The sequence below is a fragment of the Phytophthora infestans genome, genomic scaffold, assembly GCF_000142945.1.
Source record: "Phytophthora infestans T30-4 supercont1.43 genomic scaffold, whole genome shotgun sequence".
Taxonomy (NCBI): domain Eukaryota; phylum Oomycota; class Peronosporomycetes; order Peronosporales; family Peronosporaceae; genus Phytophthora; species Phytophthora infestans.
The window spans coordinates 568,026-709,342 of record NW_003303716.1 but is presented as its reverse complement, the minus strand read 5'-3'; the positions used below and the strand labels follow the sequence as shown (position 1 = coordinate 709,342).

Sequence of the window (141,317 nt, the reverse complement as noted above, 5' to 3'; positions counted from 1 at the left end):
TGCCATTCGATTTACTCGGAATCAGGAAGTCTGCATAGATCACTTGGTTCGGTTTCGTTTTACCGCGATCAAGCTTCTTCCGGTGCCTTTGCTTCTTCTGTTTCCCAATGTGGCAGGCGTCACATATTTCCAACTCTCGTTGTCTGAGCATCATGCCACGCACGAGATCCTTATCAACCATGTGCTGCAAATACTGCGGGCAAATATGTCCCATTCGCTCATGCGAGAGCTTCAAAAGGGCAACACCTTGTGCTACAGTGAAATTGCACATTGGCTGATCTCGTGGACCCTCGAATCCATCAACAGACGGATGGCTCACCTGAAACCCCCGGGTTCCATCCTCTGGAATATTCACAATCACAGTTTCATCATGTTCGTCACGCACCCTAAAGCTTTTCAATTGACTGTCATAATTAAAGTCAAATCCCTGCTCAGTAGCTAGTCCAACCGAAAGTAAATCATGGGTTGCCCCGGGAACTTAGAAGACATCTTTTAAACAAACCGCCTTCCGCTCACCATCAACCACTGTGATCAACTCCACAGTTCCAACTCCAGCTACTCGGGATGCTAGTGCAGGCGCGACACCATGTACATGCTGTGATGGGTTCAAATCTGGTGTAAATGCCACGTAGTACCCCGGATTTACGGTCACATGAACGTTAGCGACCGTATCCAAGTATCACCAGCCGCCACTAGTGTCCACTTCACTTGAACCATGCTCAACACCATCATACAACCAACCTACAGGAGCACTTCCACCGTTCGCAGCCTCCACCACCTCACCCGATCCTCCTTAGATATTCACGGGGCTTTCTATCGGTAGTCTGGAGTCGATTAGCATCGTATCCAAGTCTTCCTTCACTTTTGTCAGTGTTGTTTCGTCATAATCAGGATCCGATGACGCGCGGTTCTCCACACGGGTCGTCATGTTTGCACGTTTCTTCCGTTGCTGTTCATTTCCAGCGACCCCATTGCTTTTTTCTGGGCAATCTTCAATTAGGTGGTCTATAATTTTGCAAACAAAGCACTTTTTCACTTTCTTTGTTGTATATTTTGCTTTGTTTCCTTTATGCTGATTTGCGTTTCCTTCGGTCTTCGGTCTTCTGCTTCCCACTTCCTCCAGATTTCGGATTACTGCGTCCTCTCTTAGCTTGATAGACCCTCTGTCGAGAATCAGCAACCCAAATCAGCTCACGAGCTCGCTCAGGACACACTAGTGTGTCTGCATTTTTGTAGCGGACACCACTCTTCAAACTTTCAAACTCGTAGGTGTGGGTTAGCTGTTGAGCATCAACTCCACCACCACAGTGTCGTCGAGCGGATAGTTCAGAGACAACAGCTCCGCTCGTATATTATACATTTTACTCAGATGCTTGTTAAAGTCTCCACCTGAGACCAGCTTTAACATGTGAAGCTCATGACGAATGCTCTCCGCTCTAGGAGCCATGGTAGTTCGGTTCTCCCGGCTTTCATAGATTACGCATAACGCCTTCCACATGTAGGTCCCCGTGGATTTGTCACTAATCTGGTGGAAGATATCAGCTGGCAATGACATCCCTATAAGCTGCATGATGGTCAGTTGCTTGTCATCAAATTCCTCCTCTTTTTCTGAGGTCAGCAACGAGTCTCTGGCACTCACGATCTCATTGAGCTTCTTCTTGAAGACAATCTCCATCGCCCACTTATACTGGTGCCAATCCTTCCCATCCCAGTTCTTTGGAACACCTTCGTTCGTGTACTTCAAAGGTCCTGACATCTTGGATCTCCGTAGTGCAGAATAGTCCTCCAGTAATTTGGTCTCAGAACCCTTTTGTGTACTGCACTGGATCCGTATATCCTAGGATATTTACACTCCGAAGGAAAATGAAAGAATACATTTGTGTTTTGGCTCTTCAAGCTTCAACTACTACTTGAGCGGGCTTCCGCCGCTTCATACCTACGTCCCCGACAGCGCGTACATCCGTCAAGCTTCATAAGCGCTTTAGCGCTTATCACCAATTACCAGGTCCCAACGTGTGACTATCTGTCTCCGTACTTCACGTAGACTTCGTCACCAACATGGATCTGGATTCCAACACAATTGACACCCGATGTACTGCTGCCGCGGGGCTTGAACTCACAATGCAGCGATTGGCTAGGGCGATCATTAACCAATGGACCATAAGCAAGCCCAATAGTGAGTACAAGATATCAAACACATGAACTCTAATAAGTTTGTTCACGTGCAACAAACTTTTTGGGTGAGAATATTAGTGTATGAGATTATTTATCAACTTAGATTTATTACCGTGACCACCGTAATATTTCTAATATTACATGGTACCAGGTGATATTATCACAAAATTACCATTAACACCTGAGTATAATAAACGCGTGTCGCTTTAAAATGCGGACGCACAGAGAACACTAACTTGGAGCTATTTTAGCCCGCAGAGAACAGAGCCGGATTTTTATGTCGATAGCCAAAATCGGTGGACTGTGAACAAGGGCGACCTTCCGACGCTATCAATATTGAGAGGATCATCTGCACCTTTTTGAGATCAAGCAACATTCAGCACCGGCAACATTCGTACTTTAAAGTATATTGTAAACATGCTATTTTCGAGACGTGCACGTCCAGGTAGCTGGATAAACAGCCTAACCAATCATATTACAGCCCCCCCACCCACCCACCACCTCCCCATGCCTATATTTCGCGAATACCGCATTCGATTAGAAATAGAGCATTCACTATTCGGAGATGTACCCAATAAACGATACACACCGCACTGGTATCCGTCATCTGCACTTAATTTAATTAAGCACATTTTAACACCATTCACTCATGTTATTCGTGGTCGCAAGGATCTCTGGACCAAAATGACCGCAGCTAGTAGCTGCAAGGAGGGGTGGCAAAAATAATTTGATTTCGCAACAATTGCAATAATGTTTTACCAATTGTGTCACGAAAGTAGCGAGGAAGCGTAGGAGCGTGGACGGCGAGTACGACGCCGTAGACAGTTGTAGAGGAGGAGAGGAGTTGCTGCTCGAAAGCAAATTGAGAAGTTATTAATCAGTTAGAGTTTGCGGCGGCAAGCTAGTAGCTGCCGCACAACCAGTAGTTCTTGACAACCGGATATTCACGCACGTATCCAGGTCCATCCTAAAACCTATCTTTCTCAAATCCTGATTTTCTCTGTAACTACCAATGAAAACCTATGAATCCTAATTCTTATCTTGGTCGGAAATTTCGCACAGCGTCCCATAATCACAATTTCCGGCTGGAAGCTTGATTGTTGCAGATCCATGGGGTTTTGGACCAATAGGATTGTAGTATGACGTAAAGACACGCAATCTTAAGTTTACGCTGATCAGAATAATCTGACCAGCTGAACTCAAATAATTGACGTGGCTGGTCACTGCCATGCCATTGGCTAGTGACCACCACGTCACATGACCTCCCTTCGAAGAAGAGCCCTCCTAGATAAAAGGGTTCTCTTTATTCTTTGACTTCCAGTAGTGGTCGATGAGTCCGGGAATTTGCGTTAGATTCTCTACAGGCTCCCAAGAGGCTTCCTTCTTGGTTTCACCAAGCCACCAGATCTTGTACTGCGGTTTTCCCTTGTACTTGCGATGTCCAATGACGGCTTCAACGAGTTGTCCCTCGGTACCATCGGCAACACAACCTTATTCACCTTTTGCCTCCGCTTGTGGTCTTTGCGGTACGGCTTCAATAGTGACGTATGGAACACCGGATGCAGCTTCAATCCTTGCGAAAGTCCTAACTCATACGAGTCTCGAGACACCTTCTTTAGTATCGGGAAAGGTCCAATAAATCTCGGAGCTAATTTCTTCGACTGTGCATACCCCTTGTGGCGGAGGTCCATGTTCTTTCCGTCAAGTAGCACCATATCTAGTTTTGAAGTCTTGCACAAGTCTGTTCCTGTCGTAATAGTGTTTCATGCGTTCTTGGGCTTCACGCATACGGTCTTGTGCTACCTTGAGGAAGACCTCTTGCCGGAGTAAGAACTCTTTTGCTGCTTTCTCCAACTTGTTGAATTCCGGATCTAACGAAACCTCGTCGGGCATGTACGGAATATACCCAAGATCCGCTTCAAACGGTGCCATTCTGATCGACGAATGCACACGTCGATTGTAGGCAAACTCTGCCATATGAAGAAACTCATCCCAATCGTTCTGGGCTGGGTTCACGAATCCACGAATATTACCCCCGATAAAACGGCTCGTACGCTCCGTTTGTCCATCCGTCTGTGGTCTAAATGCCGGTGACAGGTTATGCTGCGTTCCCATAGCAGATAAAACCGCCTGCCAAAACTTGGGCGTAAATTTGGAGTCACGATCAGACACAATCGTCTTCGGAAGGCCATGATCTTTTACATAGTTCTTCATGAAGACATGCGCGGTATCTACTGCGCTATCTGTCGTCTGCGTTGCAATGAACTTTGCACGCTTGGTCAATCGATCCACAATGAACATGATGGCATTACAACAATCCTTGCTGGGAGGTAAGGACACAATGAATTCCATCGAAATGTCGATCCATCTACCTCTTGGTACTTCCAGGGGTTGAAGTAATCCCGGCGGTTTCACTTGTCTCGCCTTGTTGCGCTGACACATTTCACAAGTGTTGCAATAACGCTGGATATACTTCATCATCTTCGGCCAATAATACCTCTCTCGTACTGCGACATAAGTCTTGTACGATCCAGGATGGCCTGCCGTTACGGGATCGTGGTTCTCGCAAATGACACGGTTTCTCAGATCTTCGTCATCCGGAATATACAGTCGCGGACTTTCATCTTCACCGGTCTGGTAGTATCAAAACACCATTACTGAGCGAGTAATGCGGAACGTTTTCGCCAAGCTTAAGCTTCTTGACAATTCCCTGCAAGTCCTTGTTCCACGAATACATCTTCTTTGCGGACTTTGCCACAGTCACGTTGTTCGCTACCATGGTTGCCACAATCTCACGGTTTTGAGCCGTATCAAGAAGTTCCTGAAGGCTTACTTGCACAGCCTTATGCTCGAACTCAAGGTTTCTTGATAATGCGTCTGCGACTACATTTGTTTCTCCTGGGATCTACTTGACCATGGGTCGAAACTCCACGAGTTCATTGAACCACCGCGCAATGCGTCTATTCGCTGTCTTCTGCGTAAGAATCATCTCGATGCTCTTATGATCGGTTTCGACAAGAAAGGGCTTGTCTAGCAGATATACACGCCATGGCTTCAGAGCATGCATGATTGCGAGAAGCTCCTGTTCGCGTACTGGGTAGTTCAGCTCTACAGGTTTCATCTTCCGGTCAGTAAAGGCAATTGGATGTTCCAACTCTCCCTCCTTTTGAAATAAAACTCCCCCAATTGCGAAATTTGAGGCGTCCATTCGAATACCGAAAGGCTTGGTGACATCAGGAAGACGGAGAACCGATGGTGATGACAAGCGTTTCTTTAGCTCATCAAAACACCGCAGCTAATCCTCATTAAGTTCGATCGCATCTCTAGAGCGTTTTCCCTTGATACATTCGTGCAAAGGACCGGCAAACTGAGCGAAATCCTTGCAAAATCGAGAAACGTAGACAGTTGTTCCCAGAAAGCTGTCCATTTGCTTCTTTGTCTTGGGAACAGGCCAATCCGTGATAATCTTCACCTTATCGGGGTCCATTCGAACGCCCTTGCGTCCGACAAAGTCATCTAAACATGGGATTTCGTCGACACAAAATTGGCATATGGACAGCTTGATGTATAGCTTCTGCTCTTCACATCTCCTCAAAACCCTGTCCAACGCGGCAATATGCTCGTCGACATCTTTACTCTTGGTGGACACGTAAATGTCGTCGAAGTAGAGACGCATCACGTCACGTAAATCCCTAAAACCCTTCTGTAACAACCTGTTAAAGGTCCCCGAGCTACCGCTGAGTCCCATGGGCGTGACGAGATGTTCAAAAAGACCGTCTGGAGTCGAAAAAGCAGTAAAAGGTATATCTGATTCACGTAGCTTAACTTGGTAGTAACCCCAGAGTAAGTCCATGCACGAGTACCAATAGCTGCCGGCCATCGCATCAAAGTTGTCTTCTTTGCGAGGCATCGAATACCGGTAGAACCGTAGCTAAATTCAACTGACGATAGTCGTGCGCAATTCGCCATCCGACTGGTTTCTTCACACAGAAAGTCGGTGCACAAAACGCTGACGTACGCGGTCGAATGATGCCAGCTTGAACCATCTCTTTGGTCCATTCCTTTATCGTTTTCTTCTGATCAGGACTTTGGCGCCATTGTTTCACCAAAATAGACGAAGTGTCAGGCTTGAACAGAATCTCATGCTCAATCCCTTCACGTACGGGGGGTGTCTCATTCGGAAGTTCCGTGCGAAAAACCGTATCCGCATACTTACGTAGCGTATCGTACGCCGGATTGTCCTTGAGAGCATCCTATCCTTGACTCTTGAAGCGTTCCGCCTTCTTCGAGTCATGCGGACTGATAACAAACACCGCTTCGATGTCCTTGTCCCTACGCAACATTTGCTGGAACTGGTTGGACGAAATAACCTTCGTTCGTCCAAACTGGCCGTTGTGGCCATGCTGCCGATAGTAGTTGTAGATCTCACTGCTCTGCGTAATTATGGTGCGGCGTTGTCCTGTCACCCAACGGGCTGGACGTGCCTTCGGCAGTCTCAACTTCACAGTCTGCGTGTTCTCCACGTTGATGCGAGGTGCAATCTGTCCAGTACTCCAGTCGATGTCAGGGCTCTGCTCCCGCAGCCACACAGGAACATGCATGACTTGGAATGTCCCCGTTGTCAAGGGAAATCCTGGTAGCTGTAGAGACATCTCTACAGTCCGACGTGGACGATGCACAATCTGATCATAACTGAGATCAACTTGCATCATGTCACCTTCAATGACATCCAACTCAAGCTTCATCACTAACTCCTCAGTTACACCGTTCAGGCTACTGCCGTTGTCAATGAATATCGTGACGGGCCTCTCTTGGTCTTCCGTCTTGAATGCTCGGGCTTCAGCCTCTAGGATCGCATACACTGCGCCCTGCATGTACCGGTTTGCTTCCGTACGTTTTGGCTGAGTACAATCTGGAGAAATGTGACCAGCCTCGTCACAATTTCTGCACGTAGCTGTCTTCTTCCAAACATCGTTCTTGCCCTTTTTCTTTTCGTAACGCTTGTTGTTCTGCCGTTTCGATTTAGGCGGATGATGCCCCGAGTCCGACGACCCTTTTGAAGGCTTCGAAGGTGCTCAAGGCGGTTTCCCGGAGTAGTGCGCAAACTCGAAGTTCGAAGCAATTTCAATGGCTTCTTGTAGCGTTGATGGACTCTCTTCTTTAATCTTCTTTGCTGTTTCTTCACGTAGCCCGTTTTGAAAGAAGAATCGTTTCTCCAACTCACTGATCGTCAATTCTGTCTGCGATAGCAAGTCTTGAAACTTGGAGACATACTCGTGAATAGTCTCGGTCTGTTTGAGACGAAACATTCTCTCGCGAAGATCATACTCGACGTCCTTTGGTCGAAAGCGCGTGCGCAGCTGTTGCTTAAACAACGACCACGTGGGGTTCACACTCGCTCTCTCACATTCGGCTATAAAAGCGCGATACCAGTTCAACACTGACTTGCCTAAGCTGCTGGAGATTATCGTCACGAAACCTGACGATTCTGCCTCCATTAACTCACGTCTGCTTGCGTAGTACTGCTCGGTGGCAAAGATCCACAATTCAATGTCTTCACCATACGTTCCTTCATACATCGGAGGGTCCTTCTTCTTCTGCTCACCCCTAGCGGCAACGAGATATTCGAATCTCGCATTAGCTCGTTGCATTTGGGCTTGCATTTGCGCTTGCATCTGAGCTTGATACTGCTGTTGCTGCTGCGTAATGTATACGAGCAGCTGCTGCAAGGACATGGTCTCAGGTCCAGCCGCATCCTGAGCAGCATCAGTAGCAGGGGAGGCTGACTCAGCCTGTGCATTGGCCCCTTCACTTGACGCTTGCGATCTTGTATTTGTTCGCATCGTGGGCTGGGTAGCTTCAGCGTCGCTCGGAGCACTAACACGGCTCTGTTGACGAGGACAAGGGTTCGGTGACGGGCGCTCAGCTGCACGACTCCTTCTTTGAGCCATTACAAGCAGGACTTCTCAGCGCAAGTCTTTTAAGATACCAGAACCCTATACCGAAGTTAAACGAAGCGAAAAAAGGTTCCGATTAAAGTTCCTCCCTACAATCTACGTTTCTTGTCTACGTGGATGGAGTGATCAAAAGATCCTTCAAGAATTTCTTGAATTTGCTCAATACGTTTCTTGAGCAATTTACTGAAGTTGTGAATGACGTTCCGGGCGGCTGCGTCCTTAGAATCCGGAATTTCGTTTCGGATCAGGCGGACGAGCTTAAGTTGCTTGACCGTTGTTAGCCACAAGTGCAGACGAAGCTGATCGAGCTGCTTGTGTCGATCAGTCAAGAACTTTGTGCTGTTTACAAACGGATCTTCGGGTTGGCGAGTCTTTCGCTTACCCATAAACAAGCACACTGAAACAGATGCAGTAGCAACGGATGTAGATCAAGCACAACCAGTGAGTATCTAATCAAACGTTCACTCCTTTAAGATCTGATGCCGGATAAGGATCCACGTAACGTGAAAGCGTTAGCCCGCAGGCCACCAGAAAGAGTTTCCGATTGTGTGTACCACACTAGTGCGCAACCACACCAACTAGCCACTGGACGTAACAGTTCGTGCTGAGGCAATACCCTTTGCGATCTAGTGCTTCCCCAACTATGTGGCTGGCACCAAAACCCTCAGGACAACTCGCTTCTGGCTATGCCACCACGAGTGCCCTACTTGAGCCGAAGCTTGACACGACAAGTGCTACTATGTCACGAAAGTAGCGAGGCAGCGTAGGAGCGTGGACGGCGAGTACGGCGCCGTAGACAGTTGTAGGGGAGGAGAGGAGTTGCTGCTCGAAAGCAAATTGAGAAGTGATTAATCAGTTAGAGTTTGCGGCGGCAAGCTAGTAGCTGCCGCACAACCAGTAGTTCTTGACAACCGGATATTCACGCACGTATCCAGGTCCATCCTAAAACCTATCTTTCTCAAATCCTGATTTTCTCTGTAACTACCAATGAAAACCTATGAATCCTAATTCTTATCTTGGTCGGAAATTTCGCACAGCGTCCCATAATCACAATTTTCGGCTATGCTAAATCAGCAATAATTTACTGTCGAGTGATCCTTCAGCCCTACATTCGCTACATGTACTTATCTCGCACTTGTGGCACATCAATATCCTAACTCAATAATCTATTTCCAGTGATGAGAATGCTCAATAATTTATCGTAGCTCAGCCAAATGCCAGAGCCAATTATTTACTTTCAGCTTTGATTGGCAATAGACAATAATCGGGCGTGCTGTCATATCAGGTCTTAGGTACATGCGGATACCGGTAAGGATGGCAGAAAGAATTCACTGAATTCACTCCCTGGTCGTTTGTTGTGAAATGAATGTTTCAATGCTAGCCCTACCATATAGTTCAAGACCATTTATTATGTGTTTTTTTAAATCACCAAGTTTCCGCTCGCAATCAAAAGTAATCGAGAAAAAAACATAAAAGCACCCAAACGAACATGTTCTTCCACGCCCAGAATAGCAAATGCATGATATCAAACTGCGAACGACACCATTTATTTTAGGAAGCACTACTGCCATGAGGACGTCCTCCATTTGGACTCTATTTTTGCCCTCGTCGGCTTGGTGGACTATTGCCACAGCGCAAGACGCTTTCTTGGCGCTGGAAAGAGCTTCGAACCCCCGACTTATAATGCAATGGCGCCCGTCTATTACCTCCCACTTCAACTCGCAGCAAGTTCTTCTCATGTTGCAACGTTTGTTTCTCTTGTTGTAAGAGTTGCTTGTTTGCTGCTTCTCTTGCTGCAGTTTCTCAAAGTCCGATAAAGGAACAGAGGGCACAGTTGATTCAGGTGATGGATGTGAAGACGGGGTAGACGGTCGTGACGTCCGCGATCGTCTAGATAAGGAGCCAGACTCTCGTCCGTCTTCACTCACAGGACTCATAGACGAAGCGCTGTGCATCGAATTGTGTCGTTGAAGACGAGACTCTTTCTGTTGCTTCACAGCAGATTCCTCACGACGCGAAGGCGTCGCAACTTCAGCTTGAAGTGTCTGTAGCAAAGTGTCTAGTCGAGCATCGGAAGCTGCACGTTTGTACTTCTGTAAACGTGTAGGTGAAGGCTCATCGTGTTTGCTGCTACTCGGTGTGACGACGTTTTCTTCTGCGCGTTTCAAGTCTTGCCACATTTCCCTGCGCTTCCACTAGAATAGAATCTTGGAGGTTGGGAGGAGCAGATCTAGTGCTGGTAGTGAAAGAAGTTGTGCTGGTGTCGTGGTGGTCATTTACGATCTGGTGGTTCGTTTTTCTTGGCATTCATCTTGCCACATGCTCAACTTGGCATACGCGGTGCTCTATTGGCGGCTAAACGACACGCAAATCAGACAGTACCTCGTTTTCTATCATGTCGGGTTGCCCCCTGAATACTATGACATAATTGCAACGGTTCACCTGATCATGTCTTCAATTCATAGCTTGTGTATTGCATTAATGGTGGCAAGTTCACTATGGTTGCGCAACTTTGTATTCACGCCCTGGGGTACTCCTACTGCTTCGTCCCAGGCAACAAGCAAGGAGCCGATGAAAGTAATTGAAGTCCAAACAAGAACTAGTAGTCGGGACAACTCTCTGGCCCTCAAAGGAGTTCTGAGAAGTACGAGTCGGGTCAATTCAGCGATACACAGAGGAATGTCTCGATTGACCACACATATTACCAATAGATATGGAGTTTTGGGAGTCAACGGGCGATATTTTCACGTAATTTCGATGTCCCGCGAAGTTATCGAGTCTTCACTGCAGTCCATCCAAGCCCATCGGATGAGTCTGCTACTTCCGAGTATGTTACTAAACCGGTTCTACGTGGCTGGTCTCGTGCTTAACCGCTGGTCACCTGTGCTTGTTCACGTGTTTCTCTATCGACACGATGAAGCTCGGAAACGGTATGCTAGTCTAGCGAGCGATTGCGCTCTTGATCTCGTTTCTTGTATGGGTGTAAGGTGATCATAGTACTGAGCTACATTGGCCAATACACTCCTGAAAGCAGAGACTTTGGTGCGAATCCGTGGTATAACGACGACTGGGCTGCACAAGCGATTAATGAATTCCAAATGATCCTTGTGGTGTCTTGGGCGGATCTCGCTAGTCGAGTGATTTTCTCGCTTGGTTTGCTCATGACAACTACCAATATGAAGGAGTTACTGTATTCAATTCCGCGACGTGTAAATCAAGTCGTAAATTGCAAGGTCTTGTCGTTGGATATTCCTAAAACTATAAGACTGAAGGCTAGTGTCTTGCCTGTGTCTTGCCTGTGTCCCCATCGACGTCTTCGTTAGCCGAAAACGACGACGGCAACAAGAAAAAGAGCAAAGTGATATGGCGTTTTGGGAGTCTATGATGCATGGTATACATTTTCTATTCTTCACGTGGGGGTTAGTAGTGTTTAGCCTACACCTTCAGGCTTCAGTACAACCGTCGCTACAACAATGCACACTACAAGTGAGGCCGTGGGCAGTTAGACGACCGTACTGTTTTATGATATCTCTCGATTGTCATCGCCTACAAATGTCTGGCCAGTTGGACGAAGTGGACACTAAATGGCGCGAATTTGATGGCTCTACGGTGATTATGATGGTTATTAAACACTGTCCTTTGGTTGACATCCCTGATACCTTCACTGACTTCCACCAGCTCATCAGCGGTAAAGTTTATAATTCGACCATTGTCGAGTGGAGAGAATCCGCTGCAATTACAAATACGAATCACCCCGCGTTTCTATCTCTGATGCTCGTTCGGGTCAACATGACAGATGGGCAATTACCTGCAGGTTTCCAATCTTTTGACACGCCACTCAATTTGTACGACTATGAATTCTGCATCACTAATCTTCGTGAAGTTCCTGATGATCTTGACTTAAAGTGGCTCTCGGGATCGTATGTAATCCTCGAATATAGTGAATTGCAGACAGTACCATCAGCTTTGCTACGCATCATGCCACCATATTTTTCTCTAAGTGGCAACCCTATCAGTGAACTTCCTCCTGAGATCTTTGAGATCGAGGGCTTAACAGATCTAGGTATTGGCGATACGAATGTCCGACAACTTCCTCAAAATGTAACTCGTCTTTCTTCTACGCTCACATCTATCTACATCGAAAGGACGAGTATTTCCTACTTGTGGATGTGGACGCAGGAGATCCTCGGACGACGAAGTATTCGTAGAGTTCCCGAGCGATTTGTGCCAGCGGAACACCATATTGTGATGATCTGGAGAAAACATTAAACAAATCATCTGACGGTCTTAATGTGACTCTGCCCGAGGGCTATTCGTCGCAATTAATGAATCCTGTGGAGGCAAGAGTCATCTGGACGTTTGTGGACTGTGACCCCACCGTAAGTGGCTTCAGCGGACCACTCTATCCACTCGCAGCTGAGGACAAACAAAATGGACTGCATTGATGAGAAGGTGCCACAATACAGCTGACAAGACGTAGGTCAAACATTGGCTGAGAGGATAAAAATATTGCGATTTTAGAAATATGCGCTGTGTTTTTGTATTTCGGGAGACACGAATGTCGCCGGTGGGACAAATCAAGAAACTGAATAAGAAAATCGGGTTTCTGAAATATGAAGATTTTCCTCTCCAGAAAATAAAGCCCTATTAGAAAATTCTCGATTATTAGCGCAAGTGGGAGAACATAAAAGGAGAGATCGTTCTGAATCGAAAGAAAAAAAAAACAGTATCGGTACCATATTTATACGATATTTCGAAAGCAGATATTCAACATGGTGAAATTTGATTAACCAAACCACCATGGTTAGTTATTATGTATTTATAATTGTGGCATTTTGCTGCTGGGAAATACATACAAGTGCTGACTTGATATTTTGATATTTTTATCGCTTTAGTTTATCACTCCCAGAAAAAATGTAGACATTTGGTACTTTGTTTGAAGGCAGCTCCCTCCTTAAAAAATAGTATTGGTTTGCCGGCTGGTGGACCGCGGATTCGCAGCTCTTAGATATAATATACTTAATTTACTACGACATTACAGCATGTTTGGTGTGTGTAAGTGTGTGAGAGAGAGAACAAAAAAAAACCACTCGGGCCTCTCCAACGTAAATGACGAGCCCGACTACTTATCGCACGTAATAGGGACCCTGGACGGCCCAGTACGCCATCCAACGATGCGTGGATGGAGCAGCATCTATAAAATATAGAGAGAGCATAAAACAAATTTTCTTATGATGAAGGTCTTTACAACGTCTACATCACCGTCTGAGTCACCACCTCCGCCCACTTTTTTCGAAACGTGTGTCTCAAAAATGACGCCACCAAGATGGTTGACTGCATTTCACCCAAAAATGATGAGCCAGCCTCAAATCGGAAAATAAAATTAAGATTCTACGACGTTTATATGGCGTGATAGTCAATTATATGCTCGATCGCAATAACTAGGGCTACGCGAGGCTGGAATAGGTATATCTGAGCCACCACTACTTAACTGTGTACATATGACCGAGCCTCACAAAAAGTGCTCACTGACTACTGTCATCTTAAGTATCGATTGATTTAAAGTACCGTACCTCACAAAATAAAAGCTTCATGTCAACGATTTTCATGTCTGTTTGAAATGATTTTAATTAACACAGAGATAGCAGATTTTGTTTCGTCAAACCAATACCCGATTTACCAATGTACGCGCTACAATTCACTTATTTGAACTCTAAGAACTAATTCAGCAGAGCTAACCTACCATCGAGAGCTTTAATTTGACTGTAGTGTTGGAATCTTCAAAGTCAACTTAGACGTTTCACCAGAACGAGGCGTTGAAGTTGTCTAAGCCGCTGCCAGACTCAGGTCGTTACGCTCTCGCCATCGGAAGCGAGGCGTTCGACGAAAATAAGGTGGTCATTAAGATGTCGATCGTGATGACTGTGGTGATGGGACCAAGAGTTCTCTGGCGTTACCGGAGATCGACAGCAGTGCGAAGTGGACGAAGCAAGCGTGAAGAACTGGAGATCTACAAGAACGAAGGAGAACTCGATGCATTTGCAGATTACAGAACGATGACGTCAGATGGAAAGGAAGACGCATCGTTCCTATATGTACGGTGATGTCGCAATGGTGCTTGTCAGGTAAGTACGCAGGAGTAGCGAGATGTAGTGCCGGCGACGAAGCTAACGATTCAATTCACTTTCAATTTTAACATCAACTGCTCACTTGGTCTTTTATCTACGGCAGGAAATTCCCCGCGCGTTTCTGGAGCTGCAAAAGGGTCTGAGTCCAAGTACCGCACTTTACCGATTAGAAGACGTCGACGATGTCGGTCACGGGACGGCGCGACTTCACGGACCTCGATAGTCCTCAAGCGATGCCACCGATCGCACGAGCAGAGCGAGCACACCGTCGAAACCTGGGATTCGTCCACACTGAGCTACACAACGCAGTACGCGAACGAGTGCGCGAACAAGAAGCATTCAGCACGCCTCCGCGACGAACACGGCGCAACAACACGACAGGAAGCATCGCAGATGCGACCTCACCGGGCATAGCGGCAAAATCAAGCCCATCTACCCACAGCACACAGCTTTTGGACGCAGCGATGATGGTGGTGCTAACGGCGCGCCTGGAAGAGTCCAGGGCCCGTATAATCGATGCTATGGAAGTCATCCGGATGCAGCAAGGTATGCTGGACAAGAAAAACCGGGCGGAGCAGAGACTCGCTGCACTCCAAGCAGCAGTTCGCAAGCAGCACTATGAGAGTCACGAGCTAGAAGAAGAAGTCGAAGAACCCAAGCAGTCGGAGCGTGACGATGAAAGCTCCTCGGGCTGGGGACAGCAGGCATCTGCGATGTCCCAAATGACTAGTCTGGACGATCTCCATCGACCAATTATCGCCCAACAGTCAACTACCACTAAGTCATCAAATACCGGAATTACCAGACTAGACGATACGCCAAAGAGCAAAACGACTGGCTCTGCACCAGGTCGCACGAAGGAAGAGTGCGAGACACAAGCGCAAGAGTGGAAGAGATCAACCCACCTGTCGAGCAGAAGCCGACTCATTCACCAAAGACCGCTGAGAAGTCTTCTAAGCTTAAGGATATTCACTGCTGACGGTTCAATGGCAAGGAAGAGTATCCTGGCCTAGGAGCTGGACTCAAAGATTTTCTGAACGAATTCGAAGGTGCAATCAGAATGGAAAAACTCCTAAATAAGTCCACGTGGTCAATCCAGTTAAAGGCGCCAGTCCTGGGCACATTCTTGGAGGGCCAAGCAAGCCGGTCTTACCATGACTTCGTAGCCGACCGCGAGGTGAGCTACGAGGACCTAACGGTGCACCTGAAGAAAGAGTTCGGCTGCCACTTAAGCCAGTATGAGCTGGCTAGACGCATGGACGCACCTAAGCGACAAAACGACACGTGGAATCAGTACATCACTTACCTCAAGTTTATCGAGCGCTTAATGGTGGGAGATCGAACGCAACTACTGCTTGAAACGGTCTGCAATAATGCATGCCCGGAGGAGAAGTCAACTCTCCTCAGCAAAATCGACGAAACCAACACAAATTACATGGACGACCTAGACAAGGTCGTCGATTTACTGATCCGTCTCAAAGGTGACGGACGGCGCGTAGGTAGTGCGCGACCCGGAGACCAAGGGAGTGAACCTCGCCAACCTCAGCAACAAGGACAGCACCACAGCAGCGGCAACACTATTAGGAAACTTGTTGGTCAAGGTAACAGCCCTAAACAGCAGAAGCAATCTCAAACCACTGGTCAGCAACGTCAAGGTTTGAAGCAAAATCACAACGCTTAAACTAACGCAAGCGAGAAGACAATCACCTGCTGGAACTGCGGAGAACCAGACCACAAGAGTTTGCAGTGTAAGAAGCCAAAGAAACAGCAGCAGGCCTCGGTTCACCAAGCCCAGCGCCTAGAACGCGATGCCGACGAAAGTGACGATGAGAGTGCGGAGCTGTGGATGGCAAATGAGCACGGAGAAACGACATCATCAAACTGGCTGGTGGACTCAGGAGCGTCACACCACATGTGCTCCACGAGCACTCCACTGCTCGGCACTTTACCATCTGACTTGACCATCAGAGTGGCAAATGGTGGCCTGCTCCACGCTAACGTTAAAGGAAGCTGTATTATCCGCGCAAGCAATGGTTATACTACGCGATCCGTTCTTTTACATGAAGTGCACCAAGTTCCAGGTCTTAACCGCAACTTGATCTCAGTCACTGACCTCGGGGAACACGGGATCACTACTTCGTTTGGAGCATCAGCGTGTACGCTGACGAATCAACGTGGTGACATAGTCGCCATTGCTAAACGCCAAGGTAAAATGTGGATCCTGAACGGCGAGACAGCACGCACGGATGATAACGCAGCAGTGATGTTTGCGCAGATGACGAAGGCAACCTTACAGCACTGGCATGAACGTCTAGGGCACGTCAATTTCCAGGACCTCCTAAGGATGTACAACCACAGTTTGACGGAGGACAGGGATGTCGTCTCAAAGAAGCTAAAGTTCTGCCTGTCCTGTGCACAAGCAAAGCAAACCAAGTCGAAGCAACCTACAGTAGATACATCTACATCCGCACCCACCGACCAACTTGGAGCAGTTATCGGCGTAGACCTGAAGACAGATATCCAATCGGACAGGAACGGGAACAAGCATATGCTTACAATTGTGGACTACGCATCGAGCTACAACAGAGTCTTCTTGTTGCAGACAAAGGATGAAGCGGTAAAACACCTCATGAACTTTATACCCGAATTGGAGCGCCAGTTTGGAGTCACAGTAAAGACGATCAGGTCGGACAGTGGTGGAGGGTTTCGAAGTCACGAGGTCACTAAATACTGCTGTCGACACGGGATCGTTCATCAAGAAACTCTTCCGAATAAATCTGCTTCAAATGGAAAGGTCGAGCGCATCCACAGGACATTGATGAACTCAGGCCGTGCCATGGTCTGGGCATCCGGTCTTCCAGAACGATACTGGGGAGATGCCGTCAAGTATGCCTCATACATACCCAACCGACTTCCAACAAGAGCAAACGCAGATTACAAAGCACCTTTGGACGTACTCACTGGTAAGCCGCCAAAAGTAGGCCACATATTGAAGTTTGGTTCTACATGCACAACGCACGTCTCGCACAAGAAGGCCGCCTCAGTCAAGCGCCGAGCGGAGAAAGTAGTAGTCATCGGATTCTCAGAGAACCAGAAGGTTTATCGTCTTCTTCTGCCTCGTACTCGGAAGATTATCGCTAGCTCCGACGTCCAGAACATCGAGAAGCTGGACATCCGCGAAAAAGAGACCCAAGAAGCACTGAACCAACTCAGCGGTGAAGAAGAACAAGCACCGCCTGAAGAAGAGCCTGCAGAAGAATTCGTAACAGAACAAACAAGCAGTGCCACAGGGTTGGTTGAGACCCCCACTCCAAATAATACGTCAAAGTGGAAGCGTATGAAACGCGCTATCAACCTCAGTGAAACCTCAGACAGCGGCGAAGACGAGTACCACGGGCACCCTATTAGTGCCGGTGCAATTCGCCGTGTTTTCGGCTCACGTAAAAAGACGAAGCGCCAAAGCGACTTCTCGCTACCTCAATTACTCATCGAAGAATTCGCAGGATCAGCAACACTTTTGTTGACAACAGCTACGCCACCTATGGTAACCCCACCTAATCTCGACGAAGCAATGCAGACTCCAGAATGGCCTCAGTGGAAAGAGGCTATCGAGAAGGAGCTAAAAGAACTTCAATCAAATGGCACATGGGAAGCCATCAAGTGTCCTGCCGGAGCCAACGTCGTGTCGTCAAAATGGGTGTTTCGTATCAAGTTTAACTCACGTGGAGAGCTGGAACAGTTTAAGACACGATTGGTAGCTCGAGGATTTACACAGGGGTTTTGGTATCGATTTCGAAGAGACTTATTCACCGGTGCTGAAAATCACAAGCTTGCGATTCCTCGCGGCACTTGCAGCCCAGTGGAAACGAAGACATCGTCAAGGAGACGTTCCAAATGCTTACGTTAAGGCTAAGTTGGATCGACCAATCCTCATGAGACCCCCGAAAGGTACGCCGTGCACAAGAGACACAGCGTGGCTACTACTGAAAGGCCTGTACGGCCTCAAGCAAAGCGGATTATTGTGGAACAAGGAGATAAATGTATTTCTTCTATCGCTGCAATTCCGCAGAAGTAAGCTGGATCCATGCTTATACACTCGTCGCCGAAATGGGAAGCTCACTGTTCTCGGACTTTACGTTGACGACGTGATTATCGTTAGTGAAGACGATGCTGACAGCGATGAAGTCATGCTATTACTGGGCCAGAAATTCGACATCAAGGACATGGGAGATGCAGAAAAATGCCTCGGGATTTGTATCAAGCGCAACAATGAAGGCATTTTCCTACACCAAAGCGACAACATTGAGGAATTGCTGGCAAATATGGAAATGGCATCATGCAGACCGGTACACACACCCATGGATACGACGAGATCATTTGACGACAATGAGATGATGACGAATTCGGGGTTGATGAGGAAGGCAATTGGATCACTGTTGTGGATCTCGAACTGTACACAACCAGATATAACCGCTGCAGTCAATTACTTGGCAAGATTTGTATCTCGGCCTCGGCAAAGTCACTGGACGGGAGTCAAGAGAGTTTTGCGCTACCTTCGTGGCACTTCATCATTTGGACTATTCTTTAAGAGTGGGCAAGGCGCAGGCTGCAAATGGCGCGCGACAGTTTACACGGACGCCGACTGGGCAGGGGACGCATCGGATGCGAAGTCAGTATCAGGAGCAGTTCTTATGCTTAATGGTGCCGTTATCGCATGGGCTACTAAGAAGCAGACGTCTGTAGCTCTCTCCACGATGGAGGCCGCGTACGTCGCAGCAGCAGTAGCCATGAAGGAGGCTATATGGGTGAAACAACTTCTCGTCGAAATTGGATTATGGACCAAGGACGAGACAATCGTGCTACAGGTGAATAATCAGTCAGCGATTAAATCGATGAAGAATGAGATAACCAGCGCTCGGAGCAAGCACATAAATATCCAGTATATCTTTATCCGGGATGTGATTCAGCGAGGGGATGCAATGGTGCAGTATTGCCCAACTCAGAAGCAACTTGCTGATATTTTGACGAAGCCACTACAGCGTGTGGCATTTCAGCGACTTCGGGAGCAACTACGGGTGGGTCAACTGGGCAAGACTTCGAGGGAGGCTGTTGGAATCTTCAAAGTCAACCCAGACGTTTCACCAGAACGAGGCGTTGAAGTTGTCTAAGCCGCTGCCAGACTCAGGTCGTTACGCTCTCGCCATCGGAAGCGAGGCGTTCGACGAAAATAAGGTGGTCATTAAGATGTCGATCGTGATGACTGTGGTGATGGGACCAAGAGTTCTCTGGCGTTACCGGAGATCGACAGCAGTGCGAAGTGGACGAAGCAAGCGTGAAGAACTGGAGATCTACAAGAACGAAGGAGAACTCAATGCATTTGCAGATTACAGAACGATGACGTCAGATGGAAAGGAAGACGCATCGTTCCTATATGTACGGTGATGTCGCAATGGTGCTTGTCAGGTAAGTACGCAGGAGTAGCGAGATGTAGTGCCGGCGACGAAGCTAACGATTCAATTCACTTTCAATTTTAACATCAACTGCTCACTTGGTCTTCTATCTACGGCAGGAAATTCCTCGCGCGTTTCTGGAGCTTCAAAATGTAGCTCCTTTGATAAGTATTTTAGTTAAGTCAAAAAGTCCGTAGCAAGAAACAAATTACACTAAATTTTTGTAAGATATTATCAATCCTCTCCTCAATTTAATATATCATATAGTAATATGGATTATGTTAGATAACCCACCACCTCACCGCATCAAGGCTCAAGTAAGTGCTACTAATGGTTCGGTACTTGTATCGATCTACAAGTAACGCTTTTGGAGGCTCAAGTAAGTGCTACGGATGGTTCGGTAAGTGTACCTATATACCAGTGAGGGCGATGTCACCGCCGATGAACCACCGACAGCACTAAAGTGCTTCCTATTCCAGTATAAAGTATTACAATTAAAAAAAATAACACAGTAATGTGTTCTTCTTGACAGACTATAATGAGCATTGCAATCCGACCAGGTATTTTAGCCGATCAACTCTGAAATTCTACGATTATTTCCAGCTCTGACTCAGTCAGTACTACTAGAAACCATACCGCCTTCCAGCTCTTCATTTTTTGATATTTTACCGCCATTGTACTAGCGTGTTAACATGCTAGAATTCGCTTGCGATGGTACTTTGTTATCTAAGGCTCAGTGGCGACACCTTCCATCACCCAAAAACACAGCGTACTGTCTCAACTTCGATCCTGAAGTCTCTAAGAAATAAACCGAGGAAGCAGCTATACGTCATCACTTCCTCTCCTGAATCACGCCGCTAACTCTGTGCGTAAAGGCTCTCCATTCGAAGAGTGCGCTGTTTATTTGCCAAATGATGTTCGCACAATACAATGTCGTCTGAACAAGAAATGTATTCCCAAAGTCGCTGGATGACAAAATGGCCTTTGGGCTCTTGCGTTCTAGGAAACAGGTTTTTAAGTCAATAGAAAACCCGTTAGAAATGTTTTAAACAGTATCTTGGGGATCGACTCGAAGCTGACCAAGCCCCATTGGCTAATTCTGAACGGAGGGGGCTGACGCATGCTTGAAATGGAATACATGTACACAGAATGCGCCAAATTACTACCTGTATTATGGGCGAATCCTTGCCCCCACGGACCATCTAGATTAACCAGCTACCACAGAGCTAGTGCGAAATGACTTTGATTAGCTATAACTTACGCTCAAGGATGTCAACCTGATGGCGTCGTCGTCTTCGCATTAGCACCATGATTCAGGAGAATATCTACAATACCAGCACGACCCGACCTGGTTAGCTTTTTCTTGGATCGTATTTAGATTTAGGTTCGGATAGTTTATTTAATTTTAAACTCAGACCACGCCATCTCAGTCCGATACCTGGTTAAATTGCAAGTGTTAGGTAGTAGACAAGAGTGTATGCATATAATCTTCATGTAGACCACCTCGGGCACCCCCTGTGAGTATGATGTCAGCAATTCAAAGATCGCAAAACAGCTGCCATTTTTCGATTTTCCGCTAAACGAGCTATCCGTTTCGTCAATGAAGTACTTGTCTAGCTCAAAGAAGAAGCTTGAGGGGCCTTGTCGACCGCTGCATTGATGTTTAGGTCAACAAATGTTCGATAATGATGCCGGTACCGCTACAAGAACGCTCGGGAAATCAAGTAAAAATGCATGCCTACACGGTGAGAATTGTCTCTTTGGCTGGTTGCTCGAACTCGAAGACGATCCAAATTAACCGTAAGGGGTACTCGTTGTAATGGGACTGTATTTGTAAAAGTGTTTTATCTACCAAATTCAGTGGTAGAAATACAAAATGAGATTGAGTGGTCCTGTAAATTTTGACGAGTCACTTGGTAATTAGCGGGGCTGGTGGCTTTTTTTCAGATGCTAATTATTCCGTCGGTCTCCGCAGTTACGATTCCGTGTCATACCCCGATCTCCTCCGCATCTTTCGCTAATTTTGGGGGGAGAAGCGCTGGCTTGAACATAACATATTGCAGCCACGACGATGGCGATCTGGATAAGCTTCATTCTGGTCGATGTCTTCAGGATTATGTGCTTGTAACGAGGTCGAAGCTGTTGTGTCACCTGAATTCAAATTGGAGAATGACGTACGGGATTCCAGTATAAATGGTTACAAATTACAGTGTAGTATTGTCGTTGGGAGAAAACATCCAATTTTGCTTTCTTTTACGAATCAGTGCATAAAGTTATGGTTGTCTATTTGATACATGCACTGGTGATTCGTTAGTATAGCGAAATCAGATATTTCCCCACGCGACACTTTATACGAGATTGATGTGCTGAAAATAATCACGCCAACTTAGCTTGCCTGGGCAAATACACGATGTGTGGGCAGTGCTGCCCGATTTCAAAAACAGAACGAACAATGAAGCAATCTGCCGCATTATTGTTGTTTGAGCGGTTTGATCACGCTATCTGGTCGGAGGAGGGACAAATTCCTGTACCTAAGATGTGTATGCCTGAAATCCCGGCCTAAACCGATGTAAAGTCCACTATCTAATGTGAGAAGGTCGAGCAAGTAACGGCTGTTCACTATGAAGGTATGCAACATTTTGGCTCATTTTCGCTTTATCGTTTCTTGGATTCATGAGCACTCAACAATGGCACGTGTTTGAGCAATCCAACACCTTACCATTTATAGAGCAAACGGTGTGATCGACTTTACTGGTGTGGGTGACAAATTAGTTGAAGTAAACATGGGGTCCGTGAAACTTCAAATTTTAGTATTGGACTAATGAACCCACCATAATTTAATGTAAAATCGCTTGGTCGCACCACCCGACCACTGTTTGACTATCGCTGGTTCGAGGGTTACATTGTGCACCTGCGGCTTGCCCTTGACGCTTCTCCAGCACCTACGGGTAGCGAATGGATAGAAGCTTCTCAAAAGCTGTATGAGCAAGAAGATTTCCCATGTGAATGCTGTAAATCAGATCTAGTGCTCTTTCATCGACGGTGTCGAGTAAGGTGGCAAGAGGTGCCGATAAAACGTCCTAAGCGAGTCCTAAAATGTCCTGTTTTTCTTTGTAGCGCTCTTCCGGCAGAAACTTACACTGTAATTTAATTAGCTCACTAGCTGTATCGTAAAATCTCTTTTTTCAAATGTTTTTGCTAAAAAAAATTACGTATTATTTGCTTTTGCTGCACCGGACCGGTCATCTTGATAACTCTAAATGGCTTTTAAGTATCATTTTGTTTTGCGTGGTCTTCGGTTTGCAGAGGTAGAGTATTTTATTACCGCAATACTACTACTACTCAAGTAATACAACTATTATTACCGTGTTGTGTCGTATTCAGTATGGGTAATAGATTTATTGTATCAAGGGGGTACTATAGTACTTTAAAGCACTACTATTGTAGGAACCCTAAATGTTTGAACAATTATACAGTAGTTGGTTCTGTCTTGCCATTTGCAGACTATTGTCATTCTACTAAACGCACGAGACCTCATGTACGGGAAGATCGCCAGCATTCACGCACATTACTATGCATGTGCTGCGCTGGAAATGGCTACAATGAAGACGACAGCCCAAGACAGATTCCTGCCGTGTGAGCAGGTGGAAGGTCTCATCACATATGCGCCATCGACGTGTTCGAGGGCACGGAATGCGCATTAAATGAGATGTAATGATATCATGCTTCGTTTAAAGGTTGCTGCTATTATTTAACGTGCTACATTTTCAATTTCTCTTGAGCAGCATGCATTGAAGGCTAGCATTTTACTACCCGTATTTTGACATGGTCGGATACTATGCCCAGATTGTATTTCTGGTAATTTCCTTTTAGCCCTGAGCGCCGACCAGACACAATACATTTTCTAAGTAAAGCAACAAGTTAGAACTATTTTCGGGTCAGCTTGAGCGTGAACTATTCTTGTAGTGTATACGACGGGCTTCCTGATGGTTGCTTCTAGACCCAATCCAAAATATCCTGCACGCCAAGCAAGACCAGAACGCTAGTCTCACCTCTCTGATCGGGGATAATAGGATCAGGCAGCGCTAGTTCCTGGGGCTGTGGTAGAATACCGCTTGAGCCGTCAGATATCTTGCGGCGCTTGGCACGTTTCTTTTTCGGCGGTACTCGAGCGTTCTGGCGTGTCATCCTTTCTCATGTCCAGTGCTTCGAGCTGCACCTCGACCTAGGAGAAAGACGGCGCAAAACCAATCAAGATATATAGAGGCTATCGCTATTGCAAGTCATGGTACTCCAGCAGAAACATTGTCTACCGCTGCAGCACGTCAAAATCGCCTGGGTTCAAGGCAGTGGTTAAGATAACACCGAGGGCGGAGTGGCACATAGAGGGTGATCACAACTTTCGCTGAGGTATCGTTGTGAATGGCAGGCTTGCCAATGTAACGGACACCATGAAGAAGATGACAGATCGCCTAGCTACAGAGAATCCTGGGATGCCAGAAGGGTGACATTTGGGATCATTTCTGTAGTGATTTCTACGGGACTGGTAGAGAAGAACATCTAGAAGGACTGGCAGAAGAGCAGGTTCTCGGTCGCGTCCGACGCGTACGTCGTCGATACTATGGTGGTAATGTTCACGGGGTCATTGAAGTTCCCATTTGCTCAAAAGTCAAAATTCGGCTACTCCGTTTTTTCGCTTCCACCTCGTTACGGCCCATCCGGATCCGAAAGAGCCACCAAACCAAGTTTTTGTGTGGGACAACGCATGAAGAGCGAGCGTATTTCGAAAGAAGAAGTTGTAATCACAATAGCGCCCGGTGTTCTACCCAGCTCTGGTTGACCCAAAAGGCATTGTTTGGGTCAAATAGGAAATAAAACGACGACCTTGAATGCCAACTTCACTGTAAAACATAGTATGCTGCTAAACTATTTCGTTGCCCGAATGTTTAGCCAGACCTGGTGAGCTAACCGGATAAACTACCCTGGTAAAAAATTATGTCAGGGCAGAATACAGGCAGCAAAATTATCTTCGGCATTGAAAAGGTGTACTTAGTCTAAATTACCAGTGAAGGTCCCACAGATGCCTACAACACACCAAGGAATAGCTCGAAGGCTCCGAAGAGGCCATCTTGAAAGTTTAAATCGGATCGGACTCTCATTCAAACTTTATCCGCGAGAGGAGAGCTGTGTGTCTGTGTCGGTTTCTATCAAGCGCATTAAGACTGGTAGGCAAACTACGTTGAACTACGGCGCAGTAGGAAGACGAAGACAAACCTGTGATACCGATTGATACTATCACTGAGCCCAATGCATTTCCGACGCATCATGTGGCTAAAGTTGGTGTTCCTCTCTCCGCTCCCCATGACCGGAAAGGCCGGAACGACCGCCAGAGTTTGGATTAGATCCATCGTCCTGACGGGCTTTACCAAAACGCAATTCATGGCAAAAGACACGGAAAATTTACTGTGGCATGTGCATCATATACTGCGCAAATGTGAAGTCAAGAGTCAAGATGGTTTGTTATGTCCGGGAGGAAACGCTGCATAACACGAACAATGTATAATGTGAAAGAACAAGAGATGAGAGAAAAACTAGAGCTCAAAGAACGCTAGATCGATTTCGGATCCTGAGAAGGCTTGCCTCCGATGGCTGCTTTTTCATCTGCAAGGACGATTTCCCCAACGTTTCAAAGGACTCACTAGCGTGCATCTTACCAGACCCTCGAACAAAACAAGCCGCTAAACGGATTGTCGCTGTGGGCAACACGCCCCGAAATGTCGAAAAAGGCTCTTTATACCGGCGGAATTGACTACTTACGCGATGAACATTGGAAAGTATTTAGACCACAAAGATTCCTCTGATCCAAGACTTCGTCACTCAGAAAAGTATGGCGTTCAGCCAAAACCCTTTACCGAATTCTTCTCCTGCGTCGACCGGGTGGGGTGGCGAAGATGAACTGTTATTCTGTGGTAAGTGCTGCTGAATGCTTGCTGCTTGCGAGAAAAATGCAATTGTGAGATTGATACGAGCTAGCTCCAACTACCTTACACCCTGTTTGCTTCTAGTGCTGGTATTGGTTGGCTCCGAGCGTCCGGCGTCAGGGGTAGCAGTTCTCTCTGGAGATGCAACGTAAACTGTACGTTTGCCTACACTGCCTCCCAAGACGACATCCATGATGAATATGTAGAATTAAAAACTTGACGCCGATATAAAACCAATAGAAACGATCCACCTGTAGAAATCCCTCAGCCTTGATAGCAATTTGTCACCATCGGGGGTAGACAGGTCATCCATGAGACGGGCAGTTTTACCGGTCAAGTTGCACTTCAACATGCTGAAGTTGGTCCATAATACATACTAGCGGTCGAATTGTTTGGAGCTAGATTGCCCCAGAGCAAACTAGGCACGTACAATCATGGTGTCGCCGCTGGAGTGCACATATTGCTCCACACGCGAAGGTAGGTCCTTGAGCAGCGCTGCCAGCAGTTCCCACGAGTCCTCTTCATCCTGCAATCCTTCCCACGACACAGAAGCTGCCATGCGTTGCCTTCCTTACGGTGACTCTTGAATTTCTCGACTCCGGCGACCATGCCCTCTTGCCAACATGAGCCAGTAACTCCTCGCCGACTTCTAGGCTAGAGCCCGCGTAGAATTTAAGCCGCGAACAGTGCACTTCGTAGCGCTTGTTCGTCACTAGGTAACGGATCATGATGAGTGGGGTGCCGTGCCGACGACTTCAAATGGTCCCACCCATCGAGCCAAAGGTTTGTTTGCGGCAAGTCGGGATTCGATACGCGACCATAGTATGAAATCACCTACGCTGAAATTGCACTCGGTCCCTTTCGACCGAGCCATATTCTGCAGACGTCGTTTTTCGCGCTGGTCTACCACCTCCATGTGCAAGCCAGTCAGGCTTGCACGCAGTTGCTCTAGTTTCTCAGCCGGCGGCGGCGACGTGTCCAACACTTCAGTGCCCATGCCACGCTCTAGTAAGAAAGGCTCAAACGGAGTCGGTCGTGGTATTTCAGTAAAAAGCTCGCTCGGAGACTTGTCGCCCAACGAGCCCACTGAAGTATGGTTGAGGTTGCCTTGTACGAGCGGCAGTAAGTAGACCCATTCATGAGTGTCCAGTGTATATTCCATCAGTAGGACTCTTAGCACTTGTAGTACATCACGGTTTAGACGTTCCACCGTTCCGTTGATCCATGGCGAATAGGCCACCACTAAGCTCCTATCGATGTCTAGTTTTTTTTTTACAGACATGGCTGATCAACTCACTCTTGAAATGGCTATCTTGGTCTGATATCAAGACCGACGGGGCACCAAATCGTTTCCGCCAGTCCACTAGGGCTGTAGCTGCTACCACACTGCTAGGAGAATCGCATGCCACCAGCTCACATATATGCGTGAGTCCGTCCTTCAATACCAGTACATACTTGCATGCACCTATACTATCGCCAATGTAGAAAAAGTCGACATGGAAGAGCACGTTCCGCTCTTTGGCGTTGTAGGTAGGCCCCCACGGATGATGGATGCTGTTTACTCCCTTTACCTGCTTGCATAGTATACATCTGCTGAGGAACCGACGGCAGACTTGGGCCAGGTTTTCGATCTCGAACAGTTGTTTTACTGTTGTCATCATCGGCTCAATTTCGCGGTGTCCTTGGGCTCCACAGTGAGCGACGATCCGAATCCGTTGTATCAATGCCACTTCAACTTCAGGCACCCATAGGCGTCCATTAACTACCCGATTGTCGTTGTCGTCACGTCTCGCAGTCACTGGCGCGTCACCCTTCTGCTGTCATTGAGCAGCTTGGATCTCATCAACGTAGGAAATTCAAATTCGCTAGCACGCAGGTGCACGTGTTGTAGTTGGGCAGTCACTGCCATGACCTCACGGATTCTGCTACGTGTGATGGCCTTGCACTTCGTTACCTCTCCCTCCTCCGCCAAAGGGAGACCCCACCAGAACAGTAAGTCTACACACGGATTGGCTGCGCCATCAACGTGCTCGATTTGGTACTGCAGCCCCGTCAAGGAGAGCGCCCAGCGTTGGAGTTTCCCACGCACGTGGCTCTTCACCTCCTGATCTGGAGCGAGCACGTACACCAGATTCTTGTGATCTCAGTAGAGTCGGAGCCCATTGCCATGAACGAGCAGGTATGTAAGGTTATGAGACGCCCAAATTATGGGGAATGCCCCTTTTTCAATGGTGCTCCAACCTTCCGGAGTATCATCAAACTTTCCGCTCTTGCATACCAGCGGTTCTTGCTGTTGGTCGGTCACCTTCACCCCATCAAGCCACTTCCGGACCTGTGTGACGACCAGCCCCCAGCCACGTTCCGATGCGTCCGACATCAGCACGATCGACGCGTCCGGCGACGGAAAGTGTAGGGTTTGAGATGTAGTACGCAGCCGACGAGCATCGTCAAAGGCGTATCCACGACACTCCACGTGATGTCCGCTAGAGCAGCGAGTCGTTTAGTTCGCCCAACCACCTTCAACACTGCTTCTAATTTTTCGTGCAGAGGCTGCATCACACGGCTGAAGTTCATGAGCGAGTCATGCATTCAGCCGGTTGCGCAGAGAAATTGTTGTAAGTCGGCAGTAGTAGACGGAAATGGTAGTTGGCAGAGGCCACGAAATCGTTCAGGGTCATGATACACGCCGACACCATTGAACACACGGCCACACCACTTGGCTTCTTTTCGGAAAAGAAAGCTCTTCATCACGCTGATTTTCAACCCCAACCTGCGCATCCGAGCCAAGAAGCAGCGGAGTGCTACGATGAAATCCTTAGGTGAGCGCACATACAACAAAGTGTCGTCTATCCAGATCAATAGGTGCGTGCGAAGCATGTCCTAAAACTTAGAGCTCATCTGGTTCTGATATTTGTAAAGGTGAATCCATCGCCCCTTGTGGAACACGACACAGCGTCCACACACCGTCGTCGGTGATAAAACTCATGGGGTCTCTACTGTCTTCATCAAGAGGTAGCTGTGAGAAACCACTTGACATAATAAAACCAGCGAATCCGTAAGCATTCGCGACATTCTCCGAGTAGGACGTCAGGTCTGCACCTGTGCCCGCGATTGGCACCGTCATTGCGTTTACAAGTCGGTAATCCACCGTCAAACGGAATTCGTTCGGCCGTCCAACCTTCGGGACTGGTACCGTCGCCCAAGCCCACAGACTCATGTTGTTGCGGTAAATAAATCTCATTTTCTCTGACATTTGAACGTGTTGTCGAAGGAACGTACTCTGCGCAGGAGAGTATCTGCGTGGCTGCGCTCGAAAAAGCTGAGCGTCGGCTTTTAATGTGATGCGTAATGGCTCCACATCTGCCGGTGGGTCGTCAAGTAAGTCTACAAGAAACACATCTTCGTGTTCCAGTAGTGTCCCGAAGCAACTTTAAGTATTCCAAGAGAAAACCATTATCAGCGGCACCCACCACCATTTTCTCCAACTTTGTGTGTACCTCACGGGAGGGGGGGGGGGCACTTTTGGAATCTCTATATCGAACGGGTCTTCATCTGCAACGGGAGATCCAGCCGCAACCTGCGATAATTGGCCGTTGATATCAATGCCCAGGTTTTTTTGTTTTAAGTGTCGTTACCAAGAATGAAGTCTGTTTCAAGAACTTCCATCACCTTACAGTACACTTCCGACAAATGTATTCGCCCAGCAACAATTTGCAGAAGCAAGTCCAAGGTCACAGCTTTACGACATTCCACGATATTTCCCCCAGCAGCACTCTTCTTCTCCACACCGGCCAGTTCCACCACATCCAGGTCTGCCCCAAGGCCAACCAGCTCTTCCAGTTACAGGCGAGGCAAATACGTCTCATCCAAACCCGTATCAACCAAGTACGGGATAGTCAGTAGGTTATTCACCAGGACTTCACCTAGCGCAGGTGTCACTCCAATTTTCTTGACACGTCCACGTGACAGTTCCCGGACCTCTTTCATTTTCTCTGTGGCCCGAGTCTTGTCATCCTCGCTGGCCACGGGGCAGTCGCGCAGCCAATGCGGTCCCTGACAGTGCCAGCAACCGGTCTTTGGTGGAGGTGCCTCCCGCTTCGGCGGGTGATGTTTGGTACCGCTACCCAGGCTACCAGTCTTGCTATTCGAGCCGACGGCACTGCCTTGCATCCCTGTGTGCTTCAGCCCGGGCACTGCTTTGCTGTTGCGATCGGTCGTCTTATCTTTCTTAGAAAAGTTTGATTTGCCCTTTTGCTCTTGTGCTAACACGTGGTATTTATGTTGTGCACGTGCTTTCTCTTTAAAAGTCCCGAACATCATGAAGTCACTTCGCTTAGCTTCTCGCCATTAGTACTTTACGTGCCGATGAACGTCGTCCTGGAGCATCTTTGGCTCCAAGTTGTCGATGAGTACCGTGCACCGCAATTTCATGCGGTCATTGTAACCACTGTCGGCTGGGTCACCCACGCCAAGGATCTTACTAAGTCCGTTCTCCTTGATGAGCGTTGCGAAGTCCCGATAATAGTTGAGAATTCTAGAGTCAATGTCGTCCTCACGGAGGTCAACCTTCAACTGCTGCTAGAAGAAATCATCGAGATCGGCACCTGGGCGTTTTTCACGGACCCAAGCTTTGCGTTAATCTGTGCAACCAATTTCGTGTTGGTTACATCATCGACTACCTTACGGAGTTCAAAGAGACACCGTACTTCAAGCAGCTCCGGATCAACACGAGTCTTCACCGGACGATGTGCAATCTCCAGTAGCTCACCGCGCTCAGTACAGCGTTGGCGAACAATACCAACGTACTGCTCCCTTCTCTTCTTCCAGCGGACAGCAGCGTCCTGACTCCAGTCCGTCAACTTGGGAACTTGAACGGACTCGAACACTGGTCGCGGGACGTTATGCATCACTTCACCACCGTCCACGTCGTACCGAGTTTCACTTCCTTGCATATTTTCGAGGTCCATCAAGGACTAAAGTTACTTTGTGGTATGTGCCGCTGAATGCTTGCTGCTTGCGAGGTAAATGCAATTGTGAAATTGATACGAGCTAGCTACAACTACCTAACACCCTGCTTGCTTCTAGTTCTGGCATTGGTTGGCTCCGAGCGTCCGGCGTCAGGGGGTGCAGCTCTCGCCATGGTTGTGGCTGTCGTCTGAATTCCAGATAGCCTCGTTGCATCTGAAGATGCTATGTAGGCTGTGGGTTTGCCAACATATTCCGAGCTCCAACCAGGTCGACTCAAACTCGAGAGAAGTTAAGTACTTCAAGGTCAATTCCAAGACCGATAGAGTGTTTTCCGACCGGCTTGACCTGGCTAGGTAACGCAAGGAAGGACCGATCAAGGATATGTTCATGGACAATGGCAAATGCACATATTGCTATCTACTATGTCTTTACAAGAACGTAGATGTCCTGCATTGTTTCTGCGAGGACGAAGAAGGTCGAGTTTCATCCATAGCTATGTTAGCAATAGGCGAAGTGTCGTCTTCAGTTTTTCAATCGCGAGTTTTCTTTTCCGGTGGCACTGTCGTGGGGCCGTTACGCACCAGCGCGGATTACCGACGAGCCGAGATGGTGATCTTACTTCGATACAATCGAAGATAGATCGCTGAAATGCAGCAATACGACAAGAAGGAGATCGAGCAAGAAGAGACTTAAATATTTCTTTGGTTTTTAAATAAGTATCTTTGATAGTACTATAAGTATTACACATATTTTAGTACAAAGAACGGTATCTATATTCATTGTAGTATGGCGATACCCGAGATGCCAGAAGTACAGGTGCTATTACTTCCGTGTTTTATCAAGTACTACTATTAACCTCTGCAGGTTTGAGTAAATTGCGTAAATTTTTTCTCAGGTTTGTACTGCCACGCGTGCTATGCCATGGTACGATTAGGTGAGCCTTGGCATGGCGTGATTTCGAATAGATTTTTCCGCTATTGTGCTATCATAAATTATTTCTAGAGCATAGTTATATGAAGATAAACGTAGCAGGCCACTCAGCCATAGCACTCGCAGGTGTCATTCGTGGGACTTTAATCTATTTCAGCTACTTTGAGTTCTTGCCCTAGCAAACGCTCATTCAATCGGACCACAGCAATTTGTGTCATGGCATAGTGTGGTACGAAATGAATACTTCTTATTAATCTTAATTTTTTATAGTAAGAAGTTAAGTTCCATCGGTGACAACACCATGATGCCATCCAACGTGCTAGTGTCACACCGCCACCCAGGAAAGCTACAACATTCGCATAAGACAGGCTGATTTAAAACGGGATATACGGGTGTCGTTGAGCTTCTCCTCATGCTTCTACTCGCCGTGGTGTTGCCTGCGAACGTTCGGCGGAAGTGCCTCCGGGCGTTTCCGTGTCACCTGAGACACACGCGTATCTCGTAGTAGACGAAGATAATTTTCAGCAGTACTATAAGATGTCCTACGCATCGTGTATGGCTCTAGCTTTCAAATTAAAGTCATACCTACGGGTGGATGAGAAGCGGTCGCACCGCAGGGCTGAACCCATTTCGCGCATCAATAAGCTTCCAATGTGTTTGCGCTAGCTCAGTAGTGGCCCTATCACGACATTCAAATGAACAGTGCTGTGAGTACTAGCGCTTCCACAAACGAGGTGGCTGATTCGCTGATTACTCCTTCTGATCTACGAGTGTGATTTTCAGTGTTTTTACTTGCTCAGCGTCAAACAATAAATTCGTTTAAACTCGATTAGCTCACGTGTGACGTATGGCTGTGCTATAGATGGATGGCTTTGTCTCATTCGAGGTACGAAGTTAAGCGGGCTCGCACGTTCTTTTCAGGTCCCTATCACCGTTTAGGTGTAAGTGTTCAGGCATGCTGCGAGCATCTTAGGTAGTATAGCGTTATAACCTGCTCAAGTACTGGGGGACTGGAGACGCCGTTGCATTTTTGAATGGAGGCTATCAAAGTTAGCGGAAAATCTGCCTAGTCGTCTGTTCATTGTTGGCGGTAACGCGTTCACAATCTCAAATAAACTTCTGACTCCTTTTCATGACGGAGAACCTTAACGACTGTGCACGATGGTTCTAACTTTCATGTTCGTCAATTACGCATATGCATTTAAATGACCGTGGGGCTGCTCGTTTGCAAGTGTTTTTTTTTCACTAGCGATCGGGCTCGAGAGAGTGCGTTCTATCATACTAGCTACGTGTATACAGCTCAATTGATGCATTAATCAGCCCCTTCGCGAGAGCTGAAGCTATCATTTTAAGAGCGACGAAACTTTGAATGAAGAAATCGAGGACATCGCTTTGTCGTTGGACCATCCATAAAGATTTTACCGTGGCACCCCAAGACATCTCGTGCTATCGTCAATTGTAAGACTCATCCGATTTCTCTGTCGATACTGATTATTGTAACAGCTCCGAGTGGGCTCGAGTCGCACTTGTGGGTCTACTTGAGAGCAATCTGATTAAGCGCTTAGCGCAGAGCAGATCCAGACTCCATTAGTCTCAAACAATGTCATTTATTAGTCAATTTAAAACGTTTGTGATCCACAAAATAGTCTTCTCGAAGCATTTCCAGAGCCGTTCTCGCACGATAGCGCGTAGACAGTATCACTCCGTTTTCTCCAGCCGATTCTAGGAGCGCTGCAAGCGCCGTTTATACTTCGAAGTGCTTGCGATTAGCGATGGATCGGTAGCACCTGCTAATTCACACTGTCGCTGTCGCTCTTTCATGTGGTCTATTAGCTGGCGAGGCTTGGCGATACGGTCCAATCATCATCTTGGCTCGCGCACTGTGTAGCAGTGACTGCAACAGGGATAAACGCTTTCAATCCACCAGCGATAAAGCTAATCGTCCGATCGATTGTCCTGTAAGCTGTTCCTGCCACATTGTTGCCTTGTTTGATGGTGCAGCGGTATCAGCCCTAGGTTAATTCATTGAGGTCATTTCGTCTTTTTCGCTCATTCCGCCGTTGTCAAAGTTTGTCAGCTCTGGTTTGACCCGTGTGCAAACTTTAAGATACAAAGCATTCATATTTTCTTCGTAAAATTCATAGAATTCATCTTTACCTACAGACTAAGGATAACTGTAGGTTGACATGTTCAGATGACCAACCGACTGCTTGGATCTCAAAGATGAGCACACCGCTCAAGTTGATGGTGCGCGACAGCATCAACCGATTACGCGCAGAGCGAGTGAATGGGGTGATGGTGATGACCGCTCCTGTAGATTACATGGATAGCAAGAAAGTCATGGAGTAGCTTCATCAACGATTTGGTCACATAAGCATGGGGACGGTGAAAGAGCAGGCAAACAAACTCGATGTTGGGGTTAAGATGAATGCAAAGAGGGCGCTGCTTGTGCCGCCGGTAAGGCGAAATTAATGTCTTATACACGGATTTCATCACGGAAGTCCGAGCCGTTGGAGACTCTCATGAAGGACATTTGCTCTGTAAACGAGCAGTCTGTGGATGGCCTACTATGTTTCTCTTCATCATAGACGGTACAAGTGGCTGTTTCTACTCCGATAGAAGGGTGAAGCAAGTGTCCTGTTGAACAGGCTCGCTTTCCCATCAAGAAGGTAAAAAGACTACACTCTGATCAAGAAGACGAATTTGCAAGCAAGGAGCTAAGTAACTACTGTAACGCTCAAGGGATTGAGCAGCGGTTTAGGAACGCCTACCCTCCGTAGGCGAATAACACTGTGGGCCGCCCTAAAGGCGTAGTTCTACTAAGGATCAGATCGATGCTGATGGCTACACACATGCCCAACGCCTTGTGAGGAGAAACCTTACAGCATGAGGCGACGACGTTGAACTGGTTGCCCGTCAAGTCTTTGGGTTTGGTATCCCCGCATTAGAAAGTGTACGAAGCGGAGCCTATGCAAGGGCCTTGAGACCAGAAGGTGAACCCGAAACTTCACAAGGGCATACTTCATTGCCGAAGGCTGCTTGTCTTGGCCAGGTTAGTTCCGTTCGTTCTGGACTGGAACGAGATGACTCGTTCATGTCCAGGCGTGTCAGCCTGCAGCAGTGCACACCCGATGGCCTAGTCATAGGCATTGCAGACGAAGCTTAATGGCTTCGTCTCGTCCGGCAGAGTCAGGACAGGGGCCTCTTGGAGACTGGCCTTGATACTGTCAAAGGCATCCTGGTGCTCTTGCTTCCAGCGCCAGTCGGCGTCCTTCTGAAGGAGGTCCGACAAGGGCTAAGCAAAGCCCGCGTACCCTGCGCTCTACTTGTGAAGGTAGGTGGCCAAGCCCAACCACGTTCGAAAATTCTTCTGGGATCGGAGCGTTGGCCATGCTGCTATGACATTGAGCTTGTGTGGGTCAGCCCGAACGCCCATGTTGCTTACGAAGCAACCGAGAACCTTGCTCTTTGGTGATACGAAGACTTACTTGTCGATGTTGGCATAGCGCTTGTTCAATCACATCACGTCCAACACTCGACGGAGGTACCCCAAATGTACCTCCATGGCCGTACTGCCTCTCTTGTCACGCCTACGGACGAAGAAGGCGTCGAAGTACGATTGTACGAATATGCGCAATGTCCTGCCAAGTTGTGGCACTAAGCCGTTGATTGTCGCCGGGGCGTTAGACAAGCCCTACGGTATGACGAGCTGCTCTCAAAGCATGTCGCTTGGAGTGCTCACCGTGGTGAGCGTGATGTCGCTCTCGCGCACCAGGATCTAGTGGTAACCGTCTACCAAATCCAGCGCACTATACAGTACGCTTCCGGTCAGATCGCTCAGCAGCACATCCTTTCGTAAGATTGGTGTATAGGCCGGCACCGTCGCGCTGTTCGGCTTGTTATAAGCGTGAGCTATACGCCACTTCCCGTTCGGCTTCCGAGCGCAGAAAGTTGACGTCGAGTGCGGAGACTTTGAATTCGATACCATGCCTGCTTTAGCGCTAGCAGCAAAGAAGGCATCGATGACCCCCCACAGTTCGCGCAGAAGGGGCCATTGTCGGTCTCGTCATCGAAAATGTGACAGCACTCTTTCATCGGCCGTGTCGGAGGAGCCCGGGACCTGAACTCCGAGTCGCTTGAAGCGACGTCGATCCGAACGAGGTTCAAAACCGACTTTCGGCGGCGACGTCGTCGTCTACGGCGACCGTGACGTGGAACGTTGCTACCTACGTCTAGGGATGTCGCGGTATTGACATCCGAGGCACTCGTGGTCTTATGTGGTACGCTGTTATCCGCATAGGAAGCGCATCATGCGTCTTCCTCTTCGGTTATGGTCTGGGCGGCCTCGTGTGGCACTGTGTCACCCACCCAGGAAGCGTATCCGACGTCTTCCTCTTCGGTTAAGGTATGGGCGACCATGCGTACAACCCTGTAAACCACCTTGAACGCGCTATTACCAGCGTACGTGACAGCTGCAGCTGCTTGCGGAACTATGTTACCCGCTTGTGGACCTAAGTTACTCACTTGGTCAGCGCCTCCTAGCGCCGCCACCATCGAAGCGTCCGCGACGCCGTCATATAGGTCGACGACCCCGAAGCATCTGCTTGATACTTCGGTACCCTGGCAGCTGGCTGCTCGGGTCCTGACAGAGGTGAAAACATGAATCACCATTGCTCTGTCGGACTTCGCAGGGCGGCTGGCGCCGATTGCCTTGCCGCGCCGGACGATCCAGGGTTCGTGCTTCTAGTGCCAGAGCATGCCCAGCATCAAATCGTAGGGATCCATGTCGAGAACAGTAAACTGCTCTGGGTTGTCGAAGTCTTCCAGCTTGACGGCCAGATCCACTTGGACGTTGGGGGCAGTGACGACCTTTCCGTTCCCTTTGCTTTATGTCAAAGCATCGGACAGCTTGTTGCTATTACGAAAAACTGTTTGGCGGCGAGCTCTTTGACTCCCCAGAATCGATCAAGATTCTAAAGGGGTGATCGTATCCCCGTATACATCCGTGTACTACAATCAGCCCGCAGCTGCTCTTCGCCGATTCGAGAATGCGAAGACTCTCAAGGGCTAAGTCCCAGTGGTACACGCCACCCGCGCACCTCTCACGAAGACTTAGTTTTTCCCCAGTAGGGCGCCCCGCCCCTATTGGTCTCAAGCGATCCCCTGTCCCCGAGATCCTGGCTTTTGCAAGCGACCCTTGATGATGGGCTTGGGAAAGGTCCGCCTGCGGTCTCTCTCAGGGGGGCAGTAACGCTCGAAGTGACCCAGCTTCCCGCAGCCGAAGCAGCCTAGATTGCCTACAAGTGCTACCAAGTGTGACGGGGTCACACATCACCTTGCGCTACAGGAAGTTGGATTCCGGGAGTATACAAAATCTCTGTGAACAGAAGTCTACAGGTTCCTTTTGTAAAAGGGAGCGAAGTGACCAATTTAAGGTAAGCTGTAAATTGATAGGTAGGCTAAGCTTCAATTAAATTTTAAAATTATAAGTCACCTATAGTAAAGATATGTCATCAGCCAATGTTTGGCCTCTGACGTCTCTAGTACCATGTACCAGATATCCTGAAGTGTGACGTGGCACTCTTCACGTAACCAGGGTTACACTTGGGGTAACGTACCCCGTTACAATCTTGGCAGCGCACCGCCATTGATGTTCTTGTGCGCACAGTCCTTGGTACAGTCCTTCGCCATTGCACGCATGGGTACGCAGTGTAGCCGGTTTTAGTACAGCCGCAAACTGCACTGCCAGGCGCATGAGTGTCCTTGGGACGTGTGTTGCAGACGCGGTCGGTGGACGGTGGCTGGTTGACGCAGCACTAGACAGACTGCACTGCACTGGCACTCGACAAGCAGGTAAGTTCACGAGCTTCCACTCCCACTTGATCTCGGCGACGCACTTAGAAGTCGACACGATCACGCACGCGTATCCTCGTTGCCACCGTAGTCCCAGCAGTAGCGTAGTCAGAAGCGCACAGACAATAGCAGTAGTCAATGCAGTATCAGTAGACGTAGTTGTAGCTATGTCATTGAATACGTTGTCGTCATTTGACACAAATAGGTAAGAGCTTCATAGAATGGCTCCTTCGTTGTCTCTAAATAGTTGAGGGTACTGGATGCTTCCGGCTCAACCCCTTGCATAGGCCAGCAAACAACAACAAGTCCCTGGTCGCATCTGCCATCTCAGCGTACTCCGCTTCATATTTACTAAGCGCGTTGATCTCCAATTTATGAGATGCGTAGAAGAAAAAATTGTCGTATAGCATAGTGATGTAGCCATGGATACCTTTTCGATCCACGGGGCGATTCGCATCATTAGCATAAGTGTAGCCACTTACTAGTACGTCAGTCTGTAGCTTCAAATTAATCACTAGTTCAAAATCACACGTAGCATTCAGGTAGCACAACGCCCTCTTGGCTTGTGCATAGTGTGTATGTTCGTAGCTCGCGAAATACTTGCCCAGGTGTCGGGTAGCATGAGCTATGTCAGGTCTCGACGCACTAACGAGATACTGGAGAGCATCCACCAACTCTCTGCAGGGAAGATACTCCTTTGAAGCAGGAACGACTGTCTTCGAGGGCGTTGTAGCTTCTGGTGTAGCGCAGCCATTACAGTTTTCCATACGAAAACGCTTCAACACATCTAGTATGTACTGCTTGTGGCAATACAAAAAAAGCCGGCGCGGCCGATCAATCAGGATCTCGACGCCTAAGAGGTATTTGACTGTGTCAATCGTTGTATGCTCGAATGTCTCTTGCAGTGAGGCAGCGATCGTGGCGCACAGGTCACGTGGTCCCATCAGTAGTAGATCGCCCACGTAAACAGTCAGTACCAACTTGACGTCACCATCATGTCTCAATGCATATAGACCATAGTCAGAGTCTAGCCTTATAAAACCCATAGCAACAAGCTTCGCATGAAGCGTGCGATTTCAAACGTTCGGTGCATGTTTCAGTCCGGCCAAACTCTTCGATAACCTGTAAATGAAGCCAGGTCCATCGACCTCGAAGCCATGAGACTGATCCATGAAGGTGGTCTCGTCCAATACAGAAAAGCCGTCTTCACGTCAAATTGCAGTACCTCCAAACCTCTTGTACTGTGTATTAGGTAGCCACACGTATGGTTTCAAACCGGATCGCAGGTGCATAAGTCTCAATGTAGTTGACTCCAAGTTGTTACTTGAAGCCATGGATCACAAGTCGAGCATTAAATCGTTTGATTCGTCCACGCTCGTCTCGCTTTACAGCAAAGACCCACGAATACGCAATCACCTTCTCTTGGCATCTTTGCGGGGAACAAGGTTCCAGGTTTTGTGACCCTTTAACGATTGGAGCTCCACCAACATTGCAGCTCTCCACTGGTGCCAGTACTTTCTTGCACGTGTTTGTTTGTATGTCATCGGGGCTTGCACGTCTGTAGTAATAGTCTGCGCTAGTCCTTCCACATAATCCGACAATCGAGCGCTCGCCTTCTGTTTTCTGCTTGCCACTTTAGACAGGGCGTTCTTGATGGCGGTTGAATCCCTAAGCCACTTGTCTCCTTCTACCGTTGCAGGGTTCTTCTTTGCGCTACGTCTCTTACGCTCCCTTGCTTTCAAACCTTTTTTAGGCTCTTCAGCAGAATGCGGCAGCACAGCAGGTGCTGCAACACCAGCCGTTTCCACACTGGCCTTGCTCTCAGGTGTGTCGACAATCAACAAAGTCAGCCTCTACAGATTCGTCAGCAAGTGATACCGCGCTTCTCTGCCCTAGAGATGCCGTCACGCCAACCTGGAAGGTACGTCTCCATGTTGGGCTTGATGCGCGTCACAGGTACAGTCTCGAGTAGAGCATGATCACCATCAAAGAATGCAGGCTCTGACAGATGCTTCATGTAGGTGCCATCAGGCGTGAACGCCTCATGTAACTTCACATTGCTACTACGAGCTGTCCCCACGTGAGCTGTCACCAGGTCAATGACCTTGGTGTCTATATTTCACTCGTTGAAACTCAGTAATAAATGTAGTCTTGCTCTTGCTTCCAGCTTTTCTTTCGCCTGTTTTACTGAGGGACGTGTGCTAGACGGCCCGTACGCAAGTCATCCATGTGATCTACACAGACCACGCATCTTTGAGGACAGCGACATATTCGCCTCACCCCTCCCAACGAATGGCGAGGAAGCAGTCCTTCTTTGCGGAGTAAAACTTCCGCGTTTAGTACAAGCTAAGCAAGTTCAATGTGCTTGCGGACGCCCTCTCTCGGCGTCCAGACTACGAGTTGGTCCACATCACACGGGTAACAACGGATTTATATGATCGGATACGCGTGGCGCATAGAAACGATGAGGCTGTCGCGCCTATCGTCAAGCTCCTAGCAGCAGGAACGGACGCGTCCAACTGACTTTCGTCGCGGCAGCATTCCCCGGCTCCACCGGTATAAGTTGTATGATGGCTACTGGGTGGAGCCTAGTGAACCATCACGGGTGGTTGTTCCCAGCGACGAGGATCTAAAGCTCGACAACCTCGCGGAGGCGCACGATGCGCCCTCTAGCGGCCACTTGAGTCGCGAGAAGCCCTTCCTGTGGATCTATCAGGCTTTCTGATGGACCCACAACAACCATTGGGTCGTCCGGTACGTGAAGACATGCGAAACACGTCAGCGCGTTAAACCCGCAGGGCACGCTTCGACAGCCGGCCCTTTCCGGCTGACGGTTGAAAGTTGATGCGTCTTGACTTCATCTTTAGGCTTCCCGCCGACGGACACGGCAACACCGGAATTTTGGTGTTCGTGTGTCGGCTGAGCAAGATGGTACATCTTGCTCCAGTACCCGTTACCGGGATAGGCGAACAGACCGCGAGGTAGTTCGACGATGGCGTTTTCCGCTATCACGGTCTTCCGGAGACGATTGTCTCGCGCCGAGACCCGCAATTCACGGCCGCGTTTTAAAAACCTCTGTTTCCTTTACGTGGAACTCGTCTGCAGATGTCCACCGCGGACCATCCGCCGATAGACGGCCAGACAGAGCGCGTCAATCGAGTACTTGAGAACACTCGGTGTGGTGCGTGTGCGGGATCACCCCGTACGCGTTCAACGCAGCTTCCAGTTGTTGAGTTAGCGCTCACCAACGCGGTACACGCATATACGGGGTTTATGCCGCTTAACTTAAACGGCTTTCGTCACCCCAGTGTGTCTATCACTCTCCGAGGAGACGCTGCCTCCTCTATGCTAAATGGGGGGAGGGACTCAGAAAGAGCTTTTCATCCAGGTCTCAGATGTGAGACCGGTTTCGCTGCGGAAACAAGTGGAATTCTTTGTGGACACCAAGCTGAGAGTGATCAGCAGGGTACGTGATGCCATGTCAGCTGCCTAGGACAGACACAAGGAGGACTCTGACAAACACGGAAGAGGGAGCTTAACTGTGTTTAAAGTGAGTGAATTAGTGCTATTAGGCCAGGCATGGTGCTGCGTACACTATCGACCTACCTAGAGTAATGACGACGCACCTGATGTTCTACATTGGACGTCTTATGCAATACCGTGACCGGCAGGGGGTTGATGACCGGTAGACCCACCTTGGCTCAACGCTTCGATGCTAGGCCAGGTCACAGCCGTCGACGAAGGCGCCGGAGGAGGCCCAAGCCTCGGGCAGATCAGCAAGGCTGCGGTCGATACCGTACGGGGGCGTACGAACGGACATAAGCGTCATACGCCGAGTATGTCGGACAAACACCGTACGGATGAGAGGGCACCGAAGGCGGCTTGGGACGTGGCAGTAGTGCCTCAACACGTCGGATCATGCGGGAGGCCTCGTCAAGATCGGAAGAAGAGGCCCGGCGGTCCACCCGCAGACGCAAGCTCGAGACCTTCCGCTCTAACCGGTCGAGGCGGCCCGCTAGACGAGCGAGAATGCCCTGACTCCCGGTCGGGGCCGCAGCATCACCGCCAGTCCCAAGGCCAAGTGCAGTTTAAGCACGAGGACGCGTTGACGGAGGCGGTTGACCTCAAGGCGTTGAGTCGGATCCGCAGGAGAAGCACTCAGACGAGAGTAGACCTCCGGAGGCACCTGGTACTCGTACTTGAACGAGGCCACCTCGGCCCCTACTTGGCTGGAATGGAGAAGTCCACTACCACGTGGAGCGGACTATCCAGAAGCAACGGCGTCGCGGTAAGCAACGGCGTCGCGGTAAGCGACGGCTCCTCGTGAGGTGGAGGGGCTATGGCCACTCCGAGAACTCGTGGGAGACAATTGAACGGCTCCGGATTGTTTGCCCGAAGGCTGTCGCGGTCTGGGAACAGAAGCGGCGGTAGCTTCGTAAATATTCCGGTCTTCTTGCCCGAACGGGGTACAGACGTTGGCGGCATTCCGTACCGCGCTCATCTTGATCGCTAGAAGCCGTGCGCTTCAGAATGTCCCTTGGAAGCATGCGCCTACTGACTAAGTGAGCAAATTGGAGACAGAGATCACGCTGGTCCAGGATGCGGGACAGCAACTGATCATCATGAAGCTCCCGTAACTCCGAGGGTGGGTTCTTGAGAGACTCAACCCACACCCAGAACATGGCCTCACACGAGATTTAGTTGGGGCAGCTCTCGGAAAGATCTCAGGGTAGCCTAAGAGAGGGTAGAGACCACTTCGGTTCTCGGGATTCTTACGACAAGTCACGAAGTTCTTCAGAGGAATTCGGTGCGGCGCGAGAAGCAGGCACCGGGTCGCCTCCAAGTTGTCGGTGAACAACTGCTCTTTCTGGACCAGGGCACATTCACAAACGCCCTTAGAAGTGTGGCCACCGACATTCCCACGAGGGGCGACGAGGATCTCCGTGAAGAGGGCAGCCCCAGGGCTCTCCTCGGGAGGCCAACAACATATTGAGTTGATGACAGCTCCCTGGCTGACAAGTGTCACCACCGGGCCCCACGCAGGGGCTGGGCAGTTAGGAAGTCCTCCTGCTGCTGGTTGAGGTCATTCGTGATCCCCAGGGGTTCATATATAACAGCCTCTTCATCCTCTTCATCCGAGAATCCAACGAGGTTCTGATATGAGTACCCAGTCTCCTTCTTCCCGCGGAGAGGAGACTTAGAAGCTGTACGCTTCTTGGAGGGCTAGGCGTCTTCGGCTGTGGCTTTGGCCGCCTTAGCACGCGCAAGACCATCGGCGAGGGAGATGTGTCTGGGAGGTTTTTCCTCCTCGTCGTCGCCAGCTTTGGGGGAGCCCTTAGCCTTGACGGCAGGACTCTCAGAGCTTACAGACGTTTGAGGGCTATGATACCGCGATCGCTAGCGAGCGAGGGCACGCTGTCGCCGTCGTGCTCACTGGGCACTGAAGTGTACCCTTCCACAGAGACCACAGGAGCATTGTGAGTACTCCCGGCCTCGGACTCGTCCTTACTACCCGAACCGAACAGTCTGGAGAGGCTGAAGATAACGGACTGCAACGCTTGTTTGCACGCTTGCTCGCAGCCGCGTCGTCAGATGAGCTGATCGCCGTTGAGGCCACCTTAGTAGCCTCCTGGAGTACAGACCCTTTGCCGCGATGCTTAGTGCTCTTGGCTTGCGTCTTTCCGGCAGCAGCCTTGGAGTGGGCTCTCGCACCGCTCTTCGCAGCGCCACGAATCATTCTAAAAGTCAAAGTAAAGACCGAGGAGAAGAGCGCTCTAGAGCTGCTTGGGGCTCTAACTGTAAAGTGAGCCTCCGCCGCGTTCGCGCAGCCATGTCGATGTATTTCGGCTTTGAAAATAAGAGCTTGTGACGTACACTTCCTCATTCTGATTGGTCGGTAAACCGAACCTAAGTGGTGGGGGGGTGTAACGGGGTACGTAACCCCGATTGTACCCCCTGGTTACATGAAGAGTGACACGTCATACTTCGGGATATCTGGTACATGCTACCAGAGTCGTCGGAGGCCAACCATTGGCTGATGACATAGTTTTATTAAAGGTGACTTAAAGCTTGTATATTTAGCTAAATCTTAGCCTGCCAATAAAGATCCGTGCGGCCATTATTCCGAATACACAATTGCGGGACAGTCGGTTAATATAGGAATAAGTAAACTGCACCATAGATATGCCCAGTTTAAATATATGCAATATCGTACTGATAGAGCGCAGCTACCAAAATGATGAGCTAATCGCAGAGGGTGTTGCTGTGCTCGCAGCTGGCACGCGAAATGTGCATTCTTGCTGCAACATTATCAAAGTAGGTTTGATCACACTGAAAGTTATGGCTGGTTGGTCACTGATTACAGAACACATGCTCTTCCGCTACAAAACCCAAGTCATTTTTGGGTGTCCAACTGTAGCTTCGGTTTCGTGGTTTCTCAAGGGCACTCTGTTTGAAAGGTCTAAAACGTGTTAATAGATGGATAGAGCCGGAAACACACGAAATTGGCGTTCTTTGTCCCGACATGTGGAACTTCGAAGAAAAAATAACAATTCTCATCACACACAAATCGTCAGATAACATGGAAAATTAATTCAAAGACCAAGTGAGGAGGAATTTTCCAGTGTCCCGAAATAGTGTTTGGACGATAACAATTTTTTTAGCTCTATATCTAGCTGTCTGTGCGAGAAGGACGGCCAAAAATAGTTTTGGACAAACTGCATGTGCTATATATTTTTTTAAAAAAACTTCCAGTTGCGTCAATAGCAAACCTATAATCTTTTTTTTGTGCTAGAATTTTTTTGTGTGCTAGTTGTGCTGTTTTGAAAAGTGCCCCATACATGTGGCAGCACGGATACATTCAGCTTACAACTTACCTTAAATTGGTTTCTTCGCTCCCTTGGGCAAAAGGGACCTGTGAACTACCGAGTTTGTATACTCTCGGAAGTCAATTTCTCTAGCGCAAGGTTCTGTGTGACCCCGTCACAAAGGTGGTGTGTTCAACAAGAGTGCTTTTTACTAGGCTTCAGTATCGATCGATTTCTCAATTGTATACTACTGCACCTTTTGCAGAACAGCGGTGTACTGACTAAGGCAGCTCTCTCACTTTGCGTTTTGATGCCTGCAGCTACCACGAGAGCTGCCGCGAGAGCAGCCTCACCAGACACCGCAGTCCTGTCGCGGCCTTTTGCCCGGAGCATACGTGCTTACACATTTTTTGTGACTATTTTCTTAATGTTGATATTTAAGTGCTCTTGCATTCAAATGAAACCTACGCTTAGAAGTGATCGAGCATTTCTCCTGTGACGAACCCTACGTCACCCGTAGAGCGACCGCATTTATCACCCTTGCAGCATCGCAAGTAGAGAACTTGCGAAAGGCAACGACATTTTTTCTCTTCTACGATGCATACACTGCGACTCAAGATATTGTTGACTACGTGTTCGTCAATGGTAGCGAGCTAGTCTTACGCATGGTTATATTTACCTTGTTTATATGTAAACTGTTAAATTTTTATCCCGATGCAGATATTATGACGCCAGGGGAGGTTTGGATGCCACACGAGCTGTCATCCAAGGAGGGATCGAGCTAGATATCCAAATACGCACAAGAAAATTTATCCCAAGAAGCAAACGGGACTCTTCCGTGCTGTCAAACTGAGAGTCAGCAGAAGAGAAAGAGGAAGTTGAGAAGAAGGCTAATACAAAAATCTGCGCACACTGGTAAGCGACAAAAAAAGAAGTTAACCAAGCAGCCTCGTGGTCATGCGATGCTACAGCAACCGCTAGGAATCGATATGGATTGTGTCATTGCTGGGGCCAGTTCAGGTGATGCTCAGTGGGCTCGCGATGTTGGCGTCTACAGAGTGAGATTATTGCAGCAATCTAAGCTGAAAATGCTGGACTATGTTACTGTGATAAACCGCCGTGGGAGGGCCTTCTAGCATTTGCTGGTGCTGGAGCCTTTAGGTGGCAGCAATCGGACCTCGATACTGACGAAAACCAAAAATTCAGGCCTTGAAGCAAAAGTGCTGGCTGGTATCCGCTCGTCACAGATGGATCTGAGTCGTGAACTTGCAGATGTGGTGGAGTCTTTAAGTCGAATTCCTCACAGGCTATTGCCGTAAATATGCATACTCGTACTCATCGGAAGCTAAAGCCACACTCTCTGAAAAGTTTGGCTACGTTTTCTATGATAAATTCTTGGATGAAACCAAGCGCTACTTGCAGGATTTTGTGACTGCGGTACGCCGCTCGCGTCGGACTCTTAACGAGAAGTGTAAGTATACTCCTACGTAAGGTGGTCACGCCGAGGTGAGGAGCTCGTGCATAGCATGGCGGCTTTACTGAGCGATTTAAACAAGGAAAATAAGCAAAATTGTCACGCAGTTTGATTACGAGCTGCTCGTGCCAAAGGAGCGGGGAGTAATGTGCGAGAAACGCACTTTAGGGTCCTAATCTTTTCTTTTTGGGGGGAGAGGGATTCAATTTGTAGGCTTATGACGGCGGCAAGACCGGCATGATAAAGGGTCTTAGATTGCGTATCAATGAAAATTAAAATTGCGTAGTTGTTGTCACGTTTAAGTAATGTGTCCTTCATTTCCATTAAATGAAAAGTAAATGGAGAAATTTTCTGTGGGACATTGTTTTCAAAATTATAGAACAAGCTCTTTAAACCCAGTGAGGTAAGCCATACACCACAAGTTTCACATTCACATCTGAGCCACAGTCCAAGAGGATCTGAAGTCTGGTTCCACTTCGCCACTCCAATTAGGGCCGAGCACTCGAAAACAATTCGTGGTCTTCACCACAGTAAACCAGATGCTGTAAAATCTTCCCGAATCCTTTCTTGGCAGCGCTTAACAGCGCAGTGGTCAAGTGACTTGACTTAAGACATTACTGGGCTCATCCAACAACGCTCCAGCTTCGACCAAAGCCCTTACAACCTTGAAGTCTCCCTGCTCGACCGCAATTCGTAATACTGTCGCTCCTTAATATCCTGTAGCATTGACATCAGCGCTGTACTTGACTAGAAGACGAACGATAGACCAATGATCTCTAAAGCGGCACTACGTTTTTAGAGGAACACGGTTGTCACTTAGGTACCCTAATGACATCGTGTGACCTTTGGCGGTGTCCATCTCAACCCAGCCCATCCTGTAGTTCCAGCACTCCATCAGCGCTTTCATTCCTTGGAGTCTGTAGACCCTTCCACGGCGTAGTTGTCAGCCGTCACTTCCCCGAAAGCGCGATGACGATGTTGGCAACGTTTCCGTAGCGCAGTCTTCGTGGCCACAGAGCACGTTCTCGGAGGTGTCAGACCCTACATAATGACGTCGCTCAGATGTCCATTGGCGGGCATTTGTGTGCACCCAGAACGTCGGCGGAAGGGGCGGCCTCGTGCCGCGTAGGCACGGACTGAAGCTTGGTTTGCGTGCGCCACGAGCGAGCTGTCGGTTGGGTACGGGCGTCGCAGCGTGTACACCGCGAGTGCCCTTCCGGGCCGCCAGGTGGCTGGGCTCCCCGTCCTGAAGGAAGGCCAGCCATTCGAATGTGGACTGGCACTTTGCTGGGCCTTGGCAACTTGTGGGGCGAGAGCTATTTGGAAAGTGGAAAGGCTGCACTATAGATAGGGCTCCTACCTTTGTTGCCGAGATTATTTGCATTCACACCACCGTCTAGAGCATTCAAACTATCTCGCTCTCCTAGTCCTCGCATGTGATTCCCAGAGCGATATTACAATTGCAAGATGGTACATCAATGGCAGCATTACGCGAAATCAGAACCTCCTCCATGTGTGCGTGTCCATAGAAAGCAGCAACAAATAGCGGCGTGTAGCTATCGTAACGTGATAAATCGATTGATGCCTCAGCAGATGTTAAGATTATGGCTGGAGTAACATGCCCTTTAGATGCTGTAATTTTCAATGTCGTACTTCGAAGTAGGTGTTATTGCGTCAATATCCGCTTCATTTTGAAATAGCACCTCTACAATACGGTACGAAAGCAAATTGGCATCTCCAATATCGAATGTGAAACGGAAATACTGGAATTGAAAGAAATGAACGGTGCAATGTTCAGCAATGCTATCGAGGACCTTATCAGCTTGAGAGATCGTCTGATTACCGCTCAGGGGGTTCCTGGGCCCCGATATTTCAAGTACTCTTGAGCTGCATAGCCCATTGTCCACAACTTCTCCAGCGAGCTGTTGAAAACAAATTCCGATACTTTTCGGTCCCACCAATTTATAGGATTTTTTTGTGTTTTGAAAGTAGCACTCCCAAAATGAGCTTGGTAAAAGTTTACGTACCTCTTTAAAAGCTTGAGTCAGCGTACTATTTGCTATCCTTTTTGGCTTTATAACATAAATCGACCAGCAAGTAAATAACATCATGAATGTGGGCTCATATTTGGAGGGAGTTCTGTTATTTTTTTCGATATTCGTTGGTTTATAAGCGAAATTCTTTAATACTTGCAGTAAATGCTCATTCCGATATGGCGATCCTATAGAAATCAGCACAATCAAGATCGACGTGTCTAACACTCGCTATAGACGTTTTTGCCTGCTTACTAATGATAGTGGATACAGTCCCGTGGTACGGAAGCCGTTGACAGCGCTGTCGGGAGTCTGCATTAGTCTACTCCTGTACGCTTCACACGTAATGTCGATTGCGTCGGACTTTGGAACTGTACTATACGAGCTGACATGTAACTTGGCCTGCAAAGCCGTCTTCACCATGGTTTTAAACTGCTTAAACATAGCCACATCAAGTGGCTGGTACAGATGTGTCGCATTGGGCGGATGGCAGACGAGCAAAATCCTTTTGACCGAGGACGCTGATGCTTCACATGTAATACAATACCCGTTAAATCTGATGAATACAAAGCATGTTTTGGTATTTGAGGGACCCAAAAACAAAACTTGCCGCTTCCCACGTGTGTGGAACTGTTGTCCAGCACCAATGCGACTGGACGCTGCACATTCTATCTTGTCAAGTGGGCATCAAACAACTTTAGCCACAGCTTAACCCCCCCCCCGCACTTATAGGTTGTATTTGACGACATGTGATCAAAAGAGGCGCCAGGTCCTGTTTTTCCACATGTTGTATATACAACATGTTAAAGACAGTGAAATGCACAGGGTTAGGCTGAAAAATGCACAGAACACGCACACAAAACTCCTCCGATTTATCACAAAGGTTGCTGACTCTCGCCTCGTGTAATCCACCGATTTCACACATTCGAGAAAAAGCAACGGGGACCAGAGATGGTTGGCCGGCGCAAAACGCGTCGCGAGTCAGAAGCGTTCCTCGCCCGCTTGGAAGGCAAAAGCTCGGAGGATCGGGTGCGCTTGACTGCCCAACACACAGCATACCTGAACGGAGAGAGGGAGACGGATGCTGACTTCGGGAACGAGGCCGCGGGGGCAACGCAGACGACTACGGTGGCCGCGACGAAGGTAAGGCAGACGACGACGGCTATGACTCGTGGGCAATTCATTCCGGCGCTTCCGAGTCGACCACCTGTTGGAAAGACGGCGTCGTACATTGCAGCGGCAAAGAAGCTGCTGGCAGCTCGTCTCGCAGCCAAGGCCAAAGCGGAGAAAAAAACTGGAAAAGGGAAGAAGAAGATGACCAAGGCCCAGCGCGAAGCTTTGGCGAAGGAAAGGAACGCGTTTAAAGAAATGGAAGCTGTAGCCCGTCTGGAGTCTATATCTGCACGACGTGATGCCGAGAAAGCAAGGGAACGTGCGCACGTGGTCGACGAAGAACGCAGCGGGGCTGAAGCGCGCCAAGCAGTGCTGAAAGCACTAGCAGCAGCAAGGAGGAAGAAATCGTCAAAGTCTCCCGCAGCGAAGAAGCAGAAGAAAACCGCCAGTCCGCACCTTGCTGAACCAGTTGAGGATTCAGATGCAGACGACAAGAGTATGCTGTCTGCATCAAAGTACGTGATTCTCGACATGCTGAACATACTACATTAACTAATTGTTTTAATGTTGTATCTGATGTTATGTTGTTTCAAATTACCACCAATACCACTCGAAGCCACAGCCCTGCCTCCAACCAGACATCAAACGGCCAGGTAGCTTCTGCGATGATATATATACTGCATGTGTGAACGCATAGAAGATGTATATTGACGCGTGATGTGAACTACTTCGGGACAGGGTTTTGAGTATGGACACGACTGAGCCACTCACGTTTTCGCTCCAGCTATGAATGCATCCGTTGAAGATTATGATAATGGAGCTCTCAACTCGGACTTGGATGGCGAAGGCGAAGATTCGGATGACTGGTATATTGAGGAGAAGGACTTGTCTGCAAAGCACACGGACGACGACCTTCTCAGAGAAGATGCAGATGAAATTCTTTCAAGTGATAGTGATGGTAGTTTGGACGGTGCAGCGCTCCTCAATCGTGACAAGAGGAAAGCCCAAAGAGAGCTGGAGAAGCGACGTCTGCAGGCAGCTATCGGCAAGCTGCGACGTGACTGGAACACAACCACAAACAATTGGGACACGCTGACAAAAGACGAGATGCAAGCGCTCGCGCAGGATGATGCTGCTCTGAAGAAGATGCGAGTAGACGGCTGGGAGTTTGGTATGGTTTGTGAGATGATGTATATACAACATGAAACTAATGTGGTATATGTTGTATGATGTTTAGATACCGCATCGCATCCTGAACGAGCAGAACCATACCCGAGTCTATACAGTGGTGACAATGGACCAACGGAGGCAGCGATTGAAGTAGCCGAGTCCCCATTACAGCTCTTCTTCTTCTTCATGCCTCGTCGGCTTTGGCGCCGGATAGCTACTGAGAGTAATCGATACTATCATCAGCATCTCAATGGACGGGTTGACAGAATACATGCGAAGCGAGTGGCTGATGATGCAGAGTTGACTAGGGAAGCTGTGATGTTGCGGGAGACCAAGAAACACAAGGACATAAAGCCAGAGCACATTGGGCATTGTATCGGGCTCCTTATCGCGAGGATGTTGGTCCCTCACAAGCGCCGTTTTGCGGATCACTGGGGAACGACCCGGGTAGGTGCTGTTCCAAAAGGCACATTTGGCGACTTCGTGGGGAAGTCGCGCTTTGAGCGCATCATGCAAAACCTGCATTTTACCGACAACACAGACCCAAGAGCTGAAACGAACCGCGCCTAAAAAGTCCGCTCCGTAGTGGACACGCTACAGCAGACGTTTGCAAGGGGATACAACGTCCCTCCCGTTGTGTCGTTCGACGAGGCCATGATTCCATCAAGAAGTCGTCACAACGTGACCAGGCAATTTATGAAGGACAAGCCCCACCAATGGGGCACAAACCTGTTTATGACATGCTTTGCTGACACAGCGTATTGTCTACGGTACGTAGTTTGGCGGCCTCCATCCTGGAGTATTTGTTTTTTTTGGCTAAGTCTCACATGCTGTATTTGTCTACCTCTGTATTGTTTTGAAATGTTGTATTGTGTTGCATCGAAGTATGGAAGTATTTTTGTGGAACTAACCAGCACTCAGACGAGCTCGTAGGTCAATCGACGGCCCGATTTTCAGCAGACCCGAGCTCTGGCCCTGCAGCGGTTATCCGTAATCTGCATGAAGTTTTTCCTGCCCCAGAAGAAGGTGTGTACCACGCTGTGGTGACGGATCGATTGTATACGTCAATCCAGCTAGCTTTGCAGCTCCTGGCTCGGATTGTATACACGGTTGGCACTATACAGCCAAACAAGTAAGGGTTTCCGCCAGCCCTCGTGACCAAAGCAGCAGCTCGTCCAGCTCATATCCGTCGCGGGACCAGCACGATCGCCGTCGCAAAGGGCTGCGATCTTCTACAGGTAATGCTTTGGTGGGACCGCCTTCCTGTCTACCTTCTCTCGAATGGCAGCAGTACATCTATTGAAACCTGCAGTAAGTTACTTTTTGGTCGTGTCTTAGTGACGACGGCTTCCTAACTTATGCCGTTGTTGCTGTACCATCGAAGGGCGGCATCTACGTGGCGGCAGAAAGGAAATCATACCCTGCCCATCAGCGATGCGCGCCTATCATCGCTGGATGGGCGGGGTTGATATCCACGACCAGCTAAGGCTACAGCGCTATTCGCTGCAACTCTCGGTACGCTTTCGAAAGTACTACAAGACGGTCTTCTTAGGCCTAGTCGACATGGCACTCGTGAATGCCTATATCATTTTCCGTGAGGCTCGGAAAATGGTTGGTGAAGGTGCTGATCATGCCGAGTTTCTAGCAGAGTTACAGGCGCGGAGGAGGGAGGCGCTGGCAGCGGTACTGTGGAGGGGGGCGCTGGCTCCGAACGCATCGGTGCGGAGGAGGGAGGCGCTGGCAGCGGTACTGTGGAGGGGGGTGCTGGTTCCGAAGGCAGCGGTGCGGAGGAGGGAGGCGCTGGCAGCGGTACTGTGGAGGGGGCGCTGGTTCCGAAGGCAGCGGTGCGGAGGAAGGAGGCGCTGGCAGCGGTACTGTGAAGGGGGGCGCTGGTTCCGACCTGATGTCGGCGCTGAAGAGAGAAGTGGTGGGGAGGGATGTGCTGGAGAGGACGATAGCGAGTAAGAGTGGGCTTGTCGATGAATACCTAACCTGATTCAATATAAATGTGTTGCAATCATTGATGACTGTACACATAGCCATTGCGCTTCGTACATGGAATGTTCAAGCCCTGTAAAAGGGACACCTCTAATATGTTGGATATACGTCTTCTTCAGGTTTGTTGGCGCAGCGTGGGTGTCTTAGACAGCATGTGGCTACATAGCGCTGCGAAGAAGCTCGCAATCAATGTATCACCGAGCGTCTGACCTTCCCGCAGTCCAGATAAAGGTATTCGTACTTACGGAGGTCAATACAAAATTCAAGTTTAGCCTATTTTTAACATGTTGTATATACAACATGTGGGGTCGTAGACAGGGACCGAAAATAGCCGTAAGTGCGGGGGGGGGGTTAAAGATGCCTGCGTTGCTGAAACCCTTCGGCTATCCAGTCACAGAAATGTTGTCAATTGAGATCATGCCCATTTCATGACCGTAGATGCGCTAGCCCGGTAGAATAATAAGCGGAAGCACTGTTCTGCCAGCAGCATTTACTGCAGCCACCAAGGTCATGTGAAAGTTTGCTTTTGATTTTTGTGTCCACACGTTAGATGATCCTTTAAAAGCGACCACTTTCCGAGACGATGCCTTTGGTATAAAAGATGCCTCGTCCATATTGTAGACGTGACTCTTATCGAGCTTGTGTTTGATAACGAGTCGCGTCGCCGTGTAGAATAGACCCCGCACTGCTTTCACCCCAACACGGTTTTTGACGCGGGCGATCTGCTGAGCAATTCGTGGAGTCAGGATCGAATGCCGTTCAATACAATGGTGATACCAACCCGTCGTGAGCGGTTTTGGCGGTGCTGTGTGCCGCGTTGGCATGTGCTGCATCGCGAGGTATACTTCGCTGGCCTTAACAAGAATGCCAGAAAAACCTACGGCCGCTGTATAGCAGGAACCCATTATACTAAGTCCGCCTCAAGCCCCGCTGGCAGCGCTTGCTTAGTGCTGCGGCGGCTGCCTGGTAGAGACTTGCTCTCTCTCTCTCTGGTCCTTGGCTTTCTTAAACAGTGCCCTCAAAGGATATTTGTCATGCGCGATACGACGGCGTACTTCTTTCCTTGCTGCACTCTATTTAGAGCTGTCTTCAGGTCTGTAGCCGTGTAGGCCCCACCGCTCCGCAGTGTTATTCTCTCCGTAGTAGTATCTCTGTAACGGGGTACGTAGCCCTAAGCGTACTCTGGTTACATGAAGTGTGACACGTCATAGTTCGTGATATTTGGTGCTAGGTACCAAGGTCGTTCAAAGCCAACCATTGGTTGATGACATTGCATTTCTAGAGGTGACTTATAGTTTGTATTAAACCCAAGCTTTATCTACCTATAAATATACTCAGCTTACATTCTACCTTAAATAGGTCACTTAGCTCTCTTTAGATAAAGAGGGGACCTGTGAACTGCCGTTCACTGAGAATTTGTATACTCTCGGAAGCTAACTTCCTCTAGCGCAAGGTGCTGTGTGACCCCGTCACACCCTCCCTCTTCCGCTTCCATGCTCCTGTGCACGAAGTGAGTGGCCGTGGTTGGTACAATCAAATCCCTGTCTGAAAAGATATATACATGACCAGTTTAGTTCCAGAGGGAGAAGCACGCAATAAACTGGTCATGGCATAATTAACCAATAAGATTGGACCATTTCTAAATCAAGCAGCATTATTGGCAGACATAACGCACCGTGCATGCATTTAACATCACGCACTAAAGTGGCAAATTACTTTATCAGCCAATGAAATTATTGTAACATTTTTCGTGTATTACACATAAAATCGAATTCCTATAAATTGGTGGGAGAGAAGCATTTTCAGTCCCGATTCAAATAGTTGCTTCACCAATTTTAATTAAATTAGTAAAATAGGACACTTTTTAGACCACTATTTTTAAATAGTGGTCCAAAAAGTGTCCAAATTTACGGATTATCATCATGAAGGAGGTCGTTGGTACGCCGACTTTGACGCGTTTGCTGGCGAGCGTTTCCGCTTCAGTGTTAAGCGTTTGGAGGACGTGCGAAGTGACGGATATTGGTGCCTTTGCGCCGGAGGGGATCATGCTACCTGCGACAACAGTTCTGCAATATGTTGCGGTGCGTGTTGTAAATTATTCGGTGCAATACAGATTAACAGACTGATACGTGCGTATTGGTGTCGACAGACCAGTTTAAAGGATTCAACCCAGGAGAGACTTCACCTCACCCACGAAGAGGGGGACACAGTGCTGTTGTTGGAAGTACTGGTTAAGCTGGACGTCGTAGACGTGGCATGGGCACCCAAGTGCGTCTTTCCATTAAAGTTAGAAGCACCGCAAGCTGTATCGCAGACAGAGCTGATACAAATTCTCACTTCTCGAGTCCAGCAGCTTCAGCAGGAAGTTAAGACTCGGCAGGAGCAGATGGAGAGGGGGGGGTATCAGAATGCCACATGCAACCAGATTTGGCATACACTATGGGGCAATGGAGAAAATATGCCCACGACGGGAGTGTCTGCTGTACGATTGTGGGAAAAGCTCACGACAAGTGATCAAAATTTGTTGTTGTAAAAATGCTAACGTGTAAAACAAATACACATGATTTATCAACTTGAATTTGTGTACTAAATTTAAATTTATCCGTTTATGTCACTACATTACCTCTTTAAAATGACAGGTTTTTTTTAAAGTAATTTGGGCCAGTCTGAGAATCCTGAGAATGCTGGGCGTCACATCGAGCGCCGTGGGCAGCGCTGTCAACACCGGTGGGGTCGTAACTGCTGCCTCCATGAAAGAGCATCGTCTGGATGAGATTCCTGTAGCTGCAGAGGACGTAGGAGACGCTGTAACGTGCTTACTGCATACTATTCTGTTCACACGAGCTCCCGGACCAGTGCGTCCAAGCGAAGCGACATGCCACGCTTTCCCGAACATCACGTACGCTTTGTGCGCTGTAGGGGATGTTAGCCGTAAAGTGGACCACGCGGTGCGTAGCTTCGAAGAGGCGGCGGTACTTGGAGGAAGTAGTTATGTCATGGGGACGAGCAACGGAATGATGCCGGCGTATGGCCAACCGCCTAACAAGTCCCTAGGGACAAGCAATGTCAGAGGAGCCAATAGTGGCTACATTGTGGTGACGTTCTTCGAGCGGAAGGTGAAGAAGGCGTTGTTCGGACTTATGTCCAATGAGGAGAAGACAGTCTTTGAGAAATGGATCATTCCGTTCACAGTCACGTCGTCACCCGCAGCGTCACAAGGTGCGGGGTTGTTCGTTAAGGGGAGACAAGATGTAATACTGACTGGTTGTTGCTGTAGAGGAGCGGGAACTGTGTGCAGGGGAGACGGAAGCAGCGTTGCAGAATGCGCTGCTGCACATTTTAACGGCCGTGCAGAGTATCGAACACATTCCTGCGGCAATGTATGACTTCGAAATCACAACATTCAATGGCCTAGAAGAGGCTCAAGTTGGCAGTACTTATGGAGGAGGATTAGGAAGTGCGAGTGTGCGGTTGATGCCGTAGATTGAGTTGGGTAATAATGAGTATTTTTATATTATTTGCTCATGCAATCTAAGACTCATCATCAGTGTCGCTGTTATAAGTAAGCCTACAATTTTTATTTACCCCCCCCCCTTAGAAAAAATTTGCACGCCAAATGTATTTTTATTCGCACATTCCTTATCGCAGCTTCAGCGCGAGCAGCTCGTAAGTCGAACTACGTGAGTACTTCGCTTATTCTCCTCGTTTAATGCGTTCAGTACATCCGCCATGCTGCGCACCAGTTCTTCATCTGGCTTGTCCGATCAGTCGGCGTGACCACTTGAGTATGAACATATTTACTCTTCTCTGACGCGAGCGGCGTACTACAGTCACAAATTCCTGCAAGTAGCGCTTGGTTTCGTCCAAGAATTTATTAAAGTAAACGTAGCCAAACATCTTAGAGAGTGTGGCTCTAACGTTCGATGGGTACGAGTATGCATATTTACTGCAATAGCCTGGCCTTTAAAGACTCCACGACATCTGCAAGTTCACGACTCGGGTCCGTCTGTGACGAACGGATACCAGCCAGCACTTTTGCTACAAGGCCTGGAACTTGGGTTTCCGTCAGTATCGAGGTCAGATTGCTGCCACCTGCACCAGAAAATCCTGGAAGGCCTTCCAACGGCGATTCATCACAGTTCTCTGGATATTCATATCCAGAGTTTTAGGGGCGATCGAAAACCGTCGACGATCCTCTATAAAATATTAGGGTGCTACATTTGTAATTATTAAAAGTATAGTGGTTTCCAAGTGATAAGCTAAAAGGACGGAATACCTAATAGACTACGGTAAAGCATAAAAAACACTGGTGAATGTCGTTCCAAGCCGCCTGGGTCAACATTCACGCTATCTGGTTTTAGGTGGATGTTGCTCCAATATACGATACCACCGATGGTGGGTGGTACAGTACATGAAGGCTACATGTTTTAAAGAAGGGAATAGATGAATACTAATAGGATTCCTATCGAGGCCGTCTCGCGTCAAGATAGCAAGGTCGGACGACAACGCACGTTCGACCGCGGCTTCTTCATTTTGGCTAAACTGTATCCTCATACACATCAACCTTACGACGTAACGCGTAAGTAAGCTTCCCTCCCTCTCACACACACACTCACACACACGCACGCACGCACACACACACACACACACATCACACACATCAGAGGAAGAAAACAAATTACCACGTCGGGTATTTCAAAGGGAGGACTGACAGTAGAGAATATGATTCTTGCTCCGCTTCGTCATCCGACTCGCAGAATTCCTCAGCGTTCATCTTTCTATGCTCGAGTGAAAACGTTATCGCAGTTGTATCTCATGGCCCCCCTTACGAAAGCGTTTTTGGAGTATTTTGCTCTACGTCGTGATGCGCTGGCAGAGACCCAAAGACTTCATGCAATTGAGGATCGAGCAGATTAAGAAACCATAATGCTGTGGAAAAATTGTTACAGGTCTTCTTTTAAATACAGTACTTTCTTAAGTTAGGGTACCACCTTGTTTTTAAGTTTTTAAAGTTTAGGGATAGCCACTCAAATGAATGACAATCATTCTCGCTCGGTTTGTTGATGTCTTCTTCTAGACTGGAAGTCTTAGTTAAATCGCAATTCTTCTCCTTTTTTTCTTCTAAAAAGTCCTTCATTCCGCACTAGTTATTACTTTTTGAAAATACCGTAATATCCAGAGCTTCACCGGGCTTAGCACGGCATTAGTCCAGTATTTTCAGCTTGGATTCCTGCTCACTTCGTTTTCGCCAGTGTTGAGCAACCATGTCCTGTATAAACTAAAGGTGAAAGGACAAAGGGATCATGACTCTAAAATCTTATGTCTTAAAATGACGGGTACATTTTAGATATTGACTGGTAGCAGCAACTTCAGACAGTGTTTAAGAGTACCACATACTAATTAACTGTTGTAAACAGCAAGTCTAGCTTGTCCACTTAAATCTTAATCTCACAATTGATTTTACTCTTTCTTCCTTTCATTGTTCAAGACCCTACCTCGCCGTGCTCCCCTCAACAGGTAATGAGCCCCACCAAGCCTCGTGTGACGACTTCCCTCGACTTACCGGTTCTCGCAACTTCGACGTCTGGAAGGCCCGAGTGCGTGAATCGCTAGACGGCAAGCATCTCCTCGGTTTCATCACCAAAAATTACTACAATGGGGTTAGTGATGATAAAGATGAAGTGTCTGTGTAACGGGGTACGTAGCCCTAAGTGTACCCTTGTTACATGAAGTGTGACACTTCACACTTCAGGTGCATGACACGTCATACTCCGGGATATTTGGTACAAGGTACCAAGGTCGTTCAAAGCCAACCATTGGTCAAACGACATTGCATTTCTATAGGTAACTTATAGTTTGTATTAAACCCAAACTTAACCTACCTATAAATATACTCAGTTTACAATCTACCTTATTTAGGTCACTTCGCTCTCTTTAAATAAAGAGTGGACCTGTGAACTGCCGCTCACTGAGAGTTTGTATACTCTCGGAAGATAACTTTCCTCTAGCGCAAGGTGATGTGTGACCCCGTCACACTTGGTAGCACTCGTAGTAAATCCACGCCACCGCGGGTAGACTGCCTGAACCTCTCCGAAGTTCGTTGCCATGGATAGGAACGACTTCTCCCATATGAACGACTCTCAGCTCGAGTCGGTTCGGAAGATGGCAGGCATCTTCGGGATGGAGGCCTTGCAGAGCCTGGTGGTGTCAACACCGGCTGAGCAGCTCGTGCGCGTCAATGCGTTCGACGCGTACGAGCAGGGCCTCATCGCGCATGTGCGAGAGAACCTGCAGGCTCCGGCGGCGGAAGCAAATCCGCCTCACCCGAAGCCAATACGGCTGAAGGTTAAGCCGTATGAAGGGAAGGAAGGCGAGGACCTTCACTTCTGGGTCCGAGAAGTAGAGCTCGCGATGGACGCGGCTCTGATCTCGACCGAGCAACTGCGTGCTGCTTTTGCACTCTCCAACCTTAGCGGCCGTGCTAAGAGTTGGGTGTACACACGGGAAGCAACCTCCCCTGGATGTTTCACATCCTGGGCTCAGCTGTGCGAACAGCTCCGAGCCGCGTTCCTCCCGGCGAGCTACGAGTACCGCCAGCGTTCGCGCTTCCTCGCGTGTAAACAAGGGATGCGCGAACTGCACGAGTATGTGCAAGAGATACGGGAGCTCACGGCGTGCCTAGTGGGAAACCCACTCAACGAACACATCAAGATGACTGTGTTCATGGACGGCCTTCGAGTGGGCCCCGCACGCGCTCAGCTGTTCCGGGTGCAGTCAAGCACCCTTGAAGAGGCGATTCAAGTGGCTCTTCAAGAAGCGTACAGCCATCGCCAGGCGCGTACACCGGCCTCAGCATGGCCTGGGAGCTCCTTGTCGGCTCCCGGTCGAACAAGCCCCAACGGACCAGTTCCCATGGAACTCGGGCCCGCCGAACAGCGTGACATCCGCTGCTTCGACTGCGGGAAAATGGACCACTTCAAGCGCGACTGTCCCGCGGAAAGACTCCACAGACGGTCCTTCCCCAAGCCCGTCCTCAAGGGTCGCTGGCAGAAGCCAGGATCCCGGGGACAGGGGAAAGCCGGGAACCAGTAGGGGCGGGGCGCCCTACTGGGGAAGAACTAAGTCTTCGTGATGGGTGCGCGGGTGGCACATACCACGGGGACTTAGCCCCTGAGAGTCTTCGCTTCGCACTCTCGAATCGGCGAAGAGCAGCGGCGGGTTGCTCGTAGTACACGGATGTGTACGGGGATACGATCATTCCTTTAAAATATTGATCTATTCTGGGGCGTCGAAGAATTTCGCACGCCGCCAGACGGTCGCTTGCAACAGCAACAAGCTGTCCGATGCTTTGAGAGAAAGCAAGGGCAACTGGACGGTGTCAGTGCGACTGGCCGACGGGAAGGTCGTCACTGTCCTCAACGTCCAAGTGGATCTGGCCGTCAAGTTTGAAGACTTTGACAGCCTCGAACAGCTCACTGTTCTCGATATGGATCCATATGATATGATCCTGGGCATGCCCTGGCTTGAGAAGCACGAGCCCTGGATCGACTGGCGAGGCAAGGCAATCGGTGCCAGCCGCCCTGCGCAGTCCGACAGAGCATTGGTGAGTCATGTTCCCACCTCTGTCAGGACCCGGGGCGCCCGCAAGGGCTGCCAGGGTACCAAAGCATCCGGCAGATGCTTGGGAGTCGTCGACGTATATGACGACTCCGAGGATGTTTTGATGGTGGCCGCGCCCAGAAGAGGCGCCGGCCAAGTGGGTAACTTAGGTCCACAGGCGGGTAACTTAGTTCCGCAGACAGCTGCAGCTGTCATGAACACTGAGAACAGCGTGTTCAGAGTGGGTAACAGAGTTCCACTCACGGTCGCCCAGACCATAACTGAAGAGGAAGACGTCGGATACGCTTCCTGTGTGAGTAACACAGTGCCACACGCGGTCGCCCAGACCTTAACTGAAGAGGAAGGCGTTGAACACGCTTCCTGTGTGGGTAACACAGTGCCACACGCGGTCGCCCAGACCTTAACTGAAGAGGAAGGCGTTGAACACGCTTCCTGTGTGGGTACAACAGTACCACACGAGGCCACGAGTGCCTCGGATGTCGTAGCGACGACATCCCTAGACGTGGGCAGCAAAGCTCCCCGTCACAGAAGCCGTCGGCAAAGACGCCGCCGCCGCCTCAAGTCGGATCCGAACTTCGTTCCGATCGACGTCGCTTCAAGCGACTCGGAGTCCAGGGCCCGGGCTCCTCCGACAAGGCCGGTGGAAGAGTGTTATCACATCTTCGATAGCGAGACGGGTTTACCCGTCAAGGCATCTGGTGTCCACTTGGAACCGTTGCCAGAGGTTGCAGAGATACTGAACCTCGAGGAAATGACGGCTGAGTCTTTCCTGGCCAACCTCAAGGCTGGAGAGATCGCTGAGATGGTACTCATGAGACCTGAGACCACTCGGGAGGAGCCGAACTCCTCCTCTGTCCTGGACGAGAACGTCCTGGAAGACATGAACAAGCAGCGTCAGACGCGCTTGGGTTCTGAGATTCTTAAGAACCCCAAGGATCCGGTGTATCCTTTGGTGACGGAGTATGCGGACGTGGTGAACAAACACTCACCGACCCAACTCCCACCGGATCGAGGCGTACGGCACGAGATTGATCTCGTGCCCGGCACAAAGTATTGTGTCACGAGGCAATGGCCTCTCCCGCGCGAACAGTGCGAGGTCATTGATGCCTTCTTCGCCGCGAAAGCGAAGGCAGGCATGGTGCGGGAATCGAAATCCCCGCACTCGACGCCGACTTTCTGCGTTCGGAAGATGAACGGAAAGTGGCGCCTGGTTCACGCTTATAACAAGCTGAACAACGCAACGGTGCCGGCCCAAACACCGATCCCACGAAAGGATGTGTTGTTGAACAACATGGACGAGAGCGTACTGTACAGTGCGCTGGATTTGGTAGACGGATACTACCAAATCCTGATGCGAGAGAGTGACATCCCGCTCACCGCGGTAAGCACTCCAAGCGGCATGCTTTGGGAGTGGCTCGTCATGCCGCAGGGCTTGTCTAACGCCCCGGTGACGTTCAATCGCCTGGTGACGCAATTGTTCCGCCCTTTGCGTACCTTCGTACTGTACAGACGTACTTCGGCGACATTTTCGTCCATAGCCGTGCCGAGGGAGGCAAGACGGCCATAGAGGTGCATCTAGGACACCTCCGTCGAGTGTTGGACGTAATGCGAGCGAACAAGCTCTACGCCAACATCGACAAGTGCGTTTTCGCGTCACCAGAGATTAAAGTTCTCGGCTGCTTCGTAAGCAATGTGGGCGTTCGGGCTGACCCAGACAAGGTCAAGGCCATAGCAGCATGGTTGACGCCCCGATCCCAGAAGGATCTTCGAAAGTGGTTGGGCTTGGCCAACTACCTTCACAAGTACAGCGCAGGGTACGCGGGCTTCGCTAAGCCCTTGTCGAGTCTCCTTTAGAAGGACGTCGACTGGCGCTGGGAGCAAGAGCACCAGGATGCTTTCGACAGCATCAAGGCCGGTCTCCAAGAGGCCCCTGTCCTGGCCCTGCCGGACGAGACAAAGCCGTTTAGCGTCGTCTGCGATGCCTCCGATTACGCCATCGGATGTGCATTGCTGCAGGCCGACACGGCTGGACACGAACGAGTCATCTCGTTCCAGCCCAGGCAGCTCAAAGCCGCTGAGCGGAACTACTCTGTCCACGACAAGGAGCTCCTGGCAATGAAATATACCCTTCTGAAGTTTCGTGTTCACCTTCTGGGCTCTAGGCCCTTTGTGATCTACACAGACCACGCGTCCTTGAGGACGGCGACTAACTCGCCTCACCTCTCCCAAAGGATGGCGAGGTGGCTGTCCTTCTTCGCGGAATACAACTTCCGCGTCGAATACAAGCCGGGCAAGCTCAACGTGCTTGTGGACGCCCTCTCTCGGCGTCCTGACTATAAGTTGGCCCACATCACGCGGGTGACAATGGATCTATATGATCGGATACGCATGGCGTATCGGGACGATGAGGCTGTCGCGCCTATCGTCAAGTTCCTTATGGCAGGAACGAGCGCGAAGTCCGACTGGCTCTCGTCGCGACAGCGCTCACGGCTCCACCGATATGAGTTGAAGCATGGACTCCTCTATTACCGGGTGGAGCCCACTGATCCTCCACGGGTGGACGTACCCAACGACGAGGATCTGAAGTCCGATATCTTCGCGGAGGCGCACGACGCGCCCTCCAGCGGCCACTTAGGCCGCGAGAAGACCTTTCTGTCGGTCTCTCAGTCCTTCTGGTGGACCCACATGTACAAGTGGGTCGCCCGGTACGTTAAGGCATGCGAAACATGTCAGCGGGTCAAACCCGCAGGGCACTCTTTGGCTCCACTACAGAGCCTGCCCGTACCGACTGACTGTTGGAAGTCGATGAGTCTTGACTTCATCTTTGGGCTTCCCGTCGACGGACACGGCAACACCGGAATTTTGGTCTTCGTGTGTCGGCTGAGCAAGATGGTACATCTTGCTCCAGTTTCCGTCACTGTTACGGGCGAACAAACCGCAAGGTTGTTCGTCGATGGCGTGTTCCGCTATCACGGTCTCCCGGAGACGATTGTCTCGGACCGAGGCCCGCGGTTCACTGCTGCGTTTTGGAAAACGCTGTTCCCTTTACTGGGAACTCGTCTGCAGATGTCCACTGCGGACCATCCACAGACAGACGGCCAGACAGAGCGCGTCAATCGAGTGCTCGAGGACACTCTGCGCAGTGTGTGCACGGCAGCACCACGTACGTGGTCGACGCAGCTTCTAGTTGTTGAGTTTGCGCTCAACAACGCGGTGCACGCGTCCACGGGGTTCACGCCGTTCTACTTGAACGGCTTCCGCCACCCCAGAGTGCCTCTCACTCTTCGAGGAAACACTGACTCCTCTATTCTAAGTGGGGGAGAGGCTCGGAAAGCCCTTTCCTCCCAGGTCTCGGATGTGAGGCCAGTTTCGCTGCGGAAACAGGTGGAATCCTTTATGGATACCAAGCTGAACATTGTCAGCAGGGTCCGCGATGCCATGGCAGCGGTGCAAGATAAACAAAAGGAGTACTCGGACAAACAAGGAAGAGGAAACTTAAGTATATTTGAGGTTGGTGACTAAGTGTTGCTAGACACGAGGAACCTACCTCTAGACACTGCTAGCTCTGTCGGTAGCAACAAACTGAAGCACCGCTTCATCGGACCTTTTGCAGTCCTGGCCAGACATGGTGCGTCGTACACCATCGACCTTCCAAAGTCAATGACGACGCACCCGACGTTCTATGTCGGACGTCTTAAGCGGTACTTTGACCCGCAGGGGGCTGCTGACTCGCAGACCCCCCTTGACCCAGCTCCTCGAAGCGAGGGCCGGTCACAGTCGTCGACGAGGGCGTCGGAGCAGGCACCCAAGCCTCGGTCGGGACGGCAAGGCTGCGGTCAAGACCGTACGCCGGAGGGGCTCCATACGAACGGACCCCGGCGCCATACGCCGAGTACGCTGAGTACGCCGGGTACGCACCATACGCGTACGTCTGGGAGTGTGCCGCAGGCGGCTCCGGACGTGGCAACAAAGCCTCGATCCGTCGGATCATGCGAAAGGCCTCGTCCAGATCGGACGAAGAGGCCCGGCGGTCCACCCGCAGGTGCAGGCTCGCGACCTCTCGCTCCACCAGGTCCAGGCGACCCGCAAGACGAGCGAGCTCGCCCTGATTCCCGGCCTGGGCGGCAGCATTACCGCCAGTCCCAAGGCCAAGTGCAATCTCAAGCACGAGGAGACGTTGACGGAGGCGGTCAACCTCAGGGTCCCGTGTCGGACCCGCAGTCGGAGCACTCGAACGAGAGTGGCTCTCGGGAAGCGCCGAGTACTCGTACTCGTACGAGGGCACCTCCGCCCCTGCTTGACCGGAATGGAGAAGTCCACTTCCACGTGGAGCGGATCCTCCAGGAGCAACGGCGTCGCGGGAAGCGACAGCTCTTTGTGAGGTGGAGGGGTTATGCCCACTCCGAGAACTCGTGGGAGCCGATTGAACGGCTCCTGATTGACTGCCCGAAGGCTGTCGCAATCTGGGAACAGAAGCGGCGGCAGCTTCATAAGTAGTCCGGGGATTCTTGCCCGAACGGGGTACGGATGATGAATACATACCGTACCCGCGCTCATCGTGAGCGCTAGAAGCCGCCCGCTTCAGGATGTCCCTTGGCAGCATGCGCTTGCTGATCAAGTGGGCAAGCCTCACACGAAGATCACGCTGGTCCAGGATACGGGACAGCAGCTGATCTTCATGGAGTTCCCGTAACTCCGTGGGTGAGTACTTAAGAGTCTCCACCCATGCCCAGAGCATGTCCTCACGAGAACTCCACGTGGTACAGCTCTCGGGCATAATCCAGGGGTATCCCCAAAGAGGATAGAGACCACCCCGGGTCTCGGGCTTCTTACGACAAGTCGTGAAGTACTTGAGAGGGATGCGGTGTGGCGCGAGAAGCACACACCGAGCAGCCTCCATGTTGCTAGCGAACAACTGTTCTTTCTGAACAAGGGCACCTTCGTAGATGCCCCTAGAAGTGTGGCCGCCCACAAGGCCACGAGGAGCGACGAGAAGCTCTAAGAAGAGGTCAGCCCCAGAGCTCTCCTCGGGAGGCCAATACCCTCTTGAGTTGATGGCAGCTCCCTGGCTGACGGGTGCCACCACCGAACCCCCACGCACACGCTGGGCAGCTTGGAACTCCTCCTGCTGCTGATCGAGGTCATTCGAGACCTCCCGGGGCACAGCGATAGCACCCTCCTCCTCCTCTTCTTCCTCCTTCTCCTCCTCTTCTTCCGAGGAGTCGAAGATACTCTGATAGGAGTGTTGAGTCTCCTTCTCCTCGCGGAATGGAGACTTAAAGGCTGTACGCTTCTTTGAGGGCTTGGTGCCTTCGGCTTTAAAGGCCTTAGCACGCGCAAGACCCTCGGCAAGCGAGAGGCGTTTGCGAGGATTCTCTTCTACATCGTCACCGGCTTTGGGAGTGCCCTTAGCCTTGACGGCCGGACTCTCAGAGCGCACAGACGCTCTGGGACTGTGATCACCTTGATCACTAGCGAGCGACTGCACGCTGTCGTCCTTGTGCTCACTGGGCACTGGGCAGTGCCCTTCCACAGAGCCCGCAGGAGCATCGTGCGTGCTCTCGGGTCGGCTTCGTCCTCACTGCCAGAGTCGAACTCACGTTCTACGAACCGAGGGCTCGGACGATTGTCTGAGACCGAGGGAGACGGGCTGCGGCGCTTGCTTTCTCGCTTGCCCACAGCCGCGTCACCCGAGGAATCGATCGCCTCGGAGGCCACCTGAGTAGCCTCCTTGCGTGCCGAGCCTTTGCCGTGAGGCTTAGTGCTCTTGGCTTGCGCCTTACCGGGAGCAGCCTTGGAGCGTGTCTTAGCACCGCTCTTTGCAGTGCCACGAGGCAGGGTAACGGTCGAATTGGAGACCTAGACGAAGAGCGCACAGGCTGCTGCTCAAGGCTTTAACTGTGAAGTGAGCCTCCGCCGCGCTCGCGCGGCCAAGTCGATGGTTTTTGACTTTGAGAATGAGAGTTTGTGACGAAGACCTCTTCATTCTGATTAGTCGGTACGCCGAACCTAAGTGGGGGAGGATGTAACGGGGTACGTAGCCCTAAGTGTACCATGGTTACATGAAGTGTGACACTTCACACTTCAGGTGTATGACACGTCATACTCCGGGATATTTGGTACAAGGTAAGCCAACCATTGGTCAAACGACATTGCATTTCTATAGGTAACTTATAGTTTTGTATTAAACCCAAACTTACCTTATTTAGGTCACTTCGCTCTCTTTAAATAAAGAGGGGTTCTGTGAGCTGCCGTTCACTGAATGTTTGTATACTCTCGGAAGATAACTTCCTCTAGCGCAAGGTGCTGTGTGACCCCGTCACAGTCTGCAAGCGGTACCGACATGGCCGACGATGAAGATACGCCTAAACCTACAGTATCCGCCGCAATCGACTCCGATGAGGTCGACTTCGAGGACAGCTCGGAAGAGCTTCAACCAAGTGATGACGACGACAGCAACCCATCTGGCAAGCAGCTCCAGAAGAGTGATCTGTCTACTGTCCGCCCGTTCGCTCAACGCAAGACTGGACGTGATCGTAAGCGAGGTAAGGTGCAAAGACCTGTTCCTCCGTCTGCTCGTCAACTTCGTCGTATGGAAGCGCAGACCACGGCATTTTTGATGAAGACGATGGACGATACTTATATCCGTCTGGTCAAGAATCTTTCAACAGCTTTCGACATCTTTTAAGCTATCTGTACCAAGTACGAAGGCGCTGCTTTCCATGACGATCCCTACTTCATCCATCATTTCCTGCTAGAGATTAAGTACGAAGAAGGCAGCGATCTCGAGAACTTCTTCTTGGAGCTGGAAAACGCGATGAAAGCCGCGTCCGAAGCAACCGAGGCTAACTTGACTGATGGACAGAAGTCACTTTACCTGTTCCACTCCATGCCAAAGAGCTGGAGAGATGACCTCCGTGTCTGGAAAGGTGTGCGGAAGTTTATCCCGTACGAAGAACTCAAGATGAGCATTGAGGCGAAAGTCCGTGAGCTCCAAGCACAGGAACGCTACAGTCTCGCGAAGGGTACTCCTGAGAGCCAAGGTACTAAGACTGAGCTAGCCCTGATTGCGCCTGCGCATGACTCCGCATTGGCAGCACAGACGCTAATTTCACCAGATACCTACAGCTACTGCCAAAAGCCTCGGCACAATAGTCGTCAGTGGCGTGGTCTGCAGAAGGATCTACGTGACAGCACCGTTAAGGCCGGCACAGTTCTACCGGATAACTTTGAGCTTCGTAGTACCAACAGCTACCGGAGCCCTCCATACAACAACAACCAAGCGAATAACAATCGCAGTGGCGGGTCATGGTATTAAGGTGGCCGTGGTGGTCGTAACGGAGGTCGTGGTCGTTATGGCCGTGGTGGAAATCGCGGAAATTCGAGCAGCACCAGCAACGGCAACGGCAATGGCAACAACAGCAACGACGACAGCAACAATGGTAGCAGCAACGGCAACAACGCTCAATCATCTCGTCGCTACGATGATTACGAACAGTCTCGTCGCAAGGACGCACTCATAGCCGTCCTTTCAGATGTACAGACTGAAGCATCAGCCGTTAGCCTCCGAGCTCAAGCCAACACTGATCTTGATACCAGCTCGACGATCGATTCCGGCTGCTGCAGTCACGTGACGCAGCATGCCGAATGGTTCAAGGCCAAGACCGCTGCGAATGGAGGCATCACTGTGGGCGGGAAGACGCAAGTCCCGATTGAAGCAATTGGCACGGTTGAGATCCAGGCCCTCGATTCGAAGGGGATGGAGCGGACACTATTACTGAATGATGTCCTGCTAGCTCCCAAGTGGCAGTATAAGCTACTCTCGGTTGCAGCTGCAGCTGATAACGACTATCGCTTCAATTTTAAGCGCACCATGTGCAGTGTCCAGACCAACCAACGCTTCAACATCAAGGGCGATGAAATTCGCTTCTTCTCAAGCTGTACCAATTCACAGCTCTTTCCTGTTCAGAAAGCAAGAAGCGCACGTGGTTAGAGCAGGTAAAGCCCAAACCCAACTCATGATGTTACACAAACGTCTTGGACACCCTAACATCCGTGTATTACAGGCACTCTCTAAGGACAAAGTGCTAACAGGACTCGACACATTCACTCTAGCGCGTCCAGATTCACGTTTTTGCTCTGCATACACATACGCAAAATCACACCTACTTCATTTCCATCTAATAGACATGCTGTACGCTCTTCTGCCCCATTACAAAAGATTCATTTTGACATATGTGGACCTCTTCCCGTCGATAGCCTCAGCGGCTGTTGTTACTTCGTGGTATTCATCGATGACTTTAGTCGCTACATGTTTACCTACCCTATCAAAGCACGTAGCCAGCTCTATTCATGCTACGAGAGTTTTCGAATGAAAGCGTTGAATATATTTCGCAGCGATGTCCAGACTCTTGAGTATACCCTACCATTTCACGCTCTGCAAGCCGACAGCGCTAAAGAATATGAGAAGCTAGGACGTTTAATCTTCATGAAGTTCGGAACACATACTCAGTTTACTAGCGCGTACACATCATAACAGAATGGTATCGCAGAACGACGAATGCGCACCATTATGGAGTGTGTCCGAGCCCTGCTTTTGGACCAATCCTTACCAAAACAGCTATGGGCGGAGTGTGTTAGCCATGATACAACACTGCTCAATATGACACCAAGTAACAACACGCACGACCGTACACCAATCGAGCTATGGCATAACAAACCACCATCTATTGAATACCTTTGGGTTTGGCTGTGCTGTGTATGCTTACATTAACGGAATTTACAGAGATAAACTGAATGCAAGAGCCCAGCTATGCATTTATCTGGGAATCCCTGAGCATAAGCGAGGCTATCGCCTCATGGATGTGAAATCACATAGGGTTGTTTACAGTCGTGATGTTGTTTTCAATAAGTCGGACTACCCTCTTCTTCACGCTCGTCATCACGCAAACCTCACATCTGTGGGCTCGTCGGGATCTTGTGGTGAAGTGCGTTTTAAGAAATAAGAAGACGGGAAGTGACAACTGGACACTATTCTGGATTAATGACACTGTTGGTTCAAGCACGACGATTTGGATCCGGAGGTGGTGGATCGGGACAGAGGCTGCCGCGATTTGGACGGGAAATGACGATGCGAAGTCAGATTTTAAGTGATAAAATGTAAAGTTCGAGATTGGGGGTATTGCGAGGTCCGAGATCCGGGTAGCAAGCGGGGGAGATTTGACTTGACACCAAAGGTCTCAGATTGGACGTACGTAGATATGGACTCACGACATCTACGAGAGATCTGAGCATTCGAGGCATGATGCACGAAGTCGATCATTTGTGAGTACCGAATCGGGGGTGATCAAGCGGGAGTGTGCGTGGGGTGCTGAGATCAAGCGAACGGCCTCAGGAATCCAGGTGTACCCATGATTCCTGATCGAGGTGTAGCCGTGATCAGCGACAATACAATGATTTCGTCACGGATCTGGGAGAGCTTGCTAATACAGTTGAAAAGATGGATCAAGGGGAGAAAATACAAGAAGCTAGGCCTGGCAAACGATTTAATGAGTAAGGGACAGAGAAGAAAGAGATGTATAGACTTAACTATGAATCATCATCTATTTGCATTGTGTCATTCCCTCAAGAATTGGAGCGGCGTTGGCGGCTCTAGCTCGGTGAAGATTGGGAATAACAGACCCAGCGTGGGTAGTGGTAACTAAATTATATATTGGCTTAGCTTGCAATCCGGTGCACAGCAAAGAAAACTTTAGACATTTTTATAAAGCCCAGAATCCCCGCTGATTTATGTATATCTCTGGTCATTAACCAATGAAATTGTGCTGTGGGAACGACATGCAATAGAAGATCATAAAATTGACTCCTGTCACCAAAATTAGACCTGAAATCAGTATCATTTGTGATGTTTACCGACCCATTACGAAAATAGCCAAACCAAGGTTTGGTCTATCGCCAATGAGAATATTTTTACCACGGGAACACACATACTAGGTTATTGATTATGCTGAACATGCTACTTTCGAAAGCGCACAGCAGGCTGCACACACCGCACTCAGATTGGCGCATGGTGCGCTAGTTCTCCTGAAGTCCAAGGCCGCCGCTACCACCCCTGACGCATTGTTCAGCAGCGCAGGTACACTAGATCGCGATTACCACCCTCGACTGCCGCCAATCTCTCGCTTGCGAGGCACTACAACCCGGCAGGGCGGTCGCAGATCGTATTTAATTGACCTCAAACTAAGAGCATCTCCAACGGTAGTGCAAAATGCAAGATGGATAGTGCAAAGTGATAGTTGTAATGCCGTTTGCTCATTTCAAATAAACGACATTTATATGTCCCTACGTACCATTTTACGGGCTATCCCCAGCGGAGTATGTCTAGTGCCAAATGACCACTACTAACAAGTTTATCAATTCACGCCCCAAGATGATCTCGGTCACGACGACATCTTCGTCTTCTTACGTCAGCGCAAGGCACTACCTGCGCCACAGACGATCACGAAGGAAGTGTCATGGTAGATCACGTCCTGGTCGGAGTGCTAACCTGGCTGGTCCGTTCCCGTTATCCCGCCCGTCTTCGGAAGTGTTTGTGTACGCGCGACCTAAATACACGTCCTCTTCCTGCGTCCATGGCTGTGCGTTGGGCATGGCAAGGCAGAAGAACAGTAGTTTACAGCAGCAGCAGTGACGGCAAAACTCTTTTTGAGGGCCCGACGCAAGTTCCCGGGTGGAACGACGTTTGCTTGATGGGGGAGGAAATACCAGAAACACCAGCATTTTTATATTCAGCACCTCATAATCAGCAGGAGCACCGGTGCAAAACATGAACCGTTTTCTTCCCATCGACCCCCGCTGCTTTTTAGCCACACACATAGACCTACCGTATGAGACAAAATAATCTATAATGTGCTGTGTAGACGACTGCATTATGCTCTGTCCCAAATTGTACTCTCACAACAAGACCGTTCAAGCGCCAGCTACTCGCGCGGTTCCAGAAGGCCTCAAGAGGACGTACGAGACCGCAGAGCGAGCATCGACACGCCCGAAGGTAGCGATTGTTTAATTCCTAGTCCACGCTCTTCTAGGCTACGATCGTGTGCGGTGTTCTGGTAATAAAAATGGTGGATTTTATCAACGAGTTGTGCGATCTTGCGAAATGTGGAGATTATGGAAACAGCAGAGCTATGATTCCGCGCATTGTAGCCAAGCTTCCTGCTTCCGCTGACCGCTACGTTGACGGTGGGTTTTCATGGAGCGATGCGGATAGCGGCGAGGCTCCTGCGTTAGTTTTTTTAGGAGCCTGTTATGGTGGCACGCTTTCGCAAACAAGAACGACTTCCCGAAGCGCCAACCCACTTTAATGACTTACTGCGTGTGAAGGATATGCGTGCCTTTCTTCAGCGTCGTGTTGAGCGCCTATGAGAAAAGAAGATTCCAACCCCTCGCGATCAACTCATAGTCAATCTTCCTGGATACTACTCTATACTGGTATTTCCTGCCGATGAGGCCTACGTGTACCCTGTGGAGTCATGGCTTCAAAGCGGGAATCGAATCTCGCCGATTCACGCAGACCATGGTCGTGTAGTGTCGTATATCCCTCCAAGCCTTACCCACACCTTCAAGATTTGGGTGTTCTTCAGAACGCCTAAGTCTGCAGAATTGTTTAGTTTTGAAAACGGAAATGACACTTTCAATCGCATGATCGACACAACCAAATCGTGCGTACTAGTGCAGCGCCCAGGTGATGTGGTTTATTTGAACATGCTAGTTTATCACTCTGTTCTACTTGGATTTATCCCCGGTACACCGGATCACCTAAGGTGGGGGGCATTTCTGGCAACGTGGCTATCAGCGCTAAGGACAGATTGGCATCTTTTCGCTACGCTACTCGCATTGCCTCGGGCGCTCGGCGTGGCTCACTGAAAGCATGGGAGTCGACGTTGTCAGCGTATTGCGCCATGGAGAAAAGAGAATGGAAAATGAAAAAGTGTAAGGACGAGAAGGCGCGACAGCTATACTTCGATCGTGAGAGCGCCCACTTCCTGTCCCAACTCCCTACGCCAGCTGCGCCGAATTACGCGCGCAATGCAGCGACTACCCGGTCATTATTGAGAGACCACAGGAGCTCGTATCGCTGCAATGGCTAAATTCCGTGAGCTGGTAGCACCCCGGAATTTCTGCAAGACATGGCATTTGAGAGCAACAACAAAAAACAATTTTTTAACGAACACAATAATGGGGGAAATTAAGTGAATGTATATATGACATGATATAAACATACGTAAACTGACTTAAGCACCATCGAGATTTATGAAGCAAAGACGTTAGACACTTTAAATCCCCTTCAATGTAGATCCTACTCCATCTCTAGTGCCGAACCATTTTTGCGTGGGCGCCCGCGGGAGCTCTGTCCCTTTTCGCGACCGGATATTCCTCGATTGTCAAGTGTCTGACGTCCATTTAGATCCTTAGTTCCACAGCATTTCATCGCGTAGAGTATGTGCACACAATAGCCGTGCTTTGTCGAAAAGGGACAAGGGCACTTACCTGAGCTCATGTCAATCAGCCACCCCTTCAAAGGCATACCAAGCGTTTCCATTGCAGCATTCAATTTGCTCAGCCGGGCTGTAACGGGTAATTCCTCAACGTTGCGTCGGCGAATCTCGTCTTGTACACGCGGGCATGGCTTGCTAATTACACGGACTGTATCCAAAGGCTCGGCCTCAGCCATGGTAGCTAGCAAAAATGCGATACTGTTCCGAGACTAGTGGTGTAGCTCAAGCAAGCCTGCCCGCGACATCGCGCGAGCTCGACGAACCAACCGAGAATCTGGCTCCGGGGACACGGCAAATGGACTCGCGGTGACAGCTTCACTTCGACAAAGAGTAAGTAGCTGGATCAGTAGGGCGCCGACCTTCAGCTTTCTGCGGAGCGTGACATCTCTCTTAATCACTGCATTGTACGTCTCGCATGGATTGTTCGTTGTCGCTAGCACATCAGAAATACAAATCCCCCCTTGCCCAAGCACGTCGTTCACCGCGTTCCATTGGGCTGCGTCAGCATCTCCCATCACAAAGCGTACCCGGAGAAATTTACCAACAATGGTTTGGAACATCTTACACACGAGCGCAAGCACCTCGGTGTAGTGTAGCTGCTGCTGTTGCGAGACAATAAATTTTACCAACAAATGAAATCGTCTTGCCATGTCCGAGATCCCGACAACGATAACTGGATACCCGACTTGCGTGAGCTTGTAGGTCGCGTCCAAGTGAAAGATGAAAGATTCAGGATCACGGTCGGCACGGCGTAGTTGTTTCTTCGAGCTAACACGACCACAAACGGATCAGCGTCACTGCCGTTGCCAGTGATTGACTTGCCGTCTCTATCAATGCGGCTCGTGAATGTGAACGGAGCTGCTTCATCTTCGTGTCCCGTAAACCCTGAGTCCTTGATTTTCCTGCGTACGAAGTCCAGGAGGCCACTTCCCCCAAGCCGTCCCGTAACCTGGTGATGCGCAAAACGCCGCACAGTTGATAGAAAGGACTCAGTCGCCTCGGTCAGGCTGAAACGCTGAAGAAGTGCATTATAGATGCGCTTGGGCTTCAGTCCTTGGGCTGCCCAGTCTTTCACCACCTCCTTCATTGGTGGGGTCAGCACCAGCTTGCGTGGCGAGCGTGCTGGAGTGGCGTATATGCCTCCTCGACCGTCACTAAGCCTTGCTCTTGACAGGACGTGACCCGGGCTCGCCACGGACACTCTTGTGCCGCCGTTACGTCAGCGCAAGCCTTGCACGCGCAAAACAGGCGCTGAATTCTCATGGGATGTGGGGCAGGGGGCATGCATACGGAGCACAGGGCCAGCTCACTCTTCGGCACCCTAGTCTGCTTGAAATTACCCAGAAGGTTCCCTGCCTGGACGCATGGCATTGCTGAGGCGAGAACATGCCAGGGGTGTCGAATGGTCATTTCAAAAGGAAGGAGCTGGAAGAATGAGCTTGATGCGGCTGGTTGGAAAATGATCTTACCTTGGACCCCCCTCGCCGGGGAACTGCGCTCGTTGGACGATATTTCTGTGACGATCAGGCTGCGGATTGGGCAAAATTAGCGATTGAATTACGGTTGGTGCAGGACGTACTATTGCGGTGGTCAGTCTTTAAAAATTGATGATGCTCGTGATATTACTGTGCTAGCCGTGCTTTAGCGGTGCCGATAGTATAGTTTTTGTGTTTTTATTGAAGTAAACAGTACGTCCTCTTGATGGGCTGTTTCCTTTTTTTGCACTAGGAATTCAAAAACAGATTTGCGCTAGTGTTCAAACAAAGAACCGCGCGGGAGACCGCACAATATTGCAAGTTTAAAAACTAGTTTAGCAGTAAAAATTAAATTTTAAAATATAACCCAGCTACTGTACCGGTACATGTAGCTGTATTTTCTGAAAATACGGTAAGGATATTATTCTCAAATAAACCGACCGTATTTACGAACATTTTGAATAAGTTGATCCAAGATGGCACTGTTGGTGTCAGCCCTGCAGTTGGTCTCATGGCTCGCCGAACAGGCGCTGGCGTTAGCGCTGCACCTCGCTCCAGCTGCTGCGTCCCTCACGACCTTAAGTGCCATCGTGTTGGTCTCGGCCTTGACGACGCAGGCACTGGAGCATGGTATGCTGGCGTCAATGCACCGCTCCAAGTGGCGCAAGAACTCGCATTACGGTGATCTACGCCGCGACTTCTACCGCGGCTATTGGCTGCTAACGCTGATCTACGTGATCGGATCGGCACTGTGGATTTATTTCACCGAGAGGACTGGGTCTCGCGTCCTGTACGGGTCCATCTTTTGCGTTCTGTGGTGGGGCGTTCAGCTAGCGATGGTCGTGGCACTGACCCCGATCGACGAGATGCTGGCCAAAATCAAGACGGCGATCAAGTGGTGAAACGAGTGACGCATCGAGGACATACTGCGTAGTATAATAGATCGAGGATATGATGCCACCGAAGTGGAAGCGTTGCTGATACCATTCCCTGTGTTCAACACTGTGCGCTCGCATTCGACCAGGCGCCAAGGGAGCTCAGATAGAATGCTGCTGGGCTACGCAGCTAAGAAAGCGGTTGGCCTAGTGATGTACTGTAATACTGTAGCTGACATGCTTTCGGCTGGTCCATTCAAAAGCCAAGCTGATAGACATTGTGTTTGCAATGGTTCAACCACATTTACTACAATTTCCCTTCTTCTTTCTCTATTTTCTCTTGCTGCACAACAAGCGCCGCTGTCAGTGTGGTCTGCTCATGTTCCTGCTCTGCTTCCGTCGTCGCCACCAGTGCGCTCTGCTCCTCCTGCTTCAAAGCTTGCTTTGCTGTCTCGGCTGCCTGCTCCACCTGTTGCTGCTTCTGCAATTCCTCAAACTGCACAAATGTGATCTTTTCTGTGATGATCTTTTGTGCTGCCGCTGGTTGCAGCGTCGAGATGGCAGAAGGAGGAAAACCAGCGTCCAGAAGCTGCTGCCTCATGCTGCGCGTGATCATAAAGGCTACAGAGGCCACTTGAGGTCCGTTTCCCGTACTTCCTTGGCCGTACCACACGCGATCCACCCACTTGGACCCATCGTAGTGCCACTTATTGACGTAGTAGCGTCCTAGCAGGTGCCAGCGCTGCACGCGAGCCTGCAGGCGTCCGACGATGCTGCTCATGGTGCAAGCTTGTTGTGTAAAGAATGTAGCAATGAGGTGTAATTGGTGTGGCAAACCGATTGAACGCGAAAGCAGTTTTTTACATAAACCGGGCATGACATCGCACCGCAAACAAGGCGGAGCTTTGTGTCTTTGCGCGAGGATGGAATTGCAATAATCACTCTGTCGCTGCGCCACACTTCTTCGGGTCTTCTTGTACACTGTATTACTACAGCCGTGAGGATATTGTAATAATAGTATCTGAACTGCCACTGTCCAGTACAAGTATTATTAATAGCGTAGCGTATCATCCAGCAGATCCCTTATTTCGTGACTGTTGGCCGCCGATTTGAGTATTTCAGAAAAGACGGCGGCTTTGCTTCTCTCAGTTATGAAGTTGCTGCATTTTTGTTGAACTACATGTACAGTATTGGGTGCCATTGCACTGTGCAGTCCAAGTGCGTTTGTGGCGGAGTTGATTTGTGTTAAATTTATTGTATCCAGGTCTTCCCGTAATACGACTGGATGGGTACGGTGGCGAAATCTGCTCCAACCAAAAGCATGACGTCGTTCCCATCGTCCCGGACTGTCCGGACAGCCCTGGTCACGCTTCTTCCTACCGTGCTCCTTGCGTAAGACGAACACTGATCGTGGTCTTCTGCTGGACTCCAACCTGTACATGTAGCAAGTCTTTTGGATGGACGCTGTTCAGACAACGCTGTACATGTACGCGGTCGGGTAACGACCCTGTGCATTGGGTTCTCGTATTGCATGATGCCCAATAATTTGAACGAAGTGACTGCTCGACAGAGATATGAAGTCCTAGCCCTCCGGATAGCTTTCCGCACTGATCAGTGGCTGAAACTTCTCTTTTAACTCCTTATTATTGGTCAAAATACCAAGAGTCAGTCCAGACGCGCCTCTCTTTTCCATCATAGAAAAAAGGTCGCCTGTCTTCCCCATTCGGCAAATTGGTACAAGGGGGACACTTTACCGACAGTCGAATCGGTAGCAGGATGACGGCCATCTTCGGGCAGGAGCTGAGCCCTGGTATGGCGGTGCTGGTGTATGTGTTCCTGGTCTTGGCGTTGCTGGTACTCTTCGGCTCCATCTATTACTACTGGAGCTACGCACGCAAGATCGAGCGGTTCCTAGCAAGAGATAACCAGAACAACAACATGATGCGGCATCACCTCGTGGACAGTTTCCTACAGCGCGGAGAAGAGGAGTGGCCCTGCTCTATCTGTTTCCACGACAACCACCCGGACAAGACGAGCTGTGTCATGTGCGGCACGCCACGCATCGTCACAGCCACGACACCGTCGAATCTTGCTCGAGCGTCGGGTCTACACAAGCAGGACTTTAGCCAAAGTATGCTCAATCAACAGTCACGTGTACGCAGCTTCCACGTGCGAAGACTCAAGCAAATGGACCTCACATCCAGACAGAAAGCGGCCGTGCGTCGGCATCTCTGGAAGAGGAAGCGAGGCAAAGATGGCGTCATGCGGTGGGTACGTATCGACGCAAAGCAGGAAGAACACGAGGCCCTGAATAAGGAAACCAGGAGCGAAACAATGTATAGTGGACTCAGTACGCCTCCCAATGGCACAGCCATCTTAGGAGGAGACGAGTTCCCACGGACATCCAACACAAGTCGCGTCTCGTCGTCGTCCTCATTGAGGGAAGACAACGAGCACATTGCACTTGCGTTAAGGGACTTTGGGGTCCCTGAGAGTGAAGGTCGGCACCCGGACAGCTCGTTTCTATCAGCCAATAACGACCTGGGACGTCCGTCTTTCCAGCCTCTACGTGCGACGGCGTTGCAACGTCTAGAAGAAGCAGAAGAGCGCCCCACCATGGCTTTCTATTCGCAACAGAACCCGTTCAATCCTGCTAATAGTGGTGCAAACCCGTTCAACCCGAATGCGAGCAGTAAAAAACCGTTTTCGGGTAGTACAACCAACCCGTTCGCAAGTACTCGTGGACTTGCAAGTTCTCGAGGTTTAAACCAGATTAGTGAAGACCGGGAAGGCACAATAGGTGGAGGACCAATCCCAGATATTGGAGGACCAAGCGCTGTGGAGGACCGGCGTTTCCATGACTTTAACGACACAGGTATCTCGAATGTATCTACCGGTTATGTACGACATGAAGACGGCGAAGGAGGCTACGAGTGGACTCCTGCTGGGACGATTATAGCGTATACGGATACCACTCGTCGTATGGACTGCGAAGACGACCTGGAGGAGATTGCGTCGCTGACATTCCACGATAAGAACCGCTGGTTCCTGGAGCAGGTTCAGAAGCGCTGGCGAAGCTACGAAGAAGGCCACATCCAATTCGTCGTAAGACGTGAACATGTGGTCAGTGATTCGTTGGAGCAAATGCTCAAATGTCCGCCCAGTCGATTCTGGGAACGCCTTCGTATTTACTTTGAGAACGAGCCGGGATTGGATGCTGGAGGGCTAATTCGTGAGTGGTACGAGATTCTGAGTGACTCACTTTTTAACGACGACTTTGGTCTCTTCATCGCGACGAAAGGAGAGAACATGGGCTATTGGATCAACCCTGCGTCGGCTTCTAAAGTGCCTAACCACTTGGAATACTACGAGTTCATCGGTCGATTACTGGCGAAGGCGCTGATTGAAGGCTACAACATGAAGATGTCGCTTGCGTTACCACTGATTAAACATATTCTGGGTGTACCCATCTCGTTCTCGGACTTGGAATTCCTGGACGAAGATCTGTACAAGAATGCCATGTGGATGAAGCAGAACGACCACGCGGAGTTGCTTGCGATCGACTTTACGGTACAGGTTATTACTTCCGAGGGCAAGTCTCACACGGTCGAGCTTGTACCTGGTGGAGCAGACCGTGACGTGACGGATGAGAACAAGCAGGAATATCTGGAATTGCTACTTAAACATTACATGTTTGAGAGTATTTCGGAGCAACTTGGTGCTCTCCTCATGGGCTTCTACGACGTCATGCCGCAGTTTTTGATCACTGTCTTCGATTACCAGGAGTTCGATCTGCTCTTGTCTGGTGTACCCGAACTCGACGTGAACGACTGGCATACACACAGTGAAGTACGCTGGGTCAAGCTCGAGAAACCCACTCCAGCTGAACACCGTGTACTTCGATGGTTCTGGGAGTGTATGCGCGAGTTTACGAGCGAAGAACGAGCTCGTTTGCTACAATTCGCCACCGGTACATCTCGTGTACCGGTACAGGGCTTCAAGGCACTTACGAGTAGTGACGGCCGTGTCCGACGATTTACTATCCAGTTCGTACAACGTGGTGCCCCTCCTACGGGCCTCATGCCTAAGGGCCACACATGTTTCAACCGAATCGACTTGCCTCTTTATCACAACAAGGAAGAGATGGTCAACTACCTGACGCTTGTGATGAACATGGAGATCTCAGGCTTCTGGATGGAGTAAAATAGTACACCAGACTCGTATCTGTTTGTGGGGAAAATTTAAATATGATGTCAAAGTTTTTTTTTATGTTGCAGTCCTCGTAGCTCTCTCACTTGTGCACTGCAAAGCAGTTGGGTGTCATCTGGATCGTGGACTCGACGTCGGTGTATCGCAACAAGAATTTGCTGCAGATTTCGTCCGTGTGGTGACCGCCGTCCATCATACGAAGCACATCTTTCTCCAGTTGATTTGCCTTGCTTACTAGTGCTCGTTTAGATGACGTTAGAGCTGTCACGTTGCCTCCAGTTCCGTTAGAGACATTAGCTCCATTCCCGTTCACGCCATTCGCTGGCTGTGTCGAGGTTGGAGCAGCGCTGATGGGGTTCATCGCAGATAATGACGGCGAGTTCGTGGACAATGTATACGGACGACCCTTTTGTTGCCCTGCTTGTTGTTGCGACTGTTGTTGGGGTTGCTGAGTTTGTTGCTGTTGTGGTGGACTGGAGCCTGGTACGTTGCGGTCGATGCAGATAGGATAGCGATGCACACGTCGTAAGAATCCATGGATGAGTCCAAACGTGACAAATCGACGGACATCGATGAGTGCGAGCGAGTCCGAGTACACGACACAGAAGTCGCTCATCCGCAGACTGGGTTGGACCGAGCAATACAAGGCGAAGATCCGAGCGAATGATGGAGGAGCATGACCGGATTTCGAGATGTATACCGCACACTCAGCTTGGAGTTTGGGGTCATTGGCAAGCACGGCGATCTTCGGAGTGTTGGCGTAGATGTTGGAATGCAGGAAGATATCGATCAAGGTGACACAGCCGTAGTACAGAAGCTGACGGACACACTTCTTGACGATTGCAATCTCCACGTCAGCTTCCAGACTGATGCGCTTCACGTATCGGACGCCATCGATGAACGGCACAATCTGTTGCAGTGCCAAGTCCCATTCTGCTGTTGTACCAAAAGCCACGTGAGTTTCTTGGACGGGATCCGCCAAAAAGAGGATATAAACGCACCACTATTTTCGAGAAGAGCACGGAGATCTCGGATTGCTACTGGCACTTGGTACTCAAACACTGAGGCTGGGTCTTGTAAAGTGGGGAAGAGTTTCAAGTTGACAACATTCGCAGTGTCCACTGGGATCGTGCACTCGCCGTGGAGTGTTAAGTCTCTTAAAATCTGAGGTAGGATGGTGCCCAGGAGCTCCTTCTTGTCTGCGTTGTACAGGAATCCGCTCTCCTTCTCCATTCCCTCCACTAAGGCTCCCAACTGCAGTATATGACACATAGAGTAAAGGTTATCAGCTGGTGTACCACAAAAACCAAGTTTTTTTTCCCAACCTTCCGAAGAATTGGTCGGTATGGTGCCGTCTCTACGAGCTCGTCGAACACAAAGCCTGCATTTATACATCAAATATCTTTAATCACACAGTATAATATATCGAATTGATGTCAATGCCCGGGCATACCGATGTTGAATAGCAGCGCGTTACGGTGATACTTGTCGTCTTCAATGCATACTGGGTACCCGACGATCTTCATCTGCTGCGCTCGAACTACCATTATACCGGTATAATTGCATTAGTATGATAACGATACTTAGGAAAGCATCTAATATCCCGCCCACCAGTGATGATCTTTCCACAGAGAGCCTTGTCAATGATAATATAGCCCGACACACTGTCGAACACTTCGTTGCTCAGCACACTACCACCAGGTTAAAAGACGTTAGCAGCACTGAAAAAATAAGTTTAGGATACAGAGACACACAACACACTTTTCCGGCGCCTGGAAGAGGATCACAGGCCCTGCTACGTTGTCGAACTCGCTGTAGAACAACCCCTTAATCATCGCTGCCTGCAGGCGTGCGACCAAAATTTTGATTCGAGTGGACTAAATCATATTTTGCAATCGCTACATTTTTTTGTCCACAGTGCATCACATCAATTTTGGTTGTGACTATAAATTGATACTAATTCAGACCAAAAATCTGATGGACTCAAACTTCGAGTTTCCAGTCTCAGATAAGCAATTTGGCGCGAGGAGCGATGGCATTGGACGCGCGCACGGTACGCAGTTGGCACTGTGTACGCTTGCAGGTCTGCGTTCAGAGCTGACCAATATTGTGTATATGCTGCCTTGTAGATGACAGTAAAGTTAGCGGAGCTGACAGAGCATTTGGGCTGCGTGCTGTGCCACGGAATTCTGCGAGACGCACACACCATCCCCGACTGTCTTCATTCATGTATGTTGCTATTCTAATCACGGACTGCCGTGGTTGCACAACACTGATGATCATTTGTGCATCTTTTAGTCTGTAAGAGCTGCATCTATCGACATTTCCTCGTGAAGGGCAGCTGCATCTGTCCCAAATGCAACAAGGTGCTGAGCCCTCGACCAATTGCAACGTTGATGTAAGTTCGGCAAGAAAGTTGTGGTATTTATTTTCTAATTTGTGTCGATCTTAGCACGGATCAAAAACTACAGGCCGTAGTGGACCGCATTTTTCCTGAGTTTAAAGAGCACGAGTTAGTACTGGAAAAAGAGTTCTACACCACGAATACTTTCAAGCTCAAACCTGACTCAGACCACAAGGATGGAGCCAACGGTTCATCATCTGCACCGGGGACTTCATCCTCTCGTGGACGGTCAAAGAACTCAGTAAAGCCACATGACGCTAAGACGAGCACCAACGGAAGCAACGTTTCGTGTACTAAACAGTTCACGATTGAAGTTTATCCGCAGCACACGTACGTATCACTACATTGCGATACTTGTATGAATACTATCTGGAAGAGTAATTCGGCTGAGTTGAGATCGTGCTGGATAGAAATGCCAATGCATTGCCGGAGCTTAAATTCCCATTTATGCAGGTGAGCGGCAACTTCAAGGTGCGTCAAACAGCATTGAGGTCATGAACTTGTGACGTAATCTCTGCCTATTTGTCTTTTATTCAGATGTTTGAGCTGCGCAAGTTAATCCAGAAACGTCTGAAGGTACCGGACGAAGTACAATTTGAGATGGCGTGCATGGGCGCTACAGTGGGGCCAGAATTGTCGGTGCATTTCATCCAGCGAACAATCTGGCAGCATCAGAAGCAGAAGGGTCCGCTTGTGTTGCACTATCGACACCTGACATCATGATTTACTGCTACCATTTAGAAATCATCGTTTTGGTAAATTTTGTAGAAACGCGTTTCTAAATTGCATGTCAAAAAGTGTAATACTGCATGGATCCGTTGCAACGTCGATGAGCTCAGCTATTATAATAGCGCCTCTGACTTCCCTTTTTTCACCGCCGCACGCGTCGTAACTCGCTTCTTTTACCCAATCGAAGTCTGCGTTTGCTGCAGTATATCGGTGCTCGTACCAGCTGCTACTGTAGACCCTTTCTACCGACGCTGGATGCTCAATGCAACTTCATGGTTTTTTGCAATAAAAGGAGATCAACGGGCACTTCGGTGGTTAATAGAAGTTTATCTGCCGGGTGAGCGATTGGGTGCCGCAGTTTACGCTGCTGCTCGAAGACCATCGCGAACAGACCTACTGGAACTGTGTCGAGATGTGCGGAGCATTGGATTATAGCCATGATGAGACTGTGCAGTGGCTTATGACGCATTCATGCCATCTGCTGCAAAGACGGGGAATACAACAGCAGTTCGGTGGCTATACAATGAGTGCCATGCTCCTGCTGAATATGCTTTACTTGATGCCCAAAAAGAGGAACATTGGGAGACTGCGCGATGGATTCTTGTGAACTGTGACCTCGCAGTACGTCGAGTCGAATGGGATAGAGCTGCTGCGAGTGGAGCATTGTCGCTCTTGAAGTATGCGTACTCTCAGGGGCTAGGAAAGCCACGTAGGTCGACGCTTTTTAGCTGCAGCTTCAAATGGACACCTGGATACGGTAAAATGGCTACATTATGAGACGCAAGTTGCTTTGACTGTTGAAGCTCTGCGAAGAGCGGTGGAAAGTGGACATCTAAATATCGTGCAGTGGCTTCACGATAAGAAGTGCGAATGAGGCGATTGTTGGATAATGGATAGTGCAGCGAAGGGTGGCCATCTTGATATGGTGAAGTGGCTTCATGACAACCGCGACGAAGGTTGTAGCCATAAGGCGATGCTGGTAATGGCCATCTTGAAGTCGTCAAGTGGCTCCATGTCCATCGTACTGAAGGATGCACAGCACAAGCGATGGATAAGGCAGTAGCAAATGGATTTCTAAAAGTAGTGGAATGGCTACATGAGTTTCGTTCTGAAGGGTGTTCATCCAATGCCATGGGTGGAGCTGCACGTGGAGGTCATTTAGAAATACTAAAGTGGCTGCACACTCATCGGGATGAGGGCTGCACAAAGTTAGCTATTTCCTATGGCGGCTGTCTCGAAGTGTTAAAATGGCTTCATGCCAACACAACAGAAGGCTGTACGCCTGCTGCGATGGACTGGGCTGCAAGTTATGGTCATTTGGACGTAGTGAAGTGGCTCCATTATAACCGAAGCGAAGGCTGCAACTACGATGGCATCTGCTGCTATGAGAGACCACTTAAGCGTGGTAAAGTGGCTTCATTTTAATCACACAGAAGGCTGTTTGGAAGATACGTTGTCGAAGGTTGCTGCTACTGGCAACATTTGAGATGGTAAAGTTGATTTTTGATAATCGCAGCGAGGTCGATGCCCGTTCTGCGATGAGGCAGGGAATCATTCACGATCGGTTTGGCGTTGTAGTGTACTTGCACTCGAAAGATGTGGAAGTGGGCGAGTTTGCCGACACAACATTGTACGGACTTAGCAGTGGTCGATCAACAACTACTTGAAACAAATGACTGGCTGCAGTTATAACATTATGACCTGGGACTATCAATTTAACGAGTGGTTTTGACATGCTTCAATGAGGAGAGTTAGCCATGACGACGATACTACATTGTGGCACTACGGCTGATGAATTATAATAGCTCCAAAGATTTCGGAATGACCGGAACGGAATTACGAGAAGGAAATGAAAATTCTTGATCTTGTTTTAAAATTCTGAGACCCAACCGACTCAGGCATTTGACCAATGATTATCTGTCAAGTTAACTGTTCTACATCCATCTCATCTTGCTTAGGCTCCAGCAGTTTCGGCCCACCATCGTAATAAATGTGTCTGGCGCATCATGGAGTTCAAATCTCCCGCACACACTGGAGTCAGGGCCAGCTACCACAAACACGCGCTTTATATCCTTTTAGCGATTTGTTTTGATCCAGCGTTATGTTCAGGTCAGTTAACTTCTTTTCCATGATTTTTTTCTCGCTTGAAATCGTCACCTGAATGTAAGCCACGACTGTCTCGGAGCTTTCATTTCCTCTTGTGAATGCTTTACACGTGGTCACTGCGTCAATGAAAGGAAAAAAACGGGTAGTCCGGGCACCAGTACGTGTCCTGCTCCAGTGTGGTCAAGCAGGCGAGGCACGCTTTCTCACTTTCGCCCCCTCCCGCATCTTCAAAACAACGGGCTTGCGATATTGAACTGCACTGTGAAGCAACACTTCGAATACGACGCCGTGGAAGCCGGCACCAATAGATTTTGCATACGTGTAGATCTCTAGCTGCTTTTCCATACTCACGTTCTTCCCCAACAGTTTCAGCGCATACCCTGAGTCGACAGAAAGCGTCCAGTGAATACGCCGCCGATAGTGCTCCTCCTTGGTGCAGTCGTCGATGTAGTGACGCCGAAGTCGGTCCACTTGGTTTTGAGATTTACCACCGCCATAAGTGCACATCAGCTCGTTTGCTTGGTCACTTTTCACTGCTGCACAATCATCCACGACTCGGGATTGAAGTTCATCACGCGTCCTACAAAACTCACGTAGACTCCCACCACTGTAGTAGTACTGCTCTTCAACTAGTATTGGCACAGTTTTGTCCTTCACCGAATGCAAGATCTTGCGTAAGCCAGTATCGATCACCCAGTTGGTTTGCTGCGCGTATGTCAGCAGGTCTGCTTTGCGCCACGCCGGCAAAACCACAAGGCGTGACTGGTCATCTTGCCTCACATCGAACTGACACGACGTCGCGAGAAAGTGAAACGGTACCAATTGGCTGGGTACCGTCAATTCTCGTTGCCGGTAGCCATCAACAAGAACGATCGCCTTCGGAAATTGACGGCGCATCGCGTATATATGTTTCGGTAGGGCATCCGTTAGTCGTGCGTATTTTCCGTCTCCATTCAAATACACCACCGCGTTCGCACGTTCGCTTTCTTTCAGGCATCGAATTACAAGCACCTCTCGTTTCTCCACACACGCCAAGTAGAACGCAATAAGCAGGAGGAAGCAGGACTTTCCGACTCCCGGTGAGCCTACAATCACAATCCTTCTTTCTGTCATAGTCGACTTGAACTTTTTAATCACCTCCCAAAACACCACTTCTTCCTTCCGAACGAAATAATACGGCGGAAATCCACCAAATCCTTGCCAGAACTTGTACAAGTCAGGTGTGCGAACAACCGGAGTGGCACTTTCTTGCGTCGCAGTCAGGCTGTCGAGCTGATATTCGTCTGTTTTCACGGATAGCTTTGCAAATTCGTCGGTCTTCGTTCTTTTCACGGCCGCGATAAGCTCATCATCTGCTGGGCGTTTTGAGTCGATCTTGGGAGCGACCACCAGCACGTGAACGTCGCCCTCAGCCGGTCTAAAGCTCTTCCCAAAGTGCTTCTCATTGTTGATCCACAATGTAGAATTCATCTGCTGAAAGCCTTGCGGATGTCCATCCCCGTCGAGCGTCATAGCTGCCACGCCCGCCCCATCCAGCCACGTGCCGTCCGTCTTCTTCGCCAGGAAGAGCTTCAGTTTGTCGGCTTGTTTTACCGTGATCGTTTCAGGCTGCTTCGCCTTGATCACATCCTTCAAGTCTCCCACCGACTCGCGCTCGTCGATGTTCACAGGGAACGCGCTTCCCGCCACGCCAACAACGCTACAAAACAGCTTCACCATTTTTTTTTGCGGATTCTGGAATGAATTCCTGGCGTACTTAAGCGGAAATGAAGGCGTGTCACATTGACTTTCTAAAATCCGGGCGGCATTTGCTAAAAATTACTACTGTACCCATAGTACAGTACTGCTATTAATTATAGGGACACTACATTTTTTCAAGCTGCACAAACTAGCGTTAACCATCTTTTAAAAAAAATGTACGAATGTCAAATTCTAAAGTGAAATTGCCATTTTAGGGGGTGTTCTTATTTATATGGACACTCGGTATACTGAAGCGACAATTCGTTTTGATTGGCTGAAATTATGCATAAAGCAACAAACTGTACATTCCTCCGTCCCGGTCACACGTGCGATCCCCAGGCACCTCCACGATGCCAAGAGGCAAGAAACGGTCTGACGGTGAGATTGGACGGGTAAAAGCGCACTTTAAGGATGAAAAAGGCAAGCGCTGGATAGCACGAGAGATTGACCGAAGTCCGAACGCTGTCTGTAACTTATTGAAAGCTCCTAATCGTGCAAAACTCCACAAACGACTCCAGCCATCAAGCCTCGTCACAAGGTGGCTCGGGCTGCCTTTGCCGCCAAATTCCTGAGTAAGACGCACAACTGGCGTCGATTAATCTTTAGTGATAAAAACAAGTTCAACTTGGATGGCCCGGACGGCTACCAGTACTACTGGCTCGACGTCCGGAACGACCAAGAAGTCTTCTCGAAGCGGGAAAGCGGTGGAGGCAGTGTCATGATGTCGGCGGGAATACATCACTATATAAAGACCGAGATACGTACTTGGTTCCTTTCCTCAAAAACCTTCGTGAAAAACATGGCGTTCGAATGCCAATTTTGATATAGTTGCAGACAGCGTTCGGACTTCGGCCATTCTCTCGTGCTATCCAGCGCTTGTTTTTTTCATCCTTAAAGTGCGCTTTTACCCGTCCAATCTCACCGTCAGACCGTTTCTTGCCCCTTAGCGTCGTGGAGGTGCCTGCGGATCGCACGTGTGACCGGGACGGAGAAATGTACAGTTTGTTGCTTTATGCATAATTTCAGCCAATCAAAACGAATAGTCGCTTCAGTATACCGAGTGTCCATATAAAGAAGAACACCCCCTAAAATGGCAAATTTCATTTTAGAATTTGCAATACGTACATTTTTTTTAAAAGATGGTTAACGCTAGTTGTTAGGCATTAAGCAAGTGTTTCTTGGACCGAGCGGCACAATCGAACATCTCGTATTGTGAGTGCAGCTTGAAAAAATGTAGTATCCCTATAATTAATAGCAGCACTGTATGCGTAAACCACCACATATTTGCTCATACATGTACCGACGCAAACGCACACCTAGAAAGTACAGATTCTGCCCAGACTTGCCCGTAACCGCGCACATTCCTCCTTAGGCGAATACGATGAATGGGACAAGTAGACTTGATTAGCTCTTTAGAGTAAGGCTCGATGGCCTTCCCCGTCGAGCGTGATTGAACTTGGTTCACGGTGCTCCCATACTGTGGCCTTGATCATGCTGCTTGCCGCGTCGCGAATCATTCCTGGTCGTAACCGGGTGTATACTGAGAAACACCAGCTCGACCACCTTCCCATTGGCCGGATGACCACGTCGCTTTTCCCGGCAGCTAGTAGCGCGTATGTTCCTCCGATTAGGAGCAAGTGACAAGAGTAGTCTTTTGAGTCCAGTCTCATGCTCTTGGCCGCGTTCTTAATGATGTTGGACACCTGAGTCCCCTTGATTGTTTCTCTTTCTGATATAAAGATAAGATATGGACCCAGGGTCACATGCTCTGAGCGCTAATATGCCCTCACTCGTATGCAATTCTGTGCTACCAACACCTGGCACAATAGTTGATCGTTCGGGCGATAGTGCCTAACGAAAACACCCTGGGTGACCCAGTCGGCTTTATGAGACTCGAATTGTATTTCCACGGAATGGGCGTTCGCAGCTTCTTGTCTGACCTGTTTACCTGGCTTGCTTCTTACGATGACGTTGTGTGCCTAGACGCAACGAATCCTGTCCTTCCCGGTTGAGCGGTCGGCGGTCACTGGGCCCCAAAGCTCTGAGCATCTATCTAGGAAGAAAAAGCCCAAGATGATTGACCCCCAAAGAAGCCGCTCACGCGAATCCGAAGGCCTACTATAGGATCTCCCGTATCTTGAGCAGCATAACTGTAGTAGCTAGCTGCTTCTGGTACACCTGGCTGCTCGTTAGCTTGTATACTTGAGCAATAAGCTCAACTTTACGGATCATGGTAATCAAACTTGGCGCTCCGAACTGCCTTGTGTGCGAATGCCACCGCTGCCATTTTCCTGTTGAATGTCTGGTACTTATTTCCTGTCGAATGTCTGGTACTTATTTCCTGTCTTTGCTTTGTTGTATCTCTCGGAGACACATAGTCCGGTAAGAAGTCCGACCATCCTTGCTTGCTGTGCCCTGGGCAATTCATCGATCACACACGGAATTCAAAGTCGTTGCAGAACGACTCCTGGAACTTCAAATCGCTGCTGTAACGGCCAAGCGCTCCTTACGCCACGAATACTCGTTTGAGCTGCTGGATTTGCTCTTCGATTCGTTGCCGTCGCTTTGTGTCTGCGTCACATCACTGTGGTCTGTCTAAGTATGAACATCAAAGTTCGATGTCTGCTCCATGCTCCTTTTAAAGGTGTGTCGGAAAATCCAAACGATGCCGAGCCGAGCTTTGCGATCTGAAAAGCCCAATACAGAAACGGAGTACTTGTGCTTCACATAGTTGTGCACTGTGTTCACGTGCGATAGCGTAGTTTGGGAAGGGTCCTGCTGCACTTCAACATAGCGCTCTAAACCACGCTTGTCTGTCAAACCGGTGCTAAATGGGTCACCTTGAGACCCCGTGCCGAGAGCAGGATCAACAGCGCCAGTCACAGCTTTTGTGTCACAGAATACTAGCTGTGATACTGGGTCTGCTTCCTAGGAACGTAATTTTCTATGTCGCACTGTACATGCGCTGGCGGCATGTACGACATGTGAGATAGCACGGGCCGATGCAATCGCGTCGGGTTTTACGCCGCCATCCCTTTCTGATAGTTCTGGATCTGCGCAGGCTGCGGGGTAGGTCCGTTGATGCGCTCATCCTTCATTTCTCGGTGCAAGAATGCGTAAAGCGACTGAGCAACCATACATGAAAATCATTCAGCTTGGAATCTAGATAGGACTTCATATCGATGGTCAGCTTAGATGTAATGGGAGATGCCTGCCTCCTCGCCAAATATTTCGGCAGCGTTTCCTGTGTTGCTAGCTGTAAACTCGCTCGGAAAAGATGGACTCGCTTCTCGACATATTTTGAATCGATCTCACGTCAAAAAGTGCGAGCCATGCTTGACACGTCTTGTGCAGACACAATCTTGCCTGGGCCACAGTCCTTTCTTAAATTTACTTAAATATGTAAGTTAAAATATGAGACTACCAGACTGTTCTTGAGCATATTGGTGATTTTTGCGAAACGACGACTTTGCGTTGATCAATGTACGCACCATTTTAACAATTGTGTGGATTCACCACACGCCTATTTTCTGTGTTCATCTTATTCAGAGTGTCGTTTACCGGGGGGGGCGTTTGCTGATGGTTCACAGAACATAAAATTTGCGGTAGCCGTCATCGTAAAAAGTCTGTTTTAGACCCACTGCGATCGTAGCCTTGCAGTAGTTCAAACAATTTGGATGGCCAAAAACATTATGCGGAGCAGTGTATATAAGTAGATCTTTTTTCCGTAGCTAAATTAGTTATAAATACGCCAGCAAGCTAAATTCACGGCGTTTCGATGCCAAGGCTCACCACGGTTAGAAACCACCCACATTGAAGTTTCGCGTTGCCTCATCCACACGGCGTATGCTGCTGTGCGTGTCAATAGGCAACTTTTTGCGAGCGACTTGATCTGAGTGGGCTGTCCATAGAGCTCGTCTTGCTGACCTCCCTGGATATACTTTCATTTTCACTACTCACGAAGCTTCTAGCTTCGGACTTTACCACTTCGATGTAGTTTAGAAAGTTCTAGGATAGCTACAAGCTCTGCATTAGCTTTCAAGCTTCCAAGTTTTAATTTTTATGTGCACCGCGTGTCTTAGATTTCAGAGGGCGAAGCACGACTTTGTTAAATAAAGCAAACAGTGGGTAACCCCTTCAACCCGGAGGATTTTTGTTGCCTTTTTCAAACCTACGCTGTATATGTATGGAACGTTTATATGAGGTTCAGTATACCCTAGGGGAACGGAGTAGGATGGGACGTGTGAGAGTCCGTACCAGAAGGGGTTGGTTGTTTCCTTTGCTGTATATGCACCCGTACATAGGTGCCTCTATCCGGTACATCTACAGCTACATATTAGCTATGTACGCTGTACAGATGCGCTAGAGAACGTGCTTTGCCCACATGAAGGTTTATGTTGCAAAGCCCCTTGTCGAGTCGGGCGAGAGCAGCGGATCTGTAGAGAAAATTATCTCTAAAATTCGAGAAAGCTTGCAACAGAACCGGGAATGATTTATGCATACTTTAATCAAGTATCCTGATATCATCCATGCAGCAATCAATGATGACGATCGCAATTTTGAACCAATCGAAGCTGCCAAATTTGGAATGCCTGTTTAATGGTTGTCAAGTGTCTAGTCTACTCCCTGTCATCAATGAAGCGTGAGCAAGTGCGGACAGTCAACTTGCTTGCTCATGAAACGAATGACCATAGATCGCACAGAAGACAAAAAAAATCATTATACGAATTACTGCTCCACTTACTCAGAGTCCGCAGAATCTTCAGAGTCTTCAGAGGCCCTGGAGTCCACGCGCCGGCGCTTGGCTGGTGACTTCCCTAAAGATCCCGTCGTCTTTGATCTACGCACGCGGAGCTTGCTCTTCATGTTCTCCCGGATTGCCTTGCCATTCTTATAAACCTTGTGCCAAATATCCCAGCAATTCATTATTTTGCCGGACTACAGCCACTTTAGCTTCACGCACAAGTAGATCGCCCCACAAAGCCGCAGCTGTCACAGAAGTAGGTCGTCGTCGCCCCACGTTTGTCTTTCGTCCTCATAGCGCACACCTTGCAGTTCTTCTGCACCCTCTTTCTCTGTTCAGAGTGATACCGCCAGTCCTCATTCTGCTTTGGACTGTGGTCTGTAGGCTCTGCGTCGGGAACGACTTCTTTTTCCGCGGACACGTCTTCATCTGTATGTTCAGGTTAGTTTAACTATATATGCACCGTAAGATATACAACATACACCCTTGCCTGGAATGAAGCTGTTTTCTTCGTACATGCCCTCCATGGTGAGCTCAATGAGCTGCTGATTCAGTCTGCACATGTACTGTTCATGCGTCATGCCATTCACCATTTTAGTCTTGCAGTAAGCACGATGTATGATGTACCCATTTGTGATAGCCAGATCCACAAGCCCCAGAAATATTAACTTGTAGTACTTGCGGTAGGTTATAGACCGCTGGACCGAGTAACGCTGGAGCCGAAGTTGATCATGGACGTCAACTCTGCTCATGAAGCGATGGTAATCCTTGATTACCTTGGGGCACGCAACTTTATTCTGCACACCAGTCTTCTCGCTGCGTGCCACACGATCAAGCGTGAGGTTTCCATCAACATTGAGAAAGTGAACAGACTTGCTGTCCCACCAGCAAATTGCAGCCATATTATTCACATGCTTTGAGCGAGCAAATGTCAGGGAGCCACGCGGAGTGTCCTTTGGTCTTGTGTTTTTCCTAGTCGCGACTGCTTTACAAAATCCGCGGCGATTCGGCATAATTGTCCCAATTGTATAGAATTCCATCATCAGCAGTTGTACCGCCAGAACGATAGAGGTATAGAACCTATCAGCCACCACGAGTCTCATCGTCTTGTCAGCAGGTTTGTCTCCAAAAACAGCTCGCAAATTGCTCACAACCGCAGCAGGGCCCGACTTCGTATCTACAACTCCCGATTCTGCGATGTGTTGCTTTTGCCCACAGTAAACTTCGAAGCTATCAAACAAGATGTTGTATATACAGAGTAAGTAACCCAGCTAATACAGCAAAGACATTTACAATCTTACCGAATGCAGTAAGCAGAACGCGCGCAGCAAAGCATAAAGAACTTCGTCCCCCACTTGTGCGGCTTATATTTCATATACATTCGGGTACTGTTGTAGGACGATCTGGAGAGGAGCATCGCTTCATCAAAAGATAATTCAGCCGGGGGGATGTATATTTTCATAAATGTCTGCTGCAAAACGCTCACTACAGATCGGATTTTCCTTGCGCGATCGGTCTTGGCGCGGGGTCTTGGTTGCTATTGAAGTGTAGGTTTCGGCTGATATCGAAAAACCTGTCGCGAGGCAAAAATTGACCAAAACTCCCTCTTGAAATTGCACCGACATCATCTTGGCGCCAATGGTTAGCCAGGTTTTCGCGATTAGGCGCTACCGTCCGTGCAACGAGAAGTCCTATGTACACACAGAGCTTGTGCGGCAAAATGGGCTCCACTGACAGAAAATCTTGTCGTACATCCCGGCGAGTCTTCGTCTTCTTCGTTGGCGTCACAGGCTTTCCAGACGCATTAGACCGTCGTTCCCTGGCTTCTTTCTTGTGAAAATACTCGTCCACTTTCTTATCAAGCTGCTCATGCATGTAGAAATTACTGCACTCGGAAATATGCTGCCACATTGATACTGGCATGAAGAGAAAGAAAAGTGCGATTGGAGAGCCACCTCTCTTCAACGCCTCTTCAGTTGGTCCATGTTGAATTTTCAAGAGATCTGGATACTCGTCGCCGTCTGATACGGGGGTGTAAGGTGTCTGCAAAAATCTGTCCGCATCAGGACTTACTGTTTCTTGCCACCCAGTTATCGCTATTTCCTTCAGAGCAGGACCGAGGATTGCACCAGCCAAAACCTTTTCTTTGCCTCCCAATTTCTCCAAACAATGATCGGCAAAATGGCGTTCTTCAGCGGCAAAGACTTCGTCATCATCCTCGTCAATAGTGTCCGCAGCTGAAGTTTCAGAGTCACTTCCATCCAGATCATCCAATTCACCTTCTTCAGATTCATCACCAGAGTCCAGCACTTGGTAGGTGCTGTCATCGTCGCGTTGCACATTTCCCTCGTCAACACCATCATCTTATAGATCAATCACTGGTGCATAATATAGAGTATATGATACAGGTTAGGTGTAGCATGTATGCATTATATACAGTATAAAAAATAACGTACAGTCCTTAGCGCCGTGCCTGGTGTTGCTTCCTCCCTCAATTCTTGATGAATCCGCTTGCTCTGGTCCATCGTCACCTGACATCGCCCGACTTTGTTTCCTCTTATTACTCGGCGCAGGTTCTTCTCCACTTGTATGAGAAGACGAGGCCTGGCTTCTATCGGGTTCTACTTATTTCAGCACAGCAAATATGATGCATACAGATTAGCATGAATAGACAAAAGGTTAAATATTCCTTGTAGCATACCTTCTGGTGACACCAGACTTGGTGCCGCAAGTGTTGGAGGTGGTGGAATTTTGGAAGCGCTTGCCGAAGATGCACTTGTTGCCAGCGCCGTATCACAGTAAAGTAAAATATACAGAATTACGCATACAGGTTAATGATAAATTGATGAGTGTACCCGAGCACCCGTACCTTTCGGACTTTCATGCGCTGCTGACTGGGATGCAGGTGCTCGCACTGGCGACGTGGCCGTCGCCATTCTAGTAGGGGACTTAGACCTTCTAGCTGGGGACCTAGACGACGATCTCTTCTTCGTGGGCGGCTTGTGCCCAGGCGATTGAAGCCCAACAGTCGATGCAAGTTGTGCAGTAGCCGCTTTAGCGGCTTCATCTGCTTTTGTGGCGCGGACTCGGTCGATAGCGGACTGCTGGCTCACTGAACATGCGATACAAGCCATTAGAATACAGATAGCATAACAATACACAAACAACTCACTTTTCAAAGCGTAGTTTACCACGGCTTGCTCCCCCAGGACGTAGTCGAGGCCAACGGTGCCATTAGCACTACCACCTGACAGGGTGTACTTCCATCGCGTCTCAATCCCGCGAGAGGCGGTGCCTTCGACGTCCACCCCACTTTATTAAGCTCCGGTCAGATAAGACGGAAGTGGTTTGTCCCACGCTCTTCCTCGGGTACTGCCGCTGCGTCTTCACGTGAAGCGCTGTCACGCGTCCCCACCATCGCTTTTCTTCTCTCCGCGCAAAATCTCAAGTGACTGGCCTGGGTGATTTGGCGTGAAAGGCTCCTCTAAAATTCAACATTTTATCTGAATGATTGTTTCAAACCGTCAGATTGCATACGAAAAGTCGAGAAGCTGGAGAGTGGTAATGTAACCCCTACTCTATGTAAAAGGCGATCGGTCTCTTTTCGTGCTCCAACCCGTTTTATAAAATTTGTATACCGAAAGGATGTGCAAACGCCAGGGCCATAGTGAAAGCAAGCTTATATTTCCTTATGCTGTGTATACAGCATAATCCCTCATAACCGGGGCATCTTCCTGAGCCCTAACGCAGCTTATACAGCTACCGGGTTGAAGGGGTTATTTTAATTACGCGCCTGTTGGAGGCCATGATTATTTACATGGATTAGTACAGGATTCCAATCATGGGTCTGTCCATGATTGGAAGTAAAATAAAATCCCCGATTCGCCTATTTCCGAAATGTATAACTTTTTTTTCTCATTCGCGTTTCTACCGCTTCCCGATAAGATGACGCGTAACGTCGGCGGAAGCGATGTAAGCGCTCGGAGCGCGCGTGAAGGCAACAGGGATCTCTCTCCGCGACGTCGAGGTCCTGGGCTAAGTGATACGCAAGAAGCTGGAGTGTCTGGAGTGTCTGAAGCTGCGGAAGCGGCTAGTAACGAAGAAGACAATCCGCTGGAAACCGGTGGCGGTCCCGCCATCCCTAGAAACGACCGTGGAAGTGACTATCCCGACGCGGAGGATGTAAAATCAGGGCGTGCTTCAGAATCGGATGGTGGAGAGGAAGAGGATGATGGAGGATTTGCTGCAGAATTGGCTCTTGTACCTGTTGAAGCGCCGGTGAATTGACACACAAGCTGGGAGGCATGGCAAACCTACTTTGCCGATTACTGCCAGAGAACGATGCAAGTGTTACCAGTGAAGGAGACAATGTCAAGAGCAGAGAGGAACAAGCGCCTAAAGAAGACAAGGAAGGGAGGAGACGATTCGCAGTTGGTACCAAAGCAATTTGACCCCTACCAACGAACATATATCTGCACTCATGGCTGGAAGAAGCGGAAATTACGCAGTGAAGGAAGCAGGCCGCGGCAGCACATACGCTTGACTGACTGCCCTTTCCGGTTCGGAATTTATCACGTGGTGAGCTCCAACTGAAAAACGGAACCTTCGTGCACAACCATAGAGTGTCACCGGCTGCTTTCGCTACTTATCCAGCATCTCGGGGCGTCGCAGACCCACTCGTAGACGCTCGAGTGCAAGGAATGCTATCTGTGGGCGCAAAACGTTCGAAGATCTACGATTATCTACTTGAACACGATCAGAACGTGATCCAGGTAGACGTCGACAACTTAGTTCGTGACCACGGCTCTAGCATTTCCAGTTTGGACGATAACGACGCCACAGCTCGGGAGATTGTGATATTTGCAGCTGCAGACCCAGAAATGTATGTATAGTGTCTGAAACGGATGCTGGTGAGACCGGTGTGATATCTCTTGTTACAGCACATATGCGCCGTATTTACAGTCGGTTCAGCGAAGTTCTGCTTGTTGATTGCAGTCACAAGACCAACCGGTACTGCATTAGTTTATTGTCCAGGATTTTTACATGATTAACCAGGCTTTTCTATAATTTATTTCTAGATACAGTTACCAGCTTCTTACGTTCATGGCTATGAATGAATTTGGAGAGGGGACAGTGGTGCAGCAGTCCTTAATCGAAGCCAATGGAGACTGGCACATGGAGAGGGCCATAGACCATTTCAAAAGGTCTCATCCTACGCGAATTAGCATGCTTCGAGTCCTTGTCGTCGACAAGGATCTGAATGAAATTCGTGTTCTAGAATCAAATTTTCCCGAGGCGCGAATTCTCATTTGTCACTTTCATGTGATTAAATACCTTAAAGAAATGCGATCGAGGCCCGAATTTGAAAAAGTTTCAAACGAAGATGTAAGTCAGATCGACGGTGCTATTCACAAGATGGTATACGCGGTTTGTGAAGAACAGTACAAGACTGCACACAAGTCTCTGAAATGATTATGTCAGCGCATTGGTCTGGTTGGATTTTTTTATTATTTTCAGAAAAATTGGGATTCCTGTCAAGATGGGTGGGTTTACTATCTACGATCGAAACTGTCTCACTTCAAGAATCACACTAACAATCGACTGGAGAATTTCTTTGGAAAACTGAAGGACGCGGTCGATGGAAGTATGCGTATGGCAGGCTGTGTAAAGGCTCTGATTGCTTATGATCGCCGGGTTGAAAACGAGTACAAGTACAGATTGTCTCGAATTGGACAGTTTGTTAATAGCAATTACGACGAGGAGATGAACAACGTGCTACGATTTACAACTCACTTTGTGGCGCAACAAACTGAACACCAGTACGCCACCGCGTTGTCAAAAGCGGCAGTGTACAGTTTCACTGTTGATCCCGACGATGCTGATCACGTGGTCGTTGGAGGAGTTTTCTCGGAGCACAATCTGCGGATTGATGATTGGAGATGTGACTGCGATTTCTCCTTGTCGATGTGCCTTCCGTGTTGCCATGCCATCGCATACCGCAAGCACACCAATGTTATCGGTCCCGTTTATCCCCTGGAATCGCATCGATGAAAGGTGAAATTGTGATGATTCATGATTTTCCATGATTTGTTTTGGCGAATCCAGGATTTTTCCATGATTTCGCTACTTTTACTCATCATTTGTACTTATACTAATACTGCATTTTTGCATTATGTTTTCATGGTTTGTGAACGATTGTATAGGTGGACCTGTTCGTCGCGCCCTTTGAATAAGGTTTAACAGTTCAGTTATGAGAAGTTTACTAATGCAGAAAGTGGATCGACCAAAAAAAAACTGAGGACGCACTCAGAACGATATCGCGAAGCGGTGAAGGCCACTCATTTTATCGCTAATGAAATGGCGGATATAGAGGACGAAGTGGAGTTTGAGGAAATGCTTCGGTTCGTTTTAGATCAGTGGAGGAACGTGCGCCAGCGGAAAAGTGTACCGATGAGGAAATCTGAAGATGGGGAGAATGGCAAGGAGATGAATAGTGCGTTGATGGAGAGGAAGAGGATGCAGATAAACAGATCCCTGTACGTACTTTCACAGAAGACGACATCCAGTCAGAGCTCAACATTAGTTCGAGCGAAGGTGAAGAAGCATCCAAATCGAGTGGGAAGGTGAAGATTCGGCTCAATCCCAAGGCCAAAAAGGTGGGTCGTCCTCAAAAACAGAAGAAATCGACCAGCGCCGGCGAAAAAAAAAGGTCGAAAGTGGTATGGGGCCTCGGAAGCAGGGCGGAAGGTCGCAGGAGAGGTAACTTTGACCGCTTTAATTAACTCTCTGGGCCGTGAGCAACCGGGGTTGATGGAGACACAAAGGCGTTTGTCTGGGGTACTTATGAAACACGGCGAGGCCGAGAACAAAAAGCCTAAGTTCAAAATCCTGAAAAATCCTGTTCTCATCCTGGACCCGTTCTACATACTTCCGGAGAAGCTATTGGATGCTTGTATGAAGCTCCTTCCGGTGTCGAACACAGCAAACCAGGCCATATCCATAGATGATTCCCAAAACAGCCAAGACACCGGATCTGCGCAACTTCAAGGATCCGTGGAGACGATTTGGATAAAAGGTGTGGGCAATTTTTCGCGAGCTCAAATTGAAACCTTCAAGCGAGTGCATAATCTTATGCAAGTGGTGAAAGTTGGACTGGATACGCATAAGTGGCTTGTACAAGAAGGATGTCCTTCACTACCGGCTGAGTACTACGCAATTGCGACCTCAGTTGCTGACGAAATCCTATCCAGCTACCCGAAGAAGAGAATCGAGGGCCTTCCCAACCTATCTGATTTCCAGTATGCGTTGCTCTACAGAGCTTCCCCTCCAACATGGCTATCCAGCTACCCGAAGAAGAGAATCGAGGGCCTTCCCAACCTATCTGATTTCCAGTATGCGTTGCTCTACAGAGCTTCCCCTCCAACATGGCTATCAGATGCCTCGATAAGGGCTTTGTGCATTCGGCTCTGTGAGGATTATTCTTCGTGCAGATTTGCCGGCTTTCAGTCAGCAGTAGCAAGATCCAAGCGAACGCGGACCGAAGAGCCTGTGGCTGACCACGCCACACTCGAACGAGTAATAAAGATGGCCCGTGAAGATGGAGTCGATACGGTACTGCTCCCGTTGAACTTCTCGAATTTTCATTGGTGTTGCGTTGTTGTGAAAGCTCATGCAAAGCGGATCTACTACTACGACCCGCTAAACCAAGGTCCGTACATTAAAGCTGCCAACGCTGTTGCTAACAGCCTCAAGATTGGTGGACTTACCGAGTACGACGTGATCCTTCAAAACAATCCCATCCAGTTTGATGGTTTCAGCTGCGGCGCTTACGTCTGCTGGATGTTCATTAGGCAAGTCTCTACTGGACACCCCGTGGATATTAGCGTTGCATCTCTCACGAAGCGTCGTTTCGAGCTTTTCTACTACATGCTGAAAGATCATCTGCTGCCCATATTGTACAGCCATCGGTCAGTGCTGAACAAGATGACACGGAGGAAAAGCGCCCTGCTGTTGCTCAACATGAAGATATGCAGCAAACCCACGAAGAAGAACAAGTGGAGCCAACGCAGAAGCAAGAAGTTGCACAAACGCGGGTCTAAATGTAGCTTTGGCTGGATGGTTGCCTTTCAAGACCTGCAAAAACCCAAATACATGTCTTTTCAGCTTTGACCCTGCAGAATAAAGAGCGATCTCATTAAACTGAAGCACAGGAATGGTGAGCTTGAGCCTGTCGTGCACGGAACTCAATGCGATCGACGAGATAAAAGCCTATAAGAGATCTTTCCAGGATTTTATTTATGGAGATTCCAGTACTAATCCTGTTAAAAGCTACTAGCATTACTGTACGTATTCTTAAAACATGATTTAATCATGAAACGTACATTATTAATCCTGGAAGAAGGACAGCGACACGTTAGGTATCTTTCTCGTCCTCAACGAATCTTCCCGTATCTTCCCCATATGGCTACTCAAATAAGATAGGATTTGACGTCCAGGATTAATCCTGACCTTAATCGTGTACAGTTCCATGTAAATAATCCTGGCCTCCAACACCTGCCTTTTAATTACAGGCACCAATACACTTTTGTAATACTTCAATAATATTATACGTCTGATTGTGAAATAAATATTACAATATCATTACAAATATATTGTTATGATCATTTGAGACGCTTGCGAACGAGAGTACGAATCGTGATATAAGCACTTTACGCGGCGTCTCCTCTATCTCTTGAGCCCTTGAAAGCTACGGAATGCTTGAAATATAATAAGCTGTGGTCGCCAAAACAACAATCTCCTTTTTCGGGCCACAAAAATGACGATAGTTATTGTGCTTTGTAGATGGAATATTTATCCGTTTTATAGCCTAGATCGAGAGCATAAAACCACGCGTACAATGAGATGGGAAGAGGCAGGCATCAATTATTAAATAAAATTTTTATCTGTGGTCGAATTATCATTTTAAAAACGGCAAAAAGGGTCGATTTACAGGATATCGATGTAGATTTGGTGGTTGATCGATCCCGAGCGGTCGATTTGGCTGCCGTAGCTCGATTTATCAGCCAGTCTAGCAAGATGGATTTGTACTTTTATTAAACTGCAATTTAATAAAACGACCTCTTTTTATTATAAATCGAGCAGTAGGCAAAGTGAAGAGGACAAACACATTGAAATGTACAATATCGGTAATTAAAAATCTCTTGCTAAAAGCAATTGAAATTGCTCCTTTCAACTGAAGGTACTCTTACAGTTTTTTTATGAGTTCATACGTCTAAAAAATACAATAAGATTGCAAATATTTGCTAGCAGATATTACTCTCCATCCTTGCTGCCTAGCTTGGCACTACTGGGGCGTTTCCACAAGCAGCACAAGCCGAATCGATGCTGTTGTTTAACAGCGTGCAGCGGGGACACGCCCACGGTTGGAAACGATAAAACTTGAGCTGCACTGGGTTCGGCGACATGAGCAACATCTCCAACACGTCCACAAGTTCTTCATTCTCCAGCATATGACCATTGATGCCGACCAGAATATCTCCCTCGCGAATCGCACCGCTAGCTTCAGCTGGTAGCTTCTCGCCTGCGCCGTTAACTTCGAAGCCCGACACAATAAACGCTTTTTTAAAGTCCGATGACGAATCATCGTCACTAGTCTCTTCCAGCAACAAGCCGATGCCTCCGTCCGATGCATTGAGGCGTACGTCATATATCTTTACCCGAGCTTGAGAGACTTCTGTTGTTTTATCAGCTGTAGCGTCTTGCTCCTCTGTAATCGCAGGTGTGTCGTCTTCGAAAATCTTGTCCGGGTTCACTTCCCTTTGTTTCTCAGTAGGACGATGAGTCGAGTAATCACGTAGACGCACAGAGTTCCGCATGGATTGGGACATGGCCATACGTAGCACCGCTCGTCCATCAACTGGCGTCGAGACTGGAACCTTATCTTTCGACAAGATCCCATTTAATCGCGACAGTGTATCTTGTGCTGATTGGTGTGCAATATGCAGATGGATATCCTCATCACGCCATCCATTTGCATTCTTCACAGGCATCGACTTTGGAGCGCGAGGAGGCAGCGAAATCGGACTTGTGGGCACTGCTGTAGGACCCGCTTGGACTAACGGTGGGAGTGGGTGTTCCTGCGTGATACGGACACTTCGTTCCATCTTCGCTAGCAACTCGTCTTCCAGACCAAATTCCACTTCATGCGGCGCACCTTTACCGTTCTTTACCACCGCTTCTGCAGCTTTTTTCTCTGTTTTTTCGTTATTATTGGTCTCATCCGGTTCATCGGCGGACGCTTCCCACCATTTGTGGATCTCCGACGCAATCTTTTCAAGATTTTCATGTTCAATTCCATTGCGTTCATAGAACAAAAGTGTCGGTTGGTATCCTCCGCGTTCGATACGTAGCTTCACATCCGCCCACGTGCCTACAAGTTTAACACGCGTATCGTCAAACAGGAACCAGCGTTCCTTCTCCACTCCGTCCTCATTTAGTCTACTAGAGAAGAACCCCACATAGTGACGACCATAGTAGCACACGAGTCCTCTGAATGAGTACACAGAAGCCACTTCCGCTGAGTTGTCCAGTCTGAAAATCCGTCCTAAATCCAGAGCTTGCTGGGACTCCTCGTCGCCTTGACGTTGCGTCGATAAGAGCTGCATCCAGTCCTTAATATCCGTCTTGTTGACGTGACTACTGGACCAAATGATACTGATGGAGAACACCATCGGAAGTGTGAGGATCCACCGACTTAATGCTCGTTGGTTGCCTTTCTCGCACTCGTCACAGGTCCCAGCTACTTCTTGTGACTGCGCTTCAGCTCGCAGTACTTCTTCTAGCGTCACATGCTTCTTGTCTCCTCCAGCGCGTGCACTATTAAGTAGTTCTTGAGCGTATACTCTATACAGGAAGTCTGTATTCATTAAAGGTTCAGCGGTGTGGCCACAAGAGGCACAGATTTTAAGCTCCATGAGGTTCATTTGGAACAGTCGGTGGGCCACACACTGGGGCTCACAGATGATGGCGGACGCGTCCTCCCGTACGGATTCGGACATCTCCTCCACCTTGTGGACGCCGCTACTATGTGCGCAGCCTCTGTGACGCAATAGCAGCATCCGGTTAAATGTGTCGTAGTGTAGAGCGTCTAGGATGGTCTCAAGCGTCTCTGTGGCGTCGTTCATAGCCCCGAGAGCGAACGTATCGCCCAGTGCGAGTCGTACACGGTCTACGTCCAGTACGGGCTGCTCTGCGAACTGGTACATGACAAAGATCTGCTCCAATTCGCACAAAAGACAAGGAGTGATGGTCTCTGTCCGCATTGAGCTGGCGTTCGTGGGTTTGCCGCCGCAGCGGTGGTGCACGGCGTGGTCGCCCATGGATATGAGCACACGACAGCTTCGCACGTGCCATAGGCTCTGAATGATCACGTTCAGGAAGCAGTTGTTGGCGCCCAGGTCGTTCCGCAGACCCTTACGCGCACTGAGCGGCCGTGGAACCGAAGCGCCCAACATGAGGATTGGATTCTGGGTTTTTCTTCAAGGTTTGGGTGATGCATATTTTTGATTTTTGTCCCCTGATTTTTTCTTACAAAAATTGCCCAGCAACTTTCTATTATTTTGTGTTTTTGTTAGATTTTTTCCTTTGCAGTAAAAATCCGTTGCATAACCTCTAGGGGCGTCATGGGATGTTTTTGAAAGATACACATGAGTCTCATATTCTGAAAAGTACAGTACCTGTTTCGGTACAGTAAAATTTTTTCGCTTGTCTCATTTCTGAGACCAGCGACTTTTATTGCAATGATATAATCTTAATATCGATCAAATCTTCCTATTACGAAAGTCTTTAAAGATTCTTACTGCTGATGGCATCGTGCTACTGCGCGTGCTGCTGCTGTTGTCGTGCGATGTTGTTGTTGATACTGCGTTTGCTGTTCCTGTTTTTGTGCGATGGGGCTGGTGTAGTCGAACAGCGCCGGCGCGTGTGAGCATCATACCGCGAGGAGATCTCTCCAAGTAAGCCATGACAAGACTACGTGCCGCAAGCATTTCGTCCCATGTCGTAATAAAACCACTCACGAACAGTTCATTTGGGTCTCTTTCATGCGACTTGTATTACCGCAGTTGACGGATTCCCAGCGCTCAGCGAACCGTTGACGGTTTCACGTGAGCTAACGCAGGACAAAGAGAATCGCCAACGCCCACGAGGGCTTGTCAGCTGTGGCAATGGGTGGCGTCAGCTTTATTACCTTGTGCAGAATGGCGCACAGTGGCGCTGGTCGGCATCAAATGTATGGGTGTGCGCTGGCACATGTTGAAGTGAGCTCCACGACGTTTCGTTGTCGCCTGAAACAAGAATCCCATTGGTTATAAAATCGTTTAAAGCACCAGTTTCATGGGACAGCTTTTCTACCAATAATCGCTCGAATTCCTGCGTGCTCGAAGAGCATGGCACACGTACAGTAGCGTGTTATCGCCAGCATAGAAACTGTCAAATAAAATGTACAATACCGCCAAACGTCTTTCCCGTAGGGTGGGTTCGCAACTCCATAGAAATGGCTCAAAATAGACAGACCAAAGCGAGAGCTCCATCACAATTGCTCTGAACCAGCAGAGCTCAAGTCACAAGTACATCTCGTGAGCGAAGACCATCCAAGCGGCCACTCGCTTCGTCACTCACCCCGTCACAATTACCGCACCCGTAACCGCATCGATCCATCGAGCAGCATGGCGGCGGTGCTGTCTCCTGCGTCGCTAACTGTGCAAACGAGCGAGCCCCACTCCACCAAGAAGCGTCCGTTGTCTCCCCCGCGGCCGTTGGAAGAGGTGCCCGACGTCTCGGCCGATGACCTCACAACTCCCAGGCCGACGGTTGGTGTAAGTGGCTCGGTAAGCCCCAAGAACGAGTCCGTCGCTGCCATTGATCCGCACCAGCTTAAGTTGCTCAAAGTCATCGGTCGAGGCACGTTTGCACGTCAAGTGGCACTCGCCCGTCACAGCGAAACGCAGAGCATGTACGTCGTCAAGACATTGGACAAAAGCAAGCTAGTTCAACGCAAACAAGTCGTCCACACGCTCGCAGAGAAGAAGGTGCTTGAAAAACTAGGCGGCCACCCATTCATCGTCAAGCTCTACTCATCCTTTCAAACCGACCGCGATCTAAACTTCGTACTTGAATACTGTCAAGGAGGCGAACTCTTCTTCCACTTGCAACAGCAATTCGCGCAGAAATTCGACGAAAACACCACGCGGTTCTACGCCGCTGAAGTGCTCGCAGCACTCAGTGAGCTACACGTCAATGGCGTCGTGTACCGCGATCTTAAGCCAGAGAACGTTCTACTCGACGCTCAAGGACACGTCAAGCTGGCTGACTTTGGCTTTGCCAAACAGGACATGGGTCCTGGACAACGCACCTACTCGTTCTGCGGTTCCCCCGAGTACTTGTCGCCTGAGATGGTCAAGAAGAACGGCCACGGTATGGAGACGGACATGTGGTCCTTCGGCTGCTTCATCTACGAGCTGCTGACGGGCTCTCCCCCCTTCCAATGCGACGATATGCACCGCCTTTTCAGACTTATCCAGCAAGGGCGTGTCTGGTATCCTCCCTATCTTTCGGGTCATGCAATGTCACTGCTTAAGGGCTTGCTATGTGTGAATCCTGCTCGCCGTCTCACTGCCGCACAAGCTATGGGACACCCGTTCTTCACACTGGCACTCAACTGGGACGAGCTCATCCAGCGCCAAGTGGCGCCACCCATCGTCCCCGTGTGCCATGGCTGCGATTGCACCGACAATTTCGACGACGATTTCACGAACGCACCCGTGGTTTCCCTTAAGCTTCAATCGGGCGACCTCGTCAAGCGTCTTCGACGTGACGACTGCTCCTGTCCAGTAGCTAGAGCAGACGAGTTCCAAGACTTCTAGCCACCCGACATCCCATCTGTTCAAGACGTCGTGGCGGCAAGTGGATACATTCCCTTTCATGCGATCCAGTGCTGCAATTCATAGCCTGCAAGCAAACTACTGTACCATGGTCATAGGCTTCCTGTAGTTTTAGTGATGGTTTCCTTTGCAAAAAGGTCTCATCGTTTTAATGTTTCGATAGTCGCTTATTCCGTAATTTTCTCGTGTACGTAATTAATTTATTCAACGTGTAATGTATTTTTCGTATATATTTGTCATTTGCTGGTTTTTTTTTCTTCGTGAAGTAATACACAATAATTGAGCAAACATTACACAATGTATCCTGAAAATTCATAAACCACAAGCGAAACTTTCGATTCGAAAGCTATGGCCGACGAGGAGTCCAAGAAGGACGCTGTCGCAGTACCCGATGCGTCGCCTTCAGAGACCGCCAGCACCTCTAATTCGGTCAACAGCGAGTCAACACGCTCACACAAAATCCGCCATGAGATCAGCTTACATAGCGACACGGCTCGTCCGCTAGTGGGACTGGAGCTGCCCGTTTACGGCTCCGACATGAGTAAAGTCCTGGAAACGGTAAACGGACTGGCAAATCTGCAACAAGCGCATGAGACTAAGAGTCAATTCCTACCAGTAAAACTACGTCCTTCAGAGCCGTCATGCAAGCCTCTATTTGCAGATCTGACCAAGACGCAAATGATTTTGCTGCGAGTGAAGCGTTCCAAGCGGAAACGCGGCGAAGAAGAGAAGAAGGAAGAAACTAACGATACAGAGGCAATTAATACTGATGGCTACTGTATTAAAGCCGAAGTGGCGGGACTGATAAAGGAAAAATACGTGTGCGAAGGCATGGCCGACTTCCAGTACTTCACGGCGCGATCATTCTACCCCACGTTAAAACCAGGCAAAGACGCGCTCACAGTCGTCGCCAACACGACCGACGCAGTGGAGACAGCAGTGATGAATAGCGCAGTAGTGGAAAACGGTCCGCTGTCCATGCCGTCACTGCGACAGCGAGAGCTTCAGGACTGCTTACGACCGTACTTAGCAGTAGAGAACGAGACGCAGCTGGAGATGATCCCCGAGGTGTTCTCCAAGGTGGATTTGCCACTTAAATACGAATTCAGACAACGATCAGGCTACCAACCCACCACTACAGCGAAGAAGACGTCCAGTACCATGACGTATCTGAACTTCCACGACGACACCGCTGCACCGGTTGGACCCAAGCCTGAACGCCCTGTGGTGCGTCGGAGATCGGTCGGTGTGGACGACAACGGTGTGGATTTACGTGTAATGGAAATATTACAGGGAAAACTAGAGCAGAAACCGGTATGGCTACGCTCAAAGCTGTTCGACGGACTGGATGCAATTGAACGTCGAGCAGCTCGTCGATTGCTGCGGAAATTCTGCTACGTGTTTGTCGATGGACCTTGGAGAGGCTCATGGATCAAAATGGGGTACGATCCACGTCTTCCTGAAGAATCCGAGTCGGCGTCGCGTTACCAGGTCGTGGAGCTGAGAAATAACCGCGAGCTGGTGCACTCAAAAGTGACGCATGCGACCAGGAAACGTATCAAGAAATTCGTCGGTGCCAGCTCAGGCAACGCGAATGGAGAAGGTGGTCACGTCAAAGGTCCACGAATTGTTAAAGTCACGCAGACGTCGGCGTTGGAGAACGCACAAGCTGCTAAACGTCGTCGGAAGGAGCGATTTACTCGAGGTGAGACGCGACGCTCGTACCTTGTGGAGCCCACGATGCCCGGATCTGGTTCTTCTGTTAACGCAGTTGGCTCGCCGCCTCGAGCAAGTCCCACGTCATCGACTGTTAATTCAGGAAATGACTGGGAGTCTGAAGACGAGCAAGAGGATAAGGAGTCCGATGGAGCGCCAGATAGTGCTGACAATGCCCCGAACATGGTATCAGAAAACAGCGACAAGATCTTTGAGATCTTTGGCGTGCAATTGGCCAGTCCGAATGTCTTGTTCCAGCTTGATGAAATTGACGACGACGAGGTGCGAGAATGGACAGCTCAGTTCACAAAGCAGGCGACACCATCGCTACTTGGAGGGTGGTATCCGACGCAAATGTTCTTGCCACTACGTGAGATCATCAGGCTGCGTATTGCCGCAATGGTAGGTCGCTCGAAAGCGGAGTTAGACACGAGACGCAAGCGTCTGGATGCTTTAAAAAAACAGGCACTCAGTGACTACGCAGAGGAGCTGGCTGGTCGATCGACTAGCAAGAAATCAAACGCTGGAAACAATGAGATAAAGGCAGATAATGAAGCAGAAGAAGACGAGGAACTGGCCTTCGAGAGGTCACTGATTGAAGAACGCAACGCCGGATCGAATGTTGAGAAGCTTGCAGCTGGTATTGAAGCAGAGAAAGAAGACGAAGAGGAGGAAGACTTGGATGATGAAGAAGAAAACGACAGTGCTGGCCGCTCTCGCGTCGTCTATGAAGACGACATGGACGAAGAAGAACAGGAAGACACGGACGAACAAGTTCAATCCTAGCTGTTTATTTGTGTTGTTTAAGGAGGTGACAAACGAGACTCTGGACCGTACAAGCAGCCATGTCAATGCTTGATGGGCTTCTTCTTAAGAATCTCTTCAATGGGGTTCGATGCCGGAGCGTCTTCGTCATTGTTCACGTAAGCCATGAGGTTGAACAGCAGATCTTCTTCTGGAGAGTTCCCGTCGCTTGTTCCACCGTATTCCACAGGGATATTCTCCACTGGAATACGTTCCGACAACGCTTCAAATATCTTCTTCTTACCACGAACAATGATCACCTTCTCTCGAGTCACGTCGTCTACCATTCCTTTGACTGTGTTCCAGATCATACTGAACCACGATGGCACATTGATCACAAAGATGTAAGCACAACGCTCAGGGTAGTGCTTGCCCGACACGGAGGCAGCTTTACGAACATACTCGACCGCTTCTCCAGCAAAGTCCGAAATACCGATACCATTCACATCTAATACCGATATCCCTTTACGGTTATCGTCTTGTTCAATCACTTGCCACAAGAATTCCGTGATCATGAGGTAGTTGTGCATCAGATCGTCCAGAGTGAGACCCGCACTCTTCAGTGCCTTTAAATTGATCTTTCCCGGTTTCTCGTAGTACACTGGCTCCCCATTTTTACCGCGTTTGTGGTAGTAGTGAGGGTAGTTCTCCTTGATAATCTTGAAATGCGGACTGGGTTCTTCAAGAAGCCGATCCACACCTTCTTCGCGTCGCCACTCGGTAGTCTCATTGTAGCGTTCCAATGCCTTCACTTCATCTCCTTTTTCAGCGAGAATAAATCTCTTAAGGACTGAACCTGTGGTCTCTAAGGCAGTAACCGAGTGAGTGGTAACTACTCCGTTAGCTTGGGAAGAACTTGGACGACAAGCGCTTCCATTGGCGCTGGCTGTTTGAGCCCCAGGAACAAAGCGGTATTCAGTCACGATGAGCTTCAGTGTACCGCTAGCTGTAGGACTTGAATACTCCGTGTGGTCCACCTCTGGCTCAAAAACCGGAGGCTGGAAGAGTGACGAGAACGGGTGATCTACTTTAACTGCGACGTAGAATGCAGGAAGCATCACCAAAACCAGGACAACCAGCTCGCGACGTAGACCATCTTCCATAGTGTTGAGAGCGCCATAAAGGTGGTGAGTCAGCACTGCGTAGAACAGTGCGAAGATCGGCACAGGCACGCGACGTAGTAGGTCGGAAACACGGTAGAAAACTGCCATGCCGCGCTTGATCTTTGGAGCTGAAGGGGGTTTCTCATTCTTGGCGGCAAGTTGTCGCATTATCTTGCGAGGTGCAATGCCGGTAAGTCGCACCAATAGCTCGCCAGGTCCATTTCTCAATGGCAGCTCAAAAACGGACTCGTGTTCGTCTCCACCAGGTCCAAGAGGTTTCGCATGTGTCGCTATTTTCTGCTGCAGCAACGTACCAGGCAGTACCGCCTCCGCGCCGTTTGACAAGTGGAAGGTAATCTCCGCTACCGCCTTCTTACAATTGATATTACCGGTATTCGTCCTCCTGGCCGTGCTCTCCAGTAGTCCCAAAGGCAGTGCAATCTTCTGGCCGTAATTGTACGGAGCAATAAGCTTGTTCAGCATGGAAATCTGGTCGATTTTGGGCTTGGTCGGCCAGATAGCGAACCTCAGCTCTGTCCCTTTGCCGTCGCAGCAAATGTAGCCACCGGCAATTTTACTCGTAGGCTTTTTAAAGTTGCTGAGTCTTTTGTTGAACATCTGCGAGTGGCGGTTAGACTCCACTACCGTAATGGCCACATTACTGTCACCAAAGCACACTGGGCCGCTCTCCGTTTCGGGCGTCTCAGACATGGATAAGCTTCCCGACGCTGACAGCGCTGACGTGGATGCAAAAGACGCCAGTTTGTCGAGTTTATCTCCTTTGTCTTTCTTATTCTTCGTCACTCCGACACCCGCTGGGACTTTCGTAAAGCATACGAAAATCTCTCCAGGCACATTGCGAGGTCTGGGCCCCACGTATCCGGTAATACCGCCAGTTTTGTTGTTCCAGACCATACCGCGCTGGTTTATGAGTACTAATGGCTCTCCGTAGAGCACAGTATCCCCTTGAGAGCGTTGATCAGTCGGGTGTAGCACCTGGAATTCGTCCTCTGTGAAGAGCTGCTGGAGCTTGGGGCCAAGTGGCGGCACGCAGCTCAAGATCCCGTGACGTCCGTTCTTCTCGTAGTATCCAATGCCCAGCTCTGATGCAGCAGACCCATTGCCCTCTACGTAGGCGGAGCGAGTCGCAAGCCGCACCTTTTGGCCGTACCGCAGCACGTGGGCGTCCATGACGTCGCTCGACTAAGCTAATACTCGAAATGAAGGGGAGCTTTCAGGGCGGTTTCGCACAAGGATCGGATTGGCTTAAAATGATTTTGACGTATCAGACGAAAAAGCACTTGAAGTTGGAAACGCTTACGATTGGACGAAATTCAGCAAAAGCCAGCAAGTACGTGGCGCCGTTCATGCTGTCGTGCACCTGATACTTTGATCACTCCACAGTAATCTGCAATGAACCTTAAGCGCCATAATGCTGTTGTAAAATCGACTTAACTCCGAGCTAACCAGCTTTGGCTGATTTGCAACCCGTATTCTATTGGGGTTATCGATAGGAGAGAAGATCAGGTCTCTCCAAATTTAAAGACGCGTGCAGCCGTGGACAGTCTCGTCGGGACGGTCGAGTACCAGAACGTTCATGAGATCGTTGTAGAAATGCGGGAAGTACTTGCAAGCACGCGTGCAGTCCGGTTGGGAGTTGGTGTCCAGGATAATCGGACACAGACGCTCGTCACCAGTCTCCTCGTCAGCTTCCCACGACAGCATGACGTCCACGCCGTACAGCGCACGCGACTTCGTGCAACGGCCCAGACCAAGCGGAGGATATTGAGCGGTAGCGCATTCAAACAGCTTCTTAATAGTCGAGCAGATCTCGGCGTACACCATGGACCAATCCTCGCTCGGATACTCATTGTCGAACCGCTCGACGAACTCAGCGTTGTCCATGATACGAACAGCGAAGTCCGAGTTGGTAAAGTGGGTCTCAAAGTCCTGGAAATTGTCCATCGTGAACTCCTTGTTGGAAATACGAAGCCAGTACACTCCACTCAAGTAGAGCTCTAAAGGCTTCGTGGACTTGACCATCACTAGGAAGCGCAAGTCAAACTTGCGTTGGTCGATCAACAACGGACGGTGGATGTACTTGCATGCGATCTTGGATCCCGTTTCGGTCAGACGCGCGAGGTGCGCCGCATTCTGCGCGATGCACGTGTCAATGGAACGCGCCATGTTCCACGGCTTGCAGATCCAGTGGTTCGCCTCGTCATCGTCGTCTCCGTTCTCGTGAGCAGCCAGGTCGCGTCGGAGGAACTGTGCGATAAGCTCAGGGAACTCACTAGTCATGTTGTACGTCTCCGCGAGCCAGTCAGGCTGCACAACTTCATTTTGCCTATAAAAACACGATAAGAATGTAAGTGGATCTCGCTGATAAGGTGCAAGTTTGATAGTTGCGTACAGCTTGCACATTTCGTAGAGCAGATCTTTGCACGTGAGGATCTTTTTGTTCGGGAACTGGTTGATGATCTGTACGTTCCCGTTCGTCGTGTACTTGGGGAAGTCTTTGAGATGACGAGTTGACCACACAACTTGAGCCTCATCCTCATTGTCCACCAGCGTAAAGCGTGGATGAGTCAAGTTGTCGTGCACCAATTGCAAGTCTGTTAAGTGGAAACGTTAGCTAGGTTGGACGTCCATACTTAAATGTGTGACCTTACCGGAGCACACACGAAGCGGGTCTGACCCTGCCACGACAGTGGAAAGCGGGACCGATGTCGTGGTAGTCGCTGGATCTGGAAGTGTCTCCGAGTCGTGGCTGACGATGGCGTGGAACTTTCCGCGAGCGCTTGCGAGCGTGTAGTTCTGTTTGCGGCCATTAGCAATCTCCAGCAGCTGGTCCACATACGGACTGTCAGCATTACCAGGCTGGTAGAATAGCGCAGCGAGTAGTGCTGTATGCATGGCTACTTCTGCTGCATACTCGGGGAAGTAGTCACGCGACAGGAAGTCGCCGCCTTCGATAGACTGAACAGTCCAAACTAGGGAGAACGCGCACTGTGACGGACCGAAGTAGAACGGTGCCATGCGCACGTTGGGCTCGTCTCCGTGCTCAATGGCTGATCCAACCTCATCCATCACATACCAGATCGTGGAGGAGTCCTCAGGTTTCGCGCTGCCAAGACGATATGTGTTGGCGTAGCGCCACACACGGTCAGTGACAGCAGCCACGCGTTCCTCCTTGGAGAGACCAGCGGTTCCATCCAATTGCATAAGGTTCACCATGCGTTCGAGAAGCGGTGGCACAGCCTCCAGCTGCTCGCGCACCTTGTCAACAGTAAATGTCCAAGCGTGGTCTACCAAGAAAAGAGCCTCGTCCGCGTCAGGTTGCACGGGTGCCAAGTCCACGTCATCGCGCACAACGGCGTGCAAGTCTCCATCTTCATCGCGAGCAAGGAAAAAATAGTTGCCGGCATCAAACACCTCATTCCTGCGAGTCGTCGAGTCGACGTCACCAGTCAGCACTTGAATTCTATGACACTCACTTGCTACTACATTACAAATAATAGCATTAAAAGTCCCTACTTGAGTTTGTAGTACGCTACAGGCCACAGGTACTCGGGTACTTGCGCCGCCACCAGTTGCGCCTGGTGCTGCTGTAGGAATGCTTCCATCTCTTGCTCCATCGTTGCGAATGCTGCAGTTTTTCGTGGAATGGCTACATTGTGCTAGAGGCGTACTTAGACAATTTCTGTTTAGTGACATCGAACTTAGCAGTCAGAGTGATGGTCATATCGCATTTTGAGCGCTGCAATTCGGCACCCGCTAGCTCATGGACAGCGGGCGACACAGTCGAGCACGCGAGAAGAACAGTAGTGGGGGATACACGATGGACTTTACGTCCTCCTTCCACCGGTCCAAGCGTCCGCGCTCCGAAGATCCTCCCAGTGAAGAGGAGAAAGAGAGCAGCGTCTTTAAACCCAGTGCGGGCTCCAGCATGGACATTTCCTTGACGTCAGCGTCGAGCACTACGAGTCCATGGCGACTACCAGCCAATCAGACGCTTGTGGACAATCAAAAGTACCTGAACGAGCAGCTGCAACACGTCGTGGCGCTGTCATCGATGTTGGGGGCTCGCTCTTCCGGTCTGGAGAACGGTACTAGGAGATTTTTAGCCAAGGAGAAGGCAGCAGAAGACGACGTAGACAAAGTCTGTACTCTGGATCTAGCCAAAGTCTGGAGACTGCTAAGTGTAGGAATGACGCAACAGACAGAGGAGCAAATGAGGGCTGAGAGTGGAGTGAGAGAGGTCATGGACCTCGTGAGTTATCTGCTCTACGTAAGGGACCGCGAGCTGGATCGTCAGAATCGACTAAGCGAGAATTTAGGCAGAGTGGAAAAGCAATTGGAGAGGAAAAATCACATCGTGCAGACTCTGACGACGGATCTTGAGATGTTGAAGCAGAACTTTGCTCAGAAAGAAAATGCATTCAAGGCTAAGGAGAAGAGTTTATTGGCTGAAAGAAAGACGCTGCAGGTGGAGAAGAAAGCGCTGGAAGTCAACTGCGCCAGGTATGTAAGGCTACGAGTATCTAATTTGTGCTAGTGGAGCTTACGTTTTCTGCTCATACGTATAGGTTACAAGGTGTGGAGACGGCGTATAAAGCGCAACTGAGGAGAAAAGACGTCGACTATGCACGGCTCAAAAAAAGTTTACAGGATGCAGTTGCACGAGCTGCTAAGGAGAAGCGAGTATGTCTAGCTTGTCACTGTTGTTGGGCTCGTAACTAAAGGTGTCGGATGTGGTCAGGGCATGGCGATAGCAAAGACTTTGAATGGACTTCGAGAGCGAAAACAGGCTTCGACGACGAAGCAGTCCAAGGAGAGCAAGCTTACGAAGCAGATTATGGATAATTTGGAGCGTAAGAAAGCCGAGCTACTGTTAGACAACGAAGCGCTGGCAAAGAGCTACGATGCGTTGCAACACCACTTGGAATCGCTCACGTCGCAGTACAAGAAGGCTGTTCAACTCTTCCTTGCCCAGTACGCTGCGAGTCCTGCTATTGTTATTAAGCTTTCTAACTTTAACGCTGTTTGTTTTACTGTGAAGGAAAAACTTGGAGGGTGATGCTGAAGAATTGGAGAAACTGGCGAGAGCTCCTATTGACGACTTTACTCCAACACCGTTCAACATGGCTACAAAAGAAAGCATTCCGCAGTACATTTCTGCATCAATGGAGGCTTTGGACGGAAAGTTGAAGCAGCTCGAGCACGTCATTCGCAATGAACTACCATCCGCAGAAGCTCGTAGTGATCGAGAGGTGATCAAGCGATTGCGACGGAAGCTGGACGACGCACACGCCATTATCAAGGAGCAAGACCAGCTGCTTCAAGCGTCGTTATCGTCCCCTGCAGTTGACGTCCGAGTCAAGAAGAAACGGGATGGATTGACAAAGCTTGTTGTCGATAAAGTTGGTGCCAGAAGCTCGCCTAACGTGGCTTTCGAGGAAGAGATGGCGCAGGAGAAAAGCGAGCTGGCTGTGCTTCGCCAGAATCTGGAGAAGGAACGCAGACTCTTGCAAGAGCAGGCTGTCAAACTTGACAAAGACCGCTTGGAGTTTGAGGTGAGCAGCAACTAAATGAACGTAGACTCTACGGTACCGTGAAGACCTAGGTCAAATATCTGACTCAAACGCTCTTTTTCGCAGATCGGTAAACGTGATGAAATGTTCTTTACACCCGATGATGCCATGCTGTCTTCTTCTTCTACTAGTTGCTTAACACCTAAGCGACAACGTCGATCAAAGAGGTTCGACTTGGACTCACCCATTGACATGCCAGTCTCTGGTACGTGATCATTTTCATGATGCTAGTGCTTTTGCAGTTGCAGTGACCTCTTTTGTGTGTTCATCATGCAGCCACACCAGGCACAGCAGCTCTGCTTAAGAAGATCGGGATTAAAGTCCCCACGAAGAAGTGATCATTTTGAGAGAACAATTGCTTGGCAGTTCGTACAGTAAATAGTATCTACTAGATACAGCTACAAAGTGATACCTGTACTTTGAAGAACTCGATGCGATACTGTAGACTCTACCATAGAGGCTCTATTAGAGCGGCTCTCCGCGAGTCAGGTGCTGGTCGGTCCGGATAGCCTCGTGAGGTTGACGGTCAACCTACCAGTTGGTCAGTCAGCGGATGCCAAGAATTATGCTCAACGATCGTTAAGCACTCCTCACTGAGGAGTCCTCAGTGTGGCCCTCACCACGAGATCGAGGGACTTGTCTGCTATCCGGGTACAGTTACGGGAGACAGAGCGCCTCTTTCGGTGCAGTCTTCGTTGGTCGCACTGCTTGGGTCGCGTGATCGAAACTTGCGACGGCGCGATAGCAAATCTCGGTCGTGTCAAGCCGACGACCGAGCGAACTCTGATTTAGAGTCCGCGCGTCGGCAGAGTCAAGTGCCGACCGTCGCCGCGCATTTAAACTTGTAGAGCTCGTGACGGTCTCGTCAATGAGTTGCAGATCCTCAAGTCGGAAGGACCCAACGCTTTAATAGCGCGTTGATTATTGGTTACGCTGCTACATGCCATCGTCCCCTTCGTGTGGCTACAACGGTATCATAAACTGTTGGTGCTGAGAAAACTTAATCCGAATCGAGAAATGGAACACACACATGGCTTGGTCTTGCCTGGATCGAAATTGATCCTGCAGGGAACAGGTGGCAGGTGGTCACCTAGGCACGGAAAAGCCAAGCAGTCAGGAGTGCGACAGCGACGAGACGGTTTGTCCGTCTGGCCATTGGTCTTTGAGAAGCCGTTCCCAGTTCGGAACTGAGTTCCCTCAAAGACGATCGATCAGGTCCAGTCCAGGCAGAGAGCAGATCATGGCGTTCTGTGCTGGGAGGGAGGCGAGGGGCTGGCAGCGCGACGGCTGGGAGACTGAAGTTGACCCGATCGAGCAGGAGGACGCACTTTTCGGAAGTCTAGACGAAGACGAACTAGAAACAGCGGGTCCGGACGAGCTAATTACCACTTCGTTCTCGATGGAGCGCGATACGGTAGAGTTAGATTTGGTGGAGCGGCTCTCGTGGGACGCTACAAGCGAAGCCTCCAGCGACGAGGAAGAGGAGACGTCGCAGCTCATGCGGCCCACACAGCTCCCCATCCAGACTAGCACGACACCTACAGAAGAAGCGCAGTGGAATCTCATCTCGCCGTGTTCTGAGACCGCGTCGCCACGTCCTTCAATGACTGCGACATTGTCTCCATTGACACGAGTGTCGATCTCGTCTCCGGTGCGTCAGTTGAGGTTCTTTGAGCCCGAACACGAGCCTACAGACGAACAGATTAATGGAGCGATCGAGGAAGAGGACGAGGAAGAAGAAGAGGTGGCCCCCTTCGACCCCGACACTTGCTGGACCGCCGACGCCGACAGTGTATTGTCATCTCCCGTAGCTAAAGTATCAGAAAATCCGTTCCCGACGTACCATCCAACTGAGCCTGTTACAAGGACGGCAGCTGACGACGTCATCAGCGACAGTGACGAGGAGGAAGATCGACAGAGAACAACTGCCTCGCTTCGACCGAGTTTGCTTCCAAGAGTACCGTCAATCTCGCAGTGGAGGCGACAGAAAGCCCGGACATGTTCAGGTGCAGGGTCAGCCGGGATGCCGACTGCGCTGTCACTTGCTACATTCAAATCCCGTACGCGCTCATTATCCCAATCCCGGAATCAGAAGGTTGACGATGAAGACGCTGGAGACTTCTCCAGTGATGACGAGGGCTACACACCAGAGCTGCATCGTCGTCGTGCGTCCGAAACTGAACCTGTTGGTGCTAGTCAATGGCGACGAGCAAGACACTCGAGCATGAACTTTACGAATCATCGGCTAAGCATGAGTATGAGTATGCGCCCGGCGATGATGACCAAACGGTTGCAGGAGGCCAAGAGCAAGTTGAACAGCGGACTGCACCTGCTGCGATCAGGTTCGACTGCGTCTACTGCAACGAGTGAGGAGAGCTATCTGGAAAGCCCTGCCTGTGAAGAGATCAAGAGCGCTCCGGCTGGAATCTATCGCGAACCCAGTATCTTCTCCGACGCTGCAACATCCACAAGTCTCATTAGCGATGCTAGCGCATACAGCGTCGAGGCTGACACGAATAAACAGCATCCTACACGTCAGCAACAATTGCGTGCTGGGGTCTTCAAGGCTGCTGGGCTCTTCAATGCTGCGTCGACTGAGGCGGCTCGTAAACTCAAGTCACGTGGCTTCCGTGCACCACATTTAACAAGACAAAAGGCCGCTAGCGAGACAGAAGAAGAGGATTCTGAATTGTCCACGTCGTATCCTGGTGCTTCTCCTGTTCCTGTTCACGCAAAGACAAAGATATAAAGTGAATCATACGTCGATGTTTTATGTCCGCTTAGACTTCTCGTGAGCTGCTTAGTCCTCTTCGTCTTCGATTTCTTCGTCTGTATCTTCACCCTGAACAACAGTAATCTTGACCTCGTTCTCCAGGTCGCAACCAGCGTAACCATCGCAAATCACATAAAGCTGGAAAGTATGGGCGCCCAGCTCGTCCGGAGCGGCGAATTGCAGTGCCACATTGGCCCGAGCGCTGGCAAACGGCACGCGCTTGATACTCAGTAGCGTGTTCTTCTTGGCGTCACCCAGTACGACCCACCAGTTCTCGGCCTTCTTGACAGGATAGTGGCATGCGTTCACCAATCCCAATTCCTTGTCCTCGTCCTCTTCTTCGTCTTCTTCATCAGCACCTTCACGCTCCAGCTGCACCTTGACACTGACAGCCGAGCCCTGGGGCAAATTCTTACCGTCCTGCTGCACCTTCGTCTGCACTGTCACATCCGGGAAAGCGTTACAGAACTTGGCCACGGCCGACATTTTCTGCGTGTCCAAAGGCAACAACTTGCTGCGTGCATCGTCCTCCATACTCAGAATGTCCACAGGAGTCTCCACCTCCTCTTCCAGATCCATCTCACCCAATTTCTTAAGCGTATCCTTTGTGAAGAACGGGATCTGCAACAGGGGCGATTCACTGCTCCATTGGGCCTGGACAACCATCTGCGCTAGGTCCATCGCAGCCAGCGCAGGCTTCAGCCACCCATTGGAGCTGATCACATCCACCATTGCGTGTAGAAGACGCACAGCGTGACGCAAAACAAAGTCGAGATCTTGACGTAGCGCTGGGCTCAGACGGTCATGCTGCTTGCTGAAATGAGCTTGCAGCAGCACATTCGTCTTCACGTGCGGTTGCCCGTAGTCTCCTCCAGCAGCCACCGGGAACTTCAGATGCTTCGCTAGGCCCTCCAGCTTCTTGTCTTCTCCATATCGACTCGGCAGGTCGCTGAACTCGGTAGCAGACGACAAAATCGTCAGGAGCGCACGCACTTTCGAGTCCGCCTTCAGACTGCACGCGAACAGCTCGATCGTCGTGTACTTGATGTAGTAGTAGGCAGCGATCATGCCCAGATTCAGCGGCGCTAAACGCTCCTCGCCTTCATCGTCGTCCTCCTCCTCGACAACCTGGATACAGCGTGACTCTTCTAGTGCATTGACAGTAGTCTCCACCAACTCGGACAAGTGATCGGACAAATGCACATTCGTCGCGCCCTGCAAGTTGTAGTAATTCGGGTTCTTCATAAAGCGGCGGTACATGAACGTCCACGTGAGATAATCCACCGCGTCTTGCTTACTCTCGATGGTCTTCGTCACGATCTCAGCATTGATATGATCACTCAAAAAGTGTTCAAGCTGTGATTCGACAGGCAACGGATCGTACAGAAACTTGGCGTAGAATTTCTTCTTTGAAGCGTGACAGAACAACACGCACTTGACGGCAGGAGACGCCACGTGGTTGGCGAACTTAGTCATCTGGAACACGTCAGCGAGCTGGTAGTCCACATAGCGGTGCTCTCGCCCGTCGTAGAACTGCGTGCCCATAATCACCACCATGAACGCACTGCACTGAGCACTTTGCAGCTCCCACGCCATCGACTGAGGGACGATCAGTACCTGTATCTTGCCTGCAGCAAACCGGTCCAGCACATACTCACGATTCCGCGAAGACATCGTATCAGTGCAATATCCTACGCCATTCTCCAACGTGTGCAGCAAAGCCGCATCTTCCAGCGGCAGCTCGACCTTATCCTTGGCAGCGTGAGACACGAACTTCTGCGGATCATTCTCAGCCAGCGCAAAGGTAATCAAGTCAATCGCGCTAAGTTGCGCCTGTTTAGCTGAAGGAACAAACACCATCGCCGGTTTCTTCTCTGCTTGGTTCGCGATCGTATTGTACAAAGGTTTGGCCATCGCCAACATACGAGACGAGAAGTCATTAATCTCAAATCCCTGCACACGAATCTCCAGCGGTTGAGGACGAACATTCGGGTGAAAGTTATAAATCCCCTCGGACGCACTGGCGCCGAGCCACTCGCCGACATCACGAGCGTTTGCGATGGAGTTGCTCAAGGCCAAGATGCGCATACGTCCACCACGTTCACCAGCTGCTTTCTTCTTCTTGTCCATGTCAGCAGCGATGAATCGCATCCGGGACATCACGACCTCGATCGTGGGGCCATACTCGCCACCTCCCAAGAAGTGTGTCTCATCCAAAAGCAGCAGACTGATGTTCTGGATGCGCTTCCGCTGCTTCCAACGGCGAGAGAGCACGTCCCATTGGGTGGGAGTCGCAACAAGGATGTTTGCACTTGCCAGCAATCGCAAATCTGCGGTAGAATCGCCAGTGAGCTCCACAACGTTTTGCCGCCAGAAGCTTTCCTCACCAAACTTGGCCTTCCAATCTTCATACTTCTGATGGCAATTTGACTCCTTGGGAATCAAATACACGACCAGGTGCTCACCGAACTCGTCGCTCTTAGGGTCAGGCTGGCCCAGAGAAAGCAACGTCTTCATGACAGCGAGCTCTGCTAGCACGCCCTTGCCACTTCCAGGTGGAGATCCGATGAAGAGATTGCTCTCCGACTCCAGCAGGCGTGGCAACACTTGAGTTTGAATGGGGTTGAAGCGTTTGAACCGCCACGGGTTCGGTACTTTGCGTGCGTTCGTTACAGACTTAAGTAAGGACTCAGCAATCTTCTTCTTGCCACCAACAAGTTTCAATAGAATATTGTTACCGAAAAGCGGCTGGAGATCCAGCAGTTCAGTGGGAGGCGCGTTCTTCTGCGGCAAGATGAGCTTGTGGAACGACACAGGCAGCGAGCTCTCGCAATGAATCCACTTATCCGAGATGACCTTGATGTAATACAGCGGCGCCAAAGGTTCAAACAACGGCATCGTAAAGCTCAGATACGTTTCTTGCGAGGCGAAGCGGCGCTTGATCAGCAGCCATTCGTGGTGAAGAATCGTCTCGCCGTCCACATCTTCCACAAACACCCAGAAGCCCTCAGAGTTACCGTGAACATCGCGCGTGAACTCGAAATCAGGCGTCACAACCAGATCCACCTTCAGCATCGAGCGAGTAATCGGCTGGACATGAGCTGAGAGTTCAAGCTTTGGGAACTGATGAATCATCTTGTAGAGCTGCTTTCCATACTGCGGATTGTTAATGAGTTGGCCCAGGTCAGCAGGTTCCAGATCATTGTACTTTTCCCACGAAATATCCTTCTTCTCAATGCGCTTCAGGATTGTCTCAGAAATGCCCGGTGCAAACTGACGAAGAGGAGAGTGAGAGAGCCACATGCGTTTGTCCACCATCTTGCAGAAGCTAAGCATTCGCTCAGCAAGTGAAGCCCAGCCTCTGGTCAAGCAAATCTCGAACAATGCTCGGAAAATACGAGCCGCTGACTGATGAATGTGCGCCATATCTGCCAAGAGCGCAAAGCCATCCAGCTTCAGTCGCGAGATGTAAGCTTGTAGCAAAACGTTCACCTTAGCCGAGCCGCTTCCGGCAGCTACACTACCAGGAGCTGTGGACACCAGCGACTCCTTCACGGGCACAGGGACACGCTCCAATAGCTTGACAAGTTCCAGTTTCTCCTCTGACCGAATAATGACATACTTGAACTCATTCGAAAGTGAGAAGAGCCGCAAAATCTCGATATCGGACATGTGAGGCTTCAGATACTCGTTGTACGTACTGATGGAGTCGTGCGCAATGTAGTAATGACTGGCCACACGACCAAGAGCAGTCACTTGGAACAATCCCGAACGTCTTTCATACTTGATCAGGTTGTGTTTCGCGAGCAATGTAGCAGCTGAGTGCACCAAGTCTGTGCGATACTGGAGCAGTGTGGGATCTGCCTTGCGGTCAGCGATTGAGATACCGTAAAGCGTCGGATTACGCAGCATGCGGATGAATAAATACGTATAGCCTAGCCACGTCGCTGCTTGTGCCACATTCTGCACGCTACCCACCACAATTTCAGCGTTCAAGTTGTCCGCCAGTCTACTCATCATTTGCGATTCAACAGGCAGCTGCTGGTTCATCAACGACAAGTAATAGGTCAACTGCGAGTGCTGCGTGATAATGATGCCCTCACCCTGCGTGTCGAACTGCACACGACCGGCACGACCCAGCATCTGCAAGATATCCAACGGACTTAGTTCACACCAGTCTCCCTTCTCAGCGTTGTAGATTTGCGTGCCCTTGATAATCACCGTGTGTGCGGGCAGATTAACACCCCACGCCAGCGTCGAGGTACTGACTAACACCTTCAAATGACCGTCAGCGAACGCGTTTTCCACTAGTGTACGGTCCTGTCGCTTCATACCAGCATGATGGATACCGAAACCGTACGGAAGGAGGTCCTTCAAATCATCATTGCGTTCAATCTTCTCAGCTTCTTGCAAGAGGACCTCGCTAGAAGCTGAGTTCGGCTTGATTAGACGAGCAAGTGTGTCGTTCTCCACGAACAAGTCCCGTAACGCTTGAGCTGTGGACGCAGTCTCCTTTCGAGAATGCACGAAAATTAGTACTTGATTGTCCAGCTCTGCCTGCTCCATCACCTTTTCGTAGCAAATTTCGTTCATCAACGCGAAGCGCTTGACTGCCTTCTTCTCCATAATGCCAATGTACTGCTGTTGCAAAGGCACAGGGCGATAACTGGAATCGAAGTAGAACAATCCCTGAGCAGGGTCTACGCGAAGGAAGGCAGCAACATCCTCGTAGTTTGGCAGCGTAGCCGAAAGACCCACGAGACGTACCATCTGTTGCGTGGCTTCCACATTCCGGATCGTTCGAGCAACCAGCGCCTCCAGTACCGGTCCTCTAGTGTCGTGAAGCAAGTGAATTTCATCAATAATCACCAGACGCACGAGCTGGGTGTACGTACGATCGTCCCCAGACTTTCGCGTGATGATATCCCACTTCTCGGGCGTCGTGACGATGATCTGGGTGTTGAACAATTGCTCTCGTGAGAGATTCTGATCACCTGAAAGCTCTCTCACTTGGATACCATAGGCGCTGGAGAGTCTGGCGGAAAGATTTAGCACCACTTCTTGCACCAGAGCTTTCATCGGAGCCACATACACAATCTTGAACGAGTTAAGATCAATTTCGCCAGTCTCTGGATCACGAGCCTTCATGACTTCATGCAGAATCGTCAGCATAGCAACATTTGTCTTACCAGCACCTGTAGGAGCGCAGAGAAGTAAGTTCTCGCTCGTTTTAAAGGCTGCGGGGAACATCTTAGACTGCACGCGGTTTAGCGACTCCATGCCCTTGAATGCGCCCTGAGCCCACTTTGGGAGCGTCGAGATCTTGATTCGCGCCTTCTCTTCAGCCGCAGCTATCTTCGTACGAACAGCAGGAACGTGGACTTCTTCGTATCCCTTCTTCTGTGCACGCCACGTACCTTCCGGGAGGCGACATTCACGGTTGCTCATTAGGTGTCCACCCTCCTGGAAGGCGAGTGACTCCACATCCACGTAGTGCTGCGGTTTCTTCTTTGGCGCAGCTTCTGCCTCTTTCTTCATGGCATCACGGCTAACGTCTTCCATGTCAACATCATCGTCCGAGTCATCACCACGAGTCTGGGTGCGCTGTCCACCAGATTTTTGCTGCAATTTGCGCAACTTGTTCGCTTCGGCACGAGACGTCGTCTCCATAGCGCCGATACGATCCTGCATCCACGAGTCAGCCGACGCTGTCGTGCGCAGCTGCTCCAAGATCGTCTTTCCTTCACCGTCATTCAGCGTCTCGTCAGCAACCATCTCCTCCTCGATGTTGCGTCGCTCTTCGTCGTTCTGGGCTTGCTTTAATCTCGTGCAATAAAGCACCTTGGCTTTGTTCTCCAGCAGTAGCTTAATGAAATCAAACTTGTCGTAGTCTAGGAGCAACACCAGTCTGTTTTCACAAGCACTGAGATCACTGCCCGCTTCCTTGAGGATACTCAGCACGTCTTCCGCCAGCTTGGCACTAACCTCAGCGTCCTTGTAAAACTTTGACAACTCACGCTGAAGCCAGAAAGCATCGATAGCATGCACATCTAGTCTGTACTTTGCATCTCCGCCGTCTTCGTCGTCGTATCCGTCCTTCATCTTCATGGCTTCGCGTCCAGCAGCAGTGATCTCCTCCTCCTCGTCGTCGTCTTCGTCGTCTCTCACCTCATCCAGATCAGACTCCTCCTCTTCATCTTCTTCGTCAAAGACTACAGCGACGCCCATCTCCTTATCCACTTCTTCATCACTCTCCGCGGCTGTAGCGTGTTCTCCTTCTTCTTCTCCAGCCTTCTTCTCGCCGTTCTCTAGGAAAAAGTCCGTGATTCTCTTTCCGGCAGCCACCAACTGACTGAAAGTGTGTGTCGGGATGGTCTTCAGCAGCTTCTGTACTTCTTTGAGCTTCTCATCGTCCCTGTAGTTGTCATTCTTCAAGATGGCCAGCACTTCTTCCGCTGCGCCAGCCAAGATCTCGCCAGGCTGGGCTCCAAGTTGCTGGGCTACGACGCCCAAGATCTGCTCGTAGGCCTCCTGGCTCGCGGGATTCTTAGGTCTGTAAGCGGCCGACTCGAAGGCTGAACTTTCTTTTAGAATATTACTCTTGGCGGTGGCCAGGCCGCCTGTCGCCGTGAAGAGCACGCCGCCTCCTCCGTCGTCCGCGTCTCCGCGCCGCTTCTTCTTCTTGTGCTTGGATTCTGCGTCCTTGTCTCCCCCATGGCGCTTGCGGCTGCTCTGAGGCGTGGCCTTCTGCGCCCGGTCGCCCATTCGGTAGGTGATCTTGCCAGCCAGCGACTCCACCTCGCCCGTGGGCTCATCGGGCCGTCTACGCGACTCACTGTCCGCCTGGAGCACCAGGTTGGAGTTCTGCTGGTACGCATACTGCCTCGAACGAGCAACCTCCTCCGCCATGGCTAGCAAGAATGCGGAATGCGGGCAAGAGTGAAGGTCTCGTCGGCTCCAGCTTCAGCCAAACGTTTTGATTTTAGCGAAGGTGTTAAGCTTACTGAGATCAAATGATGCGACTAGTATTTGGGTGGCCACAGTAATCCTCAGACTAAAACCGGTTGTACACCGATACTTGACAGGTTATAAGACGGTATGCTAAAGATTGGGTTTGGATAGTCATTCGTCGATTGACCGTGGGGAGAGCAATGCCGAACATCCAGGTGACGAGCAACGTATCTTCCGTCGGTGTGGACAAGGTTAAAGTCATGGTAGCGATCTCTAAATCACTGGCGACTGCTATGGACAAGTCAGAACAAGTCGTGATGGTGCATCTGAACCTGGACACACCTATGTTGTTCCAGGCCTCGGACGATGTGAGTCTCCCTTGCACTGTTTGGAGCTAGCCGTATGGACTTATTGATGTTTTCATCGTTGTTGCTACAGCCGTGTGCCATGATCCACCTAAGAAGCATCGGCAAGGTGGACGCTCAGCATAATTCCACGGTATGCAGCTGCACAGAGTATTGTACTGTCTTTTGAGAGACTTGGACTGATTGAACTTGGCTGCTGGCGCTTTATTGCTGTTGCAGACAGCGTCCATGCTGACGGAGACTGTAAGCCAGGAGCTGAATATCCCCAAGGACCGCATCTTCATGAACATTGACGACGTGTTGCGCTCGAACTGGGCTAAGGGTGGTGTGCTCATTCCTGAGCCCAAGCAGTAAGCTGTAATATACTATCCAGATACTGGCAAGTATTTGCGAGACCTCTAGGAAGGTCAGCATTTCTTGCATCAACGCAATCTGCATGTCTTAGTACTACGTAATACATGTATTTAGCATGGCGCTGATCAATTCAGTTGTATCTACCCCTACTATAATAGTATCATGAGTCCCATGGTCCAACTTGGACTCATGGATTGCTCGGTTCAGACTTCCTTTGTGGTGAATACGTCATCCGTCCCGGTATACCAGTATATTAAACGTATCTTTTCAACGAAGCGTAGCGAAAGACATCATGCCGTTCGTCCACGTGACAAGCAATGTACCCAAGACCGATGTAGATGTCCCCAAGGCGCTGCGTGCGCTTTCTAACGCCTTGTCGGACGCTCTGGGGAAGCCTGAGGCCTACGTGATGGTGCAGCTGGACCTGGATATGCCTATGATCTTCCAGGCTTCCGACGCTGTACGTTTCTCTTTAAATGTCCCCTCGTATGTTACTAATGGTTTCCCCCTCACGTTTGTGTAGCCGTGCGCCTTCATTCACATTCGCAGTATTGGCCGTATCGGACCCGACCTCAACCCCAAGACAGCTGCATCTCTGACCGCCACGGCGGCTAAAGCGCTCAAACTCCCTTCGGACCGAGTCTTCCTCAACCTGGACGACCTGGACGCTACCAACTGGGGCATGGCTGGTAACATTCTCGGTTAAACAGTGAGCCTCCAATCCTGGTTAGTGAAGGTGAGCCAGCTAACCAAAATAGTAGTACTGTTTAGACCATGTACTCCGAGTATTATTCTTGTTTTGGGTTCCCACTGTAACGGGGTACGTAGCCCTAAGGGCTGGGTGCTTAAGTTAGGTTTAGGTGTAAAGAGCGCTGTGATTAGCTGTCGCCAGCTCAGGGGTAGGTTAATGTTACTACTTCGGGACAACTTGAGAACTTGCAAAAGAGCTGAGTATCCGGGTTCTAGTTGGGCAGAGGATGGCTGGCAGCATTTTGCATTTTGCAGACACCGTGCTTTTGACGATGCCAAGCCAGCCCCAAGTTTTTGCTCTTGCTGCTCATACCGTAGCTGCTAGTGCCGCTCTCGTGTGTGGCTTGATGTTCCACAGGGATGCCCCTGTGAACGTATTTACGTTTGAGTGTGCTGCATTGTTTTTTGCGCTGCTAAAGCGGTCCGCGTAGGTGTCAAAACGCAGCGTCATCAGATCCCGCACCATGCTATCGGTCCAGTCAAGTATAGCCGAAGGCTTCTTGCCACTTGAAGCTGGCAGCTTCTTGGATTTATTCCCCTTCCTACGCTTGGGGATGGGTCCTCCGCGGTCGACCGCAGAAGGACTCGACCCCGCGGTGCCACCCAAAGAGCCCGAGAGGTTGGCATCCGCTTGAGGGGGTAGCGTGGCGCTGGCCGCTAATGGCGCGGGGTAGCTGACGATGTCATGGATCCCTGCGGACCCGCTCACCGGACGCGTAGAGGGCATGGTGTACTTGAGCGCGCGAAGTCTAAAGTGAACACTGCCAGCGGTTCTACAAGCGACGACAACCACTGAAAACAAGACAGCGTCTTGTTCTGATACCTACCTCTAGCGAGAACCAGCACCAGCCAGCCCTAAGTGTACAGTCGTGCACCTCGTTTTCGGCCCCGGTATGGCTTAATAACCTGCACAATCTAATGATTGGGCCACATGCATTGCGCAAATGAGTTGCCCATCTCCTTTGGACCAAATAACCTCAAGGAGGGATGAAACGCCGCACTTCCGCCACCATGTATCAGCTCAATCACTTCACCATACAACAGCTCATTATAAATTTTGTCGCAAAAGGCCATGGCACGTCGCCCGTCCGCCTATTCTACGTTGAATCTCGCCAATAAGCAAACATTGTGCAGGAAGGCAGCCACAGAGCCATCATGGACACTGTCTCTGTTTACAAAGGCGAGACGTATACCCCCGTCAATATTTATACAGCGATGAAGTGGTGCTCAGAAGGTTGGCAAGACGTATCGACAATGACCATACGAAACTGTTGGAATCACACTGGTATTGTGTCGAAGATGGATTTATGATTTGTACTTAATTAAGGTAATACAAAGTAGTACATTTGGATTCCATCTGCTCCTCTATAAATATTCGCAGCTCGTATACTCTATATGGTCCACCCCGCCGAATACGAGGTGCACGACTGTACATCTAGTTACATGAAGTGTGACACGTCATACTTCGGGATATTTGGTACAAGGTACCAAGGTCGTCCAAGCCAACCATCTAAAGGTGACTTATAGTTTGTATTAGCTCAAGCTTAACCTACCTATAAATATACTCAGTATACAATCTACCTTAGAATTGGTCACTTCGCTCCCTTTCGGCAAAAGGGGACCTGTGAGCTGCCGTTCACTGAGAGTTTGTAAGCTCTTGGAAGCCAACTTCCTCTAGCGCAAGGTGCTGTGTGACTCCGTCACACTTAATAGCACTTGTAGTCAATCCACGCCACCGCGGGTAGACTACCTGAGCCTCTCTGAAGTTCGTTGCCATGGGTAGGAACGACTTCTCCCATCTGAACGACTCACAGTTCGAGTCAGTTCGGAAGATTGGCAGGCATCTCCGGAATGGAGGCCCTGCAGAGCCTGGTGGTGTCAACACCGGCCGAGCAGCTCGAGCGCGTTGACGCTTACGAGCAGGGGCTCATCGCGCATGTGCGGGAGAACCTGCAGGCTCCGGCGGCGGAAGCTAATCCGCCACACATAAAGCCAATACGGCTGAAGGTTAAGCCGTGCGAAGGGAAGGAAGGTGAGAGCCTTCACTTCTGGGTCCGAGGGGTAGAGCTTGCGATGGACACGGCTCTGATCTCGACCGAGCAACTTCGTGTTGCTTTTGCACTCTCCAACCTTAGCGGTCGTGCTAAGAGCTGGGTGTACACGTAGTGAGAGACAACATCCCCTGGATATTTCACATCCTGGGCTCAGCTGTGCGAGCAGCTCCAAGTCGCGTTCCTCCCGGCGAACTACGAGTACCGCCAGCGCTCGCGCTTCCTCTCGTGCAAAAAATCTAGGCGTGAGCTGCACGAGTACGTCCAAGAGATACGGGAGCTCACGGCGTCCCTAGTGGGAAACCCACTCAACGAACACATCAAGATGACTGTGTTCATGGATGGCCTTCGAGCGGGCCCAGCGCGCACTCAGCTGTTCCGGGTGCAGCCAAGCACCCTTGAAGCAGCGATTCAAATGGCTCTTCAGGAAGAATACAGCCATCGCCAGGCGCGTACACTGACCTCAGCATGGCCTGGGAGTTCTTTGTCGAATTCCGGTCGAGCGAGCCCCAACGGACCAGTTCCCATGGATTTGGGGTCCGCCGAGCAGCGCGACACCCGCTGCTTCGGCTGCAGGACGATGGGCCACTTCAAGCGCGACTGCCCCGCGGAAAGACTCGCAGACGGACTTTCCCCAAGCCCGTCCTCAAGGGCCGCTGGCAGAAGCTAGGATCCCGAGGACAGGGGAACACCGAAAACCAGTAGGGGCGGGGCGCGCTACTGGGAAGAACTAAGTCTTTGTGAAGGGTGCGCGGGTGGCGCGTGCCACGGGGACTTAGCCCTGAGAGTCTTCGCACTCTCGAATCGGCGAAGAGCAGCGGCGGGTTGCTCGTAGTACACGGATGTGTACGGGGATACGAGCGCCCCTTTAGAATCTAAATCGATTTTACGCGTCAAAGAATTTCGCACGCTGCCAGACGGTTGCTTGTAATAGCAACAAGTTGTCCGATGCTTTGAGAGAAAGCAAGGGCAACGGGGCGGTGTCAGTGTGACTGGCCGACGGGAAGGTCGTCACTGTCCCCAACGTCCAAGTGGATCTGGCCGTCAAATTTTAAAGACTTTGACAGCCTCGAACAGTTCACTGTTCTCGACATGGATCCCTAAGATATGATCCTGGGCATGCCCTGGCTTGAGAAGCACGAGCCCTGAATCGACTGGCGAGGCAAGGCAATCGGTGCCAGCCGCCTTGCGAAGTCCGACAGAGCATTGGTGAGTCATGTTCCCACCTCTGTCAGGACCTGGTGCACCCGCTAGGGTTGCCATGGTACCGAAGCATCCAGCAGATGCTTGGGAGTCGTCGACGTATATGACGGCTCCGAGGACGCTTCGATGGTGGCGGCGCTGGCCAAGTGGGTAACTTAGGTTCACAAGCGGGTAACATAGTTCCGCAGACAGCTGCAGCTGTCACGAACGCTGGCAATAGCGTGTTCAAGGTGGGTAACATAGCTCCACACGCGGTCGCCCAGACCTTAACTGAAGAGGAAGGCGTCGGACACGCTTTCGGTGTGAGTAACACAGTACCACACGAGGCCACGAGTGCCTCGGATGTCGGCGCTCCGACATTCCCTGACATGAGTAAAAAAGTTACACGTTACGGTCGCCGTCAACGACGACGCCGCCACCGCCGAAAGTCGGATCTGAACTTCGTTCAGATCGACGTCGCTTCAAGCGACTCGGTGTTCAGGGGCCGGGCTCATCCGACAAGGCCTGTGGAAGAGTGTTATCAGATCTTCGATGGTGAGACCGGTTTACCCGTGAAGGCATCTGGTGTCCACTTGGAACCGTTGCCAGAGGTTGCAGAGATACTGAACCTCGAGGAAATGACGGTCGAGTCTTTTCTGGCCAACCTCAAGGCTAAAACGATTGCCGAGATGGTGCTCATAAGACCTGAGACCACTCGGGAGGAGCGGAACTCATCCTCTGTCTTGAACGAGGACGTCCTGAAAGACTTGAACAAGCAGCGTCAGACGCGCTTGGGCTCCGAGATCCTTAAGAACCTCAAGTATCCGGTGTATCCTTTGGTGACGGAGTATGCGGACGTGTTGAGCAAACACCCACCGACCCAACTCCCACCAGATCGAGGCGTACGGCATGAGATCGATCTCGTGCCTGGCACAAAGTACTGTGTCACGAGGCAATGGTCTCTTCCGCACGAACAGTGCGAGGTCATTGATGCCTTCTTCGCTGCAAAAGCGACGGCAGGCATGGTGTGGAAGTCGAAGTCCCCGCACTTGACGCCAACTTTCTGCGCTCGGAAGCCAAATGGAAAGTGACGTCTAGTTCATGCTTATAACAAGCTGAACAACGCGACGGTGCTGGCCCAAACACCAATCCCACGAAAGGATGTGATGCTAAACAACATGGCCAGAAGCGTACTGTACAGTGCGCTGGATTTGGTAGACGGATACTACCAGATCCTGATGCGCGAGAGCGACATCCCGCTCACCGCCGTGAGCACTCCAAGCGGCATGCTTTGGGAGTGGCTCGTCATGCCGCAGGGCTAGTCCAACGCCCTAGCGAGATTCAATCGCCTGGTGACGCAATTGTTTAGACCACTGCGCGCCTTTGTACTGACGTACTTCGACGACATATTCGTCCATAGCCGGGCCGATGGAGGCAAGACGGCCATGGAGGTGCATCTAGGACACCTCCGTCGAGTGTTGGACGTGATACGAGCGAACCAGCCCTACGCCAACATCGACAAGTGCGTCTTCGCGTCACTAGAGATTAAGGTTCTCGGTTGCTTCGTAAGCAACGTGGGCGTTCGGTCTAACCCAGAAAAGGTCAGGGCCATAGCAGCATGGCCAACGCCCCGATCCCAGAAGGATCTTCGAAAGTGGTTGGGCTTGGCTAACTACCTTCACAAGTCCAGCGCAAGGTACGCGGGATTCGCCAAGCCCTCGTCGGGTCTCCTTCAGAAGGACGTCGACTGGCTCTGGGAGCAAGAGCACCAGGATGTCTTTGACAACATCAAGGACAGTCTCCAAGAGGCCCCTGTACTGGCCCTGCCGGAGGAGACGAAGCCGTTTAGCGTCGTCTGCGATGCCTCTGTTTATGCCATCGGGTGTGCGCTGCTGCAGGCCGACACGGCTGGACATGAACGAGTCGTCTCGTTCCAGTCCAGGCAGTTCAAAGCCGCCGAGCGGAACTACCCTGTCCACGACAAGGATCTCCTGGTAATGAAATATGCCCTTGTGAAGTTTCGTGTTCATCTTCTGGGCTCAAGGCCCTTCGTACTCTACACATACCACGCATCCTTGAGGGCGGCGACGAATTCATTTCGCCTCTCCCAACGGATGGTGAGGTGGCTGTCCTTCTTCGCGGAGTACAACTTCCGCGTTGAGTACAAGCCGGGCAAGCTCAACGTGCTTGCGGACGCCCTCTCTCGGCGTCCACACTACGGGTGCACCCACATCACACGGGTGACAACGGATCTTTGTCATCGGATCCGCGGGGACGATGAGGCTGTAGCGCCTATCGTCTCGCTCCTAGCGGCAGGAGCGAACGCAAGGTCCGACTAGCTTTCGTCGCGACAGCGTTCCCGGCTCCACCGATATGAGCTGGAGGATGACCTCCTCTATTACCGGGTGGAGCCAAGTGAACATCCACGGGTGGTCGTACCCAACGACGAGAATCTGAAGCTCGACGTTCTCGCGGAGGCGCACGACGCGCCTTCCAGCGGACACTTGGGTCGGGAGAAGACTTGTCTGTCGGTCTCTCAGGTCTTCTGGTGGACCCACATGTACAAGTAGGTCGCCCGGTACGTGAAGACATGCGAAACGTGTCAGCGGGTTAAACCCACAGGGCATGCTTCGGCTCCGTTACAGAGCCTGCCCGTTCCGGCTGACTGCTGGAAGTCGATGAGACTTGACTTCATCTTTAGGCTTTCCGCCGACGGACACGGCAACACCGGGAATTTGGTGTTCGTGTTTCGGCTGAGCAAGATGGTACGTCTTGCTCCAGTACAGGTCATCGTCACAGGCGAACAGACCGCGAGGTTGCTCGTTGATGGCGTGTTCCGCTATCACGGTCTCCCGGAGTTGATTGTCTCGAACCGAGACCCACGGTTCACGGCTTCATTCTAGAAAACGTTGGTTCCTTTACTGGGAACTCGTCTGCAGATGTCCACTGCGGTCTATCCGCAGACAGACGGCCAGACGGAGCGCGTTAATCGAGTGCTCGAGGACACCCTGCGCAGTGTGTGCGCGTAAGCACCGTGTATGTGGTTGACGCACCTTCCCGTTGTTGAGCTTGCGCTTAGCACCGCAGTGCACGCGTCCACTGGATTCACCCCATCCAACTTGAATGGCTTCCTTCACCCCCGAGTGCCTCTCAATCTTCGAAAAGACGCTGCACCCTCTGTCCTAAGTGAGGGTCGAGAAGCGCTTTCCTCCCAGGTCTCAGATGTGAGACCGGTTGTGCTGCGAAAACAAGTAGAGTTCTTTGTGAATACCAAGCTGAGTGTGATCAGCAGGGTCCGTGACGCCATGGCAGCGGCCCAGGACAGACAGAAGGGGTACTCTGACAAACAAAGAAGAGGAAACTTATTTAAGGTGGATGAATTAGTGTTATTAGACACGAGGGGCCTACCGCTAGACACTATCATCTCTGTCGACAGCAACAAGCTGAAGCACCGCTTCATTGAACCGTTCGCAGTCCTGGTCAGGCATGGTGCGTCGTACGCCATCAGCCTGCCAAAGTCAATGACGACGCACCCGACGTTCTACGTTGGACGTCTTAAGCGGTGCCATGATGCGCAGGGGGCTGTTGAATCGCAGACCCATCTTGACCCAACTCCTCGAAGCGAGGTTCGACCACAGTCGTCAACGAGGGCGCCGGACCAAGCACCCAAGCCTCGGGCTGAGCAACAAGGTTGCTGTCGAGACCATACGCCGGAGGGGCCTCGTACGAACGGGCCCCATACCCATACGTCGGGTACGCACCATACGCGTCTCCGGATGTGGCAGCAGAGCCTCAACACGTCGGATCATGCAGAAGGAATCGTCAAGATCGGAGTGGTTCACCCGCAGATGCAGGCTCGAGACCTCCCGCTCCAACTGGTCCGGCCGGCCCGCAAGAGGAGCGAGCAAGCCTTGATTCCCGGTCTGGGCGGCAGCATCACCGCTTGTCCCAAGGCCAAAAGCAATCGCAAGCACGAGGACGCGTTGACGAAGGCGGTCGACCTCGGGGCCCTGCGTTGAGCCCGCAGGTGAAGCACTCGAACGAGCCCCCCCCCCTTCTTGACCGTAACGGAGAAGTCCACTACCACGCGGAGCAGATTCTCCAGGAGTGACGGTGTCGCGGTAAGCGACAGCTCCTCGTGAAGTGGGGGGGGGTATGCCTACTCCAAAAACTCGTGGGAGCCGATTCAACGATTCTTGATAGACTGCCCGAAGGCTGTCGCGATCGGGGAGCAGAAGCGGCGGCAGCTTCATAAGTAGTCTGGGGCTTCTCGCTTCAACGGGGTACGGACACTAGCGACACTCCGTACCCGCGCTCATCGTGAGCGCTAGAAGCCGCGCGCATCAGTATGTCCATGGGCAGCATGCGTTTGCTGACCAAGTGGGCAAACCGAACACGAAGATCACGCTAGTTCAGGGTTCGGGACAACAGCTGATCTTAATGGAGGTCCCGTAACTCCGAGGGTGAGTACTTGAGAGACTCAACCCACGCCCAGAACATGTCCTCACACGAGTTCTAAAAGGGACAGTTATCGGGAAAGTCATAGGGGTAGCCCCAGCGAGGGTAGAGACCACCCGGTTCTCGAATATCTTACGACAAGTCGTGAATCCTTCAGAGGAATTCGGTGTGGCGCGAGAAGCACGCACCGGGCCGCTTTCAAGTTATCGGCGAGCAACTGCCTATCCAGACCGGGAAACGTTCGTAAACGCCCTTAGAAGTGTGGCCACCCACAAGTCCACGAGGAGCTACGAGAATATCATGAAGAGGTCGGACCCAGAGCTCTCCATGGGAGGCCAATAACCTCTGGAGTTAATTGGTAGCCCCCTAGTTGACGGGTGTCGTCACCGGACCCCCCCCCCCCTACGCATGCACAGGGCAATTTGGTAGTAATCCTGCTTACTGATCAAGATCGTTCGTGATCTCCCGGGTCTCGTAGATGGCATCCTCCTCTTCCTCTTCATCAGAGGATCCGGGGTTCCGATAGGAATACCCAGTCTCCTTCTTCTCGCGGAGTGGAGACTTCGAAGCCATACGCTTCTTAGAGGGATTGGCGTCATTGGTTGTGGCTTTGGCAGCCTTAGCACGCACAATACCCTCGGCAAGTGAGAGATGTTTGAGAGGGTTCTCCTCCTCGTCATCGCCAGCTTTTGGAGAGCCCTTAGCCTTAACGGCGGGACCCTCAGAACGTACAGACGTCCCAAACTGTGATCATCGTGATCACTAGCAAGCGAGTGCATGCTGTTATTGTCGTGATCGCTGGGCACTGAAGTGTACCCTCCCGCGGAGCCCACAGGAGCATCGTGAGTGCTCCCGGCCTCGGCCTCCTCCTCACCACCCGAGCCGAGCTCACGTTCAGCGAGCCACGGGTTAACCCGCGGTCGGTTGTCTGGAGAGACGGAAGGTGGCAGACTGTGGTGCTTGCTTGCACGCTTGGTCGCAGTCGCGTCACTGGATGAATAGATCTCCTCCATGGCCACCTTAGAGGCCTCCTGGAGTGCAGAGCCTTTGCCGCAAGGCTTAGTGCTCTTGGCGTGCGTCTTTCCGGCAGCAGCCTTGGAGCGTGCTTTAGCACCGCTCTTCGTAGTGCCACGCGGCATGCTAAAGGTCGATGTGGAGACCGAGAAGAAGAGCGCTCCAAAGCTGTTCGAGGCTCTAGCTGAAAAGTGAGCCTCAGCCGCGTTCGCGCAGCCAGGTTGATGTATTTCGACTTTGAGAATGAGAGTTTGTGACAGACACCTCCTCATTCTGATTGGTCGGTAAACCGAACCTAAATGGGAGAGGATGTAACGGGTTACGTAGCCCCAATTGTACCCCTAGTTACATGAAGTGTGACACTTCACAATTCGGGATACCTGCATGGTACCAGGGTCGTCAGTGGCCAACCATTGGCTGAAGACATAGCTTTACTAAAGGCGACTTATAGTTTGTTTATTTAGCTCAAGCTTAGCATACCTATAAATACATTCAGCTTACAGCTTACCTCAAGCGGGTCACTTTGCTACCTTAGACAAAAGGGACCTATTCACTTAAAGTTTGTAATCTCTCGGAGGCTATTAATAACTTCCTCTAGCGCAAGGTGCTGTGTGACCCTGTAACGGGGTACGTAGCCCTATGTGTACCCTGGTTACATGAAGTGTGACACTTCACACTTCAGGAGTATGACACGTCATACTCCGAGATATTGGGTACAAGGTACCAAGGTCGTTCAAAGCCAACCATTGGTTAAATGACATTGCATTTCTATAGGTAACTAACAGTTTGTATTAAACCCAAACTTAATCTACCTATAAATATACTCAGTTTACAATCTACCTTATTTGGGTCACTTCGCTCTCTTTAATAAAAGAGGGGACCTGTGAACTGCCGTTCACTGAGAGTTTGTATACTCTCGGAAGATAACTTCCTCTTGCGCAAGGTGCTGTGTGACCCCGTCACACTTGGTAGCACTTGTAGTCAATCCACGCCATCGCGGGTAGACTACCTGAACCTCCGAAGTTCGTTGCCATGGATAGGAACGACTTCTCCCATTTGAGCGACTCTCAGCTCGAGTCGGTTCGGAAGATGGCAGGCATCTTCGGGATGGAGGCCCTGCAGAGCCTGGTGGTGTCAACACCGGCTGAGCAGCTCGAGCGCGTCAATGCATTCGACGCGTACGAGCAGGGCCTCATCGCGCATGTGCGGGAGAACCTGCAGGCTCCGGCGGCGGAAGCAAATCCGCCTCACCCGAAGCCAATACGGCTGAAGGTAAAGCTGTATGAAGGGAAGGAAGGCGAGAACCTTCACTTCTGGGTCCGAGAAGTAGAGCTCGCGATGGACGCGGCTCTGATCTCGACCGAGCAGCTGCGTGTTGCTTTTGCACTCTCCAACCTTAGCGGTCGTGCTAAGAGTTGGGTGTACACTCGGGAAGCAACATCCCCTGGATGTTTCACATCCTGGGCTCAGCTGTGCGAACAGCTCCGAGCCGCGTTCCTCCCGGCGAACTACGAGTACCGCCAGCGCTCGCGCTTCCTCTCATGCAAACAATCTAGGCGTGAGCTGCACGAGTATGTGCAAGAGATACGGGAGCTCACGGCGTCCCTAGTGGGAAACCCACTCAATGAACACATCAAGATGACTGTGTTCATGGACGGCCTTCGAGTGGGCCCCGCACGCACTCAGCTGTTCCGGGTGCAGGCAAGCACTCTTGAAGAGGCGATTCAAGTGGCTCTTCAAGAAGAGTACAGCCATCGCCAGGCGCGTACGCCGGCCTCAGCGTGGCCTGGGAGCTCCTTGTCGGCTCCCGGTCGAACAAGCCCCAACGGACCAGTTCCCATGGAACTCGGGTCCGCCGAACAGCGTGACATCCGCTGCTTCGGCTGTGGGAAGATGGGCCACTTCAAGCGCGACTGTCCCGCGGAAAGACTCCGCAGACGGTCCTTCCCCAAGCCCGTCCTCAAGGGTCGCTGGCAGAAGCCAGGATCCCGGGGACAGGGGAACGCAGGGAACCAGTAGGGGCGGGGCGCCCTACTGGGGAAGAACTAAGTCTTCGTGATGGGTGCGCGGGTGGCGCGTGCCACGGGGACTTAGCTAAGAGTCTTCGCACTCTCGAATCGGCGAAGAGTAGCGGCGGGTTGCTCGTAGTACACGGATGTGTACGGGGATACGATCATCCCTTTAGAATCTTGATTGACTCTGGGGCGTCGAAGAATTTCGCACGCCGCCAGACGGTTGCTCGTAACAGCAACAAGTTGTCCGAAGCTTTGAGAGAAAGCAAGGGCAACGGGACGGTGTCAGTGCGGCTGGCCGACGGGAAGGTCGTCACGTCTCCAACATCCAAGTGGATCTGGCCGTCAAGTTTGAAAACTTTGACAGCCTCGAACAGTTCACCGTTCTTGATATGTATTTGTACAATATGATCCTGGGCATGCCCTGGCTTGAGAAGCACGAGCCCTGGATCGACTGGCGAGGCAAGGCAATCGGTGCCAGCCGCCCTGCGCAGTCCGACAGAGCATTGGTGAGTCATGTTCCCACCTCTGTCAGGACCCGGGGCGCCCGCGAGGGCTGCCAGCGTACCAAAGCATCCGGCAGATGCTTGGGAGTCGTCGACGTATATGACGACTCCAAGGATGTTTTGATGGTGGACGCGCCCAGAAGAGGCGTCGGCCAAGTGGGTAACTTAGGTCCACAGGCGGGTAACTTAGTTCCGCAGACAGCTGCAGCTGTCATGAACACTGAGAACAGCGTGTTCAGAGTGGGTAACAGAGTTCCACTCACGGTCGCCCAGACCTTAACTGAAGAGGAAGACGTCGGATACGCTTCCTGTGTGGGTAACACAGTGCCACACGCGGTCGCCCAGACCTTAACTGAAGAGGAAGGCGTTGAACACGCTTCCTGTGTGGGTACAACAGTATCACACGAGGCCACGAGTGCCTCGGATGTCGTAGCGACGACATCCCTAGACGTGGGCAGCAAAGCTCCCCGTCACAGACGCCGTCGGCAAAGACACCGCCGCCGCCTCAAGTCGGATCCGAACTTCGTTCCGATCGACGTCGCTTCAAGCGACTCGGAGTCCAGGGCCCGGGCTCCTCCGACAAGGCCGGTGGAAGAGTGTTATCACATCTTCGATGGCGAGACAGGTTTACCCGTCAAGGCATCTGGTGTCCACTTGGAACCGTTGCCAGAGGTTGCGGAGATACTGAACCTCGAAGAAATGACGGCTGAGTCTTTCCTGGCCAACCTCAAGGCTGGAGAGATTGCTGAGATGGTACTCATGAGACCTGAGACTACTCAGGAGGAGCTGAACTCCTCCTCTGTCTTGGACGAGAACGTCCTGGAAGACATGAACAAGCAGCGTCAGGCGCGCTTGGGTTCTGAGATTCTCAAGAACCCCAAGGATCCGGTGTATCCTTTGGTGACGGAGTATGCGGACGTGGTGAACAAACACTCACCGACCCAACTCCCACCGGATCGAGGCGTACGGCACGAGATTGATCTCGTGCCCGGCACAAAGTATTGTGTCACGAGGCAATGGCCTCTCCCGCGCGAACAGTGCGAGGTCATTGATGCCTTCTTCGCCGCGAAAGCGAAGGCAGGCATGGTGCGGGAATCGAAATCCCCGCACTCGACGCCGACTTTCTGCGTTCGGAAGATGAACGGAAAGTGGCGTCTGGTTCACGTTTATAACAAGCTGAACAACGCAACGGTGCCGGCCCAAACACCGATCCCACGAAAGGATGTGTTGTTGAACAACATGGCCGGGAGCGTACTGTACAGTGCGCTGGATTTGGTAGACGGATACTACCAAATCCTGATGCGAGAGAGTGACATCCCGCTCACCGCGGTAAGCACTCCAAGCGGCATGCTTTGGGAGTGGCTCGTCATGCCGCAGGGCTTGTCTAACGCCCCGGTGACGTTCAATCGCCTGGTGACGCAATTGTTCCGCCCTTTGCGTACCTTCGTACAGACGTACTTTGACGACATTTTCGTCCATAGCCGTGCCAAGGGAGGCAAGACGGCCATGGAGGTGCATCTAGGACACCTCCGTCGAGTGTTGGACGTGATGCGAGCGAACAAGCTCTACGCCAACATCGACAAGTGCGTTTTCGCGTCACCAGAGATTAAAGTTCTCGGTTGCTTCGTCAGCAACGTGGGCGTTCGGGCTGACCCAGACAAGGTCAAGGCCATAGCAGCATGGCCGACGCCCCGATCCCAGAAGGATCTTCAAAAGTGGTTGGGCTTGGCCAACTACCTTCACAAGTACAGCGCTGGGTACGCGGGCTTCGCTAAGCCCTTGTCGAGCCTCCTTCAGAAGGACGTCGACTGGCGCTGGGAGCAAGAGCACCAGAATGCTTTTGACAGCATCAAGGCCAGTCTCCAAGAGGCCCCTGTCCTGGCCCTGCCGGAGGAGACGAAGCCGTTTAACGTCGTCTGCAATGCCTCCGATTACGCCATCGGGTGTGCATTGCTGCAGGACGACACGGCTGGACAGGAACGAGTCATCTCGTTCCAGTCCCGGCAGCTCAAAGTCGCCGAGCGGAACTACCCTGTCCATGACAAGGAGCTCCTGGCAATAAAATATGCCCTTGTGAAGTTCCGTGTTCACCTTCTGGGCTCTAGGCCCTTTGTGATCTACACAGACCACGCGTCCTTGAGGACGGCGACTAACTCGCCTCACCTCTCCCAAAGGATGGCGAGGTGGCTGTCCTTCTTCGCGGAATACAACTTCCGCGTCGAATACAAGCCGGGCAAGATCAACGTGCTTGCGGACGCCCTCTCTCGGCGTCCCGACTATGAGTTGGCCCACATCACGCGGGTGACAACGGATCTATATGATCGGATACGCATGGCGTATCGGGACGATGAGGCTGTCGCGCCTATCGTCAAGTTCCTTAAGGCCGGAACGAGCGCGAAGTCCGACTGGCTCTCGTCGCGACAGCGCTCACGGCTCCACCGATATGAGTTGAAGGAGGGCCTCCTCTATTATCGGGTGGAGTTCACTGATCCTCCACGGGTGGTCGTACCCAACAACGAGGATCTGAAGTTCGACATCCTCGCGGAGGCGCATGACGCGCCCTCCAGCGGCCACTTGGGCCGCGAGAAGACCTTTCTGTCGGTCTCTCAGTCCTTCTGGTGGACCCACATGTACAAGTGGGTCGCCCGATACGTCAAGACATGCGAAACATGTCAGCGGGTCAAACCCGCAGGGCACTCTTCGGCTCCACTACAGAGCCTGCCCGTACCGGCTGATTGTTGGAAGTCGATGAGTCTTGACTTCATCTTTGGGCTTCCCGCCGACGGACACGGCAACACCGGAATTTTGGTGTTCGTGTGTCGGCTGAGCAAGATGGTACATCTTGCTCCAGTTCCCGTCACTGTAACGGGCGAACAAACCGCAAGGTTGTTCGTCGATGGCGTGTTCCGCTATCACGGTCTCCCGGAGACGATTGTCTCGGACCGAGACCCGCGGTTCACTGCTGCGTTTTGGAAAACGCTGTTCCCTTTACTGGGAACTCGTCTGCAGATGTCCACTGCGGATCATCCGCAGACAGACGGCCAAACAGAGCGCGTCAATCGAGTGCTCGAGGACACTCTGCGCAGTGTGTGCGCGGCAGCGCCACGTACGTGGTCGTCGCAGCTTCCAGTTGATGAGTTTGCGCTCAACAACGCGATGCACGCGTCCACGGGGCTCACGCCGTTCTACTTGAACGGCTTCCGCCACCCCAGAGTGCCTCTCACTTTTCGAGGAGACACTGACTCCTCTATTCTAAGTGGGGGGAGAGGCTCGGAAAGCCCTTTCCTCCCAGGTCTCGGATGTGAGGCCAGTTTCGCTGCGGAAACAGGTGGAATTCTTTATGGATACCAAGCTGAACATTGTCAGCAGGGTCCGCGATGCCATGGCAGCGACCCAAGATAAACAAAAGGAGTACTCAGACAAACAAGGAAGAGGAAACTTAAGTATATTTGAGGTTGGTGACTTAGTGTTGCTAGACACGAGGAACCTACCTCTAGACACTATCATCTCTGTCGGCAGCAACAAACTGAAGCACCGCTTCATCGGACCTTTTGCAGTCCTGGCCAGACATGGTGCGTCGTACACCATCGACCTTACAAAGTCAATGACGACGCACCCGACGTTTTATGTCGGACGTCTTAAGCGGTACTTTGACCCGCAGGGGGTTGCTGACTCGCAGATCCCCCTTGACCGAGCTCCTCGAAGCGAGGGCCGGTCACAGTCGTCGACGAGGGCGTCGGAGCAGGCACCCAAGTCTCGGTCGGGACGGCAAGGCTGCGGTCAAGACCGTACGCCGGAGGGGCTCCATACGAACGGACCCCGGTGCCATACGCCGAGTACGCTGAGTACGCCGGGTACGCACCATACGCGTACGTCTGGGAGTGTGCCGCAGGCGGCTCCGGACGTGGCAACAAAGCCTCGATCCGTCGGATCATGCGAAAGGCCTCGTCCAGATCGGACGAAGAGGCCCGGCGATCCACCCGCAGGTGCAGGCTCGCGACCTCTCGCTCCACCAGGTCCAGGCGGCCCGCAAGACGAGCGAGCTCGCCCTGATTCCCGGCCTGGGCGGCAGCATTACCGCCAGTCCCAAGGCCAAGTGCAATCTCAAGCACGAGGACACGTTGACGGAGGCGGTCAACCTCAGGGTCCTGTGTCGGACCCGCAGCCGGAGCACTCGGACGAGAGTGGCTCTCGGGAGGCGCCGAGTACTCGTATTCGTACGAGGGCACCTCCGCCCCTGCTTGACCGGAATGGAGAAGCCCACTTCCACGTGGAGCGAATCCTCCAGGAGCAACGGTGTCGCGGCAAGCGACAGCTCCTCGTGAAGTGGAGGGGTTATGCCCACTCCGAGAACTCGTGGGAGCCGATTGAACGGCTTCTGATTGACTGCCCGAAGGCTGTCGCAATCGGGGAACAGAAGCGGCGGCAGCTTCATAAGTAGTCCGGGGCTTCTTGCCCGAACGGGGTACGGTCGATGAATACATACCGTACCCGCGCTCATCGTGAGCGCTAGAAGCCGCGCGCTTCAGGATGTCCCTTGGCAGCATACGCTTGCTGATCAAGTGGGCAAACCTCACACGAAGATCACGCTGGTCTAGGATGTGGAGCAGCTGCTGATCTTCATGGCGTTCCCATAACTCCGTGGGCGAGTACTTGAGAGTCTCCACCCACGCCCAGAACATGTCCTCACAAGAACTCCACGTGGGACAGTTCTCAAGCATAACCCAGGGGTATCCCCAAACAGGATAGAGACCACCCCGGGTCTCGGGCTTCTTACGACAAGTCGTGAAGTCCTTAAGGGGAATGCGGTGTTGCGCGAGAAGCACACACCGAGCAGCCTCCAAGTTGTCGACGAACAACTGTTCTTTTTGAACAAGGGCTCGTTCATAGATGCCCCTAGAAGTGTGGCTGCCCACAAGGCCACGAGGAGCGACGAGAAGCTCTAAGAAGAGGTCAGCCCCAGAGCTCTCCTCGGGAGGCCAATACCCTCTTGAGCTGATGGCAGCTCCCTAACTGACGGGTGCCGCCACCAAACCCCCACGCACACGCTGGGCAGCTTGGAATTTATCCTGCTGCTGGTCGAGGTCATTCGAGACCTCCCGGGGCTCAACGATAGCACCCTTATCCTCCTCTTCTTCCTCCTTCTTCTCCTCTTCATCCGAGGAGCCGAAGAGACTCTGATAGGAGCGTCGAGTCTCCTTCTCCTCGCGGAGTGGAGACTTAGAGGCGGTACGCTTCTTTGAGGGCTT

General features: G+C 50.4%; 20 protein-coding genes across 20 annotated transcripts; 12 read left to right on the top strand and 8 right to left on the bottom strand.

Annotated features, from left to right (window-relative positions):
- Nucleotides 1-10,940: 10,940 nt before the first annotated feature.
- PITG_16230 (uncharacterized protein) lies at nt 10,941-12,381 on the top strand (the record flags this gene model as incomplete). Its single annotated transcript, XM_002897588.1, has 4 exons — nt 10,941-11,119; nt 11,164-11,341; nt 11,511-12,282; nt 12,341-12,381. The coding sequence occupies 4 exons, from the start codon at nt 10,941-10,943 to the stop codon at nt 12,379-12,381; spliced, it is 1,170 nt and encodes a 389-aa protein (XP_002897634.1).
- Nucleotides 12,382-53,958: 41,577 nt separating this feature from the next.
- Nucleotides 53,959-57,127, top strand: PITG_16228 (uncharacterized protein; the record flags this gene model as incomplete). Its single annotated transcript, XM_002897587.1, has 7 exons — nt 53,959-54,117; nt 54,186-54,304; nt 54,702-55,255; nt 55,335-55,469; nt 55,992-56,112; nt 56,494-56,615; nt 57,114-57,127. 7 exons carry the CDS (start codon nt 53,959-53,961, stop codon nt 57,125-57,127), a joined length of 1,224 nt encoding a protein of 407 aa, XP_002897633.1.
- A 17,037-nt stretch (nt 57,128-74,164) lies between these two features.
- PITG_16227 (uncharacterized protein) lies at nt 74,165-74,620 on the top strand (the record flags this gene model as incomplete). The annotated part of the gene is made up of 1 exon (XM_002897586.1): nt 74,165-74,620. One exon carries the CDS (start codon nt 74,165-74,167, stop codon nt 74,588-74,590), a length of 426 nt encoding a protein of 141 aa, XP_002897632.1.
- A 226-nt stretch (nt 74,621-74,846) lies between these two features.
- Nucleotides 74,847-75,344, bottom strand: PITG_16226 (uncharacterized protein; the record flags this gene model as incomplete). Its single annotated transcript, XM_002897585.1, has 1 exon — nt 74,847-75,344. One exon carries the CDS (start codon nt 75,342-75,344, stop codon nt 74,871-74,873), a length of 474 nt encoding a protein of 157 aa, XP_002897631.1.
- A 995-nt stretch (nt 75,345-76,339) lies between these two features.
- On the top strand, nt 76,340-78,766 carry PITG_16225 (HECT E3 ubiquitin ligase, putative; the record flags this gene model as incomplete). Its single annotated transcript, XM_002897584.1, has 1 exon — nt 76,340-78,766. The coding sequence occupies one exon, from the start codon at nt 76,340-76,342 to the stop codon at nt 78,764-78,766; it is 2,427 nt and encodes an 808-aa protein (XP_002897630.1).
- An 88-nt stretch (nt 78,767-78,854) lies between these two features.
- PITG_16224 (uncharacterized protein) lies at nt 78,855-80,626 on the bottom strand (the record flags this gene model as incomplete). Its single annotated transcript, XM_002897583.1, has 7 exons — nt 78,855-78,998; nt 79,041-79,708; nt 79,774-80,026; nt 80,098-80,153; nt 80,226-80,312; nt 80,384-80,463; nt 80,534-80,626. The coding sequence occupies 7 exons, from the start codon at nt 80,605-80,607 to the stop codon at nt 78,855-78,857; spliced, it is 1,362 nt and encodes a 453-aa protein (XP_002897629.1).
- A 178-nt stretch (nt 80,627-80,804) lies between these two features.
- Nucleotides 80,805-81,899, top strand: PITG_16223 (uncharacterized protein; the record flags this gene model as incomplete). The annotated part of the gene is made up of 6 exons (XM_002897582.1): nt 80,805-80,825; nt 80,902-81,001; nt 81,071-81,170; nt 81,225-81,506; nt 81,587-81,647; nt 81,714-81,899. 6 exons carry the CDS (start codon nt 80,805-80,807, stop codon nt 81,897-81,899), a joined length of 750 nt encoding a protein of 249 aa, XP_002897628.1.
- Nucleotides 81,900-82,160: 261 nt separating this feature from the next.
- Nucleotides 82,161-82,682, top strand: PITG_16222 (uncharacterized protein; the record flags this gene model as incomplete). The annotated part of the gene is made up of 4 exons (XM_002897581.1): nt 82,161-82,242; nt 82,283-82,353; nt 82,395-82,582; nt 82,640-82,682. The coding sequence occupies 4 exons, from the start codon at nt 82,161-82,163 to the stop codon at nt 82,680-82,682; spliced, it is 384 nt and encodes a 127-aa protein (XP_002897627.1).
- Nucleotides 82,683-83,748: 1,066 nt separating this feature from the next.
- Nucleotides 83,749-85,730, bottom strand: PITG_16221 (Crinkler (CRN) family protein; the record flags this gene model as incomplete). Its single annotated transcript, XM_002897580.1, has 1 exon — nt 83,749-85,730. One exon carries the CDS (start codon nt 85,728-85,730, stop codon nt 84,192-84,194), a length of 1,539 nt encoding a protein of 512 aa, XP_002897626.1.
- Nucleotides 85,731-98,001: 12,271 nt separating this feature from the next.
- PITG_16215 (uncharacterized protein) lies at nt 98,002-98,460 on the bottom strand (the record flags this gene model as incomplete). Its single annotated transcript, XM_002897579.1, has 2 exons — nt 98,002-98,183; nt 98,262-98,460. 2 exons carry the CDS (start codon nt 98,458-98,460, stop codon nt 98,002-98,004), a joined length of 381 nt encoding a protein of 126 aa, XP_002897625.1.
- A 1,367-nt stretch (nt 98,461-99,827) lies between these two features.
- PITG_16214 (inactive ubiquitin carboxyl-terminal hydrolase, putative) lies at nt 99,828-102,518 on the bottom strand (the record flags this gene model as incomplete). Its single annotated transcript, XM_002897578.1, has 3 exons — nt 99,828-101,976; nt 102,086-102,105; nt 102,354-102,518. The coding sequence occupies 3 exons, from the start codon at nt 102,516-102,518 to the stop codon at nt 99,828-99,830; spliced, it is 2,334 nt and encodes a 777-aa protein (XP_002897624.1).
- A 584-nt stretch (nt 102,519-103,102) lies between these two features.
- PITG_16213 (protein kinase, putative) lies at nt 103,103-104,417 on the top strand (the record flags this gene model as incomplete). Its single annotated transcript, XM_002897577.1, has 1 exon — nt 103,103-104,417. One exon carries the CDS (start codon nt 103,221-103,223, stop codon nt 104,415-104,417), a length of 1,197 nt encoding a protein of 398 aa, XP_002897623.1.
- A 555-nt stretch (nt 104,418-104,972) lies between these two features.
- Nucleotides 104,973-106,798, top strand: PITG_16212 (uncharacterized protein; the record flags this gene model as incomplete). The annotated part of the gene is made up of 4 exons (XM_002897576.1): nt 104,973-106,294; nt 106,352-106,647; nt 106,714-106,738; nt 106,789-106,798. The coding sequence occupies 4 exons, from the start codon at nt 104,973-104,975 to the stop codon at nt 106,796-106,798; spliced, it is 1,653 nt and encodes a 550-aa protein (XP_002897622.1).
- Nucleotides 106,799-106,999: 201 nt separating this feature from the next.
- Nucleotides 107,000-109,249, bottom strand: PITG_16211 (uncharacterized protein; the record flags this gene model as incomplete). The annotated part of the gene is made up of 1 exon (XM_002897575.1): nt 107,000-109,249. The coding sequence occupies one exon, from the start codon at nt 109,247-109,249 to the stop codon at nt 107,000-107,002; it is 2,250 nt and encodes a 749-aa protein (XP_002897621.1).
- Nucleotides 109,250-109,597: 348 nt separating this feature from the next.
- On the bottom strand, nt 109,598-111,708 carry PITG_16210 (ubulin-tyrosine ligase-like protein; the record flags this gene model as incomplete). Its single annotated transcript, XM_002897574.1, has 4 exons — nt 109,598-110,405; nt 110,472-110,673; nt 110,731-111,500; nt 111,596-111,708. 4 exons carry the CDS (start codon nt 111,694-111,696, stop codon nt 109,598-109,600), a joined length of 1,881 nt encoding a protein of 626 aa, XP_002897620.1.
- A 191-nt stretch (nt 111,709-111,899) lies between these two features.
- Nucleotides 111,900-113,649, top strand: PITG_16209 (uncharacterized protein; the record flags this gene model as incomplete). The annotated part of the gene is made up of 6 exons (XM_002897573.1): nt 111,900-111,957; nt 112,030-112,582; nt 112,648-112,762; nt 112,821-113,053; nt 113,121-113,430; nt 113,518-113,649. 6 exons carry the CDS (start codon nt 111,900-111,902, stop codon nt 113,647-113,649), a joined length of 1,401 nt encoding a protein of 466 aa, XP_002897619.1.
- Nucleotides 113,650-114,843: 1,194 nt separating this feature from the next.
- PITG_16208 (uncharacterized protein) lies at nt 114,844-116,022 on the top strand (the record flags this gene model as incomplete). Its single annotated transcript, XM_002897572.1, has 2 exons — nt 114,844-115,817; nt 115,949-116,022. The coding sequence occupies 2 exons, from the start codon at nt 114,893-114,895 to the stop codon at nt 116,020-116,022; spliced, it is 999 nt and encodes a 332-aa protein (XP_002897618.1).
- Nucleotides 116,023-116,452: 430 nt separating this feature from the next.
- Nucleotides 116,453-123,334, bottom strand: PITG_16207 (pre-mRNA-splicing helicase BRR2, putative; the record flags this gene model as incomplete). Its single annotated transcript, XM_002897571.1, has 1 exon — nt 116,453-123,334. One exon carries the CDS (start codon nt 123,332-123,334, stop codon nt 116,453-116,455), a length of 6,882 nt encoding a protein of 2,293 aa, XP_002897617.1.
- Nucleotides 123,335-123,567: 233 nt separating this feature from the next.
- Nucleotides 123,568-124,218, top strand: PITG_16206 (uncharacterized protein; the record flags this gene model as incomplete). Its single annotated transcript, XM_002897570.1, has 3 exons — nt 123,568-123,744; nt 123,815-123,874; nt 123,961-124,218. The coding sequence occupies 3 exons, from the start codon at nt 123,577-123,579 to the stop codon at nt 124,093-124,095; spliced, it is 363 nt and encodes a 120-aa protein (XP_002897616.1).
- Nucleotides 124,219-124,385: 167 nt separating this feature from the next.
- Nucleotides 124,386-124,874, top strand: PITG_16205 (uncharacterized protein; the record flags this gene model as incomplete). Its single annotated transcript, XM_002897569.1, has 2 exons — nt 124,386-124,555; nt 124,619-124,874. The coding sequence occupies 2 exons, from the start codon at nt 124,388-124,390 to the stop codon at nt 124,799-124,801; spliced, it is 351 nt and encodes a 116-aa protein (XP_002897615.1).
- Between the last annotated feature and the right edge of the window lie 16,443 nt (nt 124,875-141,317).